Source organism: Misgurnus anguillicaudatus, chromosome 24, assembly GCF_027580225.2.
Source record: "Misgurnus anguillicaudatus chromosome 24, ASM2758022v2, whole genome shotgun sequence".
NCBI lineage: Eukaryota > Metazoa > Chordata > Actinopteri > Cypriniformes > Cobitidae > Misgurnus > Misgurnus anguillicaudatus.
In genome coordinates, this window is record NC_073360.2 from 5697612 (window position 1) to 5835110 (window position 137499).

A 137499-nucleotide genomic window follows, 5' to 3' on the forward strand; every position below is an offset into this window, starting at 1 on the left:
CAAAAATAGTGGTCGCAAACACAAAGTATAGTAAGCACACTTTTCCATTGTTGAGGTGAAAGGCAAGAATGTTTATGTAACATGCAACTCATGCCAAAGGAGAACGTGTCTCTCCACGTTGGTGGCAAGTAATTTTGATCTAATGAAGCACCTCGCATTGTAACATGCTTCCACAAAATTAGTGGTTTCTCTTTAGTGTCCATTTGATTAATTTAACATATTTATTATTGGGGGCATCCCAGTTATTTGAAATATTTTTTTAGTAACGCAATAGTTACTTTCCCTGGTAATTAGTTACTTTTATAATAATGTAATGCAGTTACTAACTTAGTTCCTATTTATAAGAAGTAACTGGTAACTATAACTAATTACTTTTAAAGTAATGTTCCCAACACTGGTGCTAACTCAACATTCACAACTTTGTTTTTAGCATTGTAATAACATTGTAATTAATTTAATTTTGGGGCGTGCATCTCAATTGTAACGTCACAGTTGGTGTTATGTTGACCAGCAGATGGGAATTCAAATCAACATTTAATGTTCATGACTTTTAACAATACAAACAACTGAAACAATCAACTTTAAATATATAAACACTTTCCAGACCTCTGATTTTCCCACTCCTGTAGTAGCAACAGTGAATTCACCTGCGGCAAGTTTCCTTTTCACCAACTCCATCTTCTTCTCAAGGCTAAAGGTGTGCACGCAGGGGCGTCAGGTCTGCCCCCGCCCCTCTCTATGATGCACGTTGCACGCAGCAGCCAGACTTTCTTTATGGTGAACAGCAGCGATGATTAATAAAAAAAAATTCACTAAGCGAAAAAGATTAAGCCCGACGCCCGACTCAAGTCATTTGTTTATATTTTTGACCCAAACCTGATTACACATGAGATTTAGCATCTGTAAACGCGAGCGTCTCTTATCACAAACCCATTGAAGCGTCTGCAGCAGGCACAAATTTTGACATGACGCGTGATGCACATAAGTTTACGTGACGCACCAAACACATAATTTGACATGATGAGCCACACACACACCCTCAAAAAAGAAGTTACCGGACGCCACTGTTTAAGAATATACCAAGAATTTCTGAGTACATGTGTATAGTATGCTGTATACATGCCAGTTATGGCTAAATAAAAGCTTTAATGTTTGAATATCAGTTTAACAATTGACCCGATGCACTCACTGAATCTGTCAAAGCGGTTCACTGAACCAGTCAACTTAACGAAGAAACAACTGTTTTACTTTATTTTGTGAATGTTTCACCGAAAATTTTTTAGTCAAAAATTCATTCATAATTTCTCAGAGAATGTATTTATTACCAGTAGCCTATGAATTATGTGTTTAATTTACCCCTCAAGTAGAGTCAAGACATCAGAAAATTCAGAGACCTCGTACTGGTATTTAAAACACTATATTGACATCTAAAAAAATTTCATGGTATGGTTGATATTTTATGGAATTTCTCACTGATTTTATTGAAATGACAACTTGTAGTTAAATATACAGTAGCTACTCATTTGCACATTTAAAAAAGGACCCTAACTAAAACAGTCAGTCAATGTAAATTAAACAGATATAACAGAATTATGAGTTGTTTCTGTAAAACGGCCTGTTTCTAAAATATCTAGTAGCCTATGTGAATTGGCTGTTTTTTTGGGTCAAAGCTATGCTTATTAAAGTTTCATTAATTCAAGATTATTACCTTTATACTGTCCTTCAAGTACCGGTGCTGACAAATTCCGTCGCAGATTGGCATGGGCCGAGATTTCCTGCGATCCGTTCTTTTGTTGAGAGCTGGTAGGTATCGGAACCGGCTTCAGTGAGTCTGAGGTCGAAGGTGTCCGTCCGAGCTGTCCACGGAGCACTTTGTTTTCACTCTCCAGCTTTCTGATCTCATTCTGCATTTCTGAGATCACCTGCGCTAAACTTTGTCCGCTCGTCATTGTGCTGAAAGGCTTTCAGACTGTCTGTCCCACCAGCCGCTCATTTGAGTCCTCCTTCTGTCCCCTTTTGTCTGGACCTCTCCCAAAGTGTCTTTCAATCTCAGTCCAAATCTTGTCCCGGGTAGATTATGTCGCCTTTCACCACTTATACAGCTGAAAGGGTTCGTGTGGATGGCCTTTCGGGACTTTGCGCAATGTTTTATTAATCACCAACAGAGTGTTGAGTTTCGATTAACTGTGCTAGCAGTACACAGAGAGGCGAAGTAGTCGTCCACAGATAAAATAACTGGACACAGAAGATTTGGCTAAAAGAAAACATCTTGATTAATTTCCTTTCTGTGAGAAGATAACTGCAATTAGGTTGTCATCATCGGACAGACATGAAGATCTGCGATAGATTCAATGGTAACTGATGCGCCTCCCCAAAAGCCTAAAACATTTATGAGCTCAGTCAACGAATAGCAACAAATCAAGGATGGAAAATTTCTATAAGACAATACGTCTTAACTAACCATTGACTTTGTTTGACTTTGTTTGAGAAGATTGTTCTCTGATATCTACATATGTGGCTTTATTAAGAGCAAAAATTATCCAGAAACAGTTTTACATGTCCATTTACATTCAGAAGGACATGGTCTATTATTACCTTATTTGAAAGAGTCATTAATAAAAATGTTGTGCTCTTCTCTGATTGGCTGTTTCTGAGAGCAGTTCCTTGAGTAGCTCAGTGTGTGTGTGTGTGTGTGTGTGTGTGTGTAAACAGATCTTATGTTTGAGTCTGTATCCGATGAAGATACAAATTTTAATGAATAATCAATTGTTTGGAGATTGTTAATAGATGTTTTTGAGTGGTTTGTTCTTGTACCTTCAAAACGTAACTGTAATGTCAATAGTAAAACTTCAGCTTAAACGCTAGCATATAGCATTAACTAGCATATAGCGCTAACTCAACAGTCACAAGTTTGGTTTTAGCATTGTAACAACATTGTAATTAATTTAATGTATAATTTAATTTTGGAGGCATACATCGTGACTGTAATATCACAGTTGGTGTTATGTTGAGATTGGTCTGTTTTCCAACGTTTTTTTTTTACATGCATAAGGTTTACATAAGGAGAAGGAAACAATCGTGTTTGAGGCTCATGATATGTCATTACCATTTACAGAACTCTTATTATTCATCTATGCCTATCTATATTATTACATTCTAGCACCTGTAATACATTTTGTTTGCATAACTTTTGAGTAAGTCTCACAAGTATGTTGCTTTAGTTGTGACTTTCGAAATAGCCTATGGTAATTTAGAAGCTATATTAAGTCAGGGTGAAATGGGTCACTTCAATTATTGATTTATTTGGTCAATACACAGCCAAATCCAGCCCAGTCTCACGAAATGTTGTTATATTCTTTTTTCGTGAAATTATCATGAATTTCTGCGTATTTTCATGATAGTATAACATATTCCTGTTTGTGTGATTATCACGTATTGGTTACTCAACTGTTTTGTCCTATTTTCTTACCATTGTCGCTTCGGTTTAGGGTTAGATTTACATAAATTACATCCCTACCCAAACCCAACTCTAACCCTAACGCCAGGCGACATATAAAAAAATTAATCAGAAAAAAAGAGTATAAACCAATATATAAAGTGACATTCTAATTCAAGCACCAAATCTAACCCTAAACCGAAGCGACAATGGTTTAAAAATAGGAAAAAGCAGTTGAGTAACCAATACGTGATAATCACACGAAAACAGGAGTTCGTTATACGATCACGAAAAAACACGCAAATTCGTGATAATATCACGAAAAAATAATAAAAAAATTACATGACTATATCACGAAACCTTGTGAGACTGGGTAGGCAAAATCACTTGTGTTAAATGTACACTGATGGTGTTTATATGAGTACCACCAGACCTGGGTTCGATCCCAGGAACACACACTTGATATAAGAAAATGTATAAATTGAATGCATTGTAAATTGCATTAGATAATAATTAAGGGCGTGGCCACTAGAATGACAGGGAAACTGTCACTTCTTTCACTACCGTTAAGCTAGGCGGGCATGGTTTCAGGAACCAGCCACCTCAGCTCCACCTACATCCCACCTCTTTACCCATTTTCCATTATCTGCGGGTGATACGCGGTGATGTGCTTCGCAGGTATAAGGCGTAATTCCAATTCTCTTGTAGTTAATCCAATCGCATTATGTAAATAAACGCAAATATACCCTAAAACACTCATTAAAATTAGTTACTTATGCCATAAGGAGGACCGAGGCACCAGATTCCTATTAAATATGATTCACCTAAACGCCATTGGGCTAGGTTACCGTCAATCTGACAATGCCCAACGCAATTGAATTAGAAAATTGTCAATCACTACCTGGTTCACTGCCTGCCATCATTATTAGGAAAGATGAAGCAAACTACTGAAACTTTTTTTTCCATATTTATGAACAACCTCGCAATGCTACATTCCCGTTTTTATCTAGCGGTTCAAGCTAACGATAGTAATCAACATCAGTCGATTATGAGTCAACATGAGTTTTTATTATCAATAGCAAAAATATTATTTTGACCTAAGCACCTTATACAGATAAAAAAAATTGTTTGAAAATTGTAATTGAAAATAACCCCCTAAGGCAAAATGTTAAATTCATCCTTGTTTGTAGGTCACTTTGAATAAAATCGTCTGCTAAATAAATGAATGTAAAATGTAATGTATATGAAGTTAATTGCACAACAGTATAATCACATTTGCTTCTGACTGTTACTGACAGATATTACAGCCGTATCTTAACAACCATTAAATTAATGCCAAGAATAAAAATATTTTTTATTTAGGTTGTTAACAGTGTGAGACATCTGATTCTCTAGTGTGCACACTAGACTTTGAATATTTCATAGGGCTGTCTGTGTGGGAGAGAAATCCTATCACCTAAACACTGGCTCTCATGTCCATAGCTTATAGTGAGTCTATACATGGTTGTGATGACAACCCATATAATAACAGGTTATTATGAGGAACGTGATGTTGATAAATTAAGGGTCTAAGGTGTTTTAGGATAAGGATTTGATTACTAAGGACTTTGCATTAGGCTGCTCTATGTAGTTATTTGTGCATGGCCAGGGTGTTTTGGATGATTGGGATTATTGCATACTGGCCTCTGATCGATAGATAGGGTTATCTTCAACAGTTTGATCTTTTTTTGGTCACTTTCAACATATGGAAGAAACAGATGGCACCATAGACCCTTTTACAGTCCACATGATCAAATAGTTGCGCGCGCATTTTGGCAACTGAAGTGGTGTTGTTCCCCAGTTGTTCTAACTTGTTCCCAGCATCAAAATATTGTTGCACTAATATTTGTATATTTTTATTACCGTATATATTTTATATTTATATTAGGCCATCTGCTAATGTCTTCTATCCACTCCACTATAGTACACGGATCTGGTAGCCCGATACCATTTGATAAAGTAAACTTTTTAAAAATAAGTTTCTGTGTCTGTGTTGCTTGACACGCGGCTGATTCTCGCCATACTTCCGTTGCCAAGATGCGCGCATGCTACGTCATCATTGTGTACAAACAGTAAAAGGGTCTATACTGTCAGGATCGGTAGGACAGAACCCAGTCGCAGACAACAAATGAACACAAAATACTTTTATTACACGAAAACAGGAAAACAAAAACCCACGAGGGGGCAAACAACATAAAACTTTGCAAACAAATAAGACAGACTAGACTAAAGTAGAGTAGACTAACAATAAACTTCACATTAAACTTTGACTGAAGACTTAACTTTATAATTCAAGGGCATTAAATAAACACAAGGGCTGAATCCCAAACCGCCTACTTCCATACTATAGTATATAGTATGCAAAGTAGCGCTTTTTACATACTATATAGTATGGAAGTAGGCGGTTTGGGATTCAGCCACAGGCTTTAAATAGGAGATAACTAATGAGAGCAACAGGTGACATGAATCAAACAATAACAAGGAATTAATGAGGAAAGGAGGGGGCGGGGTCAAGACACGAGACAAAGAAGCACACTGCCTAAAACAAAGGCCATAGAGACAGAGCGCAGTTATGCTAATTTGAGGGCCGCGCCCACCGGGGGGGAAACCGGTCCGGCAGTCTCCATTGACTTTGTATTGCGATAGGCCGCCTCCTTGTCATTTCTGGCTTATAACAAAAAACTGAATAATGCCTAAAAGCTGCTGTGTGACAATATGTACAGCTAACAAGCCAAAGAACCCAGAAATAAGTTTTTATAAGCTGTCGAGCCGTAAAACCCAGCCTTTAAGGAGAACAAAGTGGATCGCCGACTACGTTTCCCCCTGGTGGACGCAGTTCTACTAATAGAAGTACTATGAAAAGTTGCCTGTATCCATTTCTGTGTCTTTAAACGCTCGTTTTTTGGGGTCGACAGCTTATAAAAACTTATTTACAGATTAAACTTAAAAACAGATTAATACCTAAAAGCTGCTGTGTGACAAGGTGTACATCTAACAACCCAAACAAACCAAATACGTTTTTATAAGCTTTCAACTTCAAAAAAACGAGCGTTTAAAGACACAGAAATGGAAACAGGCAACTTTTCATAGTACTCCTATTAGTAAAACTGCGTCCAATAGGGGGAAACGTAGTCGGCGATCCACTTTATTCTCCTTAAAGGCTGGGTTTTACGGCTCGACAGCTTATAAAAACTTATTTCTGGGTTCTTTGGCTTGTTAGCTGTACATATTGTCACACAGCAGCTTTTAGGCATTATTCAGTTTTTTGTTATAAGCCAGAAATGACAAGAAGGCGGCTTCTCGCAATACAAACTCAATGGAGACGGTTGGATTGCTTTCCCCCCCGGTGGGCGTGGTTTTCAGGTTATGACGCGATGCGCTCTGTCTCTATGTGCAATCACACAAAACATGTGGGACTGTCAGGATCCTGTCAGTCCCACGTAAACTTCTCATTTGTGAACAGTAATGATGCCATCAGTTTTGCCTTACCAGAAGCACCTTTGCAAGCGCAATGGAGGCCAGCTAGTGTTTGAAAACTGTACGTGTGTAAACGTCAGTCTCTGTTCCGTTCTAAATAGTTTCTATTACAACACAGGGCTGTTGAATGCTTTATTCTGATGGCTGAGAAATGCTGCACAGGTATGCACCATTTTTTGATAAACGATCAAATGTCTTAAAGGTCACGTTCTTCCTGATCCCATTTTTTAAACCCTAGTTAGTGTGTAATGTTGCTATAATAGCAGAAATAATACCTGTTAAATGATAAAGCTCAACGTTCACTGCCAGGCGATATATTTTCTTTAACAGAATTCACCTACAGTGAACTGCCAGTTTGGACTACAGCCCTCTTCCTGCATTAATGATGTCACTAGAAGAGTTTTTTTTACTAAACTCCGCCCACAGGAATACGTCAGTCGCCAGCTAAGCTAACGGCAAGCTAAGCTGCTATCGAATCACAACACACTAAACTACACAATCAGAACTCGTTACGTATTTCTGAAGGAGGGACTTCACAGAACAATGAAGACATCAGCTCATTTTGAGGACAGTGAAAACAGTGCTATAGAGATAAGTCAATTGTGTGAAAAATACAACATTTTTTTTTACACGTGAAGCATGAACACATGTTATATTGTGCACTGTAAACACAATCAAAGCTTCAAAAACACAGGAAGAACAGGACCTTTAAAATAACCCCCAGAGCAATGTCTTAGGAATGTCTGTGGTATAGGTGGAATAATTGACTCCGTTCCATAGAATTATGTAAGGAATAACTGACGACAGGACGTTGCATTATTAAAAAATAATGCACACTCAAGGTGGTAATGCAGCGCAGGTGTGCATTAATTTCAAAGGACCGGAGTCAATTATACCTCTTATACCACGGTACTGCAGACATTGCTCTGGTGGTTATTTGAAAAGATTTGACAGGTCAAGTGTGTGTTTTACAGAAAAATAAGCAACACCAGTGGAACATTTCTCAGCCAATCAGAATAAAGCATTCAACAGCCCTGTGGTATAATTGAAAATAATGCACACCTGCGTTAATGCATTATTTTCGACGGCCCATTGTCAATTATTCCTTACATATTCCATTCAACATTAATTTGTCTTAGGAAGACAGAACAAAGGGGGTTAAGAATTTAAGTGGAATGAATAGCATCTTTTCAACAAAGTGACATCACACTACTTAACCACCTCTTCTTCTTTATTTTCTCTTAAGCAACTCACCCAGTCCTTACCCACATTTTTTGTATAGTAAAGTGAATAAATGTATCCATTAAAACTCGTATTTGATCATCATATTTGAAAATGTTATATTTTAAGAATACTTCCTGTGAAAATATTTGTATGCCTTAAAATAGCTTGAATGTAAGGGTGTTTTCACATCTGTAGTTTGGTTCATTTGGTCCAGACCAAAAGCAAAAAATGATACATTGTAGCTTTTTTAGCAGTTTTGGTTCCTTTACACACCACACTGATTGCTCTGATCCGCACCAGTTGAAACGAACCAAAATTCGGTCATGTGATAAGATCCACATCATTTATTGGCCACATGTATTTCCTAAACTGCTTCTCGATTGGTCAGAATCAACGTGCGGGAAATTCCAACGGAATACCGGAAGTAAACAAAAAGGAGGAACATACAGCAGACACCATGGACAGACGACTACGCGCTGTAGTTATGTCCATACGTTGTTATACAAAGTTTGTATACAGCAGTGGTGAACCGTGAGTACTTCAGCTGGGCCTTCTAAATATGCAATGAAGTGCAAATGCAGGGCTCAACATAAAGGACTGCCCAGTGGCCCGGGGCAAGCGTGAGAGACGTTCGGGCCAGTAAAAAGTATTGTCACTTGCCCGATCGGACCAGTGCTTTACCCTTAGCCACTAAAATATATTTTCATCAATGTATATTATTTAACATCTTGGAAGCAGACATTTAAAACATTTGTGTAAAACACAACGAAAAAAACGATGTTGCACAGTTTGCTGTTAGTTTACAGGAAAGCAGAAAAGTTGGGAGCCTTTTTCGTTGGAACATGTCTGTTGTATATGTATACAATTATATTTGACTTTTGAATTATTATTTTTAAATATTTTACACTGAATTTTTTTATTGGGGCCAGTGAAAATATTGGCAGGGCAAGTGAAAACCTGAACCACTGGCCCGACTGGGCCAGTATAAAAAATTATTTGCGTTGAGCCCTGAAATGCCTTTCCATGCGCAATTACGCATGGCGCAATAAATTAAAGTCACAATTTTAATGGATAGGTTCTATTTACTACACCGTCTAAATTCTTAAAAACAGGGAAACGGAGACAAGTGAGCATGGGTGGAATAAACACCCAAATAAATTGAGAGTATTTTGTTTTTCGTAAATTTCAATTCATAATATAATACTGTTCGTATTTCGTTAAATCATACAGTGAACGTGTAAAAATTTGTCTGCCTTTAAATGCAGTTTTAAAGTTTAAAATTACTTTAATTTAACTGATCAACACAAATACAGACTCTGCTGCTCTGTTATGACAGAAGCTCTGTAAATTTGAATTTAACACGCTTAAATTATGTTCTTTAATTTTTTTTTATTTTTTTGAAAATATATATTTAGCTGTAGGATAGCATGTTAATCTTTTTTCATAAGGGGAAATATAGCACCCTGCGTTCTCAGTGCACCTCCTTATGGCTTAACTGTTATAAAAGCACAAAGCAATTATCTATCATTTGTGTTTTAAGTTGTCTTTGTACAGGTAAAGGAAGCAAATCAACAGCTGGGAAAAAACAAAAATGAAAACGAATAGAATAAGAATAGTAATAGGAACACAAATTGATTTAAGAGATGGATCAGGTACAGTCTAGGTCAAGGTCAAGTTTATTTTTATACCCCTTTAAAACAGCATAAATGCTGACCAAAGTGCTGCACAACATGCAAAATACAACATTTACATAAAAATACCACTAATAAAATATCAAAAGAAAATTAGTAAACAAAAGTAGTAAAATTAAGACAGAAAGACATCATACACTGTAAAACAATATTTAAGACCAAAATTAATATCAAAATTACCCATAAGCCTGAGAGAAAAAATATGTTTTAAGAGAAGATTTAAATGTAAAAAGAGTAGGAGAAAGTCTAATAGACAGAGGTAGGGAATTCCAGAGCTTAGGACCAAGAACTGAGAAAGCCCTATCACCTTTGGATTTAAGTCTAGATTTTGGAACGTTAAGTATCATCTGGGTGGAAGATCTGGGTGGAGTATGTTCTCTTTTTTTAGTCCCTGTCAAAAAACAAGCCGCAGCATTTTGTACCAGTTGCAATCGCGAAAGTGATAACTGATTTATTCCAGCATATAAAGCGTTACAGTAGTCCAGCCTGGTTGAAATTAATGCATGAATAACCGTCTCCAAATCACTAAAACTCAGAATGTTTTTTTTAGCTTACGGAGTCCCCTAAGCTGCAGAAAACTGGCTTAATTAATTTGTTAATTTGTTTGTCAAATTTTAACTCTGGGCCAAGAGTAACTCTGAGATTTTTTACTTTGTCGCGAATGTTATCTTGGAGGGGGCCTAGGGTAGAGCTGATATTATTTAAAAGGTGTGAAGGACCAAACAACATTACATCAGTCTTTTTCTGATTTAATTGAAGGAAATTTTTGTCCATCCAAGCCTTAATGTCTTCTAAGCAAGCTAGTAGGGAGGAAACTGAATCAGTACCTGATTTTAACGGGAAATAAAGCTGAGTGTCATCAGCATAAATGTGATATGACACTTTATGAGACTCAAAAATGGGTAGTAAGTATAAGCAAAATAAGATGGGACCCAAAACTGAGCCCTGGGGCACCCCACAAGTGACGGGAACTGAGCTTGAAGAAAATTTACCAATTTCAACCAAAAAACTCTTGTTTGCAAGATATGATGCATATAGGTGCAGTATATGGTTAAACATGTTGTATATTCTTATTGTATATTAAGACTAAATTGATAGGCGGGTAAATGAAAAAAAGACTTTGTTACACTGAGCGATGTTTCATCCCTGCTGAAAAAAACAGCATTCCACCAAGACCAGCATATGTTGTTTTTTGGTGCTGGTATGCTGGTGACCACCAGCTAAACCAGCATAGACCAGCATAATTCCCATGCTGGTCCATGTTGGTTTGATGCTGTTTTTTTCAGCAGGGATATCATGTGTTATATCATACAGTAGTTTATTAAAAGGTTGTGGTCTATTTCAACTGGGGAATTTGCAAATGACTTACTCTATTGAGTCCATTTCTTTCGAAGACATGATTAAACTTTTACCAAAATGGTCTGAATGGGTTTGTGAACAAGTTTGCAGGTAATTAATTGATTCTGTTTTCTGCTGTCACAGTATGTGACCTGAGAGAGACAAGGAGTAACAGAAACAAGAATAAACTTTAACTCGAACAAAACCATAAACAGAATGACGGGCTGTAAACACACTTATAAAAAAAACATTAAAAACTGACCAAGGACTGAATGTAAACAAGAGAGATAAATAGTGTGGAGATGATCAGGATGATGGCTAGCAGGTGAGGATGATGTTAAACACAAAACAGGTGAGAAGTGTGGAGGATGATGGAAATTGGAGTCCAGAGAGAGATGACTGGGGAAAACCGTCAGGAGAACTGACTAGGATCGTGACAGCTGCACACATGGTTTCCCAAGAGATACAGATAATAAACAAACTTCAGAAAATGTTCATTTGATATAATTTTTTACAATAATGCCTTACTGTGTGATACATGTGTTTATGGGGCAATCAAGGCCTAATGGTTAGTTCCCTTTTTGAGGGAACTCGCGCTGCATTGGCGTAGTGATGCTTTGGGAATGCCTACAGCGTGACGACGTCTGAGTATGTATATATGAAATTCAACTACTGGTTGGGCCTGACGTCATAAGCGGAAGCCAGAGAGCATAAATAATAAATATACATTTTATTTAAAGTTGCCTTTCATGGACACCTTGCAAAATCCATAAGAAAGACATTAAACAATGAAACCAATAAAGCAACAAACATGTTAAACAACAATTAAATAACATAAAAGCCTCCCTAAACAGAAACGTTTTAAGACGAGATTTAAAAACTGAGAGACAAGAACTGTTGCGAACTTCTACAGGAAGAGAGTTCTGTAGATGGGGTAGCCGAAAGCTCGTGACCCCATAAAAGTTGTCAGAATGCATGGCGGAACAAGTGTAAGTGCAAAAGCAAATCTTGGTGGAGATAAAAGTAAAATTTAAACATTTAAACGCAATTTAAGTGGGAGCCAGTGCAAGTCTGTAAAACAGGTGAAATGTGTTCAAAAGTGGAAGTTTTGGTAAAGACTCGAGCTGCAGCATTTTGTAGTAACTGTAATTCATTGAAAGATGTGGAGGGAAGCCCATAAAACAAAGTATTACAATAGTAAATTCATGATGTTGCAAGAGCATGCACAAGCGTGAAACTTGAGTGAAAGGACAAGACGCAGACGATTTCTATTGCGAATATGGAAGAAAGCAGAACGGGTAACTCTATTAATGTGATTCAAAAGACAGTGTTGTGTCAAGAAAGACACCCAAACTTCTGACCTGATTCGATAGATAAACAGAACAGTTATCCATTACTATAGAAGAAATATCTGACTTAGTTATTGTATTTTTTGAACCAACAAGAATTAAGGATTTCTGTTTTACTGTTGTTCAATTTTAGTAAATTACTTATAAACCAATTTTAATTCACTAAAGCACTCACCAAGAGCAGAAGAGGGAAACTTTGAATAAGGTTTAGAAGACAGGTAAAGTTAGGTGTCGTCAGCATAACAATGAAAATGAATATCATATTCTCAGTTGGTAAAAGATAAATAATAAACAGAATAGGTCCTAAAACAAAGCCCTGGGGAACACCAGTGACAAAATAAGTAGGTTTTGATTTAAACTGTTTAAGTTGTACAAATTGAATGCAATCTGTGAGATTTGAAGGAAACCAGCTTAAAGGAATAGTCTACTCATTTTCAATATTAAAATATGTTATTACCTTAACTAAGAATTGTTGATACATCCCTCTATCATCTGTGTGCGTGCACATAAGCGCTGGAGCGCGCTGCGACGCTTTGATAGCATTTAGCTTAGCCCCATTCATTCAATGGTACTATTTATAGATAAAGTTAGAAGTGACCAAACACATCAACGTTTTTCCTATTTAAGACGAGTAGTTATACGAGCAAGTTTGGTGGTACAAAATAAAACGTAGCGCTTTTCTAAGCGGATTTAAAAGAGGAACTATATTTTATGGCGTAATAGCACTTTTGGGAGTACTTCGACTCGGCGCAGTAACACCCTCCCTCTCCCATTATGAAAGGGAGAAGGGGAGCAGACTTTTCAGGCGAGTCAAAGTACTCCCAAAAGTGCTATTACGCCATAAAATATAGTTCCTCTTTTAAATCCGCTTAGAAAAGCGCTACGTTTTATTTTGTACCACCAAACTTTCTCGTATAACTACTCGTCTTAAATAGGAAAAACGTTGATGTGTTTGGTCACTTCTAACTTTATCTCTAAATGGTACCATTGAATGAATGGGGCTAAGCTAAATGGTATCGAAGCGTCGCAGCGCGCTCCAGCGCTTATGTGCATGCACACAGATAATAGAGGGATGTATCAACAATTCTTAGTTAAAGGGGACATTCCATGAAAATCAGACTTTTTCCATGTTTAAGTGCTATAATCGGGTCCCCAGTGCTTCTACCAACCCAGAAAACATGAAAAATAGCAACCCTGTAACTTTGTTTTGGTAAGGCTCTCTCTGCAAGCATGTGAATAAATAGGTCATGCGGATTTCGCTCCCCCCATGACGTAGGTAAGGGCTCCAATTATAATGATACCGCCCCTTCAACTGCGCTATCCAACCATGATGCTACCTCGAGTGCGATAGACAGAGAGAAAGAATGACTGACAGCACGACGCGTTTGTATTCCATCAAACACAAACAGGAGCCTACAATCTTATAACTTGTAGTTTTAATAATCTTTCTAAAGATTGAATTAACGTTCTAAAGGATTAACGTTACCTTAGTGCAAGAGAGAGAGAGCGAGTGAGCGAACGAACGAGAGAGAGAGCAATGCGACGGTTCGCTTTCAAGTAAGTTATGTTGTTTAATATGTTTCTCTGAAGTTTATATAAATGAACACGAGGATTAATGCACTCCACGAGACAGAGTGAGTGAACAACGCGTATTCACTATCATACACAATAAGTAAATATGTTGTTTAATGTTTCTCTGAAGTTTCAAATGAATGAGGAGTTACAAAATAGATGAGAGACTGACAGAAACGCGAATGTGTTCAATATGTGTACACAATAAACTTAAACATGTCATTTGATCTGTTTCTCTAAAGTTTAAGCATTAAACGTGTTGTTTTATTACAGATCATTTAAATGTGCTCGTGTGGTTTGGTCAAAAAGCAAACTTCTGAGTGTTTGTGGACGTGTATTTTATTGTAACATGCTGAAACTCATTATGCCTGTTTAAAACAAGGGCAACATGAGACCTTAAGTCTTTATTTTTATTCCACAATGTTCCCCATCTGCTGATAAACATGTATTTAGTATGCATAAAACAGATAATTGACTTTTTAAACTTCAAATATATAATGCTAAACATCGCTCTCACTAACTTCTTTCGTGAGAGAATCTCCCTCGATGCTCTGTCTACAGCGCCAGCGCTTGAGACTCCGCCCACCTGAGCAGCTCGTTTGGATTTAAAGGGATACACACAAAAACGGTGCATTTTTGCTCAGCCCCATAAATTGCCTATTTTAACATGCCACAATAAATTACCTATATGGTATTTTGAGCTAAAACTTCACATATGTACTCAAGGGACATCAAAGATTTATTTAATATCTTAAAAATGTCTTCTGGAATGTCCCCTTTAAGGTAATAACATATTTTAATATTGAAAATGAGTAGACTATTCCTTTAAGGCCGTACCAGTAATTCCTATGGATTCCAGATGTTCAAGTGTATAGGGTGCGAAATGGTCTCAAATGCTGCACTAGGGTCAAGAAGTATAAGTATCAGCATCAGCCTCTAGTAACAGATCATTAGAAATCGTTACAAGTGCAGTTTCAACCCTATGAAGAGCATGAAACCCTGATTGAAACTGCTCATATAAATTATTACAAGACAGATGTTCATGGAGCTGAAGAGCAAAATTTTTTCCAGGATTTTTGACAAAAATGGTAGATTTGAAATCGGTCGAAAATTATCCAAATTCTTTGTGTCTGTCCCAGGTTTCTTAAGAATATATGTTATAACAGCAGTTTTAAGTGCAGTTGGGACAGTACCAGAAAGAAGTGAAGTATGCATAATATCATCTGTGTGTGGGTATCAGAGTGACTGAACAATTAAACTGTGTGGCTTGGGTTTGTAACCCGAAGGTCACAGGTTCAAGTCTCACGGTTGGCAGGTTGAGACTGTGTGTGTGTGCATGTGAAATGTAACTTAACTATATGTGATAAAATATAATTAATCATTTATAAAGTCCAAATGAATAAAGACTGAAAGACAAAGCACATTAAACTGGCAGAACAAAAAAGTAAAATTAAATCCACATGTTTGTTGTCAGCTAAATAAATTCTTTCTGTAAGTACTGCTCTGGCACCATCTGGCTGTTAGAAACACTAAAACACAGCTGAAAGGATTTTTCAAATGCATCCCTCACTAACAAAACTACGGTAGCCAGGGGCGTCATGCATAATTTTTTTAAGAGGGCACAGTGTGCACAGCTTACAGAAATTTGTGCATAAACAGACATTAAAAGAAATATTTTAACATTCAGTTTTTTCCTAGGCACTCCCACTTTGAGCCCCCTGCCGTCATGTGAAAACCACCAAAATAGATGTTTTAACTAACTTTTATGTCAAATACTTAATTAATTCAATCAGAATAATGACATATTGGCATCATATCTGACATTGGATTTTTTGTTTATGTACATTGTATTCTGTTTAATGACTTGTTAAATTGTGCCATTAAAGCAACACTATGTAGTTTTTTACCTTTAAATAATCTCTCTAAAATTATTTCAGTGATAGAACAACTTTTAACTGGACAAATTGTACTGTTGCTGCAACCTGAGCAGCCTCCTAGCTGTTACAAGCACACTCTGAAAGGGGGGGTGGCGGGTTGGAAACACACCCCCCCCCCCCCCCCCCCGCCTGCAGAAGAGTGTCTGATACCAGGCACCAGATACGCTTTTCAACCACATGGGGGAGCTGCAAGTCATTTTTACATGGAAACTACATAGTGTTGCTTTAATGCATTTGTGCAACAAGTGCAATGTGTTATAAAATGAATGTAATTTAAATTCATAAAGTATATAAACAATGAAAATGACATAAGCAACTGTCATTTGTGGGGGAGACAGAACCCAATTGCAGATAGCTCTTGAACAAAAGACTTTTATTAAAAAAACATAAACACCCTTGAGGGTGCAACAATGACAATAATGCAAATAATATAACACGACATGACACTAGCAGGGTAGGACGAGACAAGACAGAAACACACAACGGCATTAAAAGACTCACAAGACATCAGGCACAATGGCATTAAATAGAAGAGAACTAAACTAGGGAACAAGGATGCACAGGGCGTTAACTAAAAATGAATAATTAACAAGGGGTTGGGTTCAAGACTTAGGACAAGAGAGCACAAGGCACACAAAACACAGGCCATGTGACTCTCCACACAAAAACAAGTCAACAATAAGAGCTGCCATGATCCTGTCACATGAAACACATAGAGGGCTGACAAAATCATGATATGCAACAGTCACCTGATTTTAATGTTCAACGCTGCCAAATTTGACCTCATATGTGAGCATCTGAACTTTGCCGATCTCTGGCGTTGTACCAAGATGAATCTAGAAATCTACTAATATAACGGTGAGACTGTCACATTTTAAACCATACATTTTCTACATAGTGGAGGTTAAATGCACATTACCGTACTGGGCTTTGGAAATGAATGTTAGAGCATTTCTAAAGATGTTTAATTCTTTTGATTGCAAAATGCAGCAGCAAGGAGCCCACAACCGCAGTCAGATGCTGATGACATCTGCCGTGCAGGTAAAGTACTGTTAAGATTTTTAATATTTCAGATTAATAATGGATTAATTAATAGATCTTATATGGTCTGGGACTCAATGGGCCACGTCACAACATACAAGTCTAATGGCCAGTATTAGTCCATGACTTTTCAGGGTCCCATACATATTATTTGACTCTGGTAAGGGAACATGTCAGGGGATGTTGGGCCTAACAGAACTGCAGTTTTTCATTATACAGGGGATTATGACAGGATCTTGGGAACAGGGGTTATGCCTCTCCAACCCACACCCTGGACACCAAACCCGTTAGGCTACAATGCAGCTCTAGCTAAGACAAGGGCATGCAATTAAATGACTCTTGTGCAAATAAAGAGATGATTTTAGTGTCTTAAAAGCCTGAGGGTTGCATCAAACATGTCCTGTGACATTATAATGCACAACTTGGAAAATAGAGGAGCCTTGTATAGATGTGCAGCCTGATCCTCAGTCTACGCACCTGTGCCAATATACTGGCAAAGCAGCAAGAGACAGAACTGTGCATCACCATTTTTCATTATTCTTGAATTAAAGACAAGACAAACATGCTTTGGAAAATATGAATTTTATTTCACTTTTTTCTTTGTAGAGAAGTCAGTTATACCTGCCATAAGGGCAATTGTTAAGCTGTTATGTACTGTCAACAGTATTACTCTGTGAATTAGCACTTGCACTAAAGATTCTTTGAAGCAATCTTGCTTGTCTTGCTAACGCATGCTCAAACAACTGAGCTTTACCCATTATTTACTGACTTTACCCATACTGCAAAAAATAAATTTCTCTGGCCAAGTTTTAAATATATGCTAAATACATTTTGTAGAAAGTAAAGCCTAATTAAATATATTTTTTTATTTGAAATATAAATTAACATGTTATTAAAAATGTATTTCAGGGGCAACAAATACATTTCTAATTTTACAACCTATATGGCAAAAATGTATTCTTGGCCAAAATATATTTTAAATATATTACGTTTTGTAACACAAACTACATTTTTCTTCTAATGCGACGTGAATATATTTCCTTGGTTTGAAATGAAGAAATAAATATATTAAAAAAATATTCAAATATTGGCCAAAAATATATGGGTGAAAAATTTATTTTTGTAAAAATATTTCAAAGTGTATTTCAGAAAAATATATATTTTTTGCAAATAAAACAAGACTACTACCCCACTTAGTTGTGATTATAATTCAAGTATTTGAATTGTAACATTTGAAGTATTGTAGAAGTATTTGAAGAATTCGACCCATTATTTATAAATAATTGCCCATGCAAATATTTAGTGAGCAGGCACACAAAACAATGTATAATATATACAATACAGTTTAGGATTAAGAAATAAGACGGTCCTAAAATTGCAGATTTTAAAAGAACACATTTTGCACAATATGTATACAATAATGTGGACTAAAATATAAAGTTTGTGCTACTTGCCAAGCAGGCAAATCACTTAGAGCCAAATATTGGCTGATATATCACTAACTATAAAGTATTTGTAAAGATGCCAATAGGAAAAAAGATGTAAACATGGCAATTGCCAAACCCTAAATCAGAAGTGAGAACAAAAGTTCTTCTGTGTTTGTCCAACAATGGAAAAAATTCAACGAGACCAATCGATCATCTATAAACAGATACTTGTAAAAAAATGCTTCAATAGAAGCATTATCTGATTTAACTACCCGAATCAATCCATAAATGAAATCATGTATGAAGAGGGGTTTGTATAAATGAACTACTGTTGATGGTGTTGAGGGGATCCTGTACCCCAAGCTCTAAAGTTTGTGCAGGTCTCCTTTCCTTTCTTTGCTTCCGGACTTCTTTACAGCAAATAGCGCTTAGCACTCCACCACCCACCAAAAGCAGTCCCGTGCCCACCCAGCCGGTGTATATCCCTGCTGCACATTCCTGTGTCAGGGAAACACTTATGTCCAAATCACCCTTTGTTAAATGTGTAGCCCAGGACAGCACCACTATTAACACCAGCCCACCTATTACAAACCCCGGCCCAGAAGCCGCTTTAAACAGTATGTTCTTCGGATATCTTATCCACCCTACAGGGTAAGCCGCAATGGCGAGGAATCCGATTCCTATAGACACGACGAGGAGGATTTTCCAGGTGTTGAAATGCTCGGTTAGAGACAGGAGAGACTGATAGAAAGTGCAGTGCAAGCTGCCAGTGCTGTGATGCTGCCAGTTTAGCCAAACTCCATCCCAGTATAATGGAAGTGTGGTGGTTGTGTTGTCCGCCGTTCCGCTCACGTTCCACATGGGCAAAAACCTTGTGAGAATAGTGCAAAACCAGCCCGCACTAGCCAGTCCAAAGCCAAAGAGCTCAATTTTTGTATCCATGTTTGTGTCTATTTAGTAGAGCCGAGCGGGACCATATGATAGCGTGTGAACCAGCTGTACTGCATTCCTGCTTTGGGTGGATACGCTCTGTGGTTAAAAGGTTGAGGATCCTTTTGTGTTTGTACCATGGTTTCATAACAATTCCCATTTCGTTACATGATCAAATATGAAGAGGGATCTGTGAAATTTACATGCTTTAATCATAGACCAGTTTTAAAAAGGTGACTTCACCAAATCAAAATAATTCCAATATTTAAAATAATGCATATTCTCTAGTGAAAATTTTTTATACGTCAGCACAATTTATTTATATGTACTTTGGAGAACTAAATATTTGTGGCACACTATAGCAGTAACAACATAAACAAGTGGCTTTCGTGGAAAACGCTTAACTTCCGGTAGAATTAATAACAACAAAGTCCTTTTAAAGTAGTTTATTTATATAACAAGCAAAATAAACAACACGTAGATTACCTAGGAAACCAAAACATTTGTTATTTTCGACGAGATATTTGTTTAAGTACCGAGCCCCTAAGGTGACATTGGAGTAAAATAAATCTAAAGTTTAGTTTCATGTTCTCACACACAAAAAGTGTTTTCTCCTATGCAATAATAATGACACCAAACCACAACATAAATTCACAAACGATGTTAATTTTTTTCATTCGTTGTAATCCACATTATTAAAATTCATACGATTGCGAGGAACAAATTCAGATTCAGCCCTTTATACAGTGATCTTGATCCCATTTCTCATCAGCGACCGTAAACATCAAATCTTGTGTTTGTTATGAATTTAAATTCAAATATTGCGCCTCAAGAAGCTTTACGCCACATTGCTTTACGGCAGTAATATCAAACGCTCATTGGCTCTTGCGTGCTACATCACAGTAATGCGACGTTGTCATCTTTCAGTCGATGTACTTTTGAAATTTAAAAATGCGCACCTTCAAAGAGATAAACTGGATTAGCGTCATCGTGGATTAATAACTTTAATATTTCTCTGCAGCACATCCTCATTTTAACTACTTTTTGTACTGTTTTTGACATTTTGTAATAAATAAAGTATTGTGATTACACTTGTCTGTCTGTTATGCTTTTTATTTCTAACAGTCCATGATTTTAATAAACTGTTTTGGGTAGGTTTAAGGGTAGGACTGTATTAAGTGGCTTAAAATATCTTTTAAATGTTATATTGTTACTAAGATTTTCCTACACATTTCTGTCCGTTAAATTGAATAATACAAAAATAACACATTCCATATTTGTACAATTTTTGTTGTTGTAAAAAGGGTTTGGGGTAAGGTTCGGGGTAGGGTTAGGGTGGTAATGTTCTATTAAATTTTTGTGTTTTTGAAAGTTAAAGGCGGAGTCCATGATGTTTGAAAGCCAATGTTGATATTTGAAAGCACCTAAACAACCACGCCCCTACCCCAATAGAATCTGGACCTTCTGTTGAAAGACCCGCCCCACACATACGCAACCCGGCATTTGATTTGATTTGATTGGCTATAATTGTGTTTTGGTAGTCGGCCCGTCTCCTTTTCCAACGCGTTTTTCAAACATCGTGGACTCCGCCTTTAAGTTATACCATGTATTAAAGGAACAGTATGTAGGATTGTGGCCAAAACTGGTATTGCAATCACAAAACTTGTGGCTGCAACTTCACTTTTTAAATGACAATATCCTGGCCAGACCACTGTTGTCAGTGATATAAGTATTTGAAATGAAAATGATTTCTTAATGTCTACTGACAAATCATGGCCATTTTATGATTAATTGATATAAATGTCTTATTCTGTTCCTTAAACAATAAGACCAGGCTGGATAGTTCATAAATGACAGAAATAATCCAAGTATTAACTAACAAAAACTGTAATTCCAATTCTAATATTTTATTTCTTTATTCTTCATGCGCACAGTCATTTATTATGCAAGTAAATGGTAAATGGTAAATGGACTGCATTTATATAGCGCTTTCATAGACCTATGGCCATCCAAAGCGCTTTACATATTGCCTCACATTCACCCATTCACGCACACATTCATACACCGACGGCGGTGTCAGCCATGCAAGGCGCCATCCAGCTCGTCGGGAGCAGCTGGGGTTAGGTGTCTTGCTCAAGGACACCTCGACACTTGGTCGGGTGGAGCCGGGGATTGAACCACCAACCTTCCGATTTGTAGACAACCTACATGAACCACTCGACCACTGCCGCCCCACAAGTAATGTAATGTGCAAGTACATTATATTGTACATGGAAATAAAAAGTCACAAAATATTATACAGGTGTTGGTCATATAATTAGAATATCATCAAAAATGTGATTTATTTCACTAATTTCATTCAAAAAGTTAAACTTGTATATTATATTCATTCATTACACACAGACTGATATATTTCAAATGTTTATTTCTTTTAATTTTGATGATTATTAGACCAATTCAAAGCAAGGTGTGCTGACCTCAGAAAAACAGCCCCATAGCGACACCCAGTGGCCATAGTAAAACTAATGTTTTAAGTGTGTCCCTCTAGACTTGCCGTAGTTAGCGTTGCATCAGAGGAAATTCTCTATCATGCAATTTTACGTTACAAAGGCCTCAAAAATAGATGTCTGTGAGTATTTAGTTAATATTTTTCTGTGTTAATAGGGTAAAATGCAATTTAAAGCAGTGTATAAAATGAATACGAATGAATATAATATACAAGTTTAACTTTTTGAATGGAATTAGTGAAATAAATCAACATTTTGATGATATTCTAGTTATATGACCAGCACCTGTATATATAATTTATATATTCCACAAACACACCTTTATTTCCTAACTGTTTGTTGTTGCGTTTGCGTTGTAGGCAATTCCGCACATCAACTGGAGTTGTGTTAGGAAATTCTGCAAAAACAAAATACTTTGGTTCATACCACATACAAACAACATTGGTTGTCACCAAAAGAAAGCTACATCTAAAACATGATTAACACACATTGAGGATAACATTTAAATATTTGTAAATCTCCAAGAATAGTGGAAGAGCTTTAAAGGGACAGTAAGTAGGGTTTTAAGTGTTTTATAAATCAAAATCAATGTCTTTTTTCATAAATATGTCCTCGTTGGTGTCAAATGACCTCTGCCAGTGATCTGACTTTTCTTTGTAAACTTAGAATTTCTCCTCTTTACTTACATTGAACGGGTAAGTCCAAGGAGGCATTCATATCGTTCTGCCGTATTGATAAACTATAATAGCAGAGAGGGACAAAAAGCACTAACCTACCAACGTGTTTCCACAACGAGTTTTCATTCAGAACACGTGAACCAGCCGAAACGTACAAGGAGATCAGTGATTACATAACGGCTACCGTAGTTGCAACACGCATTTGGAAAGTCAAGGCGCTAAAGAGCCCTGTTCGTATGAATGCAAAATAGAATTTCACCACTAGATGGGGGTAAATCCTACTTATTGTCCCTTTAAAGAAAGCCTACAGAATATACCACATTTACAAGTACAAGCAACTATGTCGGGACTGCAGCAATCAAACCAAAATGACATCTTACCTGTTATGGCATGCACCTTTTCCTGATCAAGTTGCTTTTTTTGGTGTGGTCACCTGGTGTGCATTTCTCGAACAATGACGTAACTCACTGCTGAACAACTATAGTACGATGCATAGTTGGAGAAAACTACCTTGTCAAGACTTTGTTTCTCAAAAACATAATATAAAACGGGCAGTTCTGGTCCTTCATTTTGATTGGTTGAAACGCGTTCTAAGTAAGGAATAATTAATGATGGGCCGTTGAATTATAAGAAAATAATGCACACCCAAGGTGATATTCGCACCATGGGTGTGCATTATTTTCAAATAATTCAAAGGAACGGAGTCAATTATTCAGTTTATACCACAGTTGAAACATATTGCTCTGGTCCATTTTTTAAGACATTTGACAGGTTAGGTGTGCGGTTTACAGAAAAATAATCAACACCCATGGAACATTTCTCAACCAATCAGAATAAAGCATTCAACAGACCTGTGTTATAATATTAAATTATTAAATGAATGCTGCATGATGTGAAGAATAAAAGCACTCATACACCAACCCGTAATCCTAACCAATAAATGCTTTAATTTTTGGTATAAACCAAATATAAACCAATATATTTATAATAATAAACGAAAATATTTTAGAATCTTACTTTAAATGATCTTGTTCATGCTTTAATATTGATATATTTATTATTATTAAGAATTGTAGTTATAGGTGCTGGATTTTCAAGATTTTCTCATTTTGTGTCTTATATTTTTGGGTGAAACTTTGTGTGCTGCCTTTTTGAGCATCACGCCTTAAAATAGATCTTTGTTTAAATCAATGGGACTATTCCTGGTAAAATAAAGTATAAATAAATAAAAATAAAAACACTTGTTAGGTACTTTATTACCACTTTATTTAATTTTCTTCATTTTTCTTGAAAATATGTGATAGGAAAATGGAGAAAACTTTTCTCAGAAAAGTGAGATCGGCAAAAGGCGTATTTGAATCAAAAGCCAAATCCATGAGCAGGCTTTACAGCCTGCATCACTAAACCTGTTACACTGAAACGTCACTTTGACTTCATTCTCAAAACACTGGACTTAATTCTTTAAATTGTATTATTATTCTCAGAATGACTAATATTTTCATGAAGTCATACAAAGATTTTTCAACAAAAGAGCAAATCAACTTATTAAAAGAAAATATATTGAGCAAAGTCTCGCAAATGTAAGATTTTTTTCCCAATGCAATAAACCCTTTAAGGTTTGTAAACATTGAATGACTATCGGGTGCGCACCTTTCATACCATCCAGGCTTTCTAGTTACACTAATGCTGCATTTACACCAACCACGAGTGATTTCAATGTTATGTCAATGTGAAGACGCGTTGACGTGCATCTAGTTCGCGCGAATGCCGCAAATTGAGTGCCTGGCGCGGTGCGCGCTAATGGTGCTTTTTGTGTATTTTGTGTTTGACGTGATTTGGCGGCTGACGCCGAGTTGAAAAATGTTAACTTTGGCGGAATTTTGCGCTGCGTTAACCAATCAGCTGCTTGCTGCTGTTGAGGCAGCCCCACCCGGAGTCACTCATTCAACCTGAAGGAACGCTTGATATTGTCCGTGAGCAGTCACCTGGAGCTATACGACACAAGTTCTTATTTCTATGGAGACAGGAATAAAAAGGACCTCGCTTGGAAGAGTGTCAGTGAGGACATTGGGCAACCTGGTAAGTTGTAATACCCATTTTACCCGCGCCGTTTATTTCCCCCCTATAGTAAGGTTACCAAATACAAACCGGTAACTCTCTCAATAAATGCACAATCAACATCATTCATCTTGCAAACAGACAACTGCATAGCACTTGCCCCTCCCACAAGAAGCTGATTTAGCCTCTGACGCGTGTCTACTTCGCTCTACATGTGCGAATGCATTCAAACTGTTCAAGCAGCAAACTAGGCGCGGTAGACGCGATTTTGACGCCTGAAACGTGGTTGGTGTAATGATGACTTACCTGAAATGAAGTAAGCACTACAAACACAAGCCTCTTTGATATTTGCATTGTCCCAGTCTTCACGTTTAATTGCTTGCAGCCACAGATTTTTTATTTTTGAGATTCTGCAGGAATCCCAAAAAACTTAACGGCAGACCTGGTGGGATTTTCACAGCCCACTACGCAAGTAGGCATTTTTGACGATACCGAATAATACGCAACTCAATCTGCTGTAATGACTTTTCTGACCCCGACATGCGCAGTGGGAACCACCTGTGACGTGAACTGTGAAGGGGTCTATACAATGCTTTCAAAGGTTTCAGACCTACCAATGAGATACTCAAGACTATTTTGCTCTGGTTTAGGGTTTTAATTAAAAAATCAGCACAAATAAAACATCACATCCAGACCAAAGTTCATCTGCTTTAAATAATCTTCATAACAGTGATATATGCAGGGCTTGAAATGAGGAGTTGGCCTGGGGGGGATTTCATACATAAATGTGTTTGTGTTGTCACTGATGCACAAATGCTGTTTGCTCAACATCGACTGTTTGGCCGTTTATGCTCAACAGAATGAAAAAAGCTTAAAAAAGCTCAACTTTACATGTATATACATAAAAAGAAACATCAAATTAAACTGTAAAGCTGTAACAAACCTTGTCTCATAATGTGACGAAAGATGCATTTGAAATGTTTACAAAGATAGCTTGACAATAAAAAAATGCACGATTTTGTGTGTCACCTGCTCTAAATCAAACATAGTTTTTTATGGCATAGCTGCTATGGGTGCTGGACTTTGTTAGTGTATACCTTGGTAAATAGTTGACCCTTTCTGGTGGGCAACTTGTGCAGAGAACCGCTCCACCAATGAACAGAAACCCTGCAGTTACCCAGCCCACATAAAGGGCCGCCCCCATCTCCCTCTTTAATGCCTCGTGTACTACGGGATTACGAAAGTCTCTTATAACGGAGTTGGCTGTCCAAGACACAGGAATGACGGTAGTCAGTCCAGAAAGAATGAAGGTAATCCCAGATACCACTACAATCCTTGCTTTGGCACGCGGGTTAACTAGGCAGTTAGTGCACTCGGCTCCGACCAGGAAGATCAGGAAAGCCAGGGAAGCCAAAGCCATGGTGGTGACCACCAGCCCACGTGCAGCCTGCAAGGACGGGTCCAAATCCAGCAGCGCATCATACAGTTTACACTGCATCTGACCTGTGCGTTCATATACGCAGGTCATCCACAGTCCTTCCCAGAAGACCTGTGCCACGACGATGTTTGTGCCGATAAAGGCGGTTACCTTCCACATGGGCAGGGCACAGATGATGATGGTCCCTGCGAAGCCGATCATTGAAAGTGTGATTCCCAGGACCTGCAGAGCCATGGAGAGGAGCCTATAGAAATGAAAAAACAAAAACAAAGATCTTAGATTCTTTAGGATACGGGCTAAATACATGTTGTGACGAGCATTGCATAGTTGGCCCTCGGAAAATAAGTCACTGGTCTCCACTGTACAGATAGTTTTGCTAACATATATCTTACGGAAAGTTTTTAGTGATGCTTTTTAAAGGTTTAAAGTTGTATTAGGCAGGGTAAAACATGTTAACAAGGCACAAACCAGCAGCTGACCATACTAATGTTGTCATATTAGTGTTTTTTATTTGTCAAAAAACATTGTTTTAGAATTTTATAAAAATACTACTCACACATATTGGTGTGATATGAATATTGTAAATAAATGCATTTCTTGACTATTAATTAAGAAAAATCACAGCTCTTTGCCTCTAACTCAATGTATTTCAATGGCTCACAATGGGCCTCCAAGAAACTAACTGAAGTCTCCATGAATCACGTGATGGCCAAGCTTTTTGGACTTCTATTGTCACTTCTATTGCCCACTTATGTCTATTTTATTACCAAAAAAAGATCAGATTACTTGATCAGTTTAATCCGCTTACCCATTTCATATCCCTATCGTGTTTATATCTATAAATATATATGTATCTCTCTCAAGGGTTTTTCTCCTCCTAGGAGTTTTCCCACATGGTTTTTCTCCTCGGGGGGGTTTCACACCCGGGAGAGTCAGCCAACATTGACTTAACTTAGCACTTTACTGTATACGTTACATTATTACTACACTCGCTTGTACGGTTTATTATTAGCCGCTGTATTCTGCTTCTTATATTATCTATCGATTATTCTGTGTTTTCCTCTACATCTACTCATGTAAAACTGCTTTGAAACAATTAACAATTGTGAAAAGCACTATATAAATACAATTGAATTGAATTGAATCATTATTAATTACCAAAATAATTGTTAGTGAAAATCCTAGATTGTTTAAAACATTTTAAAATTGTGTAATTTCAGTTAATATCTATAGCTCTTATCTATTCTAAGGCTATTCTCGTCTTATTTTCGTGAACCCAGTCTCATGTCTAGTTTAGTTTTGCAGAGTGTCTCGTCCCACCCTGAGAAAATACATCTTTGTTTTTTGTCATGAAAGATAAAAGGTCTTAAAAACTCATTGACATTTGCACACTGGACTAAAAAATTGGATTTCATTGTCGATATAGGTCTTAAATTTCATTCATAATGGTCTTAAAGGATTAGTTAAGGGTTAGATAATTTACTCACCACCATGTCATCCAAAATGTTGATGTCTTTCTTTGTTCAGTCGAGAAGAAATTATGTTTTTTGAGGAAAACATTCCAGGATTTTTCTCATTTTAATGCACTTTAATGGACCCCAACACATAGCATTTTTAATGCAGTTTTAAATTGCAGTTTCAAAGGACTCCCAAACGAGGCATAAGGGTCTTATCTAGTAAAAACGATTGTCATTTTTGACAAGAAAAAAAAATGCACTTTTAAACCACAACTTATCGTCTATCATGTGATGCGCCAGCGCGACCTCACGCAATACGTCATCACGTAAAAAGGCACTGATGACGAATGCGAAACTACGCCCCAGTGTTTACAAGTGTGTTGAAAGAGGACCGTTGAATGTTGAATGATACTAATTAATGTCTTTGTGTCAGTTTATTGTTTACGATGGTCCGCAAATGTGCGTTTCATATATGTAACACGTGACCTTTCCACGTCACTACGCATTTACGTTAGGTCGCGCTGGACCGGAGATAGACGAGAAGTTGTGGTTTAAAAGTGCATATTTTTTATTTTTCTTGTCCAAAATGACAATCGTTTCGCTAGATAAGACCCTTATGCCTCCTTTGGGATCGTTTATAGTCCTTTGAAACTCCGTTGAAACTGCAATTTTAAACTGCATTAAAATGTTACATGTTGGTGTCCATTAACGTCCATTAAAATGAGAAAAATCCTGGAAATCCTTCAAAAAACATAATTTCTTCTCAACTGAACAAAGAAAGACATCAACAGTTTGGATGACATGGTGGTGAGTAAATTATCTGGATTTTTTTTTTAAGAAAATGGACTAATCCTTTAAAAAGGCCTTAAAAAGTCTTAAATTTAACTTGGTAAAACCCTGCCTTTAACAGCCGAGAGATTTTCTTCCACTAGTAGGCAGTAAAGCACAGTACACACACACTAAATGCTTCAGATGATGATGAGCAGCTGTAGCAGTGACGTATTGTTCAACTGATACAAATGTGTTTGACCTTGAACAAAACAGATACTGACTGAGAAAGATATTTCTCGACAGAGAGCAGCTTTATGGATGGCTGTCATACTTTCTCTCTCTGTCTCTGACGCATGACTTTGCGACTTTCGAATTTACATCATGACAACAAATAAAGTTCAGGCAAAATCTCTTACGTTCTCATCTGAAAGAAACCTAAGGAAGTGATTTTTTAAATCTAAACACCAAGGTGTGTTTGTCAAGGAGTGTTTGCATGTGAGCAGGAGAACTTGTAATGTGAGCCGTGTGAGGAAAGGTTCATGGCAGGAGAACAAGTTTTATGAAACCCCTGAACTCAAATTCAAGTCTGCCAACTTAGCAAATAAATAAATAAAAGACCATTTCTTACAAACTGTCCTGACAATTTTCATTCTTTATTATCTTTTAAATGTAAAAAAAAACGTGAGGAATGTATCTGACTTTCTCGTTGTGATTACAATAACATAGCGTAAACTAGATAGAAAAGTTTGTCAGAACAAACTTTGTTGTTGTCTTGAGAAAGCCTGGCCTGAACATATTAAATGGTTTTAGCTGGCATGTTTTAGAATACTAAGTATAAATCTAGCATAATTTAACATTAAGTTACCATGATTTTTTCGAAGTTAACATGAAGCTAACATGATTTAGCATGAAGCTATAATGATTTAATATAAAGTTAACATGATGTTAGCACAATTTAGCATGACGTTAGCATGATTTAACACAAAGCTAACAAGATGCTAACATGATTTAAAATCAAGCTAGTATGATTTAACATGATACTAACATGATTTAGCACGAACCTTGCATGATGTTAGCATGATTTAGCACTAAGTTAGCATGATACTAGCATGATTTAGCATAAAGCTACAAGATGTAAGTATAATTTAGCATGATGGTAACATGATGATAACATGATTTAGCACAAAGCTAGCATGATGTTAGCATGATTTAGCACTGGTATGATACTAGCATGATTTAGCATAAAGCTACAAGATGTAAGCATAATTTAGCATGATGTTAGCATGATTTAGCACTGGAATGATACTAGCATGATTTAGCATAAAGCTACAAGATGTTGGCATGATTTAGCATGACATTAACATGATGATAACATGATTTAGCACAAAGCTAGCATGATGTTAGCATGATTTAGCACTGGTATGATACTAGCATGATTTAGCATAAAGCTACAAGATGGTAACATGAAGTTAACATGATGTTAACATAGGGTTGCCACCTGTCCCGTGGAATACGGAATCGTTTCGTATTTACAGGCAATATGACGCGTCTCGTATTGATTTGTCCCGTATTTTACATAGGTCCACATTATGCACCATCCCATGCAAATCACCCCACCTGCATTGTGTGAAGACACGTCCTATTCTGCCCCTGATTGGGTAATACTTGCTGCCATCATTGGTTTGTTTCAGGTTCACGGGCCTTGCATCTTGGCCCCTCTCTCACTCTCGCGCACGTGCAGAGAGCTGGGCTCTGTCTGAAGGCAGATCACTAGGTAGTAATCCTGTTTATGATATGCATTTCAAGGAGTTGTAGCATTACATCCCTGATGTTTAAAATAAAAATCGCGTTTCGCTGGGCCGATGTTTTTATATGCACCTCTGAGAGTTTTTTCCCTGCCGGACGTGAGATGGGGGCGTGGCAGCATCGACGATTCCATTTTTTAATTCGAAGTTCAAGGTTGTGACTTAATTTCGATCGATTTCGATTTGAAATCGAAATCGTGACACCCTTATTCATAAGCATTAAGGCTTCCCATTTACTTTTAATGGTCATTGCTGTTACTGTGCTTTCACACCGCCACAGGTGAGAGCGTCAATAAAAGCTCTGGCTGCCCTACTAACGACACTATAGAAAAGGTGTAGTGGACGCTCTGACGCTCGAATGCATTCTCTGGATACCTCTCAAGTGGAGGTTTCCGTCTTCCGATTGGTTGCCGCTGAACGTTTCCGTTCTCCAAATGGTTGCAGCCGAACGGCGTCATAGCTCATTACCATAGAGTTGAGCTGATTTCAACTCTCCTCGACGCTCACACCGTACATGACGCACCGCTGCTTGACGGAGCTCGCCGCCGGCTCTCATTGACTTCCGGCTTCTTTGACGTTCTCGCCGGTGGCGGTGTGAACGCATTGTTACTCGCGGCAGAAGTTGAACATTTCTGAACTTTTCAAGAGGCAATGCGTGCGTCAGCCAATCAGATCACCTTATGCAAATAACCTAGGCAGAGCCAGCCAATTCCGTTTATTGAAGACCAGAGCATGTGTAGCGGCCACTGTAAATTGCCCGCTGGCCACACTTCAGACAAGCCTTCCGTCAAGCACTAATGTTTCTGTCCTGTGTGAATGTACCAGAGTTTTGAAAGACAAACAGCTTCTCAGTGCTGCACGGAGTGACACGAAGTACACTTATAAAAGAAAGTAGGCCTGACATGCTCCAATAGTCATCTCTAATACGTTCATTAATTTAAGGAAGCTTCTTAGTCTATTTTCCTTATAGTTTCAGGTAAGCTAAAGCGTCTGATTGCAAAGCAGTTGGAGAGTTTTTGAATTATCAATCATAATTTAGCACGAATTTGGCTATATTCAAGAAACCTGCGTTATTTACCGCATTTATCGGATCTTGCTCTTCTAACTTTCTCTCTGTGCGTGTGCGCGCTGCGCATCCAAGTGAATGACATCAGAGGAGCGCCAAAAATTTTATATAGCAGGAAAAGTTATCAGTGTCTTCTCAGCCTGAGAAACAAGGTGGGGCGTGTGAGCATGTGAACTGACTGAAATGCGTGTGTCTCACAGTGAATGCGTGAGACTTAAGAGCTCTGTGTATATATTTTTTTCCCAATATACTTTTCTGAGTATCAAAGCATTTGTTTAATTTATAATTACTAAGTTATGGATCTGTTTATTTAACAAGTTAATAGGTTCACATCTCACAAGTTCCTCCTCAAAAGCTTATTTTTTGTGGTCTTAGTCACACTTTGTTTAGCCTAGCTATGTTTATTATTGTCATAGCTGTGTATTCAATATGAACACTTAAGTTGTGATATTGAGAGACTGAGTGCATCTGTTCACACTGATTTCACTAGCAGATATCTTATTATAATGTCCATTGGTATCAATCTTAATAATCTTAATATTTTTATGAAAACATGTTTTAAGTTATGATATAACTTAGGTTACCACCCATCGGGACTGTGGTCATTGTGGCCCCGAGGTGTGTGGCCCCCGCTGCCTAATTTTTCTGTATTGATCGAGGTGGCAACCCTATGTTAACGTGAAGCTGGCATGATGCTAGCATAATTTAACACAAAGTTAACATGATTTAGCAAGAAGCTAGCTATCTACATTTACATTTAGCAGACGTTTTTATCTTAAAAAGCGACTGACAAATGAGGTTAACAATAGAAGCAATCAGAACAACACAGCAATACATAAGTACACCAGAAGTCTAACACAGTATACATAGCAAGGTTTTTTGTAAAGGACAGAAAAGATAAAGATAGATATTAAACTCTAAAATGTATTTTCTTAAATTTGTAATTTGTGTTTTCATTTAGTTAAGCAGAGTATAAACAACACCATTGAATATTCTTGTAACTTCCCCAAGCATGAGTGCTTTGTTTGAATAGTTAGTAGTATCAGTAGTTAATCCAGAAAAACAGGTTTTCTAGTGTTGTGTAAGATTACATCCTCTAGTACTCGGACAACTGAATAGGAATGAATGACACAAAGCAAACTAAAAAAGACATGTAAGGATTATGTTTATTTCACATGAAACAGAATGTAGGCTATTGCTTGAAATTTTTTAACAATGACCAATAATTTGCATAGTGTAATTGAAAAAAAGAAGCGAGATTTCAAAGAAGGATGTTGAAACACAAACCAGTAAAAGTTATGATGTAAAATCCGCTATTCATGCAGAAATAATATGGCATAAGCTCAGCAAGAACTGTTGCGTACTGTATAATCATTGTTCGAATTGGGGGGGGGGGTAAACAAGATAAATTTGGGCTGTCAGTGAAAATTTTTTAGATGTCTACCATAGCCCAAAGTAAATTAAATAAAATAAATAAATAAATGTAAACAAACATCTTGTAATGACTGTTCTTACCAGCTCAGTCTCACAAAAAAGTCACGTAATTTTTTTATTCTTTTTTCGCAATATTATCACAAATTTTCACGCCTTTTCGTGAGCGTATAACGAACTCCCGTTCTCGTGTGATTACCACGCATTGGCTACTCAACAGCTCTGTCCCACTTTCCCACCACCGTCGCCTCGGATTAGGGTTAGATTTACATAAAATGACATCCCTACCCAAACCCAACTCTAACCCTTAACGCCAGGCAACATATAAAAAACAACTCAGAAAAAATAGTATAAAGCAATACATAAAGTGACATTGTAATGCAAGCACCAAATCTAACCCTAAACAGAAGCGACAATGGTTTGAAAATAGGAAAAAGCAGCTGAGCAACCAATGTGCTACAATCACACGAAAACAGGAACCCGCTACACGCTCACAAAAAAACGGCAAAATTTGCGATAATATTACGAAAAAAATAACAAAAAAATTACGTGACTATATCACGAAACCTTGTGAGACTGGGCAGTTCTTAAATCTCACAAGTTAAATGTTACCAAATATCAAGTATATTTTGGGCTACTCATAGCTGGACTTAGACTATATCTGGTATATAGAGTGTTAAATGATGACTATTGCTTCCTGGGAGCTTATTTTTCCAAACATTATAGCAACAGAAAAAGCAAATAGTAAAAAAACTAAACGCACTTAACATTTTCACAATGCTATACTGCTAATAATATATTTTTTTATAAAACTGTGCTAAATAAGAAAAAAATTAAGCACCAGTATAAACGCAAATTATATGAAAGATTTATGTATTTGTTTATTTGAATAAATGCAAATTATATTTAAGATTTAAAAATAAAACAGTGTCAGGTATGCAATCTAGATGTAGGTCTTTGTAGGAGTCGGAGACCGTGGCACTGGCGTTGTGTGGCTGGGAAAAGCGTCATCCCTACCGGCTGGCTTAGTCATCTTTATAGGGTTATAGATGATGGATGTTGTGTTGTTCCCTTTTGATGGGCAAGAACTACAAAGCAGCCCTCCTCCAAGAACCAGAAGAGTTCCTGCGGCCCACCCAAGATAGAGCGAAGCGCCCAGCTCCCTGCGCTGGGCATCCATTAAAAGAGGATTGTAAAAGTCGTTTATTATAATGATGGCAGTCCAGGACACAGCAATGAGACACAGAGCTCCAGAGATGATGAGAACCACACCAGCAGCAATGGAGGCTTTCATTTTTCCTATTTCCTCCACGATGAAGTTCGTACACTTCCCAGAGACAAGTGCCATGAAAATTCCAGCCATTCCTGACACGATGGAAACCACAACCAAGGCACGAGCACCCTGTAGGTCAGGGCTCAGGGCCAGCATGGAGTCATAGACTTTACATTGCATCTGTCCCGTGCTCTCCACAACACAACTCATCCAGATTCCCTCCCAGAAAATCTGAGAAGTCACAATATTTGTACCGATAAATGCTGAAACTCTCCACGTGGGTAAAACACATACAATAATTACCCCAATCCAGCCAAAGACAGCCAGGACACAAGCCAGTAACTGCATGCCCACAGATGCCATCTCAATATTTTACCAAAAAAAGTGAAAACTTAATGTTAAAGGTAACCGAGAGAGTAAAGCGTGCTTTTCCAAGAGAAAATATATGCAAACTGAGGAATAAAGCAGCTTTGTGAGATTCTAATAGTTTGTGACAATAAAAAGGGTTTTAAATATGAGATCAGTTTACAACCCTTTTGTTAAATCCAGTAAGGAGGCGAAAACTTTTACTTAAAACATACCGCCTTAAATAAAGCTGACTACAGATTAAACTGAAGCTTGTTTGTCATGGTGAGGTCAAAGTATTTATTTTTAGGACAGAGAGAAAACAGAAATTTGTTCAGAAAATCAAGTGACCTGTTATTATTCAGACAAACACCTTTACTAGTATCACCACTGACACCTTGTCTAACCGGTTTGGGGACAAACAATAGCAACACAGTTTCAGGTAAACAACATCCTGCAATTTCCAAGTACTGAGTAACAAAACATTTAATGATAATCTTTAGGTGAGATTTTGTGTCCTAGGTACATAAATATTATTTACAATGACATTCATGCATATGCCAGATGCTTTTATCCAAAGTGACTTACTATGCATTACAATGTGTAAAGTGTGTTGCCCATGACTTTACCAGCACAATACTCTGAGCTACAGAAACATCTAAAAAATCTCCTATCACTGCACACCACTGTTCACACCTGTATGTCACATCATATAAGTCCTTTTTCAGACCTAGGACCCTTTAAAGGTCCAGTGTGTAATTTTGAGAAAGATCTCTTGTCAGACATGCAAAATAATATTAGGGATGCACCGAATCCAGGATTCGGTTTCGGATTCGGCCGAATACTGGGCTTTTTGGCGGGGTTCGGGTTCGGCCGAATCCTAGATTTTTTTTCCACCGAACCGAACCCTAGGCTTGCGCTACGCTGGTCGACGTCACGCAGCCGTTGATTACACACATCGGGTGCTGACGTGGAGATGAGCTTTTTCTTTCGGTCAGCTGGACACACCAAAACTTTTAAACACCGCTGAAAACGCCTTGAGGACCCCAAATGCCAGCTGTTTTTCAGCCGAGCGCTTGGTAGCTGTGATGCTTCAGCTGTGAGCCGGTTGGTTGCTGTGGTAATGTCCTGCCCCTCCTCCACTGTAATTGGACGGCCGTGTGAAGACTGTGACATTGACGAGCGGAGCTTCTCACTCAAAGTTAAATATAGTTTTCAGCGCGGAGCTGCTTGCTTATTGGAAAAACGAGCGTGTCGCAACGCATCGCTTTCATTATGCATAGGCTTATGGTAATTGTCAAAATAGTTTTTCCAACTTGTCATCCTGGCATAATGTACAGTTAAAATTAAATAAAATGAAAAATACACTGCTGTGGACGTTTTTTACTTCATTAATGTGTTTTACTTTGTTGGAATAAGGATGCGAGTAGGATTCGGTATTCGGTTTCGGCCGAATCTTAGACCGTGGATTCGGGATTCGGCCGAACCTAAAAAATCTGGATTCGGTGCATCCCTAAATAATATACAAAACTATATTATCAGGGGTGTATAAAGACCTTTTTATAATGACCAGTTATGTTTTTATTACCATAGAATGAGACATTTTTATGTACATACACCGAGGGTCTCTTTACATGCACAGTCGCCATTTTGTGCCGCCATGTTTCTACAGAAGACCTTAACGGACAAATTTTTTTTACTTAGTTGTCTCCGACGATTACATGTTTTCGGGTGACGGCTACCGTAGCTTCTCTATGCATTTCAAAAGCGAGGGGTAAGCAGTGGACTGAGCATTTGAGCACTAGATGCTGTTAAAATTAACACACTGCACCATTAATGGATAGAGAGGAGGAGCAGGGAGCAGCATACTTTGTTATGATGGCTACGTTACCAAGATATTAAAAATAATAATTTTTGTATGCACATGCTGTTTACATACTACATAACATTTCAAGATTTTAAACTAGAAAAGTTATGCTCTCACTTTTAATCAAGTTTTATTTTTCATTATTAGCCTATTAATGCATTTTTGTTTGATGCATAATTTTATTTTCCTTATTTTTTTTTGTTGAATTCAAACAGTATTTGAAGGTACATACTACCACGGGGCACAGAAACCTTACTAAAGACCCATGATATAATTACTTATAGTCACACTAATATACAACAAAAAGCATCCACAGACCTTCACATTAAATATGCAATTTGAGGGTCTGTAGCCATATCCATAGATATGTATAAATGCTAGATGTCTTGCCCGTGCTGCTGGCCTATTGAGTGGAACGTCCGCATTTGGCGGCCATCTTTACCACAGGCAGCTCGCTCACTCGTAGCATTGATTTTTAATGGTGCAGGTACTTTTAAATGACCATAACGGTTTGGTTTGTTATAAACGTCAAAGATGTACCTGCATACTTATACAAAAAAATTTAAATCATGAAACATGTTAAAGCATCCAGAATTATAGCCACGTTAATAACGTTTGTAAGAAACCAAACTGTTTGAAAATTGGTAGAAATTGGGCAAGTTATGGTCATTTAAAGGTACCTGCACCATTGGACTCGGTGCTACGAGTGAGCGAGCTGTCTGGGGTAGGATGGCCGCCGGGTGATAACGTTAAAGACTATCTAGCCTTTATACATATCTATGGCCATATCACCCTGTAGCCCAAGACTGGTCGTTAAAAAATCCCAGGATGTTTGTCAAAAAAGAGTGTCATCTGTACACTATGAATCAGCAATTTCTTGGTTATGTTTATTTATGCAGCCTGGTCTCATTGTTATTGAGTACTACAGTATTAATACGCAACTTTCAAAAACACAAAACATACAGTACTTTTTTTGTATGTTTAAATAGATGCTGAAGCGTACAATGTAGTCGTATTTGCAACATTTAATCGTAGCTTTATAATGTTTTTACAGCTACAAAACGTAAAACATTTACAAATCTTTTATACCATAAAGATTGCTGTATATTTTTCCCTTTAACTATTTTATAGCTAATGTTACCACCTCAACCCTACCCCAAACCTTACACTAAACTCAAACGCTTTTTATACAAAATGTAAAAAATACATAATGTATTCTTTATATATTTTGCAACGTAACGGACAGAAATGTGTAGGATAGAACTGGCATGTAATGTTAAAAATAAAAAGCATAATAGACAGACAGTGTAATCGCAATAACTTAATTATTGCAAAATTTCCAAAAGTAGTTAAAATCAGGGTGTGCTGCAGCCGCGGTCCTCTCTGGAGTTCAGGAAGTACACTAAAGTATTAAAGTTATTCATCCACCAGAACGTAAACCCAGCTTCTTTCTGTCAAGGCGCGCATTTCAAATTTCAAACCTATATTAAATGAAAGATGGCAATGTCACAAGTCTCTGACATAGCACGCAAGAGCCAATGAGCGTTTGATACCATTGCCATAAAGCAATGTGTCGTAAAGCTTCTTGTGGCGCTATTTGAATTCAAATTCATAACGAACGCAATATTTGACATTTACAGTCGCTGATGAGAGCTGGGATCAAGATTGCTGGATAAAGGGCTAAATTTGGATCTGTCATATGAATTTATGAATTACAGCAAATTAATTGATTTTCAATTAATTGTCGATAAGAATTAAATCGATAAAACTTAACGATTGTCGAAAAAGCAAACACGTGTGTGTGCACATACAGCCGGTGAAGCTCGATGCCAAACACACACCTGGGGTTTTTAACATCATGCGAGGCGAGGCTGGCTGCTAACGCAACGAAATGGCATCCGCAGTGGATCTGATAGTATCCGATACAAAAAAATGCTAATTTGGTTAGGATACTGAAAGCCAAGACTCTCTTCAGGGAAGCCTGCAAAATTAGCATAGCAACGCTGCTATACACAGGAAAGGAGATTAAAATGTAATCTTAAATTCTGGCAAGAAGCTAAAATGTCCGTTACACTCTGAACACCTGCAACGACTGTATATTATTGATCATCATTATTGACTGGCTGAGGCGCTACACGCTAAACACTGTTGCGGGTTTTCTAATGGAAGGTTGAAATCTTCATAATAAAAGTATATTTGCTGAAAGTACGCCGCAGGTCTGAGCTGAGGTAACGACGGGAAAAGTGCCCTTTGTGTGCTTCTTGGATATAATTACAACAAACGGTGTATCAACGACTCGAAAAGCAAGGTGAACAACTAAAAAAAAAACACTTGATGATAATGAAACTTTTATTTTGTCATGGACGAACGGACTGTCATGGAGGCAGAGTTACTGTGTCTATTAGTCATTATATTTCATTACGAAATTAAATTGATTTTTATCAAAACACCAACTACATTGACTCATTTTACAATCCCACTAGCATGTTATTTAGACAAAATAAAATCTTTTAATTCGCATGAGGAAGCTGGCGATTTTACACACTTTTATGCCATTGGCTACATGCCAGTGCTGTAAAGGCTTATTGCACTATTACTGTTAACGATTATTTGATTGATTGATTGATTGAATATAAACGATCATCGAATATGGTAAATTGCATAAATTGACATCCCTAATTGGAGAAAACGCATTTTGTGTGTCATGACAAACAAACTAAATATAAAAAAATGGTTAAAATAATTACCGAAATGTTATTCATTTTAAAGTTTTAAAGTGTAGTCTTGTTTAATATTGTGTAATTCTCTTAAAGTCATGAACATTTCGTTACGTAAATGAGTAAACTGTTTTAAATAAATAAATCAGAAAATATGACTGAAAACATGTCATTAATATGAGTAAGAAACGCCAATGTTAGCGATTATTTTTTGAATTTATGAATAGTACAAATCTGTACTTCTGTTAAGCTGTTAATACATAAATAATGAACATATTAGTCCTGTCAACACGTCAATATATACGTTTCAGTGTGTATGAAAACATAATTTAATGTACATGTGGTGCAACCACACTTTACGTAAAAATACACATGTATTCTCGTGAGATCACGTTGCATTATGTTAACATATTGAAAAAATATAAAGTAGGGTAGAACCGGGGCGAAAGTAACCAAACCCTAGACAGAGCTGACAGATATTCGCGGTATTTCATCATTGCTTTCGCGGGTAGGTCTGGAAAGGTTTTTTCGAGCATGAAATGTACATTAGCATGAAAAGTAAATTTGGTACTTTCACCCCTGCTCTCCCCTAATATTTATAATCTTTACTCCCCTCCTTTATCATCTGAATTAATCTCAATAAACAAATAAAAACGTTTTTGCAACTCCTGCTGCACTACATCTTCCCTCCAAACTCAAAAGCATGAACCTTATTATACCAATTATTTAAAATAAACTACTAAGCTATCTCACGAGAATTCTTACATTTTACTAATTTGCTAATTTGTATTAATTCATATGACCACATTTGTAAGTTTTTCTACGATTTGCTTTGACCCCTGTGACGTTGGGGTTAGGAGTTTGGTTTAATATTTTTTTCATGAGAATTGTAGGTTTTTTGCACAATTAACTTCGTATGAATACATACAAATTAGCCAACTCATAAAATATGTACACATTCTTGTGAGATCAGGCTGACAAACCAGTCCTGTGAACCTAGCTTCTCTCATTTTTGCTTTTGTTCGCATTGGGGTGCGTAACATAAATAAAACACAGGTTACACAAGTCACATATCAAGTCACTTAATTTTATTGTCTTTGAAGCAAAGACCAAAGGCATGACAGTAGCACACGTCTCCCCGCGGCACACCTCCAGTGACAGGAACCAATAGTGCAAATGCACCGTATAATTCCAAAAGAAAATATCATAATGAAGGTTAATAAAATATAAAGATGTTCAATGATGATTCATGACACAACAAATGTAAAAACTGTAATAAATGTCGAGCAGGAACCCCAACTGGTAGGGAACTGATCCAATTATAAGCAGGTCACCGTAATAAATACATTTTACTGTGACAAGATACTTTGAATAAAGTGAAAACAAGTTAAACAAGCAATCAAACAGTTGTTTACAGTACGTTGGCAACATCTCTGTTATAATAATAGTGTATTCACTGAGGTGTCCGGGATGTATCGTTGATGTAACAATATCATTTTAAAGGGGTGAGTGTAGTCTTTTGAAGTAAACATATTCACTTATAAAAGATACATACATTGTTTTACAGAACCATTTTAAACATTTCAATAAACAAAACATACAACACTTTGCAAAAAAGCTAGTTTATGTAAATAAAAAATGAATGAAAATTAGAGGCTACGCAAATATAGATTAACACACACTTTATACGCATGTATTTTATGTTATTTTTGAACTATTCCTTCCTTATCAAATCAAACATAAATTAAAATAGAGTAAAATTTTTGTGATTACAGATCCCTATTCCTTTTATCACACGATGAAAACATACATTTCTGAGAGATCTGTCTACAATCATAGCACAAACTCTCATTAAATTACCTATGCATTATCAGACATTGTCCTTTTTCACATTGCATCTTGGAACAGAGAGACGGATCTGGGTACGAAGTGGCCTTATGAACGATGAGTCTTTACAATTAAAGAGTCCTTGTGGTGTACAGCTCTCAGACGTAGGCCTTGCTGGTGGCAACGGACCGTGGCTGAGAGTACTTGACTCCGTAGTTTTCCTCTTTGGGTGGGCAAGAGCTACACAATATACCTCCTCCAAGGATCATCAATGCAGCCACTCCCCAGCCAATGTAGAGAGAAGGTCCCATCTCTCGCCTTTGAGCATCGGTGAGCATGGGGTTGTAGAAATCCCTGATAATGCTGTTAGCTGACCAACATACAGGAACCAGGACCAGCACTCCAGCAACAATGAAGATCACACCACTGGCAATAGCCACCTTCGCTTTGGCGGCTTCCTCCTCGACAAAGTTGGTGCATTTTCCACCGGCGATCGCCAGGAAGACTCCAAAGAGGCTGACGATGATGGCGATGACCACGAGCGCCCTAGCAGCCTGCAAGTCCTGGGGTAAGGCCAATAGCGAGTCGTATATCTTGCATTGCATCTGTCCTGTGCTTTGCATCACGCAGTTCATCCACAAGCCCTCCCAGATGACCTGAGCGGTCACGATATTGGCCCCGATGAATGCCGTCACCCTCCACATAGGAAGGGCGCAAATTATGATCGCCCCCAAGAAACCAATCAGGCCCAGGGACAATCCCATGATCTGTCGGCACATAGACACCATTTTCTCTTCGTCGGCTTGGCTTCTTTACCTCTGTAAATGTTTTCTCTGCTGGTAATCGGAGTATTGACTTCTGTTCCTTTCGCTCTTGGATTTAAGAGATGCTGTCTGGAGGGTGGAGTTACAGATGGACCTGAAACCAGTTTGAGGTGAAGTTTCAGGTCTGACCAGATTCCTCAACGGGGAATGTAGGTACAACGGCTAGTTTCGATAAGATTCGCATCGGTGCGGCATTTAAAGAAAACCTATGACATAGATGTCAAGTGGCGTGACCTGAAAGCAGTGACTGAATGTCGGTCCGGCACTTTGTTGAGAGTCCAAACAGAAATTTAAGGGCTAAACAAAGCTAATATAGCCAAAATAAAACTAGAAGATGCGTCATCAATGTTTTTTTTGTTAGTCAAGGCAAGACAAGTACTTAATATTTTATAAACATGACATGTAAGTTAGCTGGCTAGTGTCCTTTAGTGGGTTACTACGTATGCATTAATAAACTTGAAAACTTTCCTTGTAATTTTTACTTTTCTGTCATAATTCTTGGTACATCATTAATATCAGTGTACTTCTCTTAAAATTAAATGGGACTCGTTTCAAATTTAAATTGGTTGGAATTTGAATGAAAAAAATGCTTAGGTTTCATTTATGCAATGTAAGGAACATAAAAATATAATAAATATATAACACATCATTTATAGTATTGAAAAATATTTATTTGAATACACACAATCATTCAAAGTTACATTCTTTTTGATAACAATTAACAAGCTGGATGTGTAAAAAGTGAGACAACAGTTTACACACAAAAAATAATCTATTTTGTTTAAACATACAAACACAACAGTATTTACATTTCAAATACCATTAGCATTACAACATCTTCAGGAGTAGAAGAACTGGAATGAGTGGAACAAAGAAGACAAACAAGTTTTCCGAAGTCCTGTCAATTTTCAAAGGCTAGCAAATACAACGCATTTTTAATAGAAATTATAGTATATACACATCTTACACAACAAAACACTGATACAAGTTAAATTCAAAAGCAATTCGGAAGCATCAGATAAATATGTGTCAATTAAAGATATTGTCCTGGAACAGCCGAGTATAAAGGTTTGTTGGGAACATACGTCCCAGTTCCAGTATATGCAACGCTAGGGGCATATGTTTTGGGAGGCATATAAGTTCCTGGAGGTCCATACATAGGTCCTTGGTAGGGGTACATGGGAGGGTAATTAGGATACATATTTTCTCTTGGTGGGCAGGAAGTACACAAAATGATCCCTCCAAACAGAAGTAATCCTGCTGCACCCCAGCCGATGTATATAGATGCTCCGAGCTCCCTTTTTTGGGTCTGAATGGTGAGAATGCTCTCATAATCGGAGATGGTGTAGGCACAGGACCAGCAGACAGGGATGAGACAAACGACTCCGGCTATGATGCAGAGGATGCCACCCAGGATCAGGACTTTAGCCATGGAGCTCTCTCTCTTCAGACAGCTACTGCATTGTCCTCCGACAAACGTCAAGAGCATTCCAACGAAGCTGATTAGTATTGCGATGACCGTCAGAGCCCGTGCCGCTTGCAAGTCCTGCGTCTGTTTCATTATTGAGTCTTGGATTTTACACTGCATCTGTCCTGTGCTCTGCATCACACAGTTCATCCACAAACCATCCCAGACGATCTGACCCGAGACGATGTTGGCACCGATGAATGTCGTGACCCGCCACATGGGAAGGCCACAACAGAGGCATATGCCAACAAATCCCGCGAAGCACAGGACTTGTCCTGAAATCTCTTTAGCGATCCTTCCCATGTTGAAGCCGATGCCCAATCTGAAAGCAGCTGTTGGTCTGCTCTCAACCCATACGTGTGTGTGTGAAAAACAAGCAGGAAGTGATGGCCTGTTAGACACAAACCATCAGAAGGCGGAGTCTTACTCTCGGTCAATCCCGCTGAACAACATTCCAGAGACATTTTTAAATGTACTGTCTGCTCAGGAGTGCTTTTCTTAAGATGGGTTCACTAAATGTCTTTGTAGTAGCATACATATACATGCTGTTTTTCAAACGGTTATTTGGGTAAAGTTTGCTCAAAGTCTCTTTACTTTTAAATGACATGAGCTTTAGCACTCTTCTGCACATCTTTGGGATCATTGAACTGTATGCCATCAGCTCAAAAATCATGTTTTAAAAATAATGATCACTCCCATACGCAAAAAAAAGTTATTTTCAAATATAATTTTAATTAAAATATACAAAAATGGCCAAAAAGATATGTGCTGAAATAGATTTTGAAATGTGTTTACAAAAATTTATTTTTCACCAATATATGCTATTTGTATGCTTTAAAATATAATTAAAAAATGAATATAATTTAAAGCATTTACTGTATATATTAGGTTTGAAAATATAAAAATTAAATATATTTTCAACTGCAAAAATATACTTTAATATATAATATATTTTTTGCCATATGGGTTGTAAAATTAGAAATCTATTTGTTGCTCCTAAAAATACATTTTGAAAAATATGAAGAGTTTGGTTCCAAAACGCAATAAATCCATTTTGACTAATTTCGGTAAAAACGTGTTTTCTATACCAAGAAAGTGACAAGATGAAAACCACTATTTTCTGTTACACAACTTTCACATAGCATCTTTACTTTATAATAACATTAGAAATTTAAATCCATAATTTGATTTTCAAAGATTTATTATAAAAACTGTTGTTTTTTTTTGCAAAATGCCATAATCCATTACACGTTTTTTTCAAAATGTTATAAATCTATTGAATCAATATATAAATTTGCATTTATCTTTGTCATGTTATAATCATTTAGTTGAACAGTGGTATACACTGATTAAAAAAAGAAACATTAATGCCATTAATCATATTAAGTACACTGTCATTGCTGCTGTTATATGGGACGTTGTCCCTGAACTTTTTTGACAGCGATCAGCTGTAAAATGTTTTGGTCCTGCTTGATATTTGGCTTCAAGTAAAATAATGGAAAGTTTTTCAAAAGATCCTCTGGGGTCAGTGGGCATTTTTCCTTTGCCTGAGTGCCTCTCACGTAAATTATTAGATTTTGATGGCTTACATTTTTTCCCTGCCACAGAAAACGACCACAGATTTATCAATGCCATCAAAAATATTATTATGTATTTGTTTGTTTGTTGTTCATGAAGTACAAAGTAGATGAGGAAAACTAGGATCTGTGTGTATTCAATGCGCCACCATTGTTGTTTATAGTGCGTGGAATGGCGGCTTTGATTGGTTGAGCGGATTTATTGCATTCTGCAGAGAAGGAAGCCTGGCGTTTATCGCGTTTTGGGCAAAAAAGGGAGAAAAGATGACAGAATAACACGATGGATATCGGATTTTGCGTAAAATTAAGTATTTACATTTAAATACTGACCTGATACAATACTGATTTTGTCTTTAAAAAAAGGCGTTTATCGTGTTTCGGAACCAAACCCTTCATATATAAATTATGAAGATTAAAACTAAATATATTTTCTAATTCAAAAATATATTTAATGAAGCTTTACTTTCTACAAATTGTATTTGTGATATATTTAAAACATATTTTTGGCCAGAGAAATGTACTTTTTTGCCATATGGGCTGTAGAGGTAAAATAAAAAATCCTAAATTCTAAACCAATTTTTTGTAACTGCTTTTAGGGAAAGAACTTCCAAAACTTATTCAATGTAGTAGCTCAGATAGTTGAGTCTTGTTTATGATGGGTTTCAACAAACATTTCATACACATTTGCATCTCTACTCTGGCTTTTTTACATACTGATTTAAAGGACAATGATTATATCCATCCAACAGATAAATGGGACCAAGAGAGAAATATTTAGAAATCTTAAAGTCTTGTTTATTTACCTATCACTGCATTCACATCATTAAAACATGGTGCAGTATAATATAAATCCACTGTTTAATCAAATGTTTTCAACTGATGTGTCCATTAACTGATTCTTAAACCACAATCTGCAAACTATGTCTATGAATTGTTTCAGTCAGTACATTTACATGAACAACAATATTCGGATGTTAACCTGATATGTAAACTGTGATTTTTAATCCTAATCTGACTAAAGTTACAACTAAATTGAAGCTGCACTATGTAGAGAGGGAGAACAAAGGCAGTTTTCTTTTTTAGGGAAGTCAACGTATGAGACATCAGTATGCTGAATGAACTGCTTTTGTGAGGAATTAGCCTATTATTTCATACATCTACAGCCAGTTCATTAATCTTCAACATGTTATACACTAAACAATACTTTTGTATTGAGTAATATGAGTAAGACACGACAATGCCCACGATTTTAATATTTATGAATAGGAATACGTGCAGATCTGTACATCAGAGAAATGCCTGTGCATTAAAAAAAATAAAACTGAAATATCACATTTACATAAATATTCAGACCCTTTGCAACAACACATTTAGCTCAGGTGTCATTGCTGAAATGTCCTACACATTAACTGGAGTCCACCTGTGGTAAATTAAATAGTTTGAAAATGATTTAGAAAGACACACACTTCTCTTAAAAAATGCCTCACAGCCGACAATGCACATCAGAGTAATAACCAAATCATGAGGTCAAAGAACTGCATGCAGAGCTCAGTAACAGGATTGATAAAATGCACAGATGTGGGGAAGACTACACTGTTGCACTGAAAGAGCACATTGGCCTCCATAAATCACAAATGGAAGAAGTTTGGCACACCAACGAAGGACAACCTTCACTACAGTCCTTCACCGATCTGAGCTCCTCTCCTCTATGCAAAACACATGAAAGCCCACTTGGAGTTTAAACAAAATCATGATGCAACCAAGGTTGAACCTTTTGGCCTCAATTCTAAACATTAGGTAGAAACCAAGCACCCCTGTTCACCTGCCCAATACCACCTGACTTGAACTCTATAAACATCCCTGAATATGGCTGACCACCGAAAGTGCTCACCCAACATGACTTAGCTTAAAGGGATAGTCGGCCAAAAATGATATTAAACCCATGATTTACTCCCCCAATCCGCCCCTTAGACCCCTTAGACAGTAAATAGTTATTAAATGTCTAAAATGAACTTTATTTGTACATTTTCTGAGGGGTGTACCGTCCTAAATGCTTAACTAATACAATAGATGTGTTTCCATCCACTTCCGCTACTAAGATTTTGGTTTAGGTTTTAAACATGCAGGAATTAGAAAATAAAGTGCAGGACTTGCTTGATGTTAAAGTAGATATTAAGAGAGATCAAGTTTGGGACCTGATTGATTTTTAAAGAGTTATTGAGAGCGACAAGACTCAAAAACGATCTTCCTCTCACTGACTGACACATCTAAAGCATGCACACAGGCGCGCGACCCCGATATATGCATGATGTGTGTGTATTTGTATTCTCTGCTGAAAAAAACTGTATACCAGCAAGACCAGCATATGTTGTGTTTTAGTTCTGATTTGCTATTGCCCACCAGCATAGACCAGCATGCCGGTCCATGCTTGTGGTCATCAGCATACCAGTGCCAGCATCCCATGCTGGTCATACCAGCATATGTTGTGTTTTGACGCTGGAATGCTCGTGAACACCAGCTAAACCAGCACCAAACCAGTATGGAACAGCATGGGAATTATGCTGGTTTATAGTGTTTTTTCCCCCCAAAAATACGACATAGCTTTTATTTTTTTAAGTTAAATGTATAGTTTATTATCCATCCATCCGTTTTGTTGTGTCATAAATTATTAACAATATAAATTGAATACAAATCTTAAAACAAAAAATAAAATAAGAACAAAGCTTAAACATTTGAACAAAAGCATTTTTAATACTCCATTTTCACAACTGAACAAAGAAAAACTACTCCGCCCACTTCCGGCCCATGAGTGTCATGACGTATGGTTCTGCGCTTGTGCAGTTATACCTATTTCATACTGCTTGTGCTAATATGTATATACTGCATATATTTAAAGCTGCTTGATGCAATGCAAAAATATTAAACACTTCTACAGAAAATAATCTGAAATGAATTACATACAGTGATTAAAAATCTGAGCATGTGCTGTGTGCTTTAAAGGCGGAGTCCACGATGTTTGAAAAACGCTTTGGAAAAGGAGACGGGCCGACTACCAAAACACACTTATAGCCAATCAAATCAAATCAAATGCCGGGTTGCGTATGTGTGGGGCGGGTCTATCAACAGAAGGTCCAGATTCTATTGGGGTAGGGCCGTGTTTGTTTAGGTGATTTCAAATATCAACATTGGCTTTCAAACATCATGGACTCCGCCTTTAAGTGGATTAGCTGTAATAAGAGTCTCAGATGCTTTTCTTTAACAGTTACAATTCTTTCAAACTGTGAAAAAGGTGGTGTCATGCTGTCACATGACTACACCACCTGTGGCCCTGCCCAATTCAAACCATATTCCCACACATTTGGGCAGAAATATGAGCATATGTATCATCTTTTAATTAAATGCATATCTGTAAGGTTTTTAGCTTTGTGGGACATATTTTCTTATTGCATTAAATTTGTAAACATATCATTAAGCAAATAATCTTTTCAGTTGATGTAAACACTCAAAAAAAAAAAAAATGGTTACTGAGTCACACCCTTTATAAAGGTCCTAATATGTACCATTTTGGCACAGACGTGTATACACTTGAGGTATAAGCTACCTTTGATGTGCTAATATGAACTCTTTAGGTGCAAGACTGTACTTTTTGAAAGGGCACCGCCCCAATTCTGTAGCTTTATTCTAAGAGTGTGTAGGCATTAAGATTAAAACAGACTGTTTGGGATAAATTATGTCCTATGCTACATTTAGTAGATTTGCTTAAATGATTACACCATTTGAAAATATAGCAATAGTTAGATATCATTGGTTAAGATTTTATTTGCATTTATGCATTTGGCGGATGCTTTTATCCAAAATGACTTGCAGTACGTTATAAGTTTATATTTTTTATTATTATTTGTGATGCCTGGGATCAAACCCACAACCTTTTGCACTGCTAATGCAATGCTGTACCACTGAGCTACAGTTTTACGTTTGAGAAAAACAGCAAAGAAAAAAGAAAACGGGAACATTATTTGCATTTGCATTGAATACAGTTTGTCACCAACAACACTGTAAAAGTTACTCCTATTGGTAATACTCAAAAATTAGATTTTTTTACTTTAAGTGAATGATTTAAGGTGAAAAAACGTTCTACTCTTAAAGTAAGAAAATGTAAGTTGATAGAACTTTTTAACTAGTAAAATATTTAAAATAAAATCTACTTTTTAAGTAGATGCAACTTAACACAGTGACGACTTTTGAACAAACTTTACTGTATTTTCATATCATTGTGTAAAAACAAAACTTAATCTGTACAGTCACTTATTGTAAACCAATAAATATATTCAAATGTTTATGAGCTATGTTCATTTCTAAAGGTCCAATGTTATATTTCTCAACAGACAGACAGAAAATGATCTTGGGGAACAATGAATTGAAAGGAACTTTGTTTTGCTAAAAAGTTTATTAACTGAAATGCTTACAATTGAAATGTTTCGTAACATAGCACACAACACCGGCATTAAACATCTTTTTGTCCGTTAACATTTTATAGACATCCGTAACGGTTTCATCTGCTTAATTGAAGTGCTTAGTCCAGATACAGAAAGTAAGATGTATTTACAAATCCCATCCACATTATTGATTTTTTTACAGTATTTCACCACTCCCGTGATATATTGGCAGCTGACAGCAGATTCAATATAGGCACATAACAGTTCAAATAATGTCACTAGTTATTGTAGTCACTAGTCACAGTTATCTTTAGTTCCTCTTCACACGTAGCCTTTAGTTCCAGCAGGTCGAGCTGTGTACTTTGCACCGTATTGGTCCTTAGGAGGGCAGTTGGCACAGAGCAATGCACCTCCAATGATAAGCAGCCCAGAAGCGGCCCATCCGATGAAAAGGGCAGCTCCTAATTCATTCTTCTGTGCGCTGGCGACCAATGGGTTGTAAAAGTCCCTTATGATCGTGTTGGCGGTCCAGCAGACCGGAATCAAGCACAGAAGTCCAGAGATGATGAAAACCACTCCCGAAACAAGGCCTACCTTGGCTTTGGCACTCTCATCCTCGATGCAGTTGGTGCATTTCCCTCCCACCCCTGCCAGCATGATTCCGACGAGGCCCACCAGGATGGAGACGATGCACATGGCGCGAGCGGCTTGGAGGTCTGAGCTGAGGGCAAGCATGGAGTCGTAGACTTTACACTGCATCTGTCCGGTGCTCTGTACCACACAACTCATCCAGATACCTTCCCAGTTGGTCTGGGCCGTGACTATGTTCTGTCCGATGAACGCTGTGACGCGCCACATGGGCACAGCGCAGGCAACGATAACGCAGATCCAACCGATGATTGCCAGGGCTGTGCCCAGCATCTGTAGCCCTGCAGATACCATGTTCCAAAATGATTCCCTTGCTCGATGTGGAAAAGAGGGCGAGTGTTTTCCGTCTGTGTGAACGTGGGAATAAAGCAGGTCCTTTTATGCACCTGAAACAAGGAGGGGCTGTGTGAAGTCACGTTAAGGGTACACCTTCATCATGACTCGCCCCTGGCTGTGGTGTCATCACAACCCCCAGTGCTCAGTTTTGGGTTCCTACTAAGGGTGGATTAATTTTTTTTTCCCGGACAGGACTTTTTAGGAGTTACTCATAGTTTCTTTATGGTACAACTCAATAATAAGACATTTGTGAGTATTGTAGAAAATAAGCATGGCAATGGTATAAAATATAAATACAAGTGCAAAGGTCACATGAAGTGTTTTGAAGGATGCTCAGCACAATTGACGATTAAAATACTGATTCACAGACAAACAACGCTGCATATTAATTCACCTTTTGTTTTACACTAATCGCAGTAAATGTCTAAGTTTATAGGAGTAGATGCAATAATTACGTGACAGCCGTATCCAGACGTGCAGTTACAGTCATTGCTAAAAAAGCACATTACGTGACATCCGCTTGCTAAAATCACACACAATCCGTGTCTTACCCTCGCACGAATACTCAACACTGAGAACAGTTATTTAATTAAGGCTGACAGTACCGGTTGCTCCACTATTTTCCGTTTCATATATTTTCTTACAGGCAAACCTGCACAATAGATTTTGGAGATCTAGTGCTCCTTTCACAACCACTTTCACGAATGTATAAGCATACTGTAGGTATATATTAAATATCAAAATAAAACATGCAGTAGATACTAACCTTATTTCAGCGTCCAGAGGAAAGTATTGGATAAATTTCCTTTTAAGTTCTGCAGACTATGTGTGCTATATACCTCCACTGTCCAGTGGTGTGCAGGGACATTGGAGGGAACTTGGAGGAGAAACATAATAAGGGATACTGGGATTGTTTCATAAAAGAAAGAACGCTCTGTTTGGTGGCCAAATCCACCGTTAGGACAATAACGGCTCTATTTTACACGGCAGCTCATTAAAATCTCATTGGCAAGGGAAAGAGGATATTGGGTTCCACACGCACATACACAGGTAAGGAATGTCTACAATTAAGAGTTCGAGGAGAGATGGTTTGCCTCCTCCGATGTAACGTTTCAAGTTTTACAAAAGCAAAAGTGTGGCTTTACTGCTGTATCAAAGCATTCAAATACAAACTTTGCTATGATGAGATTGTGTTGTTCATCATATGTCTTCCTATGCTATGACTGCAGGCAAAACAGCAACGAATCATATTTTGGAATTTGTTCAAAACTCTGAGGACATGCATTGTGGGTAACTTATATAAGTTAGATTTGACATGGGAACAGATTCTTAAACCGCCGAGGCTCAGAGCAAACAATCTAAACATCTTCTTCCAATTAGAACTGGTTGATCTAGTTCCCAGGCAAATCTTTACATGTAAAATTACGCAGAAGCCAAAAACTGCTTAACAAGGTTGAACATGTCAGTCTTCAAAAAGAGGCGTTCGATTTTAAAGTATAGCCAGATGAACATTTTAATGTTATTTGATGTTTTCATGACTTGAGTCACTTATATGTCAAAATATGTAAATTAACAATTTTAACCCCTTCAGACCCTGCGTCAACTGGAATGGACGTTTTGTGGTTCAAACCAATAAAAATGCTGATCAACCAATCAAAATAAGGCACCTGAAATCAGGTCTGAAGGGGTTAAATAACAATAACGCAGTGAAATATGTAGATTATATATGTATTCAGATCTGTCTATACGTCCACTTTTTGCAGTGAGTCACTTAAAACTGTAAGTCAAATCTGCATAGTTTAGGGAAATTACTACAATTGTGAGTATACTAAATACAGCATCTTTGGCTTACTTGAACACATCTGTCACTACGCAACAAACAACGGTGCGCTAAACTAGAGACTCAAACATAATAATTTGGCAATACTTAGAGAACTGAGTATAAGAACTGGCTCATCTAGTTCTTATGAAGCCACAAAACTGCCTAACAAGGTTGAACATGTCAGACGTTGGGCTTTTCTTAGTATTCAATTTTAAAGTATAGTTTTGTTTTTATTGCCAGATCAACATTTTGATGTTATTTGATTTTTTCATGGAGTCACTTATAGGCTATGTCAAAATACTTAAATTAACAATTTTAAATAACAATAACGCAATGAAATATGCAAGGTTATAATCGTTAGCGAAAACGAACGAAAAAATGAAAACTATAAGTGTCCTTAACTGAAATAAATAAAAGAGGCATTCAAAGTGTTCGAAGTTGAAAGCAAGTTGGCGAAAGGTTGGTATCTCGTGAACACCTTTAAATTATCATACATTAAAAAGTGGTGTAAAAATATTTTTACATCTGAATATAATTTGGTCAGTGTGTTAAAGGGATAGTTCACTTTAAAATCATATACTCATCCTTGTGTTGTTCTAAACCTGTATGAATTTCTTTTTTCTGATGAAATAAAAGATGATATTTTGAGAAATAAAAATAGTGTCCATAGACTTTCATAGTAGGAATAAAAAAATATGATGGAATTTAATGGGTAAGGTCAACTGTGTGCTTATCATCATTTATCAAAATATTTTCTTCGTCATTTATCACAATACTTCCAAATTATTTTTTTCCTACTATGGAAGTCAATGGTCACTTACTGCTGTGTGTTTAACCATCATTTCTCAAAATATCTTCTTTTGTGTTCATCAGAAAAAAGAAATTCATACAGGTTTAGAACAACATGAGGATGAGTAAATGATGACAGAATTTTCATTTTAAAGTGCGCTTGGGTTGTCGATGTCAAAACACTTGTTGTGATTCAAACATTATATTATTGTTATTTGTTTACTCTTATACCGAATGTTTGCTGCTTAAATCGAGATGAGTAAATTTAGTATAGGGTGTGAATTCTGTAAAGAAGATCTAAAATCTAAGCATTTTCAAAAAAAATTAACTAGCAAACTCACTTTTAAAACTAATTAAAACAAAACTGATTTTAAAAACAAAAAGTCAAAACGAAATAAAAATAAAAACTAATGAAAAACTATAATAACCTTGGAAACATGTTGATTATAAGTGCACTTAGGTCTGTATATGTTTACTTTTAGCAGTGAGTCACTTGAAACTCACAACTAATAGATGTTAGTTAGTAGGCATGACATCAGAGAGTTTGTCCTCAGGGCTTTTTTTGGTTGCGTAGGTTGAGTTTCTATAGATGACCGAAGTTAGTGATAGCGATCTTGTGACTCATTGGTGCTTTCCAGTGATCAAGCATTGATCAAGAGCACTGAAACAGCACCGGAAGAACTTAAAGCTTGACCGTATGAGGTAATTAAAGACTGCAGAGTTTCTAAACACAACTTCACAAAGAAACACTAATACTTGATGAGTTCAAGTCAATGACTCTTTAGGGCTAAATAAGATGTTTTTCAAAAGCAGTATGTTGGTCGTGCCTAACAAATAACTTAACAGTAAGGTAATGATATAGATCACTCATTGTCACTTATGTCATCTTTAACATTTTAAGCCTAGTATTCAAATTCTGTGACTACTTGCGGTCCAACTCAGGAGTCCAACTCCCCAATAGTCCCACATTATCTCTATATTAATAATAACTAGATTGGTCTTTCAAAATAAATATTGCACCAACCCTTGTTACATTTGAAATATTTAGGGATTACAAGTTATGGTGTCAAAGATCAGTGTGAGAATATCTATAATGACTTTAATGTCTTTCAAATATCATTGGATTCAATGTACAGACCGGCCAAATGCGCATAATAATCCATTGTGGCAGGTAATGTTGTAAAATCACTATCCAATTTGGCGGGTTACTTTTAATAAATTATGTTCAGTCGTTCATTTCTTGGTAAATTATATGTAAGCCAAATATGCACAGTGAAATTACAATTGTGTGTCATCATGGTATACTAAATACAGCACTATTGCGCAGCATCTGTGCATCTTTGTCTTACTTAAAAACAACTGTCACTACGCAACAAACAATGGCGCCCTAGACTAGAGACTCGAACATAATAATGTGACGATACTTAACTGTGGTTAGTAACCCTAGCATTAAAAAAACGAAAGTCGCCCCAAACAACAAGAGCAGAAGTTTTTAGTGGTGGGCAGATTTAATTTTGTATGTGATTAATCGCGATTATCACATACAAAATGTAAATGTTCTTTAAATACATACATGAGTGTGTGTGTATTTATATTTACATAATATTTACACACAGCACACACATTTAAAAAAAAATTGTAGCCAAATTGGCAGGCAAGTGAAAAAGTTCATTTTAAATTCTGGTTACATTTATTTATTTAGTGTATTTTTTCATCCAAAGCAACTTACAAATTCATGAATATTAGCCGACGTCACTCACATAGCAAACGTCTTCCGCCATTTTGAGTACCTGAAGTGGTCTTCAATATGTTGTGAGCATCAAAATTATTACAACGCTATTATTACAACACTAAGAAGGCTCGACACAACATGAAACTTTGCTCGAAGTATCACCTGTGTCTCTACACGTGAACTCGAGCATTAAAAACATTGTTTGTGTACACAGAGTTTACTAAAAAGAAGGTTTTGAACAACTGACTTTGATTGTTTTGGTGTCCACTCGCCGCCATCTTCCCTGTCAAGATGTATCGATCTCCGAATGCGACGTAAGGAGGGAGGAGAGTAAAGATGGATAGCTCCTAAAGCATAGTTCCATATAAATGCACGGTTAATTCGTTGTTTTCTCGCAAGTGAAAAACAATATTGACCTTCTAGTTGAAAAAGGAGCCTCATATGAGATTCATTCATTCGAATTCGGAAATCGATTCTTTGTGTCTGGCAAAGATGTCGAGCGGACGCCAAAACAACCAAGTCAGTTTTTTTTAGTAAACTCTGTGTACACAAACAATGTTCTCAATGCTCGTGTGTAGAGATCCAGGTGATACTTCAAGCAAAGTTTCATGTTGTGTTGAGCCTTAGTGTTGTAAAAATAGTGGTAGTTCGGTAGTAGCGGACAGCGGCTGGAAGAACGCATCAGCGATCGAGTAGGCATCACACCCTAACCAAGATATATTTTTAAAGTAACGTTTCTTTTCATGACTGTCGAGGTGCGAAATGTTGTCTTTTGTAGCCATTTACTGTATCCGTAAGAATCATAGACAGTAAAAGATAAGAAATCTGTAAATCTAAGCAAGCTAGCCAATGCTTGTCAGTAGCCTACTGGTACTCGGTAGGTACTCAAGATGGCGGCAGGCAACTGGAATGATGTAAAAGGTCACATGACTGATATTCATGAATAAGAGAGCAAGTTAAGTAGATACAGTTCTTGTGCATTGTATAAAAGTGTACCCAGTGGCTGGGTTTGTCCTAATAGGCTTTATGCCCAGCTGCACTACTTCCTGAACTTCAGCCAGCTCCTTGTTTCCTGTCTGCCATTATGGGACAAACTGATCCATTCCTAATCCAGGTGTGCCTGATCTCAGTAGTCACAACAACAATAATCAGACACACCTGGATTAATCAGTTTGTCCAATAATGGAAGACAGGAAACAAGGAGCTGGCTGAATTTCAGGAAGTAGTGTAGCTGGGCATAAAGCCTATTGACCTAATTATGGGTGATACTTCTCAGGTAATGCAAAAAGCTTTTTTAAATCCTTTAAAGGATGAATGCATATTGTAATTTAACTGCAAAGAATAACAAAGTTATTTTAACAAAAATTCTTTTAAAACTTTATTTAAAGTTAACTCTTTAATGGTTTGGCTAGTGGCTAAACTGACCTGTGGAACAAATATCTTGTGGAAAATCAAAATGTTTCGGTTTTCTAAAGACGATGAGCATGGATCACTGCTATGCAAGGAGGTTTGACACTTTGGCAGGCAAGATTTTAAGGATCTGTATTGCATACATACATTTTACACAGAAACGTTAGCTCAGTATAATGGTTGATACGCTTTAGCTATAATTTGAACTAATGTCATTAGAAGTAATTTGTTTATGTTGTACTGTACTGTCACTTATTATATTTTTATTAAAAATAAACAGAAATCTAGATGTGCTTTGGTCAACACACCCCTGCACCTGTTTTATCTCTCAGTCTAAGTCTGTATTCTCACAGACAAATACCCTCCAGCACTTCATTAACGTTCTGCGTGTGATCATGAGAAAGCATGGTAAAACAGGTTCACACTCCCATACTGATGGGTGTAAATTCAACGGCTTCACAAGCCAAAACATGCATGCTCTCCTTTTTAAAGAAATACGTTGTGTTGATCTTAAAAATTGCTTCATTTTTGTTGTGTAATCTTAAGAACAAATTGTCAGGAGCGTCTTGTGTCACATATTTAATTTTTTACTTTTTTGTTATAAGCTTGTTGGATTGTTTTTCAACAGGTATAAACTAATGACTTTAAAGTTTGGAGCGTGTTGTCCTGATAGTGACCCAAAACTTCATTTTGTTCAGGCACATAATAGTGACAGATGTCCTTTATTATCTCAGAATGATTTTACTATATCTATTTTTTCTTTTATCATTGTTTATTGTTTCATCATCATCTTCATCATTATCATAGTAAAACGAAAATGACTAGTAAATGGTAAGGCGAGTCAGTGTCAAAATTACCCATTTTGTTTCATTGACTTATTTTCTACATAATATTTAACCTGATAAGAAACACATGTGAAAATCACCAGTAAATAAGTGTTAAATGTATTATTTATTTGACTTTATTTACTTAACTCTGATTAAATCTTATGTGACCTTAAGATTTGTTTTCCGAGTGGCTTGGTACTGGAATACACCTTGTTTGATTGTGAAATTGTACCAGAAAAACCACCTTACACTTCAAAACATGCAAATAATCCATCAAGCAAGTTCTTATCTAGTAGCTCCACCTGTCTGCTAAATGCATGTTTGTTCACACAACATATACAGCATAAACTTTTTACTAAGTTAAACCTTTAGGGGTGGTTTCCCGGACCAGGATTAGCTTAATCCAGAACTAGGCCTTAGTTTAATTAGGAAATATAATTAGTTTTAACAAACATGCCTTACTAAAAACATTACCTGTGTGCATTTTGAGGTAAAACAAAGGGCACTGATGTATTTTAAGATATGTAAGTGCAAGTTGTTTTCAGTTTGGAGAGCTCTTAAAACTGTTAAGTCTAGAACTAGTCTAATCCCTGTCTGGGAAACCGCCCCATAAAGTTTTAGAATAGGATTGTTTGCTAAAAATTCAACTGAGAAAATCCTGTAAATTCGGAATAAATTGCAATTATGTTGAAATTTTGAATGCATGCCATACGGCAAAAAGTATATAAATATTTTAAAATATTTACAATATATTATTATATATTTCAAAATATACAAAAAATTGCCCAAAAATATTTGCTGAAATATATTTTGGAATATGTTAAAAAAATTGTATATTTTGAAATATATTTTAAAAATAAATATATTTAAAATATATATTTACCCTCGATATTTCAAACCAAAGAAATATATTCATGTCCTATTGGAAGAAAAACTTTAAATTTATTTTCAAATTCAAAATATATATTTAATTAAGCTTACTTAATTGCTTTCTACACAATGTATTAAAGGGGACATAACATGAAAATCAGACTTTTTCCAACTTTTTTTAAGTGCTATAATTGTGTCCCCAGTGCTTCTATCAACCTATGTGAAAAAGATCAACCCAGTAACTTAGTTTTGGTAAACCATTGTCTGCAAGCATGTGAAAAAATAGGTAATTTCTCCCCCTGTGATGTCAGAAGGGGATTATACAACACTTCCATTTAGTGCAGAGATCAGCTCATTTGCATTTAAAAGGACACACCCAAAACGGCACATTTTTGCTCACACTTACAAAGTGTCAATTTTAACATGCTATAATAAATTATCTATATAATATTTTGAGCTAGAACTTCACATATGTACTTTGGGGACACCAAAGATTTATTTACATCTTTAAAAAGTCTGTGAAATGTCCCCTTTAAGCATATATTTAAAATATTTTTGGCAAGAGAAATGTATTTGTTTGCTATATAGGTTCATTATTTTGCCTTAATTGTTCATTTATTTTTGAATATTGTTCCAGAGTTATTTCTTGTATTAGTGAAACATGCTAATAAGAGAATGTCAATCAATCATCAGCAGGCATATTGATGTAAAAGTGCTTTATTTTACTATATTTCTGTGTCTGTGCGTTAACATTATAGGGTAGATGGACACAGTCAGGTTAATGATTGTCAGATTGCCAAACAGACTGGCAGACACTGCTGTTATCTGCTGACTATATACTATAGAGTGGATGCATGTATAGAAGAATTGGGTCAGTTAACCGCTACACTTGATGTGGGTGTAGATACATTTGCCCTCAGGGGCTGAAACAGTTTTCTTTCATTCATAATACTGTACATACAGGTGTCAGCAGATGTGAACAGGTGTCCTTAACTCCTTTACACAAATAAGAGTCCATACAGGACTATAGGCAAAATTTGACTGGTTTCATATGAAGTAAAATGCATGTACAACATTTCAATTTCACTTCTTCAACACTTCTGGAACTATTTGTTTATTTACAATAAAATTATATTATGTCAGATGATGCCACAATTGTGCTTGTAATTCAAAGGGTTCATGTTAGTATTGGAATGTCAGTTTCATGGTATATGCACTGAGAGGGGGTTAACAGGTTAAAGAATAACTTAGTCTTGTTAATAACTTAGTCTTGTTATACAAATCACATACCAGCTGGGAGGGATCTCATTTTCTGCTAATTAGTTTTGTTGTGTGCCATTGTAACAGTCTGAATGTTTATGCAGAGATGACTGATAACATACAAACAATTATTAATAAGAGACTTTTCCATTTTAATATTTTTTATTTTTACATATACTGTAAATATTTTCAATATTCTGATTCCGTAGTTGTACTATTAGAGGAAAACAGATTTTAAACATAACCGTATCTAATGTTGCATTTAAATGTTGTGCTAATGTTGTGTTACATACTACTATAATTTATCATTATGGCAAAGTCATAAAGACTAACTTGTGACCACAAAAGTAATTATAATGTGACCAAAAACATTGAAAATAATGATGTGCATGTATGAAGTGAAGCCTCAGCGTTACCTCTGTAATACCTTTCTTAACAGTTCAAATTCAGATCATTTTGTTGCTGATCACGCCTTGTTTGTTGCTGAATGAAGCAGATATAAAATGGTAAAATTAAACGTCTACTGAGTGACTAATAAAGAAAGCAACTTGCTTCCACCTACTGGCACAATAATGTAACCTGCACTCAACAATACCACACTGATGTCCTATCGAGTCAAATTTATATGTTTGATATGTTTAATAAACTACTTTACAGATTTTAAACACAAATATTTGGGAAAAACCTGCTTAAGTATTACATAAATCATCCAGTTGTGTTTTAAGGTAGTGTTGTGCTGCCATTTTGGGTTTGCTGCTTTGTCAACGGTGGGGACCGTTCAAGCACTGTGCAGGGACCCTACTCCTATCTGAACAGAATCAGAATCAAAATTAATCCAGGTGTGCCTGACCTCAGTAGTCACAACAACAATAATCAGACACACCTGAATTAATCAGTTTGTCCAATAATGGCAGACAGGAAACAAGGAGCTGGCTGAAGTTCTGGAAGTACTGCAGCTGGGCATAAAGCCTATTCAATGTTCACACGATCTTGAATATCCCCTGTAAATGATGAAAATACCTTACGTCCCCACGATGGGCTATTGTCACTGTTTGCGTGCGTGCTTTATGCATTAAGCAGCACTTAACATTTCAACTAAAGTGTTTATTTGACAAATATAACTTCATCTGCGATAAAACCAATGTAAAAGTGATTGTCAAGTAGGGTAGCCCAACAAATGGAGTTTTGGTTCCTTGACATAAGTCCTATTTGGACGCTAATTGTTTCTCATGACGATGTCTGTAAAAATATATTTGCATGCCTCCTCTGCAATAAAACTCATGCATTTGGATGAAGACAAATGTGACTTTTGCATTTAATGCATTTAATAATAGGGTGCAATAGGGGAAACATGACTTGTTTAGTTGAAACCTGCCGACTGTGAGACTCAAACAGGCAACCTTTGGGTTACAAGCCCAACCATTAGGCGACAACTGCACCAAACACAAGCAAACGTCACTCCGGCAAGCAGCAAGTGTCCAACTTGACAGCTTTGTTTTAAACTCCTCTCTTGACTGCAAGTGGCAAATCTCGTAGATCTTATGCTACGTCCGAAATCTTTAAAATGCTGCCTCCGAAGGCAGGAAGGCATCAAGGCACGTCCGAATCCAATGTTTGCTTTACTCTCTGTCTCCTGAGATGCCTTCATCATCTTGTCCCACAATTTTATGCGTATGTGTGCGCAGGGAATGTGATTGGTCGAGTTCGAAAAAATAAAATGGTGGCCAACAAAGCAATTTTGTGTAAATAAAGTTACATTTTCACTTTATATACCTTTTGATTGCATTTCTATAGAGAATTTAGTATTTCAGTTTTAAATATGGGATTATTTATCACAAAGGCGCTCTCTGTTTATATTTCAAACATAATTTCATTACGCTGCCTATGAAGGCTGTCCGAATGCTTTCCTGAAGCGGACTTGAAGTCATTGCCTCATGAGGCAGCGAGGCAACAAGTCAGCTGCCTAAGCTTTCAGACACAGCTGAAAAATAAAATACGAATGGTAACATTTCAGAGAAAATGTTGACACAAACAATAATTTTTTCTATAAATCATATTGTATTAGCCAAACTGCTGACTTATATCGCTCATATCTTGTATTTCAGATCCTCTTCTACAGAGGATTGTCACTTTAGTATTATGAGTGTTTTAGTAATTCCAACTATCCATTTCTGATTTCTTATTAGGTTTTATGGAATGTTTAAAAAGATCAGTAACTAAAATTTGATGGCATTTTCCTGGGCCATGGGATGTCAAAAGTATTCTTTAAAAGCCCTCACAGACAGATGAAAGATAAACCTGAGACTGGATTATATTTTACTACTTCTGTTTCCCCACTAATCTCAATTTATTAAAAACGATATATTCTGTATAATCCACATATTACACATTATTACACCATTGTGGTGCCTTCCTAGTACAAGAAAAGCCCACATTAGCCCTACTTTCATCTGTACCACGTTTAACATGATGCCATCCAAGACTCCACCTTCCATCGTCTTAGTAGTATAAAGAAGGTAGAAACTTTATCTCTCTCTCTCGCTCTCTCGCTCTCTCTCCCTTTCACCATCTCTTCATTTAAGCAAGCCTTTAGATCTGGGGGCTGCTCCGACACAGGAGCTAATCTTCAGGGCTGAACATCACAATCTGTGAAGGAGCAGAGAAAAGCAAAGCAGCGATGGCTTCAGCCGGCCTGGAGATTTTGGGGATAATTCTGACCGTAGCGGGCTGGCTGGGCGTTATGGTCGCCTGCTGCTTGCCCATGTGGAGAGTTGCAGCGTACATAGGTCAGAACATCGTGATAACTCAGATCGTGTGGGAAGGTTTGTGGATGAGCTGCGTGGTGCAGAGCACCGGACAGATGCACTGCCGTGTCTACGACTCCATGCTGGGACTTCCGGACGACCTGCAAGCCGCTCGCGCGCTCTGCGTCGTAAGTACGCTGCTCGGTGTGGTGGGCATGGCCCTGGCAGTAGCTGGGGCAAAATGCACCAACTGCACCTCGGACGCGGCAAGCAAGCCACGCATCATCATGGCGGCCGGGGGGACGTTCGTAACTTGCGGACTGCTGTTGTTAGTGGCCGTGTGCTGGACGGCCAACGGCATCGTCATGGATTTTCACAACCCGCTCCTGGAGGAGACGCAAAAGAGAGAATTTGGGAACTCGTTGTACTTCGGATGGGGCGCTTCTTGCTTGTTGATCCTAGGGGGAGCCATTTTGTCTTGTTCCTGTTCTTCGAAAGCACGAAACCACGCTATGCCGGCAAGAGCCGAGTACTCGGGGGTCAAATCTCAAACCTCAGTGAATGCATATGACAGAAAAGACTACGTCTGAGGGGGTTTGAATCTTTGCACACTGACAACCTCATCATCAACAACAATAATAAGCAGTCAGATGTCATAACAATTTAACAATTTAATTCAATTAAATCATTCTCAATACCAAATACTAATTGAAATTGATGTGCATTGAAAAAAGAGCTATATGAAGAAAATAAACTGATTACTAGCATGAACAATCAAAGATTAATGGTATCATTTTATTTTCTTGTTTAAGTGTTCATAAACTGGTTTGTCATTTAATCTAACCTTTGTAAAATTCAATGCATAGATTAGTAGGTGAATCATTTCATATGATTTGTATATAGCAAGAGATTTTTGCTGTCATTTTATAAAAAAAAAACCCTATGCAAGTTTCTAACATTCAGTCATTGTTGACCTGTAGAAACACAGAAAACCGGGGAGTTATAAAAGATAGCAAAGTGCACTCTCATTACTTTTAAAGGTACTCTTTGTCTGCACAGAAGTGAATGAAAACAACGTGCTGGTTGTTCTGGTTGGGGTTTTAGCTCGGGCGAGCGTAACTGAGACCAAAGATAAAGCACCTGCCTTATTGCTTCTATAATTACAAAAGCATTCAGTTATTAGGAATCTAGAGGGTCAAAACCCCAACCTGCTCCTGCCGGACACTCATTAAATATTTGCTTTGTATCGTACATTTCGTAACACTTTACAATAGGGTTGTATTTGTTAACATTAGTAGATGCATTAGCTAACAATAAACCATACTTCTACAGCATTTATTCATCTTAGTTCATGTTCATTTAAGCATTTCTTAATACATTTTTAAATCAAAGTTGTAAAAGTTGTAAATATTAACTAATGCTCTATAAACTAACATGAGTAACCAACGCTATCTCATGGCAATTCGTACATATTTTAAAATGCGTACGACCACATTCGACCACATACATAAATTTCTGTACAATTTGCCTTTGCCCCTGTGACATTGGGGTTAGGGGTGGAGTTAGGGGTGGCGTTTAATTATTGTTTTTTATGATAATCATACATTTTTGCACAAATAAATTTGTACGAATTGATATGAATTGGCCAACTTGTAAAATCTGTACAAATTCTCATGAGATCAGGCTGGAATAACATTAACAAAGACTTAAGAGGGTCGGACACCGGACGCGCAGCTCAGCGCCGCGTCGAGCCGCGTCTAGGACAACTCGGAGGTATCGTAAACCGGACGTGCACATTAAATAGCGCGAGCTTCGTTAGATAGCGTCTACTTCAAAATGCAAAATATACGTGAGCAGCCAATGTCCGGTGCGGACCCCCTTAAGGGCCAGATTTACTAAATGGGGCAAATAACGTGAGAGTGCAATTCCAAAAAAGCGTAGATGGGAGTAGTAATATATGTGGATTATTTACTAAAAAAGATCAAAATAAATAACAGAGGTGCAACAGCTGATTTCCATAACGCAATCTACTAGAGCAGCGCAAATTACTTCAGGGTCGCAAATAAGCAGAGCTGATGAGATGCGCTTGAGTTTAGCACCACGGACATTGCAGTGGAAAATCATTTAAATCTCCTCCCAAAAAGTTTGCGTCTGAAAGAGAAACTCCTAGAAATGCATTAAGATGCAATAAGATCAGTCGCAAAAATAACTAGACCACACCTTTCCAGCGCTAATTATCCACAGTGTGTCTTTAGTAATCCCCGACAGTCGTTATTTAATGCCAAAATTATGGTTTGCGCTGACTGTAAGTAAATCTGGCCCTAAGTGCTAATATTGCTATCTGCATTTCCATTCCCCTTCAAATTGCGAAAATTGACATGAAATGAAAATACAGCCAATGAAAACACGTCAATTTCGCAAAAACTCCCATATATTGCAAAAAACTTGATATGCTCGCATGTTTTTCAGGCATTTCGGAAGAGGTGTATTTCGCAAAACTGCATTTAAAAGGTCAACTGAGGTATGTAAATCAAATAATCTTTATTTGACGATGACGCGGTATGTACTACAACCATCCAGAAACACCCCCTACGTGTTTCCTCCCAAGTATAAGGGGCTTGCCAATAATGTTTGGATAACACTCCTACATTTCCTTCGGTTAAAATAATGGCTTCAAATAACCAACTTCGCTTAACGTGATGTTTGAAATGACTTACTGTATTGCGAGAGGATAAAAAACTAAGTTTTAGTCGCATATATCCTAAAAACGCTGTCATTTCACAAAAGTTTTTTATAGACATATAGAAAATATTGCTTAAGTTTTGCACAAATCTGTAAGGAAATGCAGCTACTGTTAGCTAACTCATCTACTGATGTTAACACATACAACCTTATTGTAAAGCGTTACCATACAATTTTTCAACTAAATGGTGTTATCTTAATTTTGAGGTGCAAAAATAAATAAAAAATGCAACAAACAAGGCTGAAATTAAATCTTTTATGTCAGCACCCATAATGCGTAATAGTGCAAAACTGTAATATATGCAATTAAAATGACTATTTAATAAAAGAAAAATGATCTTTATTATGAAAAAAAAACATTGATTTGCATATTAGGAAAAGGCCTTTCTACATTCTTTGGATGGCCTACATGCTTCAAAGTAAATAAAAACTGCAAGGTTAAAGCAAGGTCAATGGGCTGAACATACCAATGCTTGACTGCTTTGTGTGTGCGTGAGAGAGATTTGAACCGGTCTGTTTGTGATACTAAATGTTGTGTGGACTTTTGATACCAGATAATGACACACTGACAGACATCACTGAGTCTATGTTGACTCTCAGTGAACTTTACCGACGTCAATAAGCTTCAATTGAACATGAATCCCCACGTGACCATAAGTTACATGTGCATATATGTGTCCATTTTAAGACCATGCCACTGGAAACTTTGGTTGTGGTCTTGTCAGTTATCCTTTAACCGGTTCCGACTGGACACTGGTTATCTATCCACTATTTGGTCTCTCAGTGGGAAATACTGTGTGAAGAGAGCTAAATCATTAAACTGACCCGTTTTCGTGCCAAGGTAAAATCCGACAAAGTTTAACCAATCCGGAGGGACGTTTTCAAAGATGACTCCACCTTTCTCTTTGTTGACCATTATAAAGCACTGAATAACTTTTCTGAGAGCCTTTCTTTGGTGTACAGACGTATTACCGCACTCAGAATGCCAGCCGTAGGGTTAGAGATACTAGGACTAAGCCTGGCTATTTTAGGTTGGATCGTGGGCATCGTGTCCTGCGCTTTACCCATGTGGAAGGTCACCGCTTTCATCGGGGTGAACATTGTAACAGCGCAGACCATATGGGAGGGAATCTGGATGAACTGTGTGGTACAGAGCACCGGTCAGATGCAATGTAAAGTCCACGACTCCATGCTGGCCCTCACCTCGGACCTGCAGGCGGCGCGGGCTCTGTGCATCGTCGCTGTCGTGATGGGAGTGCTCGGACTTCTCTTCTCCATCGTGGGGGCCAAATGCACTCGATGCGTGGAGGAGGAGCGCGTCAAAGCCAGAGTTATGATCACATCTGGCGTCACCTTCATTTGCGCTGCCGTTTTGCTTTTGATCCCCGTGTGCTGGACGGCTCACAGTATCATCAGGGATTTCTACAATCCTGTCGTCATCGAGCCTCAGAAAAGGGAGATAGGTGCATCTTTGTATTTGGGATGGGCGTCCACTGCCCTTATGCTACTTGGAGGGGGCATTCTGTGCTGCAGCTGCCCCCCACAAGAGGTCAACAGCAGGTACGGTCCAGCCAGCCGAATGGTTTACTCTGCTGCGCGTTCTGCAGCACCCAACAGCTTTGACAAAAGAGACTACGTATGAACAAACTCTGACTCTTTGGTGATTTTGTGTCGAGGGTGGGACGTGATGAACAAAAAGACCCTCTGCTATGTGCCAACCAGATGTGTTTTATGTTTAATAGTGTTTTCTAGTTTTGTTACAACTGCTTTTTAATATGTGTAATTCTCATATTTTCAATTGTAGGTTTATTAATAAGCACATTTATACAATGCTGAATGCTGTTAATCATCATTTTGTTGCCAAATTAATGTCATAATTTAGCATTTAATTATTTTTAATCATTTAAAGTGCACATTCGTATTCATACGAGGTGTTTATACCATGAATAAGCAGACAAAACATAGATGTGATGTTTTAGTGCCATCTTTATACCCAGGTAATTAAACAATCCTATCATGTTTTTAAGAGGGGGATGTTTTTTATGGAGTGTAGTTTTTCTTTTTGTTTGTTTTAATATTGCAATGTGTAATAATTTCTTTGTTATGGTTTAGGTTAGGAGTCTCCAACCTGAATAATAAATAAAACAGGAGTCTACTGAAAACTTTTGTTATACTTGTTGATTTTATTTTATTTGACTTGTTGATATGTTTTATCATTGTTAAAAATGTTAACATACAGAAGCAAAGCTAATATATAAAAAATGTATAAATAAATATTAAAATGAATGCTATTAATACATCATGTTGGATACCACTGGTTTATGTGATTGATTCAGTTTTGTTGTTATATTATTAGGTTTGAAGTGTGTTAAATAGTTTACACATTTTTTTTTTATTTTAGTACAAAGTTGTCTTGTATTATGTTTTGGTTGAGGCTAATAGGCCTAAATGTACATTTGGAGGCTGTTGTTTTAGCTCATTTTTGTATGGACTTTGGCTGGGAAACAATAAACATTCGCTTTTTGTGAATGTCCTGTATGCTTCACATTCATATAACCTGTTGACTTTTACGGTGTAAATCATCTTTTTTTCATGGCAGCAATTATACTTAATTTCCAGGGAGGTCAAATATTTGAAGGTTTCAAGTTAAGAATATTTTGTGTTTTTGTTTTCTATTCTGCAAAAAAAATTGTTTTTTTTTTTTACAAATTTTAAGAAAGTTAACATTCTGATTTACAGTGAAAACTTAAACAAAAAGCAAATTAGTCTTATGGCATTGTGAAGCATTGTAAATCCATTTTATTGTATTGTATTTTAACTTAATGTAAAAGAGCACATTTACACTTGAGAGATGAATTAATTTATTAAAAATTTCTTTAAAAATATCCTTAATTTTTTAACAACATCAAGGTAAAATGCAGCATGAAATTAAAACAACTTGGCAAGTCAATTCAATTCAACCTACTATTTTAAGTTGTGCCCTTTATAAAGTTTACATAACTTATAAAAACAAGTTACTTTAACTTAATTTGTCAAGTTGATTTGATATGTTGATGTCATTTTTTTACAGTGTAAAGTTATCACTTTCTGTGGGATCTTTATTGAGTTGTGTATGAAACACAAAAATGACAGAGAGTCATCTGAAGAAGCCTTCAAGGCCTCAATAATGAGGTGATGAGTTAAAGGCTCTGTCACTGAAGCTCTATCTGCTCTCAAGGGTCTATTCGCTCTCTGCACAAACAATTTTGTCTTTGCCAGGGCTCTAATCCAACCGTCGAAACCTCCTCCAGACAATAGGCCTGTTTCATGAGTGAATATGAAGAGCAGATAAAACTTTATCAGCACTGAGTCATGGAATGTTCTCTCTGAAACCAGGAAGGAGAAGAAAACTAATCATTTATATTCAAGGGCGCAAGTTTGATTTTGACATTGGTGGGGACATAAATAAACACACAAAGGTTTATCAACAATAATACAATAGGTATATTTTATTTATAATTTTTGTTTAACTTTTTTGTGATGCAGGGCAAGTTAAAAACTGAAAAACAAATCCTCCAGATCTGCTCCAGAAAAAATGTAACACATTATACTTGTATAAATACATATACACATGGTAGTATATTTACTGAATTTTGTCAATTGAATGAAACAACAAACAAAACATGTCATTTCTAACTGCAGATATATCAGTGTGCACTATACATATACGGTAAAGAAGTCCAGACATACATTTAAAGGAGCATTTCACCCGTGGAAACATTCATCTTTATTGAAAGTGTGTCAGTCATATTTGTAGTCGAAATGTAACATACATTTCGAATTTGGTGCCTATTTGACAGAGAAAAGGGGTGTTTGTAGTGTCACCCCCTCCTCCTTTCAATGATCCAAATGATGATTTTTACATCATTGAAAGAAGGAAGTGCAACACTGAAATCTGTATTTCTTCTGTCTCAGCAGAAACTGAGGAAATGATGCACGACCATTTAAAAACATGACTGGGATTCTAACTATACAAAGCTTAATGCAAATGGGTGAAGTGTCCCTTTAAATCTGCAACCCATTCACTTAACTCTTTCACCGCCAGCGTTTTAAAAAAAAGTTGCCAGCCAGCGCCAGCGTTTTTCATGATTTTCACAAAAGTTTAATGCCTTCCAGAAAATGTTCTTCTTTAAATATGTCACAGGTAGGGGTGGACCCAGATGTAAATAAGGTCACGCCCCTTTCTCCACCTCGAGGAGATTCCCAAAGCCACCCCAATGACCAGACACACAAGGTAAGCATAATTTAAAAATGTACTTTATTTAAGTTACTTAAAAAAAGATAAATAGGGAAGGGAAAAACGGGGAACTTAAAATAATGGCCACTCTAGGCTCTCCTCCACCACCAACTGGATCTTCACACAGTTCCTTCTCCTAGTGTTCATTCTCGTTTTCCTCTCTCTCTCCACAGGTGATCGCTAGGGCACAGAAACACTGTTACTGAACTTTGAATGTTTCTCACCGGCTCCGCTGCTTACAGCTTTCTGGGTAAGTATCACGTTCACAGTCGGTTCTTCAATGATTCACTCTCGTTTTCCTCTCTCTCTCCACAGGTGATCGCTAGGGCACAGAAACACTGTTACTGAACTTTGGATGTTTCTCACCGGCTCCGCTGCTTACAGCTTTCTGGGTAAGTATCACGTTCACAGTCGGTTCTTCTGTAGGTCAGCAGGGGGGCGAAGGTCACACACCACCTCGCCGGGTCGAGCGCTGCCCTATCCCCACTGTCCGTAGGCCGATCGAATCCCGGATAGGGGCGCCCTTTCGTAGAGACCACGGGGGCGGCAGACCCTTTCGCCTCCGACTCTGCGACAAATACAAACACAGGTAAGCTTACACCACGAATGCTTCTAGTATTTTACTCACAGTCCTTGACAGCTCTTGGTCTGCGTCTCTTCGTACTCTGAAACCAGCGCACAGCGTATGGTGGCAATAAGGTCTAAGGTCGTTGGCCCCTCCGTCCTCCGCCCAGTGGAGAGAATGGATGGTGCGGGGCTTCTCTGACAAGACACACAGCAACCCACAGCAAATACACAGCACCACTCTAACGTGAAAAAGCTTATGATTTGTAAAGTCTCACTCACCACACTGTAAGTGCAACACCACAAGGGAAACGCCCGATGTCCTCCACTGTGCTTGGGGCTAACATAGAGGCGATGGCAAACACGACCAGACCAAAGTCGCGTTGCTGTGGCTGTATGGACGTATGCTTCTAGCGGCTCGCCCACCACGCTAATTATAGGGGTAGGGCCGCCTTCCTAGTCCTGGAGGACTCCAACGATCACACAATGTAAGTTTCTGCCAGTTATGCTACACCAACGGACATACTCACAGCGGATAGCCTTTGTTTACGTTGTGCAACGAGGTCAAATCCCTTCTCGCTTTACTCCTTCCAAAATACTAGTTGGACCAGAGTTCCTTTCTACCCATAGGGTTATTCGTTAAATCCAGCCGGTCCACCGTAATTGACAGCACAATGCTCTCTTCGGGGAGCTCCTTTTCTCCACCCACGTATCGCCTTTCTTTCACCCCAGGCAGCTCCTGTCTTCTTTCCGTGCGCTCCAAGCGCAGCCCGGATCAACAGAGCCTGCGGGCTCTTCAAAAGGTACGTAGTTACTTTTTCTGCATTAAGCAGAGGAGCTTTCCCCGTGTCAATCCCCCTCTCGTGCCCGAACTCCCGGACTGTGATCTAACTGTGCTTTTTATACTACTCCATGTACTCCAGTTGTCCAATTGCCCGGCGATCTCTTTAACTAGACACAGCTGTGCTCAATCCGCTGATTACAGCCTTCGCAAAACTGCCGGATGTCCGGTGTTTCCGTTCTCCGGTCTGGACGGAAACATCCGGGCGGAACCAAACTTTCCCAACTTTTGGTTCCGCCCCGAAAAAATCGTCACCTTGTGACATCCTCCCCCGCCAATCCGTTCTCGTCCCGAGAACGCGTTGTTTGGGGACTGATAAATGTGATAGGCCATTGGGGGACCTTGGTCTCAACCCGAGGTGGACTGCCGACTACGCCAAATCTGTCACAGGTAGGGGTGGACCCAGATGTAAATAAGGTCACGCCCCTTTCTCCACCTCGAGGAGATTCCCAAAGCCACCCCAATGACCAGACACACAAGGTAAGCATAATTTAAAAATGTACTTTATTTAAGTTACTTAAAAAAAGATAAATAGGGAAGGGAAAAACGGGGAACTTAAAATAATGGCCACTCTAGGCTCTCCTCCACCACCAACTGGATCTTCACACAGTTCCTTCTCCTAGTGTTCATTCTCGTTTTCCTCTCTCTCTCCACAGGTGATCGCTAGGGCACAGAAACACTGTTACTGAACTTTGAATGTTTCTCACCGGCTCCGCTGCTTACAGCTTTCTGGGTAGGTATCACGTTCACAGTCGGTTCTTCAATGATTCACTCTCGTTTTCCTCTCTCTCTCCACAGGTGATCGCTAGGGCACAGAAACACTGTTACTGAACTTTGGATGTTTCTCACCGGCTCCGCTGCTTACAGCTTTCTGGGTAAGTATCACGTTCACAGTCGGTTCTTCTGTAGGTCAGCAGGGGGGCGAAGGTCACACACCACCTCGCCGGGTCGAGCGCTGCCCTATCCCCACTGTCCGTAGGCCGATCGAATCCCGGATAGGGGCGCCCTTTCGTAGAGACCACGGGGGCGGCAGACCCTTTCGCCTCTGACTCTGCGACAAATACAAACACAGGTAAGCTTACACCACGAATGCTTCTAGTATTTTACTCACAGTCCTTGACAGCTCTTGGTCTGCGTCTCTTCATACTCTGAAACCAGCGCACAGCGTATGGTGGCAATAAGGTCTAAGGTCGTTGGCCCCTCCGTCCTCCGCCCAGTGGAGAGAATGGATGGTGCGGGGCTTCTCTGACAAGACACACAGCAACCCACAGCAAATACACAGCACCACTCTAACATGAAAAAGCTTATGATTTGTAAAGTCTCACTCACCACACTGTAAGTGCAACACCACAAGGGAAACGCCCGATGTCCTCCACTGTGCTTGGGGCTAACATAGAGGCGATGGCAAACACGACCAGACCAAAGTCGCGTTGCTGTGGCTGTATGGACGTATGCTTCCAGCGGCTCGCCCACCACGCTAATTATAGGGGTAGGGCCGCCTTCCTAGTCCTGGAGGACTCCAACGATCACACAATGTAAGTTTCTGCCAGTTATGCTACACCAACGGACATACTCACAGCGGATAGCCTTTGTTTACGTTGTGCAACGAGGTCAAATCCCTTCTCGCTTTACTCCTTCCAAAATACTAGTTGGACCAGAGTTCCTTTCTACCCATAGGGTTATTCGTTAAATCCAGCCGGTCCACCGTAATTGACAGCACAATGCTCTCTTCGGGGAGCTCCTTTTCTCCACCCACGTATCGCCTTTCTTTCACCCCAGGCAGCTCCTGTCTTCTTTCCGTGCGCTCCAAGCGCAGCCCGGATCAACAGAGCCTGCGGGCTCTTCAAAAGGTACGTAGTTACTTTTTCTGCATTAAGCAGAGGAGCTTTCCCCGTGTCAATCCCCCTCTCGTGCCCGAACTCCCGGACTGTGATCTAACTGTGCTTTTTATACTCCTCCATGTACTCCAGTTGTCCAATTGCCCGGCGATCTCTTTAACTAGACACAGCTGTGCTCAATCCGCTGATTACAGCCTTCGCAAAACTGCCGGATGTCCGGTGTTTCCGTTCTCCGGTCTGGACGGAAACATCCGGGCGGAACCAAACTTTCCCAACTTTTGGTTCCGCCCCAAAAAAATCGTCACCTTGTGACAAATATATAAACATACAATATACCAAATGAAAGAACAGACCCTCTGCTTTCAAACAAAAAAACCCGTTTCATCCTACCTTCAGTGGTTCTTTTGTAATCAGCTTTTGAATATGGGTAAGTTTCTGCAAAAACACCACATTTTGAGCAAAAAGCAGAGATAATTCCATTTTTGTGACGGACTTTTCATAGAGATCCCATTCAGAGCGATCTTTAAAACAGACACGGACATGCAGCCGCTTGCCATAGGGCAATACTTCCAGGTTTCAAAAGTTGTGGAAGGGCCACCTGGTGGATAATAACGGTATTGCGGAAAGCCGGAAATACTTCCGGCAGGGAAGCGTTTTCTCTTGATTGACAATGGCAGCGAAAGATTAATATGGGATTGTCCAGCCCAGTCTCACATATTTTCGTTATATAGTCACATATTTTTTTATTCTTTTTTTGTGATATTATCACGAATTTCCGCGTTTTTTCGTGATCGTATAAAGAATCCCTTTTTTCGTGTGATTATCACGTATTGGTTACTCATCTGTTTTGTCCTATTTTCTTACCATTGTCGCTTCGGTTTAGGGTTAGATTTACATAAAATGACATCCCCACCCAAACCAATATATAAAGTGACATTCTGATGCAAGCACCAAATCTTATCCTAAACCGAAAATAGGAAAAAGCAGCTGAGTAACCAGTATGTGAGAATCACACGAAAACAGGAATTCGTTATACATTATACAATCACAATACGATCAGAAATTTGTGATAATATTACGAAAAAAGAATAAAAAAATATGTGACTATATCACGAAACCTTGTGAGACTGGGTAGCAGCGTCATGTATTGGGAGAAAACACTGTCCCTGAATCAATATGTGACACAACTCGTCCCGTATTTTGTGCATAAACCGGTTGATATAAAAAAAATTTCTTCCTCACCACATGTAGCCTACATAATCATGACATGATGCACATTACGTCTTGTTGAATAAGCTTTGGAGTTTCGTACTCCCAAATGCAGCTTACGTCAGACAGCGAGTAAAGACAAAGCCAATCATAAAACAACATGAGTTATGAGAGGCTGGAACCAAGGCAATAATATATAAATAACAGTATGTAGGAAACATAATGGTTCTTGCCACTGGTTTACACACTGCCGTGATGTGTAGCTTCAAGTGCAATTCCCATATAATAAATAAATAAATAAACAATTTGTTGACAAAATTATTAACTGTTACCCAACATCATCAAGTTTAACAAATATTAATATCTCAAATATGTCCTAAGATGGTGCAGAGCCAATTATCTTCAAGCCCATAGTTGTATATAAAACAGCATTGCCACTGTTTGATTACATAATACTTTACGAGCAAACTCTTTAATCATGTTACACCACTCTTCATCTGAGGAACCGGAATCATGGATCTGTCACCATTACCTCGTAGAAAACAACTTTGTTAAAACTGAGTAATAGTTTTATCTTACAAATCTGTTGCTAACAGTAATATAGAAGCGTTTGTGCTCATTTAATTAAGAATATTTTTTCAAACCCGTGTACATTGTACAAGTAGGTTGCGCATGTCCCTACAGGAAATACATAGATATATAAACTAAATGTCGCCTTGGGGTTCTAAGCATGTGTCAAAACCGCCGCCATCTTGGAACAGGGGTCTTGTCATAGGAAGTCACTAGGTAACGCTGCTATCTCCACCTATACTTCACATTTATTGACGATGCTGGACTTTTGTGCTGCGTATGGATTTTGGGCCTACTAGCACTATACATTATAGTTAGAAAAAGTAGATTTTCTAAATATCAAAACTTTAAATTTTCTCTGGACTCAATGCTAAATACCTTTGAATACAATGACGCTGTTGCAGGGCTATAATTAAAAGAGCAGAAGTATGACTAGGCATTATAAAATGTTAAAATGTAGTTTATCGATGCTTATAAATCTAGAAGTTATGTGTTGGCCCTCGAGCTTTGAATAGGCAAAGTGAAGACTTATGGCAAAATACAGTAACAATTACTGTCATAATCATAAACATAGACAAATGATCTGGTAAAAGTCTGGTAAATTATGGTACACATACCAAACACAATAGAGCCCACTATAATGCAACCTATAGCCTAATAACATGGCAAGACATGCAACCTCTTTTCATTTCTATTCTTTTGATCACTTTTAATTCAGATTCACAGCACAAACCTGGCATGCACTGGGTTGACACAACTTATCAAAAAGTCCTATTGGAGGATCAGGCCTCAAGGAATACAGCTCATTTCAGTCCAATAGGATTACATGTAGGCTAACATATCATTGCTTAATAAAAAAGAAAAAACAGAGGAGCACTGCTTTTTGCCAAACAATGAATATAGGTTCCCATACAAAGGCTGGTAAAAACTTTAAACAGTGATGTTTAAATGTACTATTTAGATAACCATGTTTAAGTCTTCACTAATGTTATGTTGTAGTTTAGGTTGCTGTTTGTAATAAAACTGTAGATAGCATAGGAATAGCTTAGCACTGTAATCATAGCAAAGCTTACCTTGTCATTGCTGGTGTGATATGGATTTTACTGGCAACATGTAAAAGTCTCTTTACTTCTGAGGTTTAAGCAGCACAGGAGACCGATAGAAACTTTCTGTTGCTCTTACTTAGTGCTCTTATTCGCAAAATTATGCGTGTGCGGCGCTACCGGACCTGATTGCGACCACTTTAGTCAATGCTTATAATACAGCCGCGGACTTCCCATATTCGGCTCTTTAAGAAACATCTCTATATTTGACGGGCACCGCGTCCAAATCGCATTTCAAATACAAAGTTAAAGAACTTGTTGCATACAGCACGTGGAAATAGACATACGCTGCGTCTCAAACCGCCTACTTCCATACTATATAGTTATGGGGAGCCAATTCTGCCATATTCATAAATAAATAAATACATAAATAAATATACAAGGAAATGTAAAAAAAACAAAAATACAGAAATAAATAAAGAAATATATATACATGGAAATGTAAAAAAACAAAAATAAATGAGTATTTATACCTGTATTTCTTTATTTATGTATAATTGTATTTTTTCACGCTGTTATTTGTTTATTTGTTCATTTATTTATACATTTATTTGTTTTTGCTTTTATTTGTTTTCACATTTGTTTGTGTATAGATGTGTTTATGTCTACACGTATTTGTTTATACATTTATGTGTTTCTATATGTATTTATTTCCACATTTATTTATTTATACATTTATTTATTTCTTCTTTTCTTCGTCTGTATGCTAATGAGGGGGCGTGTTTTACCTCAGACTTAGCAATCGATCTCTGAGTGCCAGTGCTGAAGCTTTGAGGCCACAGTGACACCTGGTGGTGTGAAAAGCGAACAGAGTTGCACGTGGAGTGAATGACTTGGGGATGTGTAATATCCAAAACCTAAGTTTTAAATCATTTTGTGTCACCATAACTGTGTATAAATAGGGTCACTATACATAGCATACATACTGTACTCAGTACATGGCCGTAAATCGCCATCCGGTCGTGATTTCTAAAATGTCTTGGCACACATAAATATCAAAATGCACGTTATCAACATATCTGATGACAGACCCTTGTAAGTGGACAGTATGCTCCAGGGCATTTACATTAAATGTTATTAATAGTGCATAATTTCACGCGTTTCCATATTAAAGTGTCCACTTACAAGGGTCTGTCATCAGATATGTTGAAAACGTGCATTTTGATATTTATGTGTGCCAAGACATTTTGGAGGTCGCGACCGGATGGCGATTTGCGGCCATGTCCTGAGTACAGTGCGTGTGCTATGTGTGGTGACCCTATGTGTACACAGTTGTGGTGACACGGAATGATTTAGGGACTTGGGATGGGGTTTTGGATGTTGCACATCTCCGGGTCGTTCACTCCATGTGCAACTTTGTTCGCTTTTCACACCACCAGGTGTCACTGTGGCCTCAAAGCTTCAGCACTGGCACTCAGAGATCGATTGCTAAGTCTGAGGTAAAAGACGCCCCCCTCATTAGCATACAGATGAAGAAAAGAAGAAATAAATAAATGTATAAATAAATAAATGTGGAAATAAATATATATACAAAAATATAAATGTATAAATAAATACGTGTAGACATAAATACATTTATGCATAAATAAATGTGAAAATAAATAAAAGTAAAAATAAATAAATGTATAAATAAATGAATGAATAAATAAATAATAGTGTGAAAAAATACAATTATACATAAATAAAGAAATACAGGTATAAATACTCATTTATTTTTGTTTTTTTGCATTTCCATGTGTATATGTTTCTTTATTTGTTTCTGTATTTTTGTTTTTTTGCATTTCCTTGTATATTTGTTTATGTATTTATTTTTTTATGAATACGGCAGAATTGGCTCCCCATATATAGTAGGCAAAGAGTACGAGAAGCAGTGCTTTTCGCCCACTATATAGTATGGAAGTATGCGGTTTGGGACGCAGCCATTTACACAGCTTTTTTCATGTGTGGATGCTGGTCGCGCGCATTGGTCAAAAATAAAAATTTAAAATAACACGGTCTAATTTTGAAATGCATTGTTGTAACGCGCTCGTTACTAAGACTGTAACGAGTAAAATATTACCAAAATTTTACGAGTAATGCGTTATATTACTGCGTTACAGCAAAAACTAATATATTACTGTAATATATTATATTTTGTAATGCGTTACTCCCAACACTGTTAGTAACTATAACTAATTCCTTTTTTAAAGTAACGTTGCCAACGCTGGTTACATCACATTGTAAGGGTTTTTCCTGGTGTTCTGTTAAGGTCTTTTATTTTGATATCATGTTCTGTTTCTAGTCTCTTATTTTGTAATCTTGTCATGTCACACTTCACATTCCTCTTCCTGTTTATTCCTATAAAACCGGTCTTATTATGTCACTATTTGCAAAGTATTGTTAGTCTAACAGCTGCAATCATAAGCATTCTGGTTTCTTGGTTCCTGTATCTTGTTTTCATGTGTTCATGTTCTGGTTTTGCCTGTGATTTGGATTAGGATTTTGGATTACCCTGTTTGGATTTGTTTGCCTGCTTGTGTGTGGAGTACTTTTAATAAAAACATCCTGCACTTGAATTCTACTCGCTCTCTCTCTCTCGCTTTGTGAAGCAGCCCGGGTTACACATATGTTGTATCTTATGGTGCTAAATAAATCTATTGACTTAAATTGACTTGAATTTGACACGAAACATGAATTTAAATAAATAAATATAAGTAATAATAATGTTCTACTGTATGTAATTTATTTTTATTAAAAAATTTAATGGGCTTTATAATGGGCTTTTTGTATTTCCTCTTAAAATATATCTGTGCATGGCCCTGTGATTAACTCCATGATGTTGCCAGCCTTTTTGTTATTGGGGTGAGCACCGGCTCTGATGTGTTCTGTGAAGTGTGTCAGGATCTCTGCCAACAGAAAAAGAGGTTTATTAATGTGCCAAAATCTAAGAAAAAGGTCAAATCCATAATTAGAGGCTTCGAGGAGAAGTCAGAGTTTCATCCATGTGTACCGAGGCCCTAGATTGAACATACTTTACATTCCAATCATATTTTCCTCCGGCTTTCACACACAGCACTACTTGATCATCAGTGCATGTTACTGGATTTGATGTTGGCTGGCCTGATGAGACAATGTTTTTCAAGACTACATGTAAAGGTGGGTTTTCTTCTCTGACGGCATTCTGTGGAAGCATAGCCCAGGCTTGGCTCCTAGTCGGTTAGTACGCTTGCCCTCCAGGGGGGTGTTTCCCCTAAGTGTGTGACTTAAAATAATCAATAACTTTCTGAATGAAATAAAGAATGTTCAAAGTTGAAATGACTTGTAAAACCAAGTTGATTAATGCACTGTAAAAATGCATTTAAATTGTTATGATCATAGGTTTGACTCCCAGGGAACACAAATGCACTTAAATAAACAGAAGGAGACACAAGTTGTTTTTGTATTTATACTAGTTGACGTGCTGAATCAGAAGCAACTACTATGTGCGCAGAGACCTCATAGCAGAGACCAACAGAAAAATCCCAGAAAAGGTCAGAACTGCCCAATGGTCCGTTGCTAGAGTAATGTAATTGAATAATTGATGATAAGAATGCAAGATGGCGCCATTAGCAATGGCATGCCGTCTGTTCCTCTACTCTTTCCATTTGTTTCCTGGCCTGTTTATGTTTATACATTTTTTGTCTTTAATAAGTCAAAATGTTGCTACACTGTAATTTAAATTGGTATCTGATATTGTTGGGCTGTGACGGGAAAAATTTTTTCCCGCATCCTCCGGATCAACAGAGGGAGGTATCACCAGAATATTGACTATTAACATTCGGACTACATTTACATCAGACAGCGAGTAAAGACAAAGCCAATCACAAAGCGATGTGAGTTAAAAGAGGCGGGAACCAAGGCAATAATATATAAATAACAGTATGTAGGAAACATAATGGTTCCTGCCACTGATTTACACACTGCCGTGTTGTGTAGCTTCAAGTGCAATTCCCATATTATAAAGAAATAAATAAACAATTTTTGACAAAATTATTAACTGTTACCCAACATCATCAAGTTTAACAAATATTAATATCTCAAATATGTCCTAAGATGGTGCAGAGCCAATGTCATTATCTTCAAGGCCATAGTTGTATATAAAACAGCATTGCCACTGTTTGATTACATAATACTTTACGACCAAACTCTTTAATCATGTTACACAACTCTTCATCTGAGGAACCTGAAGATGATGAGCTTTATCATGGATCTGTCACCATCACCTTGTAGAAAACAACTTTGTTAAAACTGAGTAATAGTTTTATCTTACAAATCTGTTGCTAACAGTAATATAGAAGCGTGGTTGCAACAAGCGTTTGTGCTCATTTAATTAAGAATATTTTTTCAAACCCGTGTACATTGTACAAGTAGGTTGCGCATGTCCCTACAGGAGATACATAGATATATAAACTAAATGTCGCCTTGGGGTTCTAAGCATGTGTCAAAACTGCCGCCATCTTGGAACAGGGGTCTTTTCATAGGAAGTCGCTAGGTAAAGCTGCTTGACGATGCTGGACTTTTGTGCTGCGTATGGATTTTAGGCCTACTAGCACTATACATTATAGTTAGAAAAAGTAGATTTTCTAAATATCAAAACTTTAAATTTGTCTGGACTCAATGCTAAATACCTTTGCCTACAATGATGCTATTGCAGGGCTATAATTAAAAGAGTTTGATGGTGGCTCTATTTGACGCATTCGTTCCAATGAATTGCCGTAGCAAAGGTAACATCTAGTGTATATATCTATGCAGGAGATACATGGCATTTTGTCGGAATGCACATGCGTCGAACGTCTGTGTACATATACGAGTCAAATAAACTATACTTTACAAGGCTGTGCATTTGACAGTGCGCATACGTCCGCGTACACATAGAAAAACAGACTATCATCTGTATATCTATCAGAGGAGTGTGCACGTACTGTACGTACTTACTCTGTACATTGTACGAGTAGGTCGCGCATGCGCCTACAGGAGATTGTTGTATGTAACCCAGGAAATGCATCACATTTTGTCGCAATGCGCATCCGTTAAACGTCTGTATAGGCTACACACCTGAGTCAAATAAGTCATACTTTGCAAGGATGTGTGTTCGACCATGCGCATAAGTTAGCGTACACATAAAGAAACATACAGTACTATACTCAAGGCGTTACATCCAGTGATGGTAATAACGGCGTTACTAACAGCGTTATTTTTTTCAGTAACGAGTAATCAAATAAATTACTGTTTCCCCCGTTATAACGCCGTTACCGTTACTGACAATAAATGCTGCGCGTTACTATAATTAATCTTACTAAAGCGATGTATGGGAGCGAAACAGGAGCGGGAGTCAGTTTAAACAGGAGCATCCTCTATTCTGGATCCCATTTTGTTTTCACTTTACATGCTTCCACTGTTAAATATTTAGGAAGCATGGAGTCTTTTTTCATTTTTATGCAGATAACACCCAAATTTATTTACCTTTAAAACATAAATCACAAGCAAGCCCTAGAAACCTTGCTTGCATGTTTAGTTGATGTACGATCTTGGATGTCTCTGAACTTTTTGCATTTAAATAAAGGTAAGACTGAAGTAATTGTCTTTGGGCCCTCAGTGGGAAGAGAAAACCCAAATATTAATTGTGGTCATTTAAATTCTTATATCAAACCAACTGCAAGATATTTGGTAGTTCTTTTTGAATCTTCCCTTAGGTTTGACCAATATATAAATTCAGTAGTTAAGTTATGTTTTTTCATCTTAAACTTTTGTCAAAAGTTAAAACTTTCCTGTCTTGAAAGAGTAAGACATAAATTTGTTTTATCTTGATTGACTAACTCACTGTATGTTGGATTACCCAATCCTCCCTGTCACAGCTTCAGATGGTCCAAAATGCCAAGGCCAGGTTTTTAACTGGGGTTTGTAAATGAGAACACAAGATCAAAATTGTAATTGAGAGGTGACCGTGCGTTTGCAGTGGCCGGTCCTAAGTTATGGAACAGTCTTCCTTTATCTGTAAGATCTGCTTCATCTGTGTATGATTTTAAATCAAATTTACAGTCTTATCTACTTAGTTTTGCATATCATTCATTATAACTCTTGATTTCTTAAATTTAGTGATGTCTTTTTATTACTACTGTCTTTTATTTTATTATTTTTTCTGTACAGCACAGTGGTAAACTTTTGTTGTTTTTATTTGCGCTTTATAAATAAATGAAATGAAGGTAGGACCGAAACCATTGAAGTGCTGAATGTGAAATACCGATAAAGTGTTGTAGTCAATGAAGGATGGCATGGTCAACAGTCAGGGCCGCATTAACCATAGGGCTAGGCGGGGCTAAAGCCCCGGGGCCCGAACAAGTAGGGGGCCCGTGATTGGCTGTGAAGCAGATTGACTGCTACTAGACATCTGATTGCCAAAGCCTTACCACGCCCCCTACAAATTAGGTTTTTGCCGCCAGCCGCAGCACGCGCTTTTGAAGAAGCGCTGAGAGCGGAGAAGCGCCCGACGTCATTCTCGTCGGGCGCATTGTCCAATCGAATGAGGGGAGAGGCGGGCCTTACGTTGTGGTAAGGGAATTTTACAAGGGCTTTGAAGAACCGGACTCCACTCGCTCACTTTCTCCTGCGTCTTTGTGCAAGCGTCCTATTTTTAAAGTTTCTGCTAATATGACAGTTAACAGTAAAAGAGCGCTCACGCGTCAATATTTGATTGACAAGACAGCTTACTCGGTGGTTGCTTAGCAATATAAAAAGCCGCGCCGCACTGTATAGGCTGTATAGTCGCAAAACGTAGAACAACATTTGGTCAGACATCACTTTGAAATGGCATAAAATGGTGGAATGCTTTACCATCAGAAATTAAAACACTGAAAGGACTCAAGGTTTTTAATACACATTTAAAGCAATGGCTAAAACTGAAACAACTTTGTGAACGCTGATTATACAGGCTACAACTTAATGTATAAATTTGTTTAGATTCTGTGTTATAGTGACTACTACATCTATTTAAGCCCACATCTTATTTGATGTATTTGATGTATTTATTGTATATATTTTAATAGCTATAAATTTGTACTTCAATACTCTGTAATCTCTGTTTTAACCTTACAAGCCTAACCAGGGACAGGGGTTGCAAATTAGTCTTGGCTATAAACCTGTATGCATGGAATCTACTTTGTATTTTTTATAAAGCAATGTTTTATCCATTTGTCCCTGTCAAATAAACATTAAATAAATATAAATAAATAAATAAATCAAACATCAGAAATAAAGTAATTTACTGCCATTGACTGAATCACTTTTGTAAAATAAATAAGAATGAATGTTGAATTTATAGTGAAAGATAGGTACTGTATATTTGATTACTTTACACAATATAATATTATTCAGTGCTTTAAGTTTTTCAAGTAGGTCGATTTCTTGTGTGCCTTTGTTCTATTGTTATTTGTAAGTCTTGTCATCAGTAAGCTTGAGATTATTTTCTTAAGTGACTATTATTTTTTGTGATATGGAAATTGGTCAAAAGAATTCTGAAATGTTAGTGGCATTAAATTTCCATATGATAAAATTCTTATTAAAAGTAATATAACTTGACTGTGAAGTATATCATTATTGTTAGATAAAATGACTCGTATAATGATAAAACATTTAGCTCATCGCCCACCCCTATATTAGCTATTAGCAAGTCATGTTTACAGGTTAGTGTTAATCTAACAGCTTTTTTCGTGCAACTGTTATTCTGAATTATTCTAGATTATATTTATGTAAAACAACTTCAGCAGTGTTTTAGAAAAATGTGTTCTCTCTGTAGGTGGTGACCTAAAGTGGTGTTGGGGGGGGTCTGCAGTAATTCATAGCCCCGGGGCCCAGTGAGCTCTTAATGCGGCCCTGTCAACAGTGCCAAAGGCGGCTGAGAGGTCCAAGAGCAGAAGAAGAGATGGAAAGCCCTGGTCAGCATTCACAAGCAGATCATTTGTGACCCTGACCAGAGCTGACTCTGTAGTATGGGCAGTACGGAAACCAGACTGGAGACTATGTGAACTAAGGTGATTGTGGATTTGAGTGTCGACAACTTTTTCAATGACTTTTTAAAGAAATGGAAGGTTAGAGATGGGCCGGTAATTTGATAAAATATCTGGATCTAGAGAGGGTTTCTTAAGCCGGGGGTTGATAAGTGCAATGAGAGACCGGAAGATGGCCAGTTTGCAAGGAAGAGTTTATGATGGTGGTGATGAGAGGGCTTAAGAGGGTCGTATTTGATTTAGTAAGAGAAGTGGGAAATGGATCCAGTGAGCATGTTGAGGATCTCATATTGTGTACGAGAGTCTCAACCTGTCTATGTGTGGGGAGAATAAAATGAGAAAATATTGGTGCAGAAGTTAGGGGAGTAGATGAAAAGACGTTACCAGATATTAGGTTAGAGCGGATGGTAGTTATTTTTGTGGTGAATGAATCAAGGAATTTATTACACTGATCATCAATATTATTATTGTTTTGCCTTGAGTTTGGTGGACTGAGAAGATAATTTATTGTTTTAAAAAGCTGTTTTGAGTTTCCTGGATTATTGTTGATGATGTTGGAATAGTATACTCTTTGATGTTCTCTATAAGCAACAGAGGTGGAAAGTAACGAATTACATTTACTCACGTTACTGTAATTGAGTAGTTTTTTTGTGTATTTTTACTTTTTTGAGTAGTTTTTAAAATCTGTACTTTTACTTTTACTTAAGTATGTTTTATTTAAAGTATTGTACTTCGCTACATTTTAAATCATATCCGTTACTGAGTAAAAAAATATTTTAAAAAGCAAGGTGATAAAGACGTGCAACGGATGTAAATGGGCGGGGCCCGGGGAACGCGCAAAAAGAACCATGGAGACGAACGAGACAGGCGCGCGCTAATGCAGACCCGCCTCAGTTCAAATCTTTTGAAAGAAACCCCTGGTCATATTTAAGTGACCACTTTCCAATTACGCGAAGCGAGTGTTTCATTTCTATGAAAGGTAGGATTCATGCTCTTAAGTACGAAATTGCACGACGCGTTTTTAATACCATGCGCATTGTCTTCGGAGGTCTAGCAGCTTCGCGTCAAGTCAAACACAACTTCAAAACGTCCTCGAGAATGCGCAGGTCATTAGACATTGCAGAGAGAGAGAGAGAGAGAGAGAGAGAGAGAGAGAGCGAGAGAAAGAGCAAGAGAGAGAGAGCAAGAGAGAGCAAGAGAGAGAGAGAGAGAGAGAGAGAGAGAGAGAGAGAGCGCGCGCGCGAGAGAGAGACAGAAGAATAAGGTCATCAGGTACCCAGGTCAGGGAAGTAAGAAGATAATAAACGTGTCAAATGTTTATAGACATGGCACTCATCTCATTATATGCTCATTTAAACTAGATATATAGTTTAATAAAATAATGTATGTTACCAGCAATACATCAATTACAACCTCACTATAGTGATTGTATTTACAAGCTGCTGACCACCTTCAAAAGTGCATAACCAGGGCCGGTTTTTGCTATGGGCAATGTGGGCGAACGCCCAGGGCGCAATCTATGTGAGGGCGCACGAGCGCCCTAAAAAAAAAAAAATTAAATCAAAACCATTTCCATGTCAAGTTAGTGCTGAGAAACACAGTTGTGTGCGTGTCAGAAGAGGCACGCGTGAGGGGGGCGTGGAATCAACTTGCGACTGCAAGTCCCTCGCTCGCCTTAACGGGGGGGCGAGCGAGGGATTGACTGATCCCAGGCCAGACGTCACACAACACAAACTGCTGCGTCTGCTTCCAAATAACTGATCCCAGGCCAGAGGCCACACACAACACAAACTGCTGCGTCTGCTTCCAAGTAAATTGTATTTTTCATTCCTAAAATTAACATAGACCAATATACATACAAACCATAGGCGGAAATCCCGGGGGGGTCGGGGGGGACAGGACCCCCCCTATCTGAGGGTTGTCCCCCCCTAAAATATCATTAAAATATGTGTATTGAAAATAATTTAATCATTTATAATACTTAAAATAGTTGTGTAAGAAGTAAAACAATACAAATGCAAACGGAGCAACAACAAAAAACGTTGTAAACATTTGGATTCCCCCCTCCCTTGCCTCACAGTGGTTTGGTCCAGCTGCCAGCGCCACACAGTCGGGTGGTTGAGAAGTGTACGAAGCCGACGCGTTAATCAGCTATATACCTACAAACCAACGTTTCCCACCACTTAACAGTTTATCCACATGTGTTTTAAAACTGGTCTATTTGGACATATAAACATGAACATATTTCGTTTTATGAGAACAGAAGCAGATAAATGAACAAGAAAACATTTTTATGCATTCATGCAGAGGTGAGGCAGAGCTGAAAGTTCACGTTGCTGTAATTGGGGATTTTTGTGTGTACTTTTACTTTTTTGAGTAGTTTTTAAAATCTGTACTTTTACTTTTACTTAAGTATGTTTTGTTTAAAGTATTGTAGGCTACTTCGCTACATTTTAAATCATATCCGTTACTGAGTAAAAATAAAACAAAAAAGCAAGGTGATAAAGAAGTGCCACGGATGATTGATTGATGGGCAGGGGAACGCGCAGAAAGAGCCATGGAGAGGGACGAGACAGGCGCGGGTTATGCAGACCCTCAATTCAATTCTTATGAAAGAAACCCCTTGCCATTGACGCGAAGCGATTGTTTCATTCAAGCTCTTGAATTGCCGACCGGGTTTTTAGCGCTAATTTGCACGACGCGTTTTTAATATATGCGCATTATCCTTCGAGGTCTAGCAGCTTCGCGTCAAGTCAAACAACTTAAGAACGTCCTCGGGAATGCAGGTCATTAGACATTGCAGAGAGAGAGAGAGAGAGAGAGAGAGAGAGAGAGAGAGAGAGAGAAAGATTGAAAGACACCGGGTACACAGGTCAGGGAAGCTACAATAAACGTGTAAAGGATAAAAGTATTATGGCACTCATCTCATGATATGCTCATTTAAACTAGGTATATAGTTTAATAAAATAATGTATGTTACCAGCAATACATCAATTACAATCTTACTATAGTGATTGTATTTACTAGCTGCTGACCTCATATTATTTTTGCTTCAAAAGTGCATAACTCACCTGTAAAAATCATTAAATAATTCCATAACTGTTTCTTAGTTATAAAAAAGCTTTTTATTTTATTAACTTTTTGTTATTGCACTTTAATTGTAAAGATGTTCCTACAATAAAAAACAACTAGTTTGAGATTTATATTTCCTTGTCTTTTTGAACTATACTAGAAACCTCTCCCCGCTGTAAAAAAGTAACTTTTTACTCTGAGTAAAATTAAAATGACTTACTTTTTACTTTTACATGAGTTTTTTTAGACCAGTAACTTTACTTTTACTTAAGTAAAATATTATTAAAGTAACTTTACTTGAATATTTTATTACTCTTTCCACCTCTGAATTCATGTGTATTAAAATTACATTTGCGTCCGTTCATAGAGAAAGAGAAACGTTTTCTATCTGTACACATTTCCTTGCAAGTTCAATTTTGCCTGTATTATTGGTGTCCCCTTCAAAAATTGTTCTTGAAAAATTTTATGTTTATTGTCCCCCCCAACATATAGATGAGATTTTCGCCCCTGATACAAACATGTAATTAGTTGCGTTATGTGAAAAAAATTCGGTAGAGTCATCTACGCGACTCACGTCACGTGACTCCGGTTGATTGACGGGTAAAACGGACGTTGTTGTTATGTAATGCAAAGTTAATGATGTCGAATCTTCATCATCCATGGATCAAATTAAAAGACCAAAGTAGCCATCTCAGTTGCCCGGTTCAGGAAAAGAAGATGAGGAGAAACGGGCAAAAGATAAAGGTATGCCGATTGCTGTGACAACGTGAGTGACAGTAGGAAATAGGCTATTTATATTAGCCTCGCACTCTTGCTAATATGTTGCTATTAGCCACAGAATACGACTGTATTTGGTTTTAGTTTTGCTGAGCAACTATTAGAATTGAGGCATCATGCCATGCAACTAAATTCACTCTATAGGCAACACACTAGTTTGTGTGTGCAACACAAAAGTGCAAATTCACACAGACCTCCGGACTGTGTAATTTTTTATTGCTTTACGCTATATGTGTCAACTTAAATAACTTCTAATATACATTGACATGGCATTTTGTAAGCTACAGTGATATAGCTTTTTTAATAATTTGTAGTGTATATGCTTAGTTTATATAGGATGTTAACAAATACTAATAAAATGTGTGTTATGGTCATTTTAATCATGGGTAACTGATGCATGTGTTAAATAAGTGTATCTAACTTACATAATTGTATCTTAATTGTTAATTCAGGGGCACTTCTGAAATATTTTAGAGCTAGAGCACCCACTGGCCAAAATGAGGAGTCAGATACTTCCACAGCAGCAACAGTGTGTGTGTGTGTGTGCGCGTGTGCATGAGTGGGTGTTTATACTGTATTACATGTTTTTCTCTGTTCTACCTTTTTGTATTTAAGATTATATATAACAAAATAATACATGTTGGTGGCGGGGTTTGGGGGTAATTTTTTTTTCTGGGGGCGGCCAAGGGATGGTTCGCCCAGGGCGTAAATCTAGCCAGGACCGCCACTGTGCATAACTCACATGTAAAAATCATTAAACAATTCCATAAATGTTTCTTACTTTAAAAAAGCTTTTTATTTTATTATCTTTTTGTTATTGCACTTTAATTGTAAAGATGTTCCTACAATTAAAAACAACTAGTTTGAGATGTATATTCCCTTGTCGTTTTTGAACTATACTAGAATCCTCCACCTCTTCCCGCTGTAAAAAAAAGTAACTTTTACTCTGAGTAAAGTTAAAATGACTTACTTTTTACTTTTACTTGAGTAGATTTTTAGACAAGTAACTTTACTTTTACTTAAGTAAAATATTATTAAAGTAACTTTACTTTTACTTGAGTACAATATTTTAGTACTTTTTCCACCTCTGATAAGCAATATTATAGACAGTCAGCCCAGAGGCAACATAGCGCCTCTTAAGGACCCTCCCAGCCGCCTTCTGTCTGTGCAGCGCACCAGTGTTCATGAAGTCGGGACTGAGAAATCTAATGATATGTCATTGTGATCGGATATGCGTAAATCATGCACATGAACATTATTGACAGGAAAATTTGTTATAATGAGGTCTAATGTATGTCCTTTGGTATAAGTGGGTACTGTCACTGTCTGAGATTGAGGGTGTCAAGGAGTTGTAATAGGTCAGCAGTATATAAACTTGTTGGAGAATCAACATGGATATTAAAATCTCCAAGAATTCCCACATTGTTTGATGTGGTACACACTAACAGAAGTAGTTCAGTTAATTCAGAAATAAAGCATAGATGTGGTTTAGGTGGCCGGTATATGAGGATAGTTGTAAGGGGAATGAGTTTTTCACATGAAAAAGCCAAGCATTCAAATGATGAAACTTTTGCAAAGTCAGTACAGACAGGTGCAAATCAGAGCGATAAAAAACCGCCAAACCCCCTCCACGTCCATTACCCCTAGCTTTGTCCAGATAATGTCAAGGTTCTGATCGAATATATAGTGGTGGATACAAGATGCCTTATTGGTAAGTGATTGACAGTTTAACAGTTCAATTCTAATCATTAAAGATGGGGTACACTTTAACAAAAAGCGCAGAGTCCACTTTCCGTTCCCCAAGGCACGCAGTACATGGTTCCTCCAGCGGGGGCCTTGGTGTGGTTGGTTACAGTTTTTTAGACCTGAGCCAAGGGTGCTCTGATGACGTGTCCGATGATGTCGTTGGTGTGCGGCGGTGCTAGCAGCTGTCCACAGGCTCGGAATTGAGCTCTCGGTAGTGGTCTTAGAGTAAATAAGGTGTCGACGTGACCCTCTATGAACGTAGCGGGGTCGGCGAAGAATGCTCAGTTGCTTGAGAGCGGAGATGTTTGATGAGGCGAGGCAAGTGTTAAGTTCCAAGAGTTGGTTCGGCAGGTACCGGAGCCTAGCCGCGGACCTGGGCAGCACCAGCCAACTACGTTACTATATTATGACTGTCCGAGGTTTTATACAATCAATATGTTCAAATTAATGAAGCCAGTCCGGATGACAACATCTCAAAGCGATGAATAACTCCAAATCGCTCAGCACTCCAGTAGTTGCGGCGAACACACAATGCCAGCGTCCTCTCGCCCCCCACAATTGTAGCCTTACACATTGTTATTTTACATTTAATTACTATTATTAAATTTTTTAACCAGAAAACTAGCGATAAACCAACCAGAAAAAAACAGCATTGTGTATTTACTGTGCATATTTGTGCTGTTTATTTGTGCTATCCGCATGTTAAACCTGACATCATGCAGCACTTTCGGGTCCAACAGATCTCAAATACCATATAACAAAAATCACGCTAATATGCACTCGTATTATAATGCAGAACTACCAAAAAATGCTGCATTTTTTACAGTGTGCCATCATTTTCTTTTTGCACATGCTTCCTTTCCAAGACATTATCAGGAAACATGAAATTAGTTTTATTGTGCTGATGTTATCCAGTTTTAAATTTCTTTGTAACTTGATGTAACTTGCCAGTTTTCTAAGTTTACAGACTGTATTTATGATTGAATTAAAGAATAGATAGTTAGTAATTTCATTTAACTGAATTCTGACAGCAAGTTATTAAATTGCATACTTCTAGGTAAAACAGAAAATAACCCATCTCTAAATGTTTACACCATCATGTGTTTCTCCACATTTAAAACATCAGTAATTTCAGTAATTTATCAAAATGTTATGTATTGCACACCATTCATTCAACTATATTGCAAAATAATGGCACAGGCTGTCTGTTTCAAACAGACAAGCTTCTTCAAGCATTTATTGTCTCAAGAATAGATAATGTATGGATGAGTAGGTTTCCCGCAAGGCTCGTGAGCGTGATTCTTTCAGACAATGAATTCACCACTTCATGGGTTCCCCTAGAACAATAAAGACCTACAGACCCTACTCCTGTCTGGCCTGAAGTTCCACCTCAGGGTTAATTTTTATCTAATGTATTATGTTACCTTCCTTCTTAGGATCAGTGAATGTTTGGACCTTTTGTAATACTTAATGTTTGTCTCTAAAACTGTTTATACCTGATATTAAGATGCATTTTGGTCGATCAGATCACAAGTGGACGACACTAAATACTTGTGTAAAAAGTTTTGAGCATGTCCACTTTCGACCACATTCAGTTTAAAACGCTGTTTCAAGCAGCCACAAAACACAGCCTACGGTCCGCCTATTAATCTAATATGTTATGTAATGTTTTTATACCGGACATGACTTCTAATGCAAACCTACAGTGTTAAGCGCTGTCTTTAAGCTATCATTGATAAAACTATCACTGTTAGACTTAACTGTAATTTCTACAGTTACTTACCACAAAATGCCCAGTAAAATACCATCACTTTCTTTTCCAGTTTATTACTGTAATTTGCACTGCATTATGGGTATTAACATTTAATTTACAGTGATTTACTGTATGTTTTGAATTTCTGGTAGACTGCTGTAAAACAACAGCAGTAGTGCTACTGTAGTTGAATAAAACAGTGTTATAAAAGCATATAAAATGGAAAAATTAAATATATCTATTAAATGAAATACATTTTATTTGGTATGCTTTTAGCAGTGAAGCAAATTTCAAAATGTGAATTGTTTTTCAGCAGTGTAAATCATTTATTGAGAATTGTAGATAGAAACAAGAAAGGGATTATGGATAAATGCTTGACCGTCAGATTTGAAATTGACCTCAAGACTTCGAAACACTAGTGACACCAAGATTTCGCTCCTCAAAGTGTCAGGAGAGTGACAGAAGAGGCTACTTGGGGAGTGTAGCGAGTAACTTTATTAAGTGACTCTGTGGCACTTTGGTAGTGTTACAGATCTATGACATGGGCAACCTGGGTTTGATTCCCCTTTAAGACAATATTTTTGTTTTTAAACTAGGTTACAGTAAGGGTATTATACTGTAAAATGGAACTGCGGTAAAGGAATCATACTGTAAAAAACATGTACAGTTATGGTACTGTAGTGGGGCAGTTACAGTAACACGTTGCCAGTGAGTTACCACATATATACAATAAAAAGTCTAACAGATGCTCTCCGCATGTTTCATGAAAGTTGCAAGCTTATTTCATCAATTGTTCTAAAACATCAGAGAAAGCTCTTACATATACAGTACATGTACAAAACTCTGTGCAGCATGTTTACTAACAACACAATATTTGCAATTTGCACATTATAATATTAGTGCACATCAATTTAAACTAAATTTAAACCAAATTTTTATCCTACATACAAGTTAGTAGAAGTGCAATTTGGCTTCTACAATTCCCCTGACTTACATGTCTTTGGACTGCAAGAGGATACCAGAGTAAATCTGACACACTGACACAAGGAAAACACAATAAGGCTTAGCAAGGGGGGCATTCATGATGTTTGTGCTACCCACTAAGCCACTGTGATGCCCAGTTTAATGGTTCAAAACATACAAAGATCATATGAACCATTAAATTGGGCACCAATTAGGCAGTTTAACTAAACATAAAAACAGTAACTGGGTTATTTTTGTGAATTCAGTTGCTGTTATGTGTTTTGGGTTGTTTGACATCAGCTTATTTTTATAACCCCAATTTTTTATAATTACTAATATTTTGCAAACTCAACAAAGGGCACGAAAGCTTCTAAACAAATGACCCCAGGTGTATGTCTTATATATATTATACATTAATATAATGCAAAAAAAATCTATGGAAAAGCATGTTATAAATTAAAATGAACTGATTTAGATATATTCATCTTGATTGTAGTGGTATACGTGCATAATACAAATGCAAATTTAAACACCCACTTATAGACAGCCTATTTAATGCGATGCAATATTTAAACACTGCCAGGCTCCTAGAGATGGTAAACTTTGATACATTCAATATACACTCCAAGCATTAGTTGTTTGGTGATTAAACCCCGCCTCTTTGTGACGTCACACTCCTCCTCCTCTTTACCTGAAGTGAGGTATAAAGGACACTTGTTTGATAACAGATGCGCTCCGTTTGCTCTCAGGCATTGGCTTATCTTGCAGGTGCAGACCACTTGTTTCACACACAGCTCTGGCACGGATCCTTAGTGAAAGAAGTCATGTCTTTAGGCCTGGAGCTCATCGGTATGGTCCTGTGTGTGCTGGGCTGGCTGCTGGCCATCGTGGCCTGCACTCTCCCCATGTGGAGGGTCACAGCCTTCATCGGCTCCAACATCGTGACGGCTCAGATTATCTGGGACGGTTTGTGGATGTCCTGCGTGGTTCAGAGTACCGGACAGATGCAGTGTAAAGTCTACGACTCTATGCTGGCCCTTTCCCAGGACCTCCAGGCAGCCAGAGCCCTGACCGTGATCTCCATCCTCCTCACCGTCCTGGCTGTATTGGTGTCCATCGGAGGAGCGAAGTGCACCAATTGCATTGAGGACGAGTCGTCCAAAGCTAAAGTCATGATCTTAGGAGGGGTTCTTTTTATCGTGGCTGGGCTGATGCAGCTGATTCCTGTGTCCTGGTCTGCCAACAGCATCATCAGGGACTTTTACAACCCTTTGCTCTCGGATGCTCAGAGACGGGAACTCGGAGCGGCGCTTTACATCGGTTGGGCAGCCTCTGCGCTCTTGATCATGGGAGGCTCGTTGCTCTGCTGTTCCTGCCCTCCACAAGAGAAAAAATACAACCCGCCTAGAATGCCGTACCCTGCGTCTCGCTCCACACCCGGCGCTGGGTACGACAGAAGAGACTATGTATGAAACGAACAAAGAAGAGATTATTGTTGAAATGCTCGATGCGGGGGCATCATTTTTCAGAAATATAAAAATATGCCACTCAGACTCCACGAGGAAACATGTCTGAGGAAGTTCATTGTATTTATGTTGGTCTCTATGTAAGTATGTTCTTGGCTTTAATATCGAGGTGACATTCTGAAATTACCTTTTATTGAGTGTGTTATACTCAAATGAGAAGTTGGAATGTTACTTTTGCTATTAACAAAAAAAGTGTATAGAGCTGATCATACATGCAAGAAGTTAATATGAACTAAATGATAGAATAAAGGTAAAATGATCTAATTTCTAAATAAATTCATATTTATACATACAACTATATGTTAACAAAAAATGTATGTTATCTCAAATGATTGTTTACTGTCCATTGTCCTATATGCATGTAGCCGATTTAAACTTATGATAGAAACCTTTGTGTTATCAATGTTTTCAATTGTTACTATCCTCGTGTCTCCTAAACTTGAATAACGCTGAATAAATTGTTCGCTTTTTATTTTCATATTTTGCATTTCTTTATAATGTACTTTGTATTCATTGCAACTGTTTAATATCATGATTTGTGTTGATACTTATTTATGCCGCATTCTCATTAAAGGACTACCTATCAAGTTTTCAATTTGCAAATGCGTGAGCAATGTATTACTACTGTAAATCTTACATGCATTGTTACTTTAAAATATTCTTAAATTCATGTTCTTAAATGAAAATAAATAATTAAAATCTTATTGCTTGGCTAATTTAAGTGAGTATAATGACACACACAAGGCCCATTGTGACAGTATTGTGGGAGGAGAGTTGGAGCAGATGGGAGTCTGAGCTCTTGTGAGCACTGAAGCAGAAAGGACGTAAAGATCTGTATATTTGTGCTATATGGTGCTGATCAGGAACATACAGGTGTTATGCCTAAAAATATATATTTCAATCTGTGAATTTTGTATTCAAAATGATCTCTGTAAATGTTGCTTTGTTGTGGGATTTAGTTTAATGGATGACACTGTGATGATCATGAATGACTGGCATTTACGCTTAAGAACACCTGATACTGAAGTCACAGGGCTGTGTTACCTCCAGATACGCGCCTGTAATCACCTGCAGATCACCTAACAGGGATAGGTGGCAAATGATGGCATGGACAAGACTGAATAGAAAGACAACAGAGTGAAAAAAATAACGTTGTCAGGGGTTAAATACTTAACAGTGCATGGGCTTTAAAGAAAACAGAAAACTGGCATGCAAAAGAAGAAACTGCCAAAAGCTATATTCATTTATTCAGTATTCATTTATTCTTCTGTGTGATTTGACACACAATAAATGATTCAATTAACTTGATAGGGAAGCAATTTTGCTTCTCTTGTAACAGTGTTTAACAGCTGCAGCTTGAAATAATGAACAGGATCTCATATGGATGATGACACATGCATCAGCGTATCACTTTACAGGGAATATCACCTGTTTCTATAAACACAGGGCTACTAAAGCCAGTGGTTTAAATTACCTTCCCATAAAAAAATTAATTATGTAGTTCAAGTGTATTTACAGTGTTTTTCCAATAAGCCTTATTTCAAAGCTGCTTTGGAGAAATAATTTTTAAGACTATTTTTTAAGTTCAATAGTGTCCTCATTTAAGGCTTATCATTACACCTAAACTGGGACAAAGAACAAAAAACTCCGCTATTTTTATATTGAGTTGGAGAAATCCAGTCAATGTTTCCCAGACAGGGCTTAAGCTAGTCTCAGACTAAAATGCTTATTTGAGAGGTCTCAACTTAAAACAGCTTGCACTAACATTTTAAAAATATATCAGTGCTATTGTTTTGTCTCAAGATTTACACATGTATTGTTTTTTTATAAGGTATGTTTGTAAAAACGACTTAAATGTCCTAATATACACAGATCAGCCATTATGACCACCTGCCTAATACTCTGTAGATCCCCTTTTTGCCACCAAAACAGCCCTGAACCGTTGAGGCATGGACTCCCTAGACCGCTCTAGCAGAACCAGCATTCACTTTTTCAGCAATTTATCTGAAAAGCTTAGTCCCTGCTAAAATACTTTTGAAATGAAAGGTTGAACACATGGCCTGAAGTCTTGTAACAAATACAATGGCAAGAAAAGTATGTTTGGAATTTCAAAATTTGTCATAAAATGTGATCTGATCTTCATCTAAGTCAATGGTATTGACAAAATTACACAAAAAAAACCCCACACTTATTGAACACACTTATTCAACCTTCAAAATGTCAGTGGAAAAAGAAGTGAACCCTTACAATTAATAAATGGTTGACTGGCAGCAATAACCCCAACCAGGCACTTCCTGTAGCTGTGAATCAGACCTGCACATCGTTGAGGAGGAATTTAAGCCCATTCTTCCTGGCAGAACTGGTTTAGCTCTGTTATATTCTTTGGACGTCTCATGTGTATGGCCATCTTCAAGTCAATGCATAGCATCTCTATTGGGTTGAGGTCTAGGCTCTGACTTGGCCACTCTAAAAGGCAGATTTAGTTTTTCTGAAGCCATTCTGTTGTGGAATTGCTCTGGTGTTTTGGGTCGTTGTCCTGTTGCATCACCCACATTCTACACGGTTTCAGATGACGTACAGACATTCACACATTATCCAGAAGAATTGTCAATGATTTTAAGCTGGCCAGGGTCAAATCATGATGTTTTCTCCACCATACTTTTCAGTTGGGATGATGTTTTCATGATGATATGCCGTGCCCTTTCTATGCTGTGTGTTTTTTCCAAATACTTTTAATTTCATCAGTCCACAAAACATTTTGCCAATACCACTGTGAAGTGTCAATATTCTCCTTTGCAAACTCCAGGCATGCAGCAACGTTCTTTTTTAGTAAGCAGTGGCTTCCTTTTTCGTGGATACCCTGCTTGTTCAGTGTTTTACGTATTATAGACTCATGAACAGAGATGTTAGCAAGTTCCAATTATGCCTTCAAATCTTTGGCTGCCTTTCTTTGTTTCTTTACCTCATTGATGACTCTTCATTGTGCTCTTGGTGTCATTTTGACTGGGCGTCCATTTCTTTGTAGAGTAGCAACAGTCCCAAAGCATCTCCATTTGCAGATTGTTTGCCTAACTGTAGACTGGTGAATTTCTAAAGTCTTTAAAATAACTTTGTAACCCTTTCCAGCTTTATGTAAAGCAACAGTTCTTGATCGTAGCACCTCCTCTTTTTGGCAAGGCATGGCTCACATAAGTGTGTTTTATCAGTCAAAGTAGCTGTAGTTCACACCTCCAAACGTATTATCTTCCAGGTATGCTAAAACCTGACTCCAATTAGCTTTTTTGAGGTTTTTAACTCAAGGGTTCACATACTTTTTTCGCAAGCACTATGAGTTTTATTTTGTCGTTTACAAGAAAGACACGAAAGATCAGAATGTTTTTGTGTAATTATTTTTAGACACATTATATTTATCAACTTAGATTAAAGGTAGGGTAACTGATTTGATCCTGAAACATTTTTAGTTATGCTGGTTAAAAGTCTCCTCCCATCCTGATAGCAATCACTGTGTTACGTTGTTTTAATGTATTTGTAGAAATTTATGTCATCTGTGAAAGGCGTAGGACCAAAAAATGTTCAACAAATCATAGATTTCCGAAGGGACATTTCCTTTTTTGTCCCTCATACATAAGCGTAATTACATACATACATACGCAGCGAGTCCACACAGACATCATACGTCATCGGCGCGTTCACGTGCGCTCACCTCCTGTCTGTAAACAGCGAGAATGGCAAACTTTTCTTCTGAATTGACAACTTACACAGGAGGCACAAAACTAAAGGCATCTTTTATAACAACAACAGCAAAAACTGCCTGGATCAGCAAGAGCAAAAACCCACATTAACATCGGTAACTTTACTGCTTTACCACGAGATGCAAACAGCTGCAGGAGGCAAAGGGTCTGAAAGAGTCGTTACACTGTTTATTTTGGTAAGGTAGGTACACGATATGTTTGTATTGAGATGGATTCAGATATTCTACTTTGATGAAACATTGTGTTGCTTATGAAATTTGTGTTCGTTTGCGGATTAGCGTAACAGTTAGGCTACTACGTCTACACAAGCGAACGTTTGCTTAAACTAATTCTGATGTAAACCAGTTGTTTATGTTGGTTATTTTGGAAGTGTTATTCGCTTTGTAGCCTACTGCAAAGTTTTCTCACTGCTGAATGAGACATGAGATGTGACCGTCTGATCTGTGTGTGTTCATGTGTTTTGAAAGAGGCGTGACTTTGGATGGCGATTTGACTTGAGGGTGGGATCGGGATTTCATTGCTAGGCGGCTACCGTTAGCATTTTTCAAAATGTGTTACCCTACCTTTAAGATCAGATCATCACATTTTATGATAATTTTTTTCAAAAAATGACATTCCGAAAGGTTCACATATGTTTTCTTGCTACTGTAGTTTGGTTCATTGTTGGTATTTTGTGTTTTCAGCGCGCTTTCCAACATAATAAACATTGAACTGAAGAGTTTACAGCTCTCTCACAGGTCTGTTGCACAAAACCATATTTTCAGCAACTCCCCAGGTAAGTTTGGGTTAAGTTTGAATGAACAATTTGTTAAAGAATTCAATTTCAGATTTTGAATATAACATATTTAATGATGACATGAGCTTTCTCAACACATTATGCAAACAATACAGCAATAAATTAAATTTCTGGAAAACAACATTGCACCACCGCCCTGTCTTAGTATGTAGCAGGACATCAAAATCATTTCAGTACAATCATGTTTGCGAAAGCCAAATGTCAGTGTATGAATAAAATGCAAAATATAAAAACAAAATATTTAGTAAATAGTATCTTTGAGGACACAATGGCTGTGGTTCTGGTTACTGGGCAGCAGTGTTCTCAGTAATCTGTATCAATCTTAAAGTGTTTCACAGACTCTTTGTTCAAAGTTGACCGTTCACGGGAAACTCAACTCTGTTCACAACAGTGATTCCTCTGAAACTCACATCACATGACCGATACTGGAGAAGCTATGAAACAAGGGTTGCCAGGCAGCCAGGGTCATTGAAGCAAAGATCTGTTACCTCAAAGACAACACTGTCTCCATCTTTGTACTGATTACAATGTAGGTACATTAACTATGAGAAATGTATATGTATTCATTTTTAAAGCAAGAATACTGATTGGGTGTATAAAAATCCATTTATTTTCTATTATTTGAGGCATCTGTATGAAATATATATATAGTTAAGAACACTAGTTTTGGTTACTTCCTCTTTTGCTAGATTTCTCATTTATGCATTGATTTGATTTATAATTTAAGATTACACTGTTTCAATTATTTGTTGAAAATGTGAAAATAAATGTGCTTTTACACCAAAGATGAAATGATTGATTGTTTTCAGCAGTTTTATACCTGTAAGATAGGTGGTGCTGATGGACAATGAGTTTTCCTCATGCACATAACTCAAATTACCAGCTGATCAATCCTGCAAATTTAACTATGGAGTAACCATAACTTAACAAAACTAGATCAACATGCAGGGAAGCTGTTTGAAAAACAAATAGATAATTCAACTGTTTTTCTCTACTAGTAGCATGAGCCTTGCAGACAAATTTGCTTATGTTTTGCTTTAAGAAAAGACAATAATATTAAAAGCACTCATGTTTTACGCAGACTGATATAAAATGCTTTATTATCATTTTACAAATAAACATGACTTGAGATGTGTTCATGACTTTGTCATATTTTAACTAGAAATGACTGTTATGTGTTTATAGCCATAATTTCTAATCACTAACAAATTACAACAGAGATAGATACATGAAAATGTATTTAAAATAAAAATACCTTATTACATAAAATACCAAATACTGTATGAAAAATTTGTATTTAAAAACAAAGTATTTTGTGAAATTGGCCGTTCAGTGATATACAGTATCACTATTAGGCTATTAGTTGGCGTGCTACTCAGTTTCAGTATATGCACAGAAAGATGCATGTCAGCACTGTATAATAACTACTGAACAGTGCCTGCCACTGTCACAAAATTTACTTAACCCATCATGTGTGTGGCTCGTCATTTCAAAATAAGAGTTTGGCGCGTCATGTAAACTTATGTGCATCACGCGTCATGTCAAAATACGTGTCTGCTGCTGACGCTTCGAAGGGGTTTCTGATAAAAGAGACGCTCATGTTTGCAAAAAACTCGCTTAAAGGTGACATAGAATGGTTGAACGGAGTATTTATCCTTGTTCTGTGATGTGACATGTAGACAAAAAAAAATTGTTTTGGTCTGTAATGCCTTAGAAGCTTCCTAAAAACCTCTCTCAGAAAGCTGTTTTAGGGTGGGGGATTTTAAACAAGTGGTTTTGCACCTATTTGGCTCCCCCTACTGGCTTAACTTGCAATCTCATTACTGATTGGCTGACTTTGCTGCCACTCAAAAAAATTAGCCAATTATTTTAAACTGGATGGGCAGTTAGATGCCTGTGATGTCATAAGCATCAGTTTTTCAGATTGGGCTGTTTTCTGGCTGACATTTCTAAAAGAGGAATTTCTATGAGACTGAGATGTTTAGCATGTTTAGCACTTTTTGTATGTTTGTGATTGTGGGTAGACTACCATTATTCAACAAAGACAAGGTAAAAATGGTTTTTAATTCTCTGTCCCCTTTAATCTCATGTGTAATCAGAGTGTATTGTTAAGTTAGTGTCTTGCAAGTATTTAGTGAATGTGGGCGTCTCTTTTATCATAAACCCTTTTGACACGTGTTCAGCAGGCATGTATTTTGAAATAACGCATTATGCACATTATTGATGCGCGGGTCGTCTCGTAACGAAATTGTAACTTTATTGCAGGGCGGGTTGGGGCGGGTCATTAAAAACAAAATTTAAAAATGTCACGGAGTGACTTCAGTAGGGCGGAACCTAATGAGAGTGTAGTGGTTCCGCCCGGACCTATTTGCAGCAAACACCAGCGCTTCCGGGTGTGTTGAGCAGACGCTGGGCCATCTCCGCTGGGATTACTTTGGGACTGCAGGAAAGGAAGATTAGGAAATCGCTGGGCATCTGCAAAGCAAGAGAGAGACATTGTGAGAATTAACGAAGGTTGAGCAACGGAGTATTAGGGACATACAAACGCTTGGATTGTTGCTGTGTGTACGGAGGCCGGGAAACGCTTCCCACACGAAGCTACGTGAAGCTGGAAGAGAAACCACGGAGCTGTGAGTAGTTGCACACATTGTTTTTGACAGACCTAGACAATAAAGGAGTGCGTGTTTTACCTTTCTAACGGCCCCACCAAGGGAAGTTAGTGGGCGAGCCGGACACCGAGTGAGCTGGAGAGGAATTACGGAGCTGTGAGTAATTGCTTACGTTGTTGTTAAAACTAAACATTAAAGGAGTGTGTGCTTTACCTTTCTAGCGGCCCCACCAAGGGAGGTCAGTGGGAGAGCCAGATACCGAGTCAGCTGGAGAGAAATTAAGGAGCTGTGAGTAATTGCATACATTGTTGTTGGTAAATCTAAGTATTAAAGGAGTGTGTGCTTTACCTTTCTAGCGGCCCCACCAAGGGAAGTCAGTGGGTGAGCCGGACATCGAGCGAGTTAGAGAGAGAGACCACCGAACCGTGAGTAACTGGATGTCCTGGATCCTGCAAAGAATTTAAACTATTGAAGGAGTGTGTGTGCTTTACCTTCTAGCGGCCCCACCTGTTGTGGAGCCGGTGGGCGAGCCGGGGACTAAGTGTGCCTACAGGCAGCGGGCACTGAAGCTTTTGAGTTGATTGGTGTTTCGCCAGCGCGACATCAGCGGCTGCCTTCCTCGTCCACGAGCTGGTTTTGCCTAGAGAGGGGCCCAGACCTTAATTATTCACCGGAGTGTGTGGAGTGCAGTGTGAAGAGTGATTGACTGTCGTGAGTACACTAGTTTGCAGTGTGGTGCCGTGCCTTATTGTCTGTGTTCCCCCCCTCAGGGAAATGGAGCTCTTTGTGAGTACCATCAGCAGCAGCCGCGTCGACGAATACCCAGTCCACCCTACACACGGCAGGATATAAGCCCTGTAGGGACCCTCGGACACGGTAGGAAAAGCACTGAGAGGGACGTGGTAGCCTGTTTGAGGACCACTGGCGGAGGAGCCGCCAGGAGGAGGGCTGGGGGGCCCAGGAGCCGTGAACACGCTGTGTGTGGCTAGAGCACCGGAAAACAACTGCTATCCCGTCTAGAACTTCGCCTGCCCTAGGAGAAAGCGAAGAGGACGTGTGGATCCCGTTAGCTGGAATTCACGGATAGCGAGGCGCTCCCGGTGTCGGGCTCCATTGGCGATGTGGTCACGTATACCTTTTCCCCACTTCCTCCAGTGACACTCTTACTGTACAACGTTTTGAATGCCTGTAGAGAGAACACACTCATTATATAACGGGCTAAAGCTAAACTTGCCCAGCACGTCTTGAATGCCTGTAGAGAGAACATACCTACTGCACCACGAGCTAAAGCTATACTTACCCAGCACGTCTTGAATGCCTGTAGAGAGAACATACCTACTGCACCACGAGCTAAAGCTATACTTACCCAGCACGTCTTGAATGCCTGTAGAGAAACCATACTTACCGTACAACGAACGAGAGCTATACTTACCCAGCACGTCTTGAATGCCCTATCGAGAAACTATACTTACCGTACAACGAGTTAAAGCTGTACTTACCCAGCACGTCTTGAAGACCATGCAGAGAGAACATACCCATTGGATAACGAGCTAAAGCTATACTTACCCAGCACGTCCTGAGAGCCCTGTAGAGAGAACACACCCATTGGATAACGAGCTAAGGCTATACTTACCCAGCACGTCTTGCATGCCCTATAGAGAAACATACTTATCGTATAACGAGCGAAAGTCAAACTTGCCCCGCACGTCTCGAAGGCCCCGAGTTATCTGCAAAAGAATACTTACCGTATGGTGAGGTGGAGGGACACATTCCCAGCTCGGCCCGAGGAATCTGAAACGGAGAAACGGAGAAAGGATTCAGAAACGACGAAGTGAGTTAGCCAGTGTAATATAACACTCATCTTGTGTTTTATTCTGCCCTCATGAGGACGAAGCGGGCCGTGAGGAGACTGTCCACATAGGAGGTGGGTCGAGGACGAAGGAGCTCCGTCCGACCTCTCCCCTCCAACGTCCCAGGCCCGTAGTATTCCCCCTGAGGGCAAGAGGCTATTTTTAGATTCCCTTCCCCATTCCCTTGATTCTTTTAATTAAATTAAATAAAACTTTGTTATCATTTTACTTACCTTTCGTTTGTCTGGTCATTGGGGTGCTTTGGGGACCTCCTCGAGGCGGAACTTTTGTAAGAACGTGACCCACGTAGTTCGTGGTCCGCTCGGGCCGTGACAAAAACATCTATGTTGTGTCTAATTCCCTGTAGCATATATTAAATATTTGGGAATATATATTTTCATATTTTATTAGGTTATTTGATAAGGTTAAATTACTAAGGCCTACGTGGCAACGTAACTTCCGCAATGTAACTTGTGCAATGTAACTTGATATCCCCAAACCTTCGGCGTCACTTCACAGAAGCGCCAAGTAGCTCCTGCAGTCAGCCACAAGAACAAAACAAATGGAGAATTAAAAGACAAAAGATGATCGGCGGGAGAAATTAAGGTAGGGATTTTTTTTAATAGATAATACAAACACTTTGTAAATGTTGAAAATGTTTATCATTATCCTATCTCTATATTAATATGACCATGCTGGTTTATATGATTCATTCACATATGTTGTTGCCAGTTTACAGGGCGAAGCACTTTAAGGCTGAAATAAAGACTCTTTTTATTTACATTACAAATGCCTACTATGTCTATTTTAATGGTTGCGGGTGTGGGGCGGGTTGTAAAAATAGATACAGTGGTGGGGGGCGGGCCAAATATTTTATAAAAGTGGGACCCGCAGGTTGGAAAAAATGCAGACCCGCGCATCACTAATGCACATGGCTTACATGACGCAACAAACACATATTTTAACATGACGAGCAACAGACATGACACTTCGAACACATACTTTTGACCCTGAACACATACCATCTCTGTGATCACACCCAGTTTGTTCCATCAAAATCATTCACTTCCTTTGTTTCTGTTACCATTGAGGAACCCCAGGGCTCTGTCCTGGGCCCTTTGTTATTTATTATCTACCTTTAATCATTTGGACATATTTTTCATTTTATTTACGTATTTTATACCACATTCAAAACTTCTTCTGCTCTTACTGATTCTCTCATTGACATAACATTTTTAGAATAATTAGAATTTCTCATTATAGGTGCAAATTCTATGTTTAACAAATTCTTTAGTTTTCTTATTTCCATTGATAAATCTCTCATCACTCTCTCATCTCAGGTTAATAGTCTTGGTGTCATCTTTTATAGTACCCTTTCTTTTACTTATCATGTAAATAATATTACTTGGGCTGCTTACTTTCCCCTTTGAAATATCAATAGGCTTCATGCCTTTCTCAAGACTCACTCAACCAGCACTCTTGTTCACAGTCACCCTGCTAGACTATTGTAATTCCCTTCTTTTTGGGATTGCTCATAAAACTCTTTATAAGCTTCAAAATTCTTCTGCCCGCATTAACACTCATACCCCTTCCATTTATCATTTTGCAACAGCTACATTAGATTTATTTTCCGTGTATTAAGTATAAGATTTTTCTTCCTATATTGAAAGCTATCCATAATCTTGCACCTTCATATCTTCTCGATCTTCTCCCTATACTCCCACACCAACTTGCACTCTTAGATCCTCCTCTTCCATTAATTTTTTTTCCCTCTGTCCGTCCTGTCACTATAGGAAAAAAGAGCTTTCAGTTACTCTGTACACCAACTCTGGAACTCACTTCTATCTGAACTGCACTGTTTAAAACTTTTTCTTATCTGTACAATGTACATAGCAGTGTGTAATGAAGTGCAGAGGAGTAGCATTAAAAATATAAAATATTGGGGAACAGTCTTACTGTACATTGAGCTGTAAAGCTTTGGTTCACATCCAAAGTTTGTGTTGGGGGGCCTAAACTAGTGAATTAACTAGTAAAAAGGTTGACTGGCCAAAATATAATATAAAAATAAATAAAACTATTTAAAAACAAATTACGTTTTTTTTAAACACTTTAAAATATAAAATATAATTATAAATATAAATAACAGTACATTGTAAAAAGTAAAAAAGTTGGATTTATTAAAAAAATACTTCAATTGGATACACCTAAACATTTAGCTTTTTCAACTTAAGTTTTTTAAAGATTTTTTTGAAAAAACTTAGCAATTAAATAAATGTTTTAAGTTAATCAAACAATTACTGTTTCTGCAAATGTTCTAGCTAACTGTTGTCTATAAATAAAAAAATCACAAACATTTATAAAACTCTGATTTAAATTAAAATATAGAGAATGTGCTCAACTCACTGTACAGTTAGTGTTGCTTATAGTATACATCTAATAAATAATAATAGCCAATTATTAAATATACCGTTCTGTATATTTCATTATTTTCTTCTTTTCTACAATTTCTTTTTCCCTTCTTTATAGTTGTTTAAAGCCTATAGTTTTTCCTTATGTCTCTGCAATGTGTATTTTCTGTAAAACTGATTTGCACAATAAAACTTGAATTGAATCAAATTGAATTAACTAGAGATGTACAGTATGTGTTAATCTTCAACTGACAACCTGAGATGTCTCATCAATAGAGTTTATTCATGTTTTTTTTTAATTCTGCCCAAAGAAATTTTATGCATTTATACAGAATACTACTTTTAGAATGAAATTGACATAAATTATGCATAGGGCACTAAAACTTTTCAATCTTATGATTAATTATGAAAAAGTCATTTTCTTTTAAAGTGTTTTCCTTATAATTGCCTGTGCTGTTTAGCTGTTAAAATGAAGATACCCTCTAGATGGCAGCAAAGACTGGATATCATTACACTTTCAGAAAATGGTACAGAAGTTGTCAATAGGACGCCACCTTTAAAAAAAGTCCTAAATACCATTTAGGTTCAAAAGTGTATTTTTTTGAAAATGTAAACGCCCAAGTGACGTTCATGTACGTTTTTTTCTGCGAGTGTACATATAAATACATTTCTTGAAGTACTGTATAACAATTCAAATTTCAGTTTTTTTTTACATTTCAGAATTGTTTGGCTAACTAATAAAAGGATAAAGGGTGAAATTGGGTATCTATGTCTAATTTCTCAACTAATATCACCGTGACACTGTAAACTTTTGTAAACAGCACTCAATAAATCAGCATACACTGAAATAATTACCACAGGCATTCTCTGACTAAACCCAAGACAGCTATATACATTATTTACAATATTTTTCAATGACCTATCACAGGGCATATATCTAAGGGCAGATACCCACACATACAGTGTCCCTTGCCCCCCCAACTCTCCCTCAAAATCCTGTTTTGGAAATTTTCTTAGATGAACTGAATCCTGATACACATGAGAAAGGAATCTGTTAACACATTCTTACCACTCTTCTTGTGGTGTATGTTAAGGTTGTAATTCTGAACCACTTCAACAGTCTTTCAATTGAATTAGAAAATAACACGCAGTATGAAAAGTCGTGCAATACATAGTTGCCTGCAAAAAATACGCCAGTCCTTCCAGTTCATTTAATATGGCGCATCTATCAGTTTCGTTTTATGTATTAGTTTCTAAAAAATTTTCTCTTTTTTAAACCATTTTCGCTTGAGTTTAGATTTACAATTGTGTTCAAAATTATTCAACCCCCCAATGCTGTTAAGGGTTTTAGGGAATTTAGTGTACATTTGTAATTGTATTCAGAATGAAATCCTACAATGACTTCTTAAAGAACCATATGCAACTAAAATGACATCAATTGGTTTTGTAATATAGTAGTAAATGTTTCTTTTGTGAATTCTTCATTGACACAATTATTCAACCCCTTAAAGAACTACCACTCTGAAGAACAGAGGTTCATTGAAGTGTTTTCAATCAGGTATTGAAAACACCTATGGATGTCAGGGAACAGCAATAAAGCCTAATAAGCACCAATTAGGCAGCTTTAAAATGACTGTGATACTCAACTCCTTCTAAACATTTACTGGTGTGGTTACAAAGTGAAGTGGTGAAGTCAAAAGAATGGTCCAGGAAGACAAGAGAAGAGGTGATTAATCTTCACAGGAAGGGCAATGGCTATAAGAAGATTGCAAAGATGTTAAACATACCAAGAGACACCATAGGAAGCATCATTCGCAAATTCAAGGCAAAGGGCACTGTTGAAACGCTTCCTGGTCGTGGCAGAAAAAAGATGCTAACTGCGACTGCTGTGCGCTATCTGCAGCGTAGAGTGGAAAAAAGTCCCCGTGTGACTGCTGAGGAACTGAGAAAAGATTTGTCAGATGTGGGTACTGAAGTTTCTGCTCAGACAATACGGCGCACCCTGCGTACTGAAGGCCTCCATGCCAGAACTCCCAGGCGCACCCCCTTGCTGTCTCCAAAGAATAAGAAGAGTCGACTGCAGTATGCCAAAAGTCATGTGGACAAACCACAGAAGTTTTGGGATAATGTTCTGTGGAAAATTAGAACTGTTTGGGCCCATGGATCAACGCTATGTTTTGAGGAGAAAAAACAAGGCCTATGAAGAAAAGAACACCTTGCCTACTGTGAAGCATGGTGGGGGGTCAATCATGCTTTGGGGCTGTTTTGCTTCTGCAGGTACAGGGAAACTTCAGCGTGTGCAAGGTACCATGAATTCTCTTCAGTACCAGGAGATATTGGATGACAATGTGTTGCAGTCCGTCACAAACCTGAGGCTTGGGAGACGTTGGACCTTTCAACAGGACAATGATCCCAAGCATACCTCCAAATCCACTAGAGCATGGTTGGAGAAAAAAGGCTGGAACATTTTGAAGTGGCCATCGCAGTCACCAGACTTAAATCCGATTGAGAACCTTTGGTGGGACTTAAAGAAAGCAGTTGTAGTGCGCAAGCCTAAGAATGTGACTGAACTGGAGGCTTTTGCCCATGATGAATGGGCGAAGATACCCGTAGATCGCTGCAAGACACTTGTGTCAAGCTATGCTTCACGTTTAAAAGCTGTTTTAACTGTAAAAGGATGTTGTACTAAGTACTAAGATTGAATGTCACTTGGGGGTTGAATAAAACTGATAATGATGTGAGCACAGAAAAGACATTTGTGGTTATTTCATTATAAATGTTATGTTATATTTGTCTGACCTACACATGCCTCTTTGATGTAATTGTAAGCAGGATGACTGAATGATCAAAATCAATGTCAAACAGGCCAAAACAATCAATTTCAGTTGGGGTTAAATAATTTTGAACACAACTGTATAGATCTATAGACAGTTTCATCGGACAAATGTGCGGTTTCTGTTTAATGGTCTGACTTGTTGGTAAAATCCCTGCTGAAATAAACAGCATCAAACCAGCATGGGAATTATGCTGGTCTATGCTGGTTTGATGCTGGTTTAGCTGGTGGTCACCAGCATACCAGCACCAAAACACAACATATGCTGGTCTTGCTGGTATGACCAGCTTGGGATGCTGGTTCTAGTGCTGGTTTGGTGCTGGTTTAGCTGGTGCTAATGCTGGTTTGGTGCTGGTTAAGATGGTGCTAATGCTGGTCCTGGGGCCTCATTTATAAAGCGTTTTTACGCACAGATTTGATCTAAGACCGTGCGTACGCTCAAATCAGCTCAAATGCTCAGATTTATAAAACTTGTCTTTGACGTGGAAAAGCACTTACCTCCACGTCAGGTTCCGACTTGACGTACGCACGTTTCCTTGTGGCAATATTGCAGTGTTGCAGGTAGGCAAATTCGAAACTTTTTTTTGTACCTTTTGTGGTCAACATAGAAACAAAAAAAAAGGTGTGTGCTCTTTTGTTAGAATTCATATATTTTGCTTAAGACTTTGTTTGGAAAATATTTAATTAGTTTTTTCTCTTATGATATCTTATTAAGAAATATTATTTGATTAATGTGTTACTTTTGTTTGCAACGTTTATTATAAATAAATGTAAATATGGTGATTATAAACCATTATTCCGTATTTTTTTATTAAAAGTTAAGCAATATGCTACCTAAAATCTATTAATAATTTGATAAACTAAAGCTGCTAAATGTATTAATGTATGTCAGCATTTCCATGTTTTTATTTAACTCTTTTTCTCTTTCATCCCCTGGCTAAAGTAAAAAGTGTTGAATATGTTTGATAAAAAATAAATACATATTCGAAACTTTTACAGCGTCAACATCATCTGTATTAGAGCTTAGATCGGGCACAAAAAAACATAACCGAAGCTCCTGCACGTTTTGTCCGAGCCCGGCCCAACCGACACATTACCGACAATGTTTTAATAGTGCGCCGTGACGTTCTCAACTACAATTCAGAGTGGTTTGAATTACAGAAATCTGTTTAGAATTATCTTAATGAATGCAACAAGGACAAAGCATGTAAACTGCGCTGTTTGTTTATTCAGAATAGAAACCTAAAAACATGCCGCAATGATGCACACAGAAAATGAACAAGGAAAGGCATACTACTCCAAAATAATTTAACCAGGTTTTAGAATATATTTTAAAACAAAATATGTTGGCCTATTTTGATATTTTAAAATGTAGGCCTATTCTAATGCAAAAAGATGGCGCCCAGCTATATGTTCATGAAACGATTTTCTAGTTCGTCATCTTTTCAAAAAATATTTAAAAATATAGCAAAATTGTTTCGCGGTGTTTAACGCACATGTAAATGTTACAGAACATGTGCTTTATTGAATGAAAGTAAAACGGATCGAATTTAATGATTAAAACGACGTGAAACTAAATTGTGAACTAAAATGCGACATTTAAGAGTGATGGGTATTTCAAAAATTAATATAAATTATTCCCATGCATCGATTTTAATGTTACACATCTGTAAATCCAAATGAATCCATATGGAATATATTCCGACAGTTTAAGATACGATCTTTGAATTTTAAAGCCGAAAATATCTTATCTTAACACCGCCGCGTAGGAGGCATGGCAAACTGAAACAAAACTTTAAAGACACAAATATTACGTTTAGCCTACGTGTAAAACTATATTTAAATGAAACTCGTGAACGGAAAGATCCAATAATAATCGCCTTATCTTGAATGATGTCAATAAAGTTTCCATGTTAGAATTTAGAAATATTAAAAACTTAAGCAAACGACAACAAATATGTTTTCTTACCACTCGCCATTGTAGCAGTCAGAGAATTTGGCCTTTGAAAATTTAATATTTATATGCTAATGAATTAAATTAGGGGCGTTTAGAAGGCGGAGTTCTAAGAGCATTCAGCTGCGTTCAAATTTAAGATAATTTGCGATTTATAAACCGCACATCTGGAAAAGAGGCGTACGCACGGTTTTTTGTGCGTAAGCTCCTTTTCTCTGAATCACACTTACGATCATTTCAGAAATGGTCTTAGATGAAATGTAGGATAGTTCCTACGTCGCACTTTTATAAATGAGGCCCCTGATGCTGGTTTAGCTGGTGTTCACTTGCAAACCAGCACCAAAACACAACATATGCTGGTCTTGCTGGTATGCTGGGGCCTCATTTATAAAGCGTTTTTACGCACAGATTTGATCTAAGACCGTGCGTACGCTCAAATCCACTCAAACGCTCAGATTTATAAAACTTGTCTTTGACGTGGAAAAGTACTTACCTCCACGTCAGGTTCCGACTTGACGTACGCACGTTTCCTTGTGGCAATATTGCAGTATTGCAGGTAGGCATATTCAAAACTTTTTGTTTTGTACCTTTTGTGGTCAACATGCAGAAATTTTTTTCATTTGTTTTGGAGTTGTCCTTATTCAAAAAAAGAAAAAAAATGGTTAGATTTGTGCTCTTTTGTTACACTCTAAAAACCGTTGGGTTATTTGTTTTACCCAATAGGTGGGTTAAACATACTGGGTTGTTCTGTTGGGTTATTCCTAGCTTGTATTGGGTTATTTCCTTAATAACCCAGAGAGTTGGGTTAAATTCGGGCTCACGTCACGCATTTTGATTAATGGTCAACAGGTGCCACTGCTGAGTGCGGACAGACACGAGAGGTACGTTTTAAAATATATATCTCTGTGTAATGTTTTATTTTGCTACAAAGTGTCTTTAAGCTCTAACACACAGTAAACTATCAGTCACGTTTAAATAAGTGTACAAAAACGCTGTTGTCTAGTTTTTGTCCGTTACACCTGTTCCATTCATTAACTGTTACCGATGCCAAACGCGTTTTTAAGCCATCATAAACGTAGAGAGACATCGCAATTTATTTTAATAGTAAACAGCACCAACAGCATGGTCCCTTACGAAAATGAATCATTTCTTCTTTTAGTAGTATAACGTTAGTTTCATGGCGTATTGATTGCCATATTGCTTTAGCATGCTTTCTGTAACAGACAATGTTTTTTGGTTTAAAGTGTAGTAAAAACCGTTTTTTTTTACTTTTGGGATGCAACCGGCTGTTTTTTGCTCCAAATATTTTTTTTAGCCGGTCTGTGTTATAGACACAGAGCTGTAATATAAATGTCATTCTGAATGTAAATGTCTTAAGAAATGACTCGATGGCATTTTATTGTCGTCTTACTTCAGTATAATCCCTGATAAAGCGCTGTTTAATCATGCACGTCTGTTTACTGTAACCCCGGTAACGGTTGAATTTGCAATTTAGCGCCATCTACTGTCAAAGTAAAGTATTTATTCAGTGTACCAGATGTGTTTGCTTTGAGATTTAATTAATTACTCTTTTCTTTAAATGTAGACATTCTTGGAAATGGTGCATTAAAAACCTTACAAAATGGCCAGCAAGATGATTCAGCCTTCCTACAGTACCAAGAGGCAAAGCAAACATTTATTAATTTGCAATCTGTAAGTATAATTTATTACACTTAGTTTTTTTTATCCTGTTTATGTGTGCATATTTACATTGTGAAAATTCTGTCTTCAGGTCAGAAAACAAACATAATTCAGTATTTGGAGGAGGAGGTATGAAGAAGACCCGATGTCCTGCTATGGGATGAATTTGACTAATCACAAGCCTTTGTTATCGTGGGGAGGCATGGCCCAGGAGCAAGACCAGCAGTTGACATGTGCTTTAATATTTTTTTTTACATTTTATACAGAGTATCCCAAGCCTTTCATTACTGTTAAGTAGTTTCTGTAACACACAATACATTTTGTACCATGTGATGTTTCCTGAACACACTGTCACCTGCTTAAAGGGACAGTTCCCCCAAAAATGAAAATTGTCATAATTTTCTTCCTCTCCTGTCGTTACAAACCTGTACACATTTTTCTGTTCTGATGACCACAAAGGAAGATATTTTGAGTAATGCCTGAAACCAAACAGATCATGAGCCCCATTGACTGTCACAGTAGGAAAAAAGAATACTATGAAAATAAATGGGGCCCATGATCGGCCCGATTCCAAACACTCTTTGAAATATACCTTTGTGGTTATCAAAGTAAAGACTTATATACAGGTCTATAACAACATGAGAGGGAGAAAATCACGACAAAATGTGTGAACGCTTTTAAGCAGTTTTTAGTTGGATAAGATTGAGTAGATTTGTTCTGTTCTTATATGTTTTTGTTTATTTATGTATGTATATATTTATGTATGTGTGTATGTATTTATGCTTCTATACATGTATGTATTTATACATTTAAATGCAGGTGCAAATGACTAAATGAAAATAAAGCATTATAAATGTATTTGTAAGTTTTGTATTATTTATTTATAAAGCAAATAATAGTAATAAATAAATAATAATAATAATAATAAATAATAATAATAATAATAATAATAATGGGGTTAAAACAGCATTGCAAAAATAACCCAACAAATTGGTTATTTCATAACCCAACTAATTGGGTAAAACTTTCTACCCAATGCATTGGGTTAAAATAACCCAACAATGGGTCGGTGCTATAGTAACCCACCATTGGGTTATTTATTGGGTTATTTTTAACCCAACTGTTTTTAGTGTGTAGAGTTCATATATTTTTCTTAAGACTTTGGAAAATATTTAATTATTCGAAACTTTTACAGCGTCAACATAATCTGTATTAGAGCTTCGATCGGGCACAAAAAACCATAACCGAAGCCCCTGCACGTTGTGTCCGAGCCCAGCCCGACCAACACATTACCGACAATGTTTTAATAGTGCGCCGTGACGTTCTCAACTACAATTCAGAGTTTTTTGAATTACAGAAATCTGTTTAGAATTATCTTAATGAGCTAATGCAACAAGGACGAAGCATGTAAACTGCGCTGTTTGTTTATTCAGAATAGAACCGTAGAAACATGCAACAATGATGCACACAGAAAATGAACAAACTGTGGAGAAGGCCTACTAGGCTACTCCAAAATAATTTAACCAGGTTTTAGAATATATTTTAAAACAAAATATGTTGGCCTATTTTGATATTTTAAAATGTAGACCTATTCTAATGCAAAAAGATGGCGCCCAAGCTATAGGTTCAGAAAACGATTTTCTAGTTCGTCATCTTTTCAAAACATATTTAAAAATATAGCAAAATCGTTTCGCAGTGTTTAAGGCACATCTAAATGTTACAGAACATGTGCTTTATTGAATGAAAGTAAAACCGTTCGAATTTAATGATTAAAACGACGTGAAAGGAACTAAATTGTGAAGCCTCGATTTAAGGGACATGCGACATTTAAGAGTGATGGGTATTTCAAAAATTAATACAAATTATTCCCATGCATCGATTTTAATGTTATACATCGGTAAATCCAAATGAATCCATATGGAATATATTCCGACAGTTTAAGATACGATCTTTGAATTTTAAAGTCGAAAATATCTTATTTTAACACCGTCGCGCAGGAGGCATGGCAAACTGAAACAAAGCTTTAAAGACACAAATATAATATATAATATAGGCTATGTTTAGCCTACGTGTAAAACTATATTTAAATGAAACCCGTGAATTGAAAGATCCACTAATAATCGCCTTAACTTGAGTGATGTCAATAAAGTTTCAATGTTAGAATTTAGAAATATTAAAAACTTAAGCAAACCACAACAAATATGTTTTCTTACCACTCGCCATTGTAGCAGTCAGAGAATTTGGCCTTTGAAATTTAATATTTATATGCTAATGAATTAAATTAGGGGCGTTTACAAGGCGTAGTTCTAAAAGCATTCAGCTGCGCACAATTTTAAGATCATTTGTGATTTATAAACCGCACATCTGGAAAAGAGGCGTACGCACGTTTTTTTGTGCGTAAGATCCTTTTCTCTGAATCACACTTACGATCATTTCAGAAATGGTCTTAGATGAAATTTAGGACATTTCCTACGTCGCACTTTTATAAATGAGGCCCCTGGTTTTTCAGCAGGGATGAACTCTGGAACAAATACCTCGTCAAAAATAACAAATGTTTTAGTTTCCTAGGTAATCTATGTGTTGTTTATTTTGCTTATTATATAAATAAATAATATAAATGACTTTAAATGGACTTTGTTGTTATTTATTCTTAGCGGAGTTTAACAGAAGTTACGTTTGCTCCACGAAAACCGCTTGTTTATGTTGTTACTGCTGAAACGTCTATGGATTTAAAAAATGCAGCACTTTTTTGTCCTAAATGAATCCAGAAAATGTTTATATTTGACTCAATAATGGGATAAAACAGCCAATTATTTTTTATTATGAGCTCCAAAATTAGGGTATATAAATATAACATAACTATGGCAAACCATCCCTGGACAGTGACAGTTCTCTTTTGGTTTTACAGGAACAGATCCAAGATCATACAAATTTGGGGACAGGTTGACAAAAGCATCAAATAAATGACCTTTTTATCTGTAGCATTCTTAAACGTGTTTCTCGAGAATAGGAATAAACTACACTGCAAAAAATGACTTTCTTACTTTGTTTTTTTGTCTTGTTTTCAGTAGAAATATCTAAAAATTCTTAAATTAAGATGCTTTTTCTTGATGAGCAAAATGACCTAAGTAAATAAGTCTAGTTTTAAGGAAAATAATATACAATTTAAGTGAAATTATTCTTAAAACAAGCAAAATTATCTGCCAATGTGGTGAGAAAAAAATTGTGAAATAAGATTTCGTTTTTCTTAAACACTTTATTCAAGTAAAATTGTCTCACCCCATTGGCAGATATTTTTGCTTGTTTTAAGCACAAATTCACTTAAATTGTACATTTTTTGTCCAAAAACTAGTATTATTTTCTTAGGTAATTTTGCTCAGCAAGAAAATACATCTTGATTTGGGAATTTTTGGATGTTTCTACTGAAACAGGACAAGGATACTAAGTAAGAAAGTCATTTTTTGAAGTGTACCACATCAACTAGATATGCTTTGGAAATTGTCATGCCAGTCGAGACATATAGGTGCTAAAAGATGGCTGGGGCATTTGTGGTTTCTTTAAAGACATTCAGTAACATCCTTTGATTAGTTTTGCATTTAGTTTAGTGACAACATAATTAACCTCTTATTATTAAATTGTTTGGATTAATTTACTTTTATTCTAAAACATAGAAAAAATATTTAGGAATAAGTAACCCTAAACTTTTCACTGGTAGTATACAATTGTGTAAATCATAGTGTCAAACAACTGACGTCTTATTTTTACCGATACCTTTGTGATTTGTAATTGCATTTCTCAGTAAATATACCAAAAAGGTGTAGTACAACCAATTACAATTTTATCACAATAAGAAAACTCTACATACAGTACAAAATACTACAAAAATGCATTTTATTAAGGTGAAAAATCTAATAAAACATTGTGTTGATGAATTATACCAGTAACACTTTACAGGAAGTTTCAATGCAGTAAATAAAAAAAGAATAATACTTATATAACTTTCATAAATCTTAGTGCTATAATTCATGATAACTAATGTTTTTAAAACTGAACTTTATCGTAAAGTGTTACAGTGAAACCTTTAGTAGAAGTGAACTATATGGCATTCAGCTGAACAACGATGGATGTATTTTTTTAAATCCATGACAATATCACAAGCTGAGTTAAGTGTTTAAAGGTTTAAGCACCATTTCCTTGAATGTTTTTATGTACAGTGTCTTCACAATCAACATGGTCATGACCAGCATGATGTCATTGTGCACTGACCCCAGTTCACCATTTCAATAAACCCATTTCAATACAAGTTTTGCAATTAAGTCGCATGAATCCATACATTAGTACAGTATATGGTAAAAATCTTTACAACAAATACACAAATGCATGAATAGTACAAAAAGAGCTTAATTTGCTTTACACAATATTTTCTCGTCATATTTTATTTAGGGAGTCAAATGTGACCTGTTTATTTTTCTGTGCGATTCACCCATATATTGTTCGTGAATTAGCAGGTCTGTTGTCTCACACATAAATTAAATTCTGGTCTGTCAGTAGTCTCAAATGTTGTTCTGACTTGTCATTTCTCTGTAGATTATAATGCAGTGTTGTGGACGTAGATGGCCGCGTGTAATGTTGGAGTAGCAGCTGGTACACTCTGTTTGTGAATGTTGGGTTTATTTGCTCAGTTTGAGCCAGTCCCTCCAAGGTGAACCTGGAGCCGTCGTCTCTGATGCAGTCGAGGGGGATGAGGAGGCCCGTCTGGACTTATGTAGGAAGGACAGGCGACCCGTTGACCTTTTCTGTGGCTGTTGTTCTATCTGCTGTTGACTCTTCAGCTGTTGACCGATGATAACCTGGATATCATCCTATGGGGTAAATCAGATTACATTTTTTAAATGGTAAACTAAAATTTCCCCACCAGCATTTTTTATGATTTTCACAAAAGTTTAATGCATTTCAGAAAAATTTCTTTAAATATATAAACATACAAAATATCAAATGAAAGAACAGGACCTCTGCTTCTAAACAAAAGTTTTGTCCTATCTTTATTCGTTAGGTTTCTAGTAGATTTATTCAACAAAAAAAAAAAAATTGGAGCAAAAAACTGAGATGATTGCATTTTTGTAAAGGACTTTTGTTAGAGATCAGATTCGGAGCGATGATCAAAACATACACAGAGTTTTTACAGTTTTTGGATCAGTGGTTGCTTCAGTGTTTTATAAGTTGGGTAAGAGCGCCCCCTGGTGGATAATAGCGGTATTATGGATTGCCGCAAAAACTTGTCATTGGCAGGGAAGGGTTTTCTCTTAATTGACGAGATAACTCGTCAATGGTGGGGAAAGAGTTAAATATTTTAAATACAAATGGTAATTTTTAGTCAGCTATTGGCTAACAATCAGTGTATAACAAACAAGAAGTAGCGACAATACAAATAAAATTGCACGTAGTTACATTACAGTAGCTCATCTGTTTTTCAAACAATGTAACTTATAGTAAAACGCTGGTTTGCCAATCACCAGTATATGTTTACACTGTTTTGCACATGCAACTCTACAGCCAAGCGAACAAAATTCAAAAATACAAACTTCAGGATGTGTAAGAGCACTAAATAACCTGTAGATTAATCAGTACTTTACCACATGAAACAAAAAGCACAATGCATTATTAAAAAAACAATGACTGCTTTAGGAATTTACTCATCATGGTTGAAAACACCTTTCTGGATCTACACGCGGAAAAAGGGGGGTTAATAACGTGATGCGGTCATAGTTTGGGATGCAAATGTTATCAGGGCTTGAAGAAAATCGCTTTGTTACTTTCTTCCCGCGTTACTTTTGACCCCGTTCTTCCCTACTTAGTTTTTAACTCACAACTAGTTTTTAGCCTAGTTTTTGTTAAATAAATAATGATACAGTGTCATATACCATGTGGTGTCTACCTCATTTTAAAAGAATAGATTATTTATCAAAATATCTTGTAATTGACTCTAACTGACCTGCCAGGCCTCCAGTTCCTGAGACAGGTCTAGTTTACGCTGAATGGCTTCCAGGAGTTGGTTGTTTAGGCACATCATGTCATGTTTAGTCCTTAGGAGTTCTGCTTCCATAGCTGTCTTCCTGCACGTGAAGAAAAACAAAACTTAACATACTTTCAAAGAAATTACACTGAAATGATTAATACTTTATCATAAACATTTCTTTTGAAGAAAAGGTAATTATGTTTAGTATTTACTTGGCAATGGCATCATCACGGTCCTTTATAGCCTGTTGAACCACTTCATTCAGTATCTTCTCAGCATGTAGCTTTAACTCTGCATTCTCTGCTATTAGGCACTCATTCTAAGGGAGAAAATTTATGTTTTTTGATAAATGCAACATAAGACCGTTTGAAAGTGAAACGTGAAAGTCAAAAATGGTAACCAATGCTCAAAAAGCATGAAGATAAAACAACTTTGTTTCGAATGTCAATTCAACCTACTATTTTACGTTTTGACCTCTGATAAGTTGACATAACTCATAAAAACAAGTTGAAATTGTTTAATTTAATTTTTTGAGTAAAAGTCAAAGATAACAGGGTCATGCAGATTTGCATTATACATACTGTACATACAATTCCTCCTGCAAATCTACACCCCACCCAAAACCTTGCAGACAGCGAATGAATGACACCTTGGTTGTACGTTTACTAATGGGGCACTAAATCATTCTCCCGCTCATTCATCTTCACTGTTCCTTGCTGGTGGAAAGATCTCCCAAACTCTCCACATAGATCCTTGTTTACATCATTGTTAAACAGTCCTCAGTCTTCATCAGGCACTCCAAACCATAGCCATGTTTTTTAGGAACTGACCCCAGGTCAGTAGCGGGCTATTATTAGTTGTGTCTGAAAGCTTTAACACATGAGGAATCGCCACCTGATCCCGGAGCTCCTATAGCCGGGCGGGATTCTCACACAGATCGCTCACTACTCTCACAATGGACTTCCTCATCTCCTGAAGACGGCTGATACGCATTCAGCACTGTATGCCTCGTTGGCTTGAGGGAATTAAATGGAAATCCATGGTGCATATCTCTCTACAGCATTGGTATCATATAACACAAATGACCATTTCATCTGGATGTGAACTATGTAGTAACCAGAAAATGTAAAACAAAGAGGCCGTTTACACTTGGCTTTAACATGCGTTCATCGATCGGATCACAAGTGGACGACGTAAATGCCAGGTGTAAACGGTGTTCAAAACGTCTTGAGATCGACCACTTTCAACCACATTAAGAGGTAGTCGAAACCCCTTTCGATCAGATTGCTAGTGTGTAAACTCACATGTGGTTGAATGTGTTCAAACAGCCACAGGACAACGCCTTATCTCCGCCCATTTATCTAATCTGAGGTACTGAACACAATGTTTTACGTCTATTCTGACTTCTGGCGTGAACAGCGCTATTTTTAGCCTTTCATTGATAAAACTAAAGCGGCTGATCTCCGCAGTTTCATTTTGCAAGCGTGTGAAAGTTGCGTGATCTTATTTCATCAATTGCGCTAAAAATTCAGAGAAAGCTCTAACATATACATGTACAAAACACTGTGCATCATGTTTACTTGCTAAACAAGCAGTGTACTCCGACATAATATTAGTTCACGTCCATATAAACTCATAATTACTCTGACTCGTGTTAAAATACAGCGGGGAGACTCGCCCACCGTCTCAACAGACCACCCCCTCACAGTATTCAGGACAGAAGCGGTCGAAAGTGGACAAAAGAGACGGATTTAAATACCAGGTGTAAACGTGATGTCTCTCTCTCGTCCACTTGTAATCCGATCGACGAAAACACATCTTAATACCAAGTGTAAACAGCCCCAAACAGCCACCCTTGGTCTACAACACAGCTCTGCACACATGTATTCACTCAACACACTTTATACAGTATGTGTCCTGGGATGTAGGGTTATTGTCATAAACTAAAACTGAAACTAAGACGAAAACGATAGATTAAAAACTTTTATTAAATGAAATAAAATATTATAAAATAAAACCTGAAAAACTAAACTATCAACCATGATTAAAAAACTAAAAATAAAATAAAATAATGAGGAAAAATAAATATTAGTTTTCGTAATCAACAAGCTTTTATTCCATCGTCAAAAATGGAAACACCTGTAGATGGCGCTTCATGAGGTCAGCTGAATTAGGTCACGTCATGGTTATCAATACAGGAAAAGCCTATAGAGTTTCTACCACATAGTCAGGTTAGCTACATTAGCTTGATAAATAGTTACTTTTGTTACTATTTAACTGCAACCACTACATAGTTGCCTTGACAACAGATACAAAATATAGACGATTCCATTGCACACGTGCGGTCACACGATCACGCTTCTGGTCAGAACGTTACTTCCGGTTTCTGTTTGTTTAATGGTCTGACTAGTTGCTAAACTGAACACTTAAACAAATACCTCGTCGAAAATAAATGTTTTGTTTTTCTAGGTAATCTATGTGTTGTTTATTTTGCTTGTTGTATAAATAAACTACTTAAAAAGGACTTTGTTGTTAATTATTCTTAACATAGTTTACCGGAAGTTACGTGATAACCACGAAAGCCGCTTGTTTATTTTGTTACTGCTGAAACCATCTATAATTACTAATGTGATAAAGAATTTTATTTTTATTCATTACCATTCAAAAGCCACTGATTGTTAAAAATAAAAACTGAAATGAATAGCACATTTGAAAATAATAATAATAAAAAAACTAAATTAACATTGCTGGGATGCTGTTTAAAGATGTGTCCTTTACTTTAAAATAAATTAGCGATCCAGTGTGAAATGAAAGAAGATATGTATGAGATGTTTGGAGGAAAGTAATACATTATATTCATCACAGAATGAAAGTGACAGTAAATGTGTCAGCTTTTGTCACGTTTGGGTATCACATAGCAGTTATACCTGTAGTGTGTCACCGTGCGCTATTCTTTGTGCTACATCTTTCAGTTTTCCCAGCATGGCCTGCAGGCTGTCATCTGAGCTCTGTTCAGCCGCTGATCTGTGGACCATAGGATGCAGTAGTTTCAGGATGTAGCTCACATCCTGGGAAACCTGCAGGAGACAGAAAGATGTCTCTTTTTATTAATGAACATGCAGAAAATACACAAAACACTCCTTGTGTGTGAAGTGCACTAGAAATTCAAAGTGCAATGAAGTCTGACAACACCTTGTTATTAAACAAACACTTATCTATTGTAATAATAATATTTAAAGCTTGCAGTCGGCATTTCTCTCAAGTCACATTTTACTGAAGACATTTACGGTGCTTTCTGGTTGTGGGTTTTACTGTTGTTACACATGATTTAAAAAGTAAACATCATAAAACTGCCTAAACAACAACTCACAGAGAGGACACATTTTAATTGGGTTTTCACCAAACCCTTTTGAATGTCATCAAGACACACTTAAAATATAAGTCGAGTGCCGTTATTTGTTTAACACTTGGTCATTTTAAAGCTTGAAGAATCAGGGTTCCCACACCTTAGTTAAATTCAAATTCAAGGACTTTCCAGATCCAATATTCTCAAATTCAAGGACGAAATGTGGGGATAAATTTCAACTGAGAGCCAGGTTACATTGTGTTACCTTTTAAGAAACATTGTTAAAGTTCGCTTTTGAGGGAACTCACACTGCATCACTGCGGTGACACTTTGGGGACGCCTCCAGTGGTAAGTGCATCTGAATGTGTATATCAAATTCAACCAATAGTGAGGCTTAACGACAAAGACAGGGTGACGCGGGAGCCAGAAAGTATATAGCTATCTGAAATATTGCCAAAGACGGCGTTACAGGGATGCAGGAAGTATGGAAAGGGAGATGCAGCGTCTCGTTCCTTTCTCTGGGAACAACAGTTACATACGTAACCAGAGACGTTTTCATGTGTCAAACACAACTATGCAAAAAGCATTTTGGTATGAATCAACATTCACATACAGAAGATATAAGCATTTAAAGCAAACAATTTAAGATGTGTGCTTAAAAAGTCTAGAATTTTTATGATATTATCCTACACTACACAGGGAATAATATGGATTTTTTTCAGAAAACTTGCATAAAATAGATTCAAGCACTTTCAATGACCTGTATCTATGTATGTATATTTTCAAAAACTTCCCAGGGCCTTGAATTCCCCCCTCCAGATTTACAAACTTTCAAGGATTTTAAGGACCCGTAGGCTTAATCGATCGATTAATCTGATCATTTTTGTGTGTGTTTTAAACAACCGAAACAAATAATGAATGACGAAAATGCTGTGGTTGTAAAATGATCAAGCATTTAACTTTTATTTTTAAAAAAAGGTATTGATTCCAACTCCAACATTTGGCTCCAAAACAAAGCCTATTTATTCAATTTTTTACCCATTTAGTGCTTATAAGTGTCAGTGCCAACAATTAAGCAATTTAATTTAAAATGCAGAACAGGTTTCATGCTGTAATCTAGCCCTGACATCAAAGTAAATATCTGTTTAATGTAGATTTCTACACCTGCAGCATTTACCATTAAGCTACTAACAAATAATATATAATTTCTGGGGTGAGTCTATTTGCTATGGTAACAACCTGTGTGTGTGTGAGAAAGAGTGACACCCTAATCAGACCAGTTGCCTCATTGCAGTTTGGAACAGCAGATATACATATATTCATTTTCAATAGAATGCTGCATTTGGCTTGCATTGCGGTGCATTTTAGGTGAATCATCCGTTCGAAAAAATCGCATCACAACATCACGTTCCGGTGTATACAGTGAATGCATGCTGAAATTGTTGCGTGGCTAAATAAAAGTTTAAGCATATGTGATGCATTGCCGTGATTGGTCTGACTGGGGCGTGAGAGAGACGAGGGTGGATGTGTGTGTGTGTGTGTGTGAAGGGGTTCTTTTTTAAGCTATACTCTCTTGCAATTGAATGTGAATACGTTTACTAGTTTCAAAGCTAAACATCATATCTAGTCAAACTGCATTACGACATCGCTACAAATACAGTATGAGATTAAAATCAGCAAACATCAATGCTTATGGATATCTTTACTCTCTCCCATCGCGGCAACTAAATTCAAAATGTATAATACGCTTTGGTGTGCTTCCTGAACATTGAACAACGGTCCGTGTGAATCAGATCCCTGTGCGTATAGTGCGCGTCATACGAATTCAACAAGGCAGGAATTTTGAGGAATTGAGGAATTTTTGTAATCAAGTTAATCGAGTAACTCCATGAATCGGTTCAGCCCAACCCAAAACTACACTTATTGGTGCCAAAGAATGCATTGAAATAATCTGTTAAATTGTTCTCTAATATCTACATAGAATGTATTTGCTTTATTAAGAATTATCCAGAGATGGTTTTACATGTCTATTTTCAACCCAAGGATTTGCGTTATAATGAAATTGTCTATTATTACCTTATTTGTAAGGGTTGTGAATAATAATGTTGAGCTCTGCTCTGATTGGCTGTTTCACAGAGCAGCTCTTTCAGTAGCTCTGTGTGTGTAAACAGATCTTATGTTTGAGTCTGCATCAGATGAAGATACAGATTTTGAATTATTATCAATTGTTTGGAGATTGTTAATGGATGTTTCTGAATGGTATGTTTGTGTTTTTTTCAGTATGGACCTGCAAAGGTAACTGTAACGTCAATAGTAGAGCTTCAGCCTAAACGCTAGCATATAGTGCTAACTAGAATATAGCATTAACTAGCATATAGCGCTAACTAGAATATACATGAATATCAGCTGACGTCACTCACTTGTCTTCCGCCATTTTGAGCACCTGAAGTGGTCGCAAAAGAACAAGAAGCTATGCCTTCAATATGTTGTGAGCATCAAAATCGATATTTTTATAACACTAAGAAGGCGCGACACAACATGACAGTCTGCTCGAAATCTCACCTGGGTCTCTACACGTGAACTCGAGCATTAAGAACATTGTTTGTGTACACAGAGTTTACTAAAAAGAAGGTTTTGAACAACTAACTTTGGTTGATTTGGCTTCCGCTCGCCGCCATCTTCCCAGTCAAGATGTATCGATCTCCGAATGCGACGTAAGGAGGGATGAGAGTAAAGATGGATAGCTCCTAAAACATAGTTCCATATAAATGCACGGATAATTCATTGTTTTGTCGCAAGTGACAAACAATATTGACCTTTAAGTTGAAAAAGGAGCCTCATATGAGATTCATTCATTCGCATTCGGAGATCGATTCTTTACGTCTGGCAGAGATGACGAGCGGACACCATAACAGCCAAAGTCAGTTGTACAAATCCTTTCTTTTTAGTAAACTCTGTTCTCAATGCTTGCGTTCATGTGTAGAGATCCAGGTGATACTTCGAGCAAAGTTTCATGTTGTGTCGCACCTTTTTATGTTGTAAAATCGTGGTAGTTCGGTAGCAGCGGACAGCGGCTGGAAGAACACATCAGGGATCGAGTAGGCATCACACCCTAACCAAGATATATTTTTTTAAAGTAGCGTTTCTTTTCATGACAGTCGAGATGCGACATGTTGTCTTTCGTAGCCATTTAGGCTACTGTATCCGTAAGAATCATAGACAGTAAAAGATAAGAAATCCGTAAATCGTAGCAAGCTAGCCAATGCTTGTACTCTTTTAATAGCCTACTGGTACTCGGTAGGTCCTCAAGATGGCAGCATGACGTAAAAGGTCACATGACTGAAATCCATCTATAGCATTAACTAGCATATGGTGCTAACTCTGCAGTCACAACTTTGTTTTTAGCATTGTAACAACATTGTAATTAATTTAATGTGTAATTTAATGTTGGGAATACATCTGGACTGTAACGTCACAATCTGTGTTATGTTGAGATTGGTCTGTTTTCCAGCAGTCTTTTGCATGCACAAGGTTTAAACAAAAACAAGGAAACAATCGTGTTTGCGGCTCATGATATCTCATTACCATGTACAAAACTCTTATTAGTCATTTATGCCTAGATAAATACAGTTTTACATTCTACGGCACCTTTAAAATCTGTCTGGATTCTGAAGAACATAGAAATACATTGGAGGTTCAAACAACATGAATAAATAATTGCAAAATTTTCGTTTTTGGGTGTACTTTTCCGGTAACTAAGGCTTACTTGAATTTAGTTTCAGTTTACTTTAAAGTTTAGTATATATGACACAAGATCTGCCTGCATTTTTACTGTGGTTTTAAATTGCATTATTACATTACATACTGACGTATTTGCTGACGAATAACTAAAGTGATTCTGTGTCAGATGGTCCGCATCAGTGAACATCTAGCCACTACAATTTTCAAAATATGTGCGGTTCATGACATCATTGCATTTTTACAGTCATTTTATCACCAAATATGTGTGGCTAAAAGGCTTACTGTAAAAACAGGATAACCATGCAACCCCAGCGAATCTCCTGTAAGGTGTTTGTTTACAGTAGCTGTAAAGTCTGACATTATCAGGTGACTGCGGGAGAGATTTTGAGTAATGTATCACCTGTTCTTTGTCCTGACTCCAGTCCAAGGGGTCCAGACTGTTCTCCAGCTCAGACAACAATGACGTCTCATTGTGACTTTTCTCCTGGAGGGCCAGATTATCCTCTTGGAGCTCATCTACCTCAGACTGTAACCTCTGCACCCGAGCACGAACCACCTCCACCTCACTCCACGCCTCTGCCAACTGTATACAGATGTGTTTTCAGACAATTTAAGATTTTGAAATTGTTTTAATATTTGTAGTGTTTTTCTAGCTGGCCGAAAGCCAGGGAACACACATGATAACACGTATATAATGCACAGTAAGTCACTTAAGGTAAAATGCGTGAAGTAAAGTACGTTTGTGCATTATCCATGTGTGGTTTAAAGATGCAAGAAGATCCTTAATTTTTACATTTTCAAAAAATAAAACATTAAACAATGAAACAAATTTTTCCCAGATTTAAATGAAGTGTGACTAAACCTGTTGAGTGTGTGTATGACACTGTTGTTCCTGTAAATCCAGGCGTGTGTTTAGTGAAGACGCACTCTCTCGTAGTTCCTCATTCTCTTGACATGCTGTCTTCAAGCGCTGCTCTAGTGTTTGCTCACGCTGTACAAGCCGTGCTACCTAAACAAATACAATAATAACACACATACACAGTCAGAAACATTCACATACTAGATTTACATGATAATAATGTAGTAAAAAACTGAAAGTTTTGCCTTCGTGCTGTCTAAAAGATCTGCGTTTAAAGGTAGTTGATAATAAACCATAAATGTGTCATATGGTGTGTCACAGCTAAATTTAGAAACAGTTTTCAAAAAATTTAAGACAAAACTCTCTCATGTTATTTGTAACTCAGTTACACTTTATAATAAGGGTCTATGAATCATAATGAACTAAGACATAAACTTATTTTTACTTTAGTTAAGGCATGTACTAATCATAAACTAATGAAGATTCATCATTAAGTACAACATTACATGTGTTTTAGTTAACAATAAATCATGTGTTGAGTCATGAGTCATGTTGTAGAAAATGATGACTCTTCATTAGTTTATGTTTAGTACATGTCTCACCTCAGCATTACTTCATAATTAAGTAAGGATTAACTTGGGTATTAGTTCATCATGATTCATGGACCCTTATTATAAAGTGTTAACTGTAACTCTAACATTAAGGTCAATCTTTCTCAAGCTATTTATATATCATGAGGGTTTTTTCCTAAATCTTTGCTATGTCACACCAAATAACACATTTACATGTCAACTACCCTTATGCGTTTCCACGAAGACGACTAAAATGCTGTGGTGGACAAACAGTGGTGGACAGTAACTAAGTAAATGTAATTCGTTAAGGTACTCAAGTAGTTTTTTTTCGCGTATCTGTACTTTACTCAAGTACTTTTATTTTGGGAGACTTTTACTTTACTAAATTTTAAAGTCAAATATCTTACTTTTTACTCTACTACATTTTGAAAAATCTGTCGTTCCTTTTTATTTATCAGTTGGTAAAAAACTTAACTGGGCAAACTAAGATGCACGCGTGACGCGTCAAACCACCAATCAGGGTACAGCATGGGCTACGTTTTGAACTTGTTTTGGTTGCTGCGGTGGTTCATGTAAGGGACGCGAGTGCAGCAACCAGCATGGCTTTAAGATTTTAGGCTTATGATAATTTTATTAGACATCAGTGTCTGATTAATTAATGTCCTTCTATTAATAGATTGGTGAGCCAAGAGAGTTTTTTGACATAATTTGAGTTTCGTGACAAAAATGATACAGACATACAGTAATAATCACAGTACTTTTGTACTTAAGTACATTTTGAGGCAAATACTTTTGTACTTCTACTTTTACTAGAGTAATATTTTACCCTGGGTATCTTTACTTTTACTCAATGAGTTGAATTGTGCACTTCGTCCACCACTGGGGAGAAAACAGGGACCAGGGAACAACTTCCCTGACTTTAAACCCCAAAAAAGTGCATTCATCCCTCACAAAAGTAATCCACACGACTCCAAGGGGTTATAAAAGTGTTTTTGCTGGTTATTGATGTGATATTTTAAGAAAAACATCCAAATTTTAAACTGTGAAGGATGGATGCAATTTTTGGGGGGTCTAAAAAAGTTGTTCCATAATCCCAGTTTTCTCCCATTAAAAGCTTAGAAAAGCAAAGACATTTTAATTAAATGTTCATGAGTTTAATTAAATGTTCATGTGTTATGTATTTTGGTTGCATTCGCTAGTAATTAAAAATGTAACTACTTAAAGGTGCAGTATGTAGATTTTAGCAGCATCTAGCGGTGAGATTGTGAATTGCAACCAACGACTCAGTCCACCGTTCACCGAAACGCATAGAGAGGTAGCCGCCAAAGGACAAACATGTTGTCGTCTAAGACAAAATACAGTAGTGAAAAAACACGCTATGTAAAGCAGTTTGTCCATTTAGGGCTGCTGTAGAAACATGGCAGCACAAAATGGTGACTTCCAGATAAACGGACCCGTGGTGTATATAGAGAAAAACTAATTATTAGGTAATAAAACAATATTGTTTAATATGTGAGGTCTTTATACACCACTGATAATATAGTTATGCATATTATATCACATTTTTGTCATTAGATCCTTCTAAAAGTTACACACTGCACCTTTAAAGGCGGAGTCCACGATGTTTGAAAAACGCGTTGGAAAAGGAGACGGGCCGACTACCAAAACACACTTATAGCCAATCAAATCAAATGCCGGGTTGCATATGTGTGGGACGGGTCTATCAACAAAAGGTCCAGATTCTATTGGGGTAGGGGCGTGTTTGTTTAGGTGATTTCAAATATCAACATTGGCTTTCAAACATCATGGACTCCGCCTTTAACTAGGCACTTAATATTAAAGTATCGATAAATTAATCAAATTGTAATTGCATCGAAGGAACCGTGGAGATATTCGATACTGTATCTTATCGCGATTAAGTGTCCAATTTACACCTCTACTGCTAAGATAAAATAGCACACAAATAGTGGACCAAACAGTCTATTTATTATGCTTAAAGATTTGGGTTTTTTTAACAGTAGCAGTTCTGGATTGGCTTCAACGGTATGTAACATAATCTGGAGCACACCATTGTGAAAAACACCGAAAAGTTTAGAAGAGCTTCTCACCTGTTCTCTAAGAGCACTGATGATTTCTTCATCCTGGGGTCTTGAATGTCCTCTCTCTCTCATTTCATCTTTTAATCTCTGTAGTTTGCTGGTCATAGTTTGCTCCACTTCTGTCGCCTATACACGCAGAACAAAACAGACTGTTAAAAAAATGTTCATTCGAGCTTTGAAATGTATTCAGTGTGTTCATAACTCGCTGAAAGAAATGTGGCAACATTCATAAAAGAAAGGAGTTATGTCCGCTTATTAAGAGCTAAACAAAGGCTCTCATTGAGCGAGTGGAGGCCTGCGATGATAGACCTGAATCAGAAGATAACTGGACAGCAATCAGAGCTCATCAAACAAACACTGAATCAAAGAGTCACACGACAGATGCGGCTTGGCATCTTGGTCTTGGCAGTGACATCATGATGCTCAATTAGTCATTGTGAGCGTGTGTGTGCAGAGTACAGGGGTGGGGTATGACCCACGCGATAAAGCGTGTACAGAGGGCTGATCAGAGGTCCTGGTTCAACTACCACAAAAAGACACAGTTAGTGGTCCCATGAGGGAAAGGCCATTCAGCACTGAAAATAAAGCTTGCATGCTGTGATGTCTATTCTTTGTACTATTCAATAACGCTTCGGACAGCTGATGCCCCAAGCCAAACTTTAACCCTGGGGATGCATATATCTATTGTTTTTGGCGTCTCTTAACTAGTCTGTTTATAGCTGAATATATTACAGATGGCCATATGGCTAGTAAGTGTTTAAGAATAACCAAAAAGAAAACAGGCCCAAGCACCATTGGTACATGATGTTTCTCCGAAAACAATGCACATGCAGTTAAGTGGATAAACATTAGCAGGTTATTTTGAAGTGACACACTTCCTGCTAGCAGTTTGTGGTGCTGTGACAGTGAGTTACATCTATATGATCAGACTCCATGACAAAATATACAGCTCAAGTTTGATTAAAATAACTCAGTGTGGAAAATATTAGATAATTCCTGTTTCCCTTTTTTCTTGCCATGGCAACTTCGTTTGTCAAAAATTTAAAAAAAAATAAGAGATGTTTTTTTCTTAAAGCCAAAGTGCCATCAACACGTTGGCTTTGAAAGCTGCAGGCGTCTTTAAATTGTCAATTTTCTCACTCCCGCTAACTTCTGAGACATTGACCGAATGGCCGTATATGACAGACAAATGAACATCAATATATATATATATATATATATATATATATATATATATATATATATATATATATATATATATATATATATATATATATATATATATATATATATATATATATATATATATATATATATATATATATATGGACATTAAAACGTCTAAAACAACAAGTCTGGTGGTGGTGGCCTAAGACTTTTGCACGGTACTGTAGGCTATATATAATTAGGGGCAGGTGCACTAGCAAGACGTCTCCTATTAAAAATGAACTAGACACACGTGGATGACGCATACTGTGTGAAACGCCCATTAAACATGCATTTTCTTTTTCAGCTGTTTACTTTCTCTTAAGACTAACATGGTCGTGTTTATGGGGATACTTGCAAAGACAAAGATAAAGTGGCAAAAATGCTCACAAGATCAATGAGCAGCGGATGCACCCTTGCGCGCATTTAGCACTGTTGTTTGGATTTCAACGGCTTAAAATCACTTCATTTAAAACTGTGGTGCTTAAATAAGTGTACAAGCGTTACGTTTTTGTGACCATGCACACAACATAAAGACGATATGCTGATCAAGATGATAGTCCAAAATCTTCTGACGGTTGCCAAATTTCTATCGATTTATCATACCTACAGGTTTTTCGCCCACCCTTATTGGTAACAATCACACAAATCCCCTAGGAGGAGTATTTAAAAGTTCACCGCAAGCACTTGTTACAAAATCCAAAATGACGACTTCCTGTGCCAAAAACACCCCCAAAACTTTGACAATATGAACAGCCGTAAAAACAGTAGGGCCCTGAGTACTTTTAGTAAGCACTTGTACTAACAAATAGCTCTTATTCACCGTTTGACAAAACTATCCTGGAATTCTCATCATGGTTATCTAACCTTGCTAAATCATGCCAACAGAGCGCGCAGTGATGTTGCCGATTCTGCTAACAATATGACATCTACTTAATGTGTGAAGGTTCACACATGCAAAGATAATAATAGTATTAATATCTCATTAGCCAGAATTCACAACTCCCTAAGGGCAAAAAGAGAGCAAAACATCCTGAAAATGAGGACCTTATTTAATATTACAGACATGCAAAGACTTTACTGGAAACTACTACAGGTATAAGGAAACTACAGAGTTATATTTTACCAAAGAAAACATTCACCCGCACGCACACACACCAATACTCACCACTGCCTCACACAACTGGAAAATGACAGTTCACCATATTTAAAAAAAGCACATCTTCGACCAAACCATAAGAGTCACAAACTGTACTGAAGATGAGTTTATAGATGGTGGGAGCTACTGTGAATCAGTAAGAGCCACTTCCTCTTCCTTCACAGCACAGGATGCATAGACATCATTATTTCCTGAACTTTGATTTCTTGGAAAAAAATCCTTGTCAGAGACACGGTCACTTGGCCGACTGACGTGTGGCCTGTGGAGAATGTGAGGGTGTGGGACCTCCCAGTGGGACGGCATTAGTTAGACATTACTCTAGGCCAAACTGTTGACAATACACCAACCACAACACAACATGGCCTCAAGCACTTACTGTACATACAGTATAACACTCCTCGCTCATGCACTGCTATTAAATGAACACATGAGTCTCAGCAAGAGTGTAAACACACAGAAGGATTGGCCAAACCGTGACCTTGAACAGAACAACCATTTAAGATTAGATACCAGTGTGAGAAACGTATGTGAAAGTTTACACAGGCAATGAGTCAACTGCAGCAGATGGGTTTTCTCATGGAACAAATAGTGTCATGGAGAGCTGACTGACTTCAAAACAAAAGAAACCGATACTAAAAACAACAACGTTCGAATTATTGTGATCAAATATTTCCAATTCTTAAACCTGACTGGAACCATATATATGAGCAAGTAGCAGTGAGAATTGAGACGAAATATGATTAATTGTAAAATAAAATGTTTTATAAATATAAAAATGAGGGCTTGAGGGCTTGAATTTAAATATTTAATCTAGATTAATCACGTGATTGTCATGAGTTAACCTCGTGATTAATTGCAACTTAATTTCACACTTTTATCTGTTCTATATTTTTTCCTTCATTTAACACTTTTTAGTTTTGAATGCTCTAATCAACATGGCCGTGGACAAATATAGATGATTTATGCAAATGTATGTTTATTATTAGTGAAAGAGTAAATATTTTTTAGGGTTCAAAAACAAAATCACTGTATCCATACCTTAAAATCACCGGTAAAACTAATAGATTTGCCAAACACAAAGTCAAAAACAATATCAATATATGTTCAACTTTTATGTTTCTTATATTGTCTGATTGACATTGAGACAGACAGCTTTAAGATCTACTGTATAATGCAAGGATCTAATATAATGTTACAAATCAGATATTTTTCCCCAACAGTTACCCAAACATTCACTTAAGACATAACAGAATATATCCGCGTGAATTATTCTCAAAACAGATATTTTTAAAACTGTAATTCTGTCTATGTGTGCATATATCGCGTATGTGTGCATATATCGTGTCTGTGTGCATGCGAGTTTTGACGCTCTTAATAACTCTTTTAACATCAAGCAAGTCCTGCATTTTTTTATAATTCCTGAATGTTAAACTGAATCCAAAATCTTAGTGCAAGTGGATGAACACACATTATTTGTATTATTTAAGCATTTACATCTCTCAGAAAACGTACAAATAAAGATAATCTTAGATGTTTAATAACTATTTACTGTCCAAGGCAGTGTCTCAATTTATCAAACGTGTTAGGCCAAGGGTCAGAAATTGCGCATTGCGTTAATCGGAATTTAATCAAATGTGTGTTGTTAAAATGCATTTACGTTAATGCGTAATTAACACATTAATAAAATTATGACATAAGCCTCAGACAGCGTCACCAAACTGTTGGGCTTGTGCCTAAACCCTTCAGAAACTGAATGTCATACACTAATACTGAAACAATAACAAAATAACATGCAACAAATAGCAGTTTATAAAAAGTGCAAATACAACCGTCAAACAGAATTAAATTAACATAAACAACCAGAACAGTTTTCGCGCAGAGACACGCACACAAATCAATTAAATTAAATCACACCCCCGAACAACTTTTAATATCAAAGAGCAGCTTACAAAAAAGTGCAAATTCGCAGTCACTTTTTTGTTGCAAAATTTGCAAATTGCCTCGTCCGTATTTACCGCCTCTCCCTTCTTGTTCGGTCCAAACCCGAAATGCTACCAAACTGCAGAAGTTGTGTTCTTTTTCCAAAACCAGGTCACTAGGTGTGCAACTCGCCATATTTCCGCCCCTCTCACTTTCTCCTCCATGCTGTCACGTGATGACAACCACGTATACACATTTTTAGGCATTAACCCAACATGGATGCTTGTGTGTGTGTGTTAGTATACATAATTATTATACACAATACACATATGATGTAAACAAACAATTTATTCTGCAAACGATAAGTTGCGATTAATTGTTATGCAGCCCTACTCTTAAAAGTCATATAGGCTACATTTATTTGATGCAAGAATCATTAGGTACATTCTATATTTAGACTTTGAAGTTAAAAGTAAAACTAACAACTTTCATCACAATGCGAGTCTCGTGATTTATTTAGAATCAGGTGAGTTGTTTTTAAATGTGATCATGTGATCTTGGATGAGTGCAGGAATGCTACTAAACTGCATCACACAAATACTGCTAAGCATGTACAATGTTTACTTTATGATTACCTCATAATGTTTTATGGATATCTTATGTGCAACACTGAGACCAAGGAACAGCATGATGTCATCTTTATCCGAGCTAAAGATGGAAACAGACGCATTATTGCTGATCCTCTAATCGTTTCAGTCTTTTATGACTCTTCTGTAACGTCTGTATCACAGTGTGGACGTATGCCAATAAAAGACACACCTACAGTACCACCCCAGCTATACTTCAAATGATCAAAGTACAAAAGCTTCAGTGACCTGCCCATAATGACCGTATTAAAAAAACTGCTTCACATTGTGAGCACTCAAATGAGTGACACAAAATAAGGACATTTACGGTTTCTTCAAATTAAAAGTTGAAACTGAATTTAATGTATGTTTCAAATCGACTCATCTATTCTGACCTATTGATAAGATTTTTACTATTTAGCATAAAATACAGAGGTTATAGAGATATTTCGCTCTCAATAAAACTACACGAGTCCATTCTGATGTTATGAACATATCTGAGGTGGTAAATACTTCTGAGTAGAGCAAACATCAGATTACAAAGTTTAAAAAGTAAACACCTCTAATTTAAATAATACCTTTCAAGAACCATCAGCCTCAAAGTTGCTAAACAGCGAAAGTCAGTTTGATTTGAATTTCATAAAAAAAATCTTTCCAATGAAAGAAATGCACTACTCATAATCCTAAATGGTGATCCACCAAACAGGACGCTTTATAGGGATGTACTGATATGTCAGCCTATAATTGTTATAAGTGGCATTTTTATCAGACATTAGCCAATTGTTTGAAAATAGCCGATGATCAGGGCAGATTATATCCTGACAATCAAAACCGAACTGTGTGATTTGTTTAAATTGTGTCACAACGACAACAGAATTGCAGTTTTTTATTCGTTCTGGGTGATATTGACCAAAATTCATATCTAAGTCATTTTGGGATGAGTCCCGCAATATGATATATTAAGTTTATCTCAGTATTTTCTACAAAGTGGTATAAATGTTTACGTGCAAACCAAAGCCTCATATGATATGAGTGTACACTTCTAAAATGGCTGGGTTATTTTTGACCCATGTTGGGTAAAATTGGACAAAACACATGCTGGGTTAAAAATTACTTAATGTTGGGTTGTTGTTATGCAGCCATGAGTTATAATAACCCAGCAGTTGGGTAAGAACGACCTAGCATTTGGTTAATTCCCTGTTTGAAAATATGCACAACATGTGAGCTGACTGGAAAGCTTATGTCTGACCTCGGTCTACATTTCTGGCAGAGCTTCTGTACAGTTGCAACACTGATATAGACGGTATTGGCTTATCCCTTATCCCACTGGGAAAAATACAGATATATTACCAAAACTCGATATACCGCCCAGCCCTAGTTTGTACGCTCTGCACTTCTAGGATTTCATGACAATAATCCTTTGAAACAATGAGTGAAAAGCAAAACTATTCGTATCTATCGGCAGCTTAGATAAATGTGCTTTCTCTCTCTCTGTGAACTAAACATATTCCTAGTAATGTTTCTGCTTCCTACAACTGTTAATGTGCATATTATTGCAATAGACCAACATCACATCTAACTTTCTGGTGAGAAACTGTGCAAATGTTATATTTTTTCTTCTCCTTCTAAAATGATTTGTGAATTCATGTACACAGTGAAAGATCGAGATGATAGGCGTGTCGCTCGCCCTCTGCAGCTGATCTCTAAATCTTTGACTTTGTTCACTGTGCTCATGGTTGAGTCTCATCTTCTCTTTCTCTGCCTCACACAGGTTCTGGGTCAGTCCCTCCACCTGTACCTGCAGCTCCTGGACATCCTGTTCCAGTTCGGTCACTCGACCCTCCCAGTGTGCCTGGCAGCTGTCCAGTTTCACCTGCAGCTCGTACCTGCCCTGCTGCAAGTCCTGAGAATCAAACACAAGAGTGATATATCAATTTACATCAGACGAAAGATCTGATCTAATTTTAATATGATTTACCTTTATATTGCTAGACCAAAGCACAACTATGTCAAATGTGTTTTGTTGCTTATTATGTAAAATAAAGTATGTGATGAACTACTCGATTATGGGCAAAAAAACAATCACGGTTATTTTGATAAAACTCATAATCATGATTATTTTACACGATTACTCTGTGACTTTAAAAACAATAAAACCATTACAGAAAATTCTAATGGTTTCCATTAAAATACCAATAGGAACCATTAGCTTTTACCATTAAAACCACTACACCGTAGTGTGTTTTGGGCCATATTTCATTAGAACCAATACATACCATTAAAGACCAACAAAAACCAATAAACTGTAGTGTGTTTTGGGCCATATACCATTAGATCTAATAAAATAAATCTCCAATAAAACCATTAGAATTTTATGTAATGGTTTATTGTTTTTTTTTCAGCAGGGGTATCAGTGTCTTACAAATACATTGATTTTATTCACACAATAATTGTTTTAATTCGATTATTATTGGAATCAAAAATTGAAAACGATTAATTGCACAGCCCTAGAACTGCACCTGTGTTAGTACTCTGCTAGAAACTGACTTAATCCCAGCCAGCAATTTTTGGTTCCTAAAATGTTTCCCTAAAGTTAGTTATTGGTTCTCAAAACGTTATTTTCAAGGTTTGTTTTTGTTAGCAGGAAAGTTTTCTTTAAGAAAAAAAAACAGGTTAAACACTCTCCTAACGTTATCCTAACCCTAACGTTAGTTATTTTTCTCCCTAAAAATAACCAAAAACTAATAGGAAAACACGTTGTGTTTGCTGGGTTACAAACACATCAGCCCAGCACCACACAATTGATATTTTAATCGCTCAATAAGTGTCTTACTTAGGCTACTATCTTGTTTTTTGTAATTATTTGAATCAAAAATAAAAAAGAAATTATTAATTGCACAGCCCTAGAACTACACCTGTGTTACTTGTGCATAAACTGACTTAATAGCACTTAAAAATACAGCTTAAACGTCACTGAATAAATGGTTCATGCTCAAATACTACTTGCTTCTAATGTGATGCCACAGCCGTTTAGAAGTATAAAGTATTTTATTTATATTTTACACAGTTTTATAAGATTATAAAAGTTTTTTATATAAAATGAATTTATTGTGTGCACACTGTCCATCTCTTACCTCGATCTGTTGTGTGTATTCGTCATGAATTGTTTGTCTCTCTTCTTTCAGTTGTCTGTTTTCTAAGAGCAGCGCGTTCCCGAGCTGTGCCGCGAGCAGAACTTCATCCTCTTTCTGCCGTAAAGCCGCGAGCAGATCTTCGTCATTACTCAAATCAAACGGGTAAAAGTCTTCATCCACCTCCATTTCATGGCCTTTGTAACACAGCTCTTCACCTCGGTTCATGTCTGATGGTTATGAGAGAGAATACGGACGAGTTTGTCTGTGAGTTTGTGGTGTGAAGATCTCTGTGTGGAGGAGGAGATGTGAACTGAAGGTGCTCGTGTGGGTTGGGCTTTGAGTTTCAGGTGACTGCACACCGCAGCCAGTAACAGTCATTTCATGAAAACTCTTAGCATTTGGGTCTACAGCTGTTACTCTGCACGAAGTTCACGAAATTAAATTAAAAAATCTAGTTGTTTTTAACCCTAACCCACATTTAAATTAAAAATAATTTACTTACTTACTTATTCTTAACACAAAATCGCGTTGTGAAATGTAACCAATGTCTCCGATTTATTTTTTAATGTTGTTAAAGGGGTCATATGAGATTTTTTAAAAAGATGTAAAATAAGAGTCTTTGGTATCCCCAAGGTGCGTATGTGAGGTTTTAGCTCAAATACCCAACAGGCAATTTATTATAACATGTTGAAATCGCCACTTAGTAGATGTAAGGAAAAAATTGCCAGTTTTGGATGGTCAATTTAAAAAAATTGGTTCAGTAAAAGCACACAAAATTATTTTTCCCTTTTAAAACTTTTGTATTTAATTGCTTTATTGAATTTAATGCATTTAATATTTAAGTGTTACATGATCACATGATTTTTAAATGATTTGGAGAGGGTTTTGCTTGGGGTATCAAAATGGCCGGAAACGGCCCTGGTTACTTGAATTATACTTACAGCTGGGAGCTGTGCAGTATTTTAGCATTGTGATGAATAATGCAAAGTCACAACTAATAACTACATGTTTCCAATAGTTATTAAAATCAAGACCAAATACACTTTTATGAATTTAAGAAGCTTTGGGTTTGGGGTTAGGCATGTAAAACATCCCATGGGACGACTGACTGTAAACCAGTTGGAAGTTTTTAAAAATCCCCAAATGTTTTTACTCATATTTACTCTCAGGAAGTACAATGAAGCATACCTTTATCCTCACACAAAGCTATTGTGTTGTAGAAGATTAAGAGTATAATGAAATCATGTGATCTACTTTTAATGTTTGCTTTTTGTAATGTTCGTATTCTATATTGATTTAAAAAAACATAATTTAGGCCTACTGTTTTTCATTTCAAGCTACACAATGCTCAATCAAAAAAAGTGAGATTTATTTAAATGTAAGAACGCTGATAAGTAGGCCCATTATGTAACTTTATAAGGTGAGGTAATAAAGATGAATGGACTAGTAGATCATTTATGACGCAAGTAAAAATGAGATTAAAGGACGTAAGGCACAATGTTCTTGTAGTTTGACCTGAATTATTCTATAAGCTAATAAAAACTGATGACACACCATGAAAATCTGACTTTTCCATGTTTAAGTGCTATAAATGTTTTCCCAGTGCTTCTATCAACCTAGAAAATGTGAAAAAGATCAACCCAGTAACTTAGTTTTGGTAAACAAGCATGTGAAAAAATAGGTCATTGAAATGTGGCTTCTCTGAGATGTCAAAAGGGGATCTTATTATAATTATACCACCTGTTGTAGTCCAAAAAAACAGATTAAAGTTGGAGACTTTTGTCATTGTTTACTTTGGGATATGTACCTTTTGCATATTGTTGACATGTACTAACACACACACATACACCAAAGGAAATGTAAAATCATGAATCGGGTAATTAGTGCTGTTTAAGGAAAAGTGATAGAAAAAGTAATGGGTGGCACATGCCGCAGTACAGCTTTATGTCTAGCAACACCCCTGGGACTGACAGTTTTTCCTAATTATTATGGACGAATGAATGTTGTCTACTTTTGTCTTTGAGTGTTCTGACTTGTTTTAAACATGTATGGTAAAGAAAAATCAGAAATAACCTAAACTAAACAGGTGACACCACCAGTATCTCATTTTCCAAAATTTTTACATACTACTTTGGCTCCGAGCTTTTCTGTTGCATAACTAATCAAAGTAGTACAATCATTTGCATAGGTGAATTGCTCATTACAATCTTAATTAAATGAGAAAGGTCACGCCAGCTCAGATTGTTCAGTGCTGCCTTGACATCAGAGTAGAGTTCCAGCTTTTGTTCAGGAAACCGCTCCACGATCTGATGAAGAGGTTGGAATTTTCCTCTGGTCACCAACCATCCCACTGCTTCTCCTACTGTCGAACTTAAAATGATAATTTAAGATTAATAATGACATATCAGGTTTTTATTGGAGTACAAATTTCAATTCCAATTCCTAAAGATGATGTTATACTGTAGCACCACTCTGTGGTTAGGAAGTGGATTACA

At 37.3% G+C, this 137499-nt stretch overlaps 7 protein-coding genes and 1 long non-coding RNA gene across 8 annotated transcripts; 3 read left to right on the forward strand and 5 right to left on the reverse strand.

The window, feature by feature from the left end:
* Positions 1-18194: 18194 nt before the first annotated feature.
* Positions 18195-19564, reverse strand: LOC129437297 (claudin-4-like). Its single transcript, XM_055195452.2, has one exon. It carries the CDS (start codon positions 19471-19473, stop codon positions 18826-18828), a length of 648 nt encoding a protein of 215 aa, XP_055051427.2. The 5' UTR covers positions 19474-19564; the 3' UTR covers positions 18195-18825.
* A 4171-nt stretch (positions 19565-23735) lies between these two features.
* On the reverse strand, positions 23736-51679 carry LOC129437526 (claudin-4). Its single transcript, XM_055195723.2, has 2 exons — positions 50756-51679; positions 23736-26385 (listed from the first exon to the last, which is right to left on the reverse strand). Exon 2 carries the CDS (start codon positions 26373-26375, stop codon positions 25743-25745), a length of 633 nt encoding a protein of 210 aa, XP_055051698.1. The 5' UTR covers positions 26376-26385; positions 50756-51679; the 3' UTR covers positions 23736-25742.
* Positions 33541-34310, reverse strand: LOC129437527 (claudin-like protein ZF-A89). The gene has a single exon (XM_055195724.2). It carries the CDS (start codon positions 34305-34307, stop codon positions 33615-33617), a length of 693 nt encoding a protein of 230 aa, XP_055051699.2. The 5' UTR covers positions 34308-34310; the 3' UTR covers positions 33541-33614.
* On the reverse strand, positions 39947-50025 carry LOC129437433 (uncharacterized). Its single transcript, XM_073863077.1, has 4 exons — positions 49477-50025; positions 42560-43238; positions 42357-42378; positions 39947-41510 (listed from the first exon to the last, which is right to left on the reverse strand). The coding sequence occupies exons 1-4, from the start codon at positions 49945-49947 to the stop codon at positions 40859-40861; spliced, it is 1824 nt and encodes a 607-aa protein (XP_073719178.1). The 5' UTR covers positions 49948-50025; the 3' UTR covers positions 39947-40858.
* A 9398-nt stretch (positions 51680-61077) lies between the features above and the next one.
* Positions 61078-62730, forward strand: LOC129437528 (claudin-9). Its single transcript, XM_055195725.2, has one exon. It carries the CDS (start codon positions 61377-61379, stop codon positions 62031-62033), a length of 657 nt encoding a protein of 218 aa, XP_055051700.2. The 5' UTR covers positions 61078-61376; the 3' UTR covers positions 62034-62730.
* Positions 62731-65000: 2270 nt separating this feature from the next.
* On the forward strand, positions 65001-92505 carry LOC129437529 (claudin-3). Its single transcript, XM_055195726.2, has 2 exons — positions 65001-65648; positions 91738-92505. The coding sequence occupies exons 1-2, from the start codon at positions 65168-65170 to the stop codon at positions 92388-92390; spliced, it is 1134 nt and encodes a 377-aa protein (XP_055051701.2). The 5' UTR covers positions 65001-65167; the 3' UTR covers positions 92391-92505.
* A 16834-nt stretch (positions 92506-109339) lies between these two features.
* Positions 109340-110853, forward strand: LOC129443446 (uncharacterized). The gene is made up of 3 exons (XR_008644147.2): positions 109340-109527; positions 110232-110338; positions 110418-110853. It is a non-coding gene; the product is annotated as an uncharacterized lncRNA (long non-coding RNA).
* Positions 110854-114200: 3347 nt separating this feature from the next.
* On the reverse strand, positions 114201-135354 carry LOC129437530 (BICD family-like cargo adapter 1). Its single transcript, XM_055195727.2, has 9 exons — positions 135005-135354; positions 133558-133773; positions 126969-127085; positions 124292-124438; positions 123830-124012; positions 119270-119419; positions 116555-116661; positions 116319-116439; positions 114201-115188 (listed from the first exon to the last, which is right to left on the reverse strand). The coding sequence occupies exons 1-9, from the start codon at positions 135227-135229 to the stop codon at positions 114997-114999; spliced, it is 1458 nt and encodes a 485-aa protein (XP_055051702.2). The 5' UTR covers positions 135230-135354; the 3' UTR covers positions 114201-114996.
* Between the last annotated feature and the right edge of the window lie 2145 nt (positions 135355-137499).

What these genes read in the sequence shown, in the direction of transcription:
- LOC129437297 (XM_055195452.2), bottom strand. Translation starts at nt 19,473, where the DNA reads ATGGATACAAAAATTGAGCTCTTTGGCTTTGGACTGGCTAGTGCGGGC.
- LOC129437526 (XM_055195723.2), bottom strand. Translation starts at nt 26,375, where the DNA reads ATGGCTCTGCAGGTCCTGGGAATCACACTTTCAATGATCGGCTTCGCA.
- LOC129437527 (XM_055195724.2), bottom strand. Translation starts at nt 34,307, where the DNA reads ATGGCATCTGTGGGCATGCAGTTACTGGCTTGTGTCCTGGCTGTCTTT.
- LOC129437433 (XM_073863077.1), bottom strand. Translation starts at nt 49,947, where the DNA reads ATGGTATCTGCAGGGCTACAGATGCTGGGCACAGCCCTGGCAATCATC. An exon ending in TGGTCGCCAGCGCACAGAAG is followed by an intron (nt 43,239 to 49,476) that starts AATGAATTAGGA and finishes GCGGGATTTGTT; the next exon opens with GGCATATGCCTCTGTTGTGG. An exon ending in TGTTCCAGGACAATATCTTT is followed by an intron (nt 42,379 to 42,559) that starts AATTGACACATA and finishes CACTCATTCCAG; the next exon opens with TTCTTCTACTCCTGAAGATG.
- LOC129437528 (XM_055195725.2), top strand. Translation starts at nt 61,377, where the DNA reads ATGGCTTCAGCCGGCCTGGAGATTTTGGGGATAATTCTGACCGTAGCG.
- LOC129437529 (XM_055195726.2), top strand. Translation starts at nt 65,168, where the DNA reads ATGCCAGCCGTAGGGTTAGAGATACTAGGACTAAGCCTGGCTATTTTA. An exon ending in GCCTCAGAAAAGGGAGATAG is followed by an intron (nt 65,649 to 91,737) that starts GTGCATCTTTGT and finishes CCTTAGTGAAAG; the next exon opens with AAGTCATGTCTTTAGGCCTG.
- LOC129437530 (XM_055195727.2), bottom strand. Translation starts at nt 135,229, where the DNA reads ATGAACCGAGGTGAAGAGCTGTGTTACAAAGGCCATGAAATGGAGGTG. An exon ending in AATACACACAACAGATCGAG is followed by an intron (nt 133,774 to 135,004) that starts GTAAGAGATGGA and finishes TTTGATTCTCAG; the next exon opens with GACTTGCAGCAGGGCAGGTA. An exon ending in TCAGTGCTCTTAGAGAACAG is followed by an intron (nt 124,439 to 126,968) that starts GTGAGAAGCTCT and finishes GTATTTGTTTAG; the next exon opens with GTAGCACGGCTTGTACAGCG.